Source organism: Wyeomyia smithii, chromosome 3 (assembly GCF_029784165.1).
Source record: "Wyeomyia smithii strain HCP4-BCI-WySm-NY-G18 chromosome 3, ASM2978416v1, whole genome shotgun sequence".
NCBI classification, from domain to species: domain Eukaryota; kingdom Metazoa; phylum Arthropoda; class Insecta; order Diptera; family Culicidae; genus Wyeomyia; species Wyeomyia smithii.
The window spans coordinates 169879892-170008911 of record NC_073696.1 but is presented as its reverse complement, the minus strand read 5'-3'; the positions used below and the strand labels follow the sequence as shown (position 1 = coordinate 170008911).

Here is a 129020-nt window from a genome sequence, read left to right as displayed (position 1 = left end):
CACTCACTTTTCTCAGAGATGGCTGACCCGATTTCCACAAAATTAGTGTCAAATGAATGGTCTAGCTGCCTCAGAAGACCCTATGGAATTTTACTGTAATCGAACTGTAACTTCATTTGTAATGTGCCGACTTGTGAAAATCACGAAACTTCATTATCTCAGAAACTACACAACCGATTTGATTATTATTATCAGATGAGGGGGCTAGTTAAGGGTTAACTGATGAATTATGATTGAACACGTGGTTTCAAAGTTTGACTGCCCTACACGTTCCCATTTCATTTGATTATAATCGAACTTAGGCAACCGTTATGTATTAAATTGTTAATAACACAACGAAAGTCTATTATCTCAAAGATTATATGACTTATTTGAACAGGACTAGTGTCATATGAACGAGTCATCTCTCAAACTTACAAATAACAAACTTCATAACAATTTGATATGTGGCTCAAAAGTTATGGAAAGAAGAGAACTTCAAAGACTATTTAAAAATATACCTGCTTTGATCGATATATGTGGCCTCAACATAATTTAAATGTGGTGTCGTACTATTTGAACGTTCCTAGTTCATTGATTCCTTGCGGTTTGTTTGAAGTCTGCAAATGCACGACGAATCGGCCATAGGATATGATCAAAGTCAAAAGACAAATCGTTCGAAATGATTGGTTTTATCGAAATGACAACATCCTCGACTTTTGGCTTCTGTACATCGCCCTAATTGTGAATATATTCATATTGGGTGGTATTCGGTCATTTTCAGCAAATTTTCTGGCATCAATCTGACACCGGAAATACTGAATGATGATGATGGTCCCGCCTCTTACCCCTACAAAGATTTGAGGTAGACGATTTATCTATTAGATAATTAGTTATTACTTCAATTAAACCAGAAAGCAAAAAAAAAACGGACTGGTTTTGTCAATACAGATATAAAATCCTCCATAATATTCCAATGCAGTATTACTGAATAAAAAAAATTTAAACACAAATTTCTAAGCCGTTCTACGACCAAGATTACCAAGTTCTAATTATTTTACTTCTTTCAATCAATTGAACATTATTCACATCTGAATTAAGCCAACACCCAATCTAGCCCACAGCTAAATTGCTACAGTCCCAACAAAGCCATTACCGCCGAACTCAGCAAGCAAAGCACAGGTAAACCGTGAACTTAACATGAGACTCATGAGGATGTCCCCACCTAGGGAAGTCTAGAAAATTTCCAACCCGAAAAAGTCCTAGAACAGCTAGGAATTTCAACGTCCAAAGACAATCAAAAGTGTCATAATTTTCCCGAGTAATCCGACGTATGTCCAGAACTACTTAAAAGTTTATTGTGTCACAAAAACTCAATTTTCATAACATACATCAGCATAATACATCTGTATGTATGTAAATAAAAAAAAACCTTTATTTTTCAAAATGTCATATATTAATTTAAGAAAGGTAGTCAATTATATCTGTGTAACGCGCGCGATTCTCAAACCTTTGTAGACTTCTCATTTTTTTTTTCTACTACATTAAAAACAAAATCCATCATTATCATCGGGACGAACATAATAGTTTTTACAATGCTTAAATAAATACTAAAAAGCTATTACAGCAAAAGTCCACATAAAATCATCCGTTATGAAAACTTCGTCAATTTAGTGCGTGAATTGTAAAACATTTCTGTATAGCTGCCTAAAAAACAGCTTTGACGTGTGAAATACATTGTCTCTTGAACTCAAGTAGCGTTGCTGCACGTTTGACCTGTGTAGGCATCGAATTGAACACTTTAATTCCTTTAAAAAATAATGAATTCTGCGAAGCTCCAAAATTAAATTTTGGTGTTCGAATTTCTGTCGCCTTTCTAGTATTGTATCTATGAATATCACTTCCTCTCACAATTCGATCACACAAATATCGAGGCAGCAATCTGTTAACTATTCAAAAAATGAACACCATCGTCATGAACACAATTCGCTGCTTCACAGATAACCATTGCAAGGCATCCAACATCAAGGCCGAGGAAGTGAATCTACTACATCTCAAAATTAACCGCATAACTTTATTCTGCAAACGCTGTAACCTCGATATTTGAGTTTCATTTGCCAAAAATAAAATGGAAGAGCAAAAGTCCAAGTGGGGAGAGATGATTGATTTATAGAGATGAATCTTGCTAAAAGTACTCAACTCTTTATTCAAACGACAGAGAATTCCATATTTTTTGGCAATTTTCTTGATGACATTGTCAATATGAATATTGAACTTAAGTTTGTCATCAATAGTCACGCCAAGATATTTCATCTCACGTACGCGTTCAAGTGTCTCGCTGTCAATTTCCACAGAGACATTTTCAGTAACACGGTTGCGCGAAATAACCATAAATTTAGTTTTACTTATATTCAGTTTTAGTTGTTTGAATTTAAACCATCTACTCAGCGAACATAAGTCCTCATTCAAGCGAATAATAGCAAAATCGAGATCTTTAGCTGCAATGAACAGTACAGTATCATCAGCCAAAAGGTTAATATCACAGAAACGTAAAACTTGTCTCATGTCATTAATGTACATTATGAATAAAATGGGCCCTAATACACTTCCTTGAGGTACTCCAAGAATGTTTCCCATGGAAAAAGATGTAAATTCATTGAAAATAGTCCGTTGAGTTCTGTCACACAAGTAGCTCTCAAACCACTTGTATGCAGTACCTGTAATACCAAAGCGCTTTATTGTTCGTAACAATAAGGGCCTAGAAATTGTTTCGAAAGCGCGTTTTAAATCCAAGAACACTGCAACAATAGTTTCTTTACGCTCAATATTTTCTTTCCATTTTGCTAACACCAAATTCAACGCAGTTTCACAAGAATAACCTTCTCGATAGCCTGATTGTTCTGGTATTAACAAACTGTTCATATTAAGATAATTTAAAAGTTGGCCTTTGATAACAAGTTCTAAAATTTTTTCTAATGTGTACAACATGTTGATGGGACGAAACTCTTCGGCTTTACTCGTACCAGCAACCTTTTGAATAGGAACCACCAAAGATTCCTTCCAAACTCGTGGCACGTGCCCAGTTTGTAACGATTCATTGATTAGGCCAAGGAGGTCGTGTCCGATGACATGAAAGCAATCTTGAATCACTTTTGCATTAACGTTATCGATTCCAGCCGTTTTTTGCATTGAAAAACAAATGTTTTTCAGTTCTATGTATGAAATAGGGTGAAAACCGGTCAAAGTACAGTTAACATTAATTGGCTGTTTCATTTCATCAGGTTCATCCACCAATTCAATAGATCGATTGATATCTGAAACACTATCGATAAAATAAGTATTGAACTTAGAAGCGATTGCTTGTTCTGATCTTTCTTCTGTGCCATTAAAGGTTATGGACCGCGATTTGCAAACGCCAGGTTTCAACAATGACTTTAATATTTTCCATAACTCTTTGCTGCTATTTTTATGATGTTCAATTTTCCTCTGTATATATTCGCTCCGTGTTTTGATCAGAGTTTGAGAATATATTACGCGCCATCGTATAGTTACGCCAGTGATCATTACTGTTTGTTCTACAAAACTTTTTATACCATCCATCTCTCTTACGTTTAAGACGTAAAAGATCCAAAGTGTACCACTTGTTGGAGTTCTTCACGACAACAAACTTTTGTTCCACTAACTGATTAGTACACGTTTTTAAGACGTTATTGAGAACATCGGTTTTATGATCAAGGCACCCCGATAATGGGAAATCCACGTTTCTCGCGACAAGATCCGAAACCTTTCGTTTCGAGTAATTTTTCCAACACTTTAGTTTAACTAAATTATCATCACTGTTTATACTCTGATTTACAGTAATAACAAGAGTCTCATGATCGGTTATTTTCAATTCAGAACTTACTGCAGCGCGAACAGAATCAAAGTTTGTATAAACATGATCAATTAAAGTTTTACTGTGTCTAGAAATACGCGTATATTCAGTAACAACTTGTTTTAAATTGCAAAACTCTATTAATCTCTTCAAATGGCTCGAATTAAAGCTATCACGCCAGTTTATGTTAAAGTCACCAGCAATCACGTTAAATTTGCGGCTATCCACAAATAACTCAAACCAGTTTTCTAGTATTTGCAAAAATCGCTGATCACTAGAACTAGGGGATTGATAAACTACACCATAGTTACCAACCTTCATGCCTCGGTCCACTGTTATGCCCAAAAACCAATTTCCTTCAATTGCTTCATTGAAACAAACATTGAATTGTACTGATTCTTTGACATAAATAGCAACCCCTCCAGTATGTCTAGAATGTGACAAACAGGCAGCAATATTGTATCCCGGAATAGAATATTGATCAAATGCATCGATATCTACTATGTGTGTTTCTGACAAAAAAACTAAAAATGGACGATTCAACTCTACAATCTGACGTAAAGCTACGTAGTTTGTAGAGAGACCAGCAATATTCAAATATATAATATCTAAGCTATACACATTCCTGGAACCTGATTGCTATTTATTGAAATGCAGGCTGCCTTTTTTTTGATCATACAATTTTTTATAAACTAGGCACTCTGAACTAGATGCCGCATGGTTAACGTCCAGATTCATTTTACGATCTTTATTGTATTTAGAACAATTAACGCATTTCAATACAGTGGATGTGCATTCCGAAGTTCTATGATGCTCACTACACAAAGAGCACGTTTCATGGTTTTTGCAATCTGTACTCTTGTGGCCGAATTCTCCACATTTGAAGCATCTAAGGACATTTATCGCTGGAACTATAGGGCACCGATCCCACCCAACAATTACTTTTTTCGCGGATAATAAACAGTCATAAGTCTTTTTATCGACTTCTATCACAACGTTGTACTTGTTATACGTGAAACGTGGATTTTCATACGTACGCAAGACTTTGACATCTCCAATTGCGATGTCTTCATTTTGACTTTTCAAAAAGTCAATGAAGACATCTGAGGAATATTGATCGCTCATGCCCAACACTTTTAATCTTGGCACCGGAGGTGTGGGAACAACAGCTGTATAGCTTTCACCCAGATTACCTTCAATGCCATTTTTCACAACCTCCACATTTTCTTTTGTTGCACACTCAACAATAACAGAGCCGTCTTTCCCGGTTTTAAAGTTACTAATCTTGTGTGTTTTAGGATTTAATTTTGATTTTAAAAACTCCCGCGTAGCTTCGCTACTCTGGGTGGACTCTTTTGGTTTAATCACGATGACCGGACAAGCCTCACGTTCCTTACTATCGCTCAAAACGTTTGCATAAGTCATCGGTTTATCGCTAAAACTTTGTTTTTCATCTTCATTTAACTTTCGTTTTTTAACCTTTTTAGCTGAATTACGGCTGAGATCAGCCGGTTCAGATATCACACTATTCATCGCAACTAAATCCCTATTGCGTTTATTTTCGAAAAATGACAGAGTCATATTATTAATTTTTTCATTCATTAATTTTTCAATCCTTTAGAGTACCATTTACATTTAATCTCATTTCTTCCATCCCGATCTTGAACGCGTTGTCTATCTGAGCAGCAATGTTGTTTTGCAAATCTGTAAAAGAGGCAGAAATTTTGTTAATCTCGTCTCTTATTACTTTGACATCCAAAACCGATACATTCTGCTCATCACAACACTGAACCGATAGACAATTATCACACTTGAACAGAAGATTGTCATTCGCATTGATCAACTTAATAGCCGCATTACCGATGCCTACACAGCGAGAGTGAAATCTCTGTTTGCAGTTACAACAGTAAACGACATCGTTGATCACAACCGTTTGACTACACTTTGCACATTCCATTTTACCTACACAGTGGATGCTGTACGGCGACACAAAACTACCGGCAGAGACAATTGAAAAAGAAAAAAAACAATGCCGACGGCAGCCAGCCGTGGCGGAAAGCAAATAAAATTGCAAAATTTATTCAAAATAAGCAGCAGATATTACTGCACTTCTACTTATCCTGATGAAGATCTTTCTATAGTACACTTTAGACACTAAATATCACAGCACGTTATAAACAAACTATGATGCTCGTCATTACGCACACTTATACTCATATTGGGAGGTATTTAGTTATTTTGGTTGTTTTCCAGAAACTAACAGTGGTCGTCTTTAAATTCAAAATGGTGTCAAGGGTCAATGTTTGGTTTCTATGCATCATCTCGATTACGGAAATATCCATGTTGAGTATTATTTGGTCATTTTCGGTTGTTTCCTATAAGTTGCCATTTAGCGATTCAAAATGGTGCCTGTGGTCAATTGTCAGCTCATTGCATCATTCTGGTTCCAGAGATACTCATTGCTCATATTGGATGGTATTTGGTTATTTTAGGCTGTTTTTCACAAACCGGAAGTCGCCATCTTGGATTTCGAAATGGTATTTAAGATAATTTCTGGCCTCTGAGCGTCATTCTGGTTGAAGAAACACTCACATTGGGTGTAATTCGATCATTTTCCGCTGTTTCCCAGGAACCGGAAGTCGCCAACCTAGAATCCAAAATAGGATCTTTGAACGATTTCAGCTGCTGTGTATCATTTTAGATCCGGAGATACTCATTTTAGATCCGGAGATCCGGAGATACGATTCCGAAAATATCCATATTGGGTGGTATTTGGTCGTTTGCCGCTGTTTTTCCGAAACCGGAAGTCGCCATCTTAGAATTCAAAATGGTATCTGTGGTCGAATTTAGCTCCTGTGTATCTTTCCTTATCCGGATATTATTATATTGGGTGGAAATCGTCCATTTTTGGCTGTTTTCCAGAAACCGGAAGTTGCAATCTTACAATCCAAAATGTTGCCTGAGGTCGATTATGGAACATATTTGTTACCACTAAAAACATTTACCTGCCAAATATGGTTCCATTTAGTTGATTAGTTCGCGAGATGTGCAGAAATTTGTGCAGAAACATGTGCTTCCATAAGAGGGAGGGGCGTCGAACCATTATGGACATATTTATTACCCTTTAAAACATCCACATGCCAAATTCGGTTTCATTTGCTTGGTTTGTTCTTGAGTTGTGCAGAAATGTATGTTTCATTTGTATTGGACCCCTCCTTTCCAGAAGAGGGAGGGGTCTCAAACTATCATAGGAACCTTTATCGGGACCAAAAACCCCTACATAGAAATTTTCACGTCGATCGGTTCGGTAGTTTTCGAGCCTATATGGATCAAACAGACAGACAAACCGGACTGCATTTTTATATGTATAGATTACAACATCAATATTTTGGAACCTAAAGAGTGAATATACATTTATTGGATTGAAGCGTTCATGTAAATCTATTTTTACAAATTAAAGTTTGAATGAGAAAGGCTGGGTCTGACCGCTAGGTGGATTAATTTAGGTTTTATTCTCAACTTTCGACTCGAATTCTACGTAATTTAAATAACAAGCAGCAAATTCACATTACAGATTCTCAGAATAATTCAAAATATAAAAGTTTGTAATTCAAACTCAAGTCTCCTATTTTAAAGTACACACATATCTAAAATTTAAAATTTGTTTTGTTATGAACGTTTGCATGCCAAATGACCTATCGTCGAATAACGACCATTTTAAAGAAATAGTTTTTGCCTTTATCCTAGAAAGGTATAGCAATCACTTGCAAAATCGAAAGTATAAAAGTGCTCCAAAGGGCCGAATGGCATATATCACTCGACTTAGCTCGACGAGCTGAGCATTTTCTGTATGTATGTGTGTGTGTATGTGTGTGTGTATGTGCAGATTTTTATTCTCACTCACTTTTCTCAGAGATGGCTGGACCGATTCTCATGAAATTAATTGCAAATGAAGGTCTTGTTGTCCCATAAGTTCCTATGCAATTTTATTGTAATCGGCTTTTTAGTTTGGAGGTTATGTATCAAAATGTAAAAAGCATGAAACATCATTATCTCGCAAACTACACAACCGATTTGAACAAAATTGGTGTCAAATGAACGGGCTAGCCAGAAAACCCTTTACTTTTGGATTTTATGAAGATTGAACTTGTGGTTCAAAAGTTATGAAAAGAAACGTGTTGTGAAGACTGTTTAATCTCACTCATGTTTCTCAGAGATGGCAGGACCGATTTTCATAAAATCAGTGCCAAATGGAAGGCCTAGTTGTCCCATAAGACCCTATTGATTTGTTTTGCAATCGGATTATTACTTTGCCTGTTATGTTTAAAAATGTGAAATCCATCTATGAAAAGGAACATATTCCGAAGACTACTTGGACTCACTCACTTTTCTCAGAGATGGCTGACCCGATTTCCACAAAATTAGTGTCAAATGAAAGGTCTAGGTGCCTCATAACACCCTATTAAATTTTACTGTAATCGAACTGTAACTTCGTCTGTAATGTACCGAAATGTGAAAATCACGAAACTTCATTATCTCAGTAACTACACAACCGATTTGATCAATATTATTATCAGATGAGCGGGCTAGTTAAGGGTAAACTAATGAATTATGATTGAACACGTGGTTTCAAAGTTTGGCTGCCCTATACGTTCTCAATTCATTTCATTATAATCGAACTTAGGCAACCGTTAATAAAATTGTTAATAACACAACGAAAGTCTATTATCTCAAAGATTACATGACTTATTTGAACATAACTAGTGTCATACGAACGAGTCATCTCTCGAACTTACAAATAACAAACTTCATAACAATTTGATATGTGGCTCAACAGGAAAAAACAGAAATTCAAAGACTAGTTAAAACTATACCTGCTTTTGTCGATATATGTGGCCTCAACATAAATTAAATGTGGTATCGTACTATTTGAACGTTCCAAATGCATTGATTCCTTGCGATGTGTTTTAAGTCTGAAAATGCACGACGAATCGGCCATAGGAAATGATCAAAGTCAAATAACAAATCGTTTGAAATAATTGGTTTTATCGAAATGACAACATCCTCGACTTTTGGCTTCTGTACATCACCTTAATTCTGAATATATTCATTTGGTCATTGTCAGCAAATTTTCTGGCATCAATTTGACACCGGAAATACTCATATTGGGAGGTATTTAGTTATTTTGGTTGTTTTCCAGAAACTAAGAGTGGTCGTCTTCAAATTCAAAATGGTGTCAAGGGTCAATTTTTGGTTTCTATGCATTCTCTCGATTACGGAAACATCCATATTGAATTGAGTATTATTTGGTCATTTTCGACTGTTTCCTATAAGTTGCCATTTAGCAATTCAAAATGGTGTCTAAGGTCAATTGTTAGCTCATTGCATTATTCTGGTTCCAGAGATACTCATATTGGATGGTTTTTGGTTATTTGCACAAACCGGAAGTCGCCATCTTGGATTTCAAAATGGTATTTAAGATAGTTTCTGGCCTCTGAGCGTCATTCTGGTCGAAAAAACACCCATATTGGGTGTATTTCGATCATTTTCGGCTGTTTCCCAGGAACCGGAAGTCGCCAACCTGAGGTCCAAAATGAGGTCCGTGATCGATTTCAGCTGCTGTGTATCATTCTAGATCCGGAGATACTCATGTTAGGCGGAAATCGGCCATTTTTGGCTGTTTTCCAGAAACCACAAGTTGCCATCCTACAATTCATAATGGTGTCTGTAGTCGATTTGTGGCTCCAGTGCATCATTAAGATTCCGGAAATACCCATGTTGGGTGATATTTGGTCGTTTGCCGCTGTTTTTCCGAAACCGGAAGTCGCTATCTTAGAATTCAAAATGGTATCTGTGGTCGATTTTAGCTCCTCCACCTCATTCTTTATCCGGATATTATTATATTAGGTGCAAATCGGCCATTTTTGGCTGTTTTCCAGAAACCGGAAGTTGCCATCTTACAATGCAAAATGTTGCCTAAGGTCGATTATGGAGCATATTTGTTACCACTAAAAACATTCACCTGCCAAATATGGTTCCATTTAGTTGATTAGTTCGCGAGATATGCAGAAATTTGTCCAGAAACATGTGCTTCTGGAAGACAGACAGACCGGACTACATTTTTATATGTATAGATTACAACATCAATATTTTAGAACCTAAAGAGTGAATATACATTTATTGGATTGAAGCGTTCATGTAAATCTATTTTTACAAATTAAAGTTTGAATGAGAAAGGCTGGGTCTGAACGCTAGGTGGATTAATTTAGGTTTTTTATTAATGATTGAATTTTCAAAAAATCACTTCCAACATTTTTTTAATATTTGTATTCTTATGATTTTAAATGATTTGGAAAGATATTTTCAATCAAAAAGCTTATACAGGGTGGCGAAAAAGTTTTCAAAATAAAATTCCCTGATTTTCCCAGATATTCCCTGAAATTAAACATCAATTTACCTGATATTTTTCAACATTCGCCACAAAAAAGTACGACGTAGATCAACGAAGCCTGAAATCTCAGTGAATGAAGTATTCAATCGGATCTGAAACCCAACAGTAGATGTCTCGAATTAACCTTTTGTGCTGAAAAATCAGTTTTTGCGCTAAAGAGCCGCTTAAAAAAATCGCGTCTCGGTTTAAAAAATTTCCCTGATTATTTTTCAGTTTTCTCTGATATTCCCTGACTTTCCTGATCGAAAAATGGATTCCCTGACATTTCCTGATTTTCCAGGTTTTGTCAGATTTTCGACACACATGCATGCATCCGTTTTCAATTTCTTTCGATTTTAAGTTAGGAAAGTTTAAAATTAACAGATTTTTTTAATTGAAACGAAAACAGAGTTGAATTTCCTTTACAATTTATTTTTCGTGACATTATTTCAAAACTTTTGGTAAAATTTTCAGGACGGAGAAATGTAAGACGGATTTTTTACTTGAAAGCTAAGTTTTCAAGAACTTTCCCTGTTTCAACTTTTAGGTGAATAATCAAATTCTAATGATGCAGTATGATTGTGATATTAATTTTAAATTAGAAAGCTCTTGACGAATAACTTTGTAAATGCATCCGTGTTTGAGATATTTCAAAATTATGTTTGAAAGATTTGAACTTTTTCATTGACCCCGAAGTCTGTGCATAATAAACAGAAGCTCGAGTTCCAACAGCGGCCCAAGGGTTTTGTTTTTAATTCTCTAAAATGATAAATTACTCAAAAATTTTGTCCATCTTAAATCTAAAATATATCTAAGCACACATTATCACTAGCGTTATGATACCGGAATAACATATGCACAATGCATAGTAGAAGCGTTCATTATGGTATCAAGTAGAAAAAACCTTAACAGTTTTTGTTTGATCTTTTACTACTATTGACGTCATTGTGTCAGTACGTAAATACTTGAGCAGTGTTTTTGATGCTTCTTGCCTGTGTTCATCGCACTTACGGACGCACCATAAAAACATACTACACCATTTTCGCCTGGTCAGCGTTCGCGTTTACTGCATCTTAGACTTCTGTGATCACCATCCGCATCCACTGATCGAACACTAATACTTTCATGACTGGATAACTGAATTTTGGCAGACGAGAGAAAGCGTAAAAACCTGTTTTCACGTTTGAGATTTGATGTGTGTGATTAGTACGGTTCGAGTCGAAGAGATAAGTACGGTTGTACATTTATTAGAAGTGGTGTGTCCGGTGTTTCGATATTTGTTTCACACATTTTAAGGAAAAATCATTTACGCTAGTAAGTCTAAAATTTGGTTTCGTCGATTAAGTAAGGAAACATCACAATTTATCAGCACAACTCTGTTTTTTGTCAAACGGGTAGCTATTTTTTGGTTTCCATTTTATTATTCCCGACCAAAACTACAATACCTTTTAACAAATGTAATAATTAGATATGATGTTTAAGCATAAATGTTTCAACAATTCATTCATAAGAATATGTAAATCATGTTATTCGTGACATCACGCTTGAACATGTATAACAGGTTCATTAGATAATATGTGATAGATTTTTTCTTGTTCATGCAGAAGGCACTTAAAAATAATGTTGGCGTTATGAAAATCATCAGTAGATAACATTTTAGATTTGGCCTGTGTGATTCAGTTGTTCATCATTTTTAGTATTTGGCTATGGTCTGTTGAACGGTAATGTTTCCATTATACAAGTTTCTTTATTTTAGCTGAATGAACACTGCGAAGCTTTATGTACAGTACGCACATTTCAAGAAAAACTTCCCAAGTAAATTTACAGCTGTGTAAAAAATCATTGGACTTTTTTAACCAGTAAACAATTGTATAACAGCCAAATAAGTCACTGTCCAAAGAAACTGTTTCTTGCACTATGATAACGTTAGAAATACAAAAAACGCGTTTGCGATACAGTGACAATAATATTCACGGGTTGTTCATGTCGATGCTAGTAATTACAATTATACAAAATCAATTCAATGACAATGCGTTTTATCTAGCGAAGCAGTTTGTGTTAAAATGAATGTTTTGTAAGATCGAAAACTCTATGTATTGAAGAGCACAATAAAAATATTTAATGTTGATTTCCCTGTAGAGACTAAGATTTCGAATCAATAAGCTTAATTCATGTTTCTTTTCTTTTTCAGACTACATTATGAAAGAATCAACTATGCATATAAAAAGTTTCTATAAAAATAAAAATATATTCATAACTGGTGGAACTGGGTTTCTAGGTATCGCTATTGTAGAAAAGATATTGAGATCATGTCCCGATGTAGGTGAACATTTAGAACTCAAGAAGCTTTCTAATTTTATTTTATTTCCGACAGGTAGGTGGTATTTATCTGCTAATGAGACCAAAAAGAGGAAAGCAAATTGTAGAAAGGTTGAAGGAGCTTACAGAAAATGCGGTATGTATGATATCTCAAAGATTTTCTAGTTTGTACCTAAGATACAGGTTTGTACTAGAGATACTCAGAGAGAGAGAGAGAGAGAGAGAGAGAGAGAGAGAGAGAGAGAGAGAGAGAGAGAGAGAGATAAGCGATGAAAAAAAAGCCAATTTGGCAACTAGATTTCACTTGTCAGAGGTGCCAGATCTCTTCTCAAAGTGCAATGTTGACCAACTTTTTCGTTCGACTCGTATGGTGACGGTGGAAGACCCGGGGAATAATAAAGTGCATCAAGGTGTTAAATTTTATATTTATGTTTAGTTTAATATACTTTCACCAGTGGTGGGCACCGCTAACCGAAAATTTGACGACGCTAACCGCTAAGCCGCTAACCCGAAAATTTAGCTTGATAATCGCTAAACGCATAACCTACAAAAGCGAAATTTTCGCTTATCGCTAATCGCTAACCTATTAATATTCAAATAGTTATATCGCTATATTTATTGCTCGTGTTTTGTAAGATTAGGACCACTTTGATCTTTTGTGGTAATACAAACGAAAACAATTACTTTTTAGTATTCATGGCCATTCGAAGAGCATCAGACGACCATCAAACTACAAAACAGTGAATGAAAAATACATCCTAGTTTTAAGATAGACTTAATTTCAGCTCGTAGTCGGCAGCGAGGATAAAAAATTTGCTTTAAGATTTTAAGTCTTCAGATATAATTGGCGCCGTTAAACATTAAATTGTATTTGTGCCGTGTCAAATAAATGATATGAGAAAAAAAAATTACTTTTTAGAGCTATTCACAATAGGAGATTCACAAAACGGTGTTCATACTCGATTCTGTAAAAACAAAGAGTAACAAAAGTTATTCAGCTTACAATAAAAATAGATACTGTTAGGAATGTTTTCATAAAAATTCAATTATTATTTGAATCGAAAAAGTAGAAACAAAGTTGTCATAATTTCAAGCAGGTTGCAATTTACAAAAGTTCTTGGTGTGCCGAAAATGCAATCTAGACCTTGAGCTTGTTTTTCAAAATGCTCCTGTGGCTTGTACGATAACTGGAACTCCATTTCAGGGTAAAAAGACTGACTTGCACTTGTGTCGTAAAGAGAGAAACTCTAGACAGTTAAGACAATTGAACGTTGTTTGAATGAAACAAACGTTCCAAAAGTAACTGTCGCAGTAAAGTATTTTCATCTTTCGAAGCAATTTACGTACGCCATCAGCATTTTCAGTTTTTCTAAAAAAAATAGTTATATTGTCGCTTCTCTACAAAATTTAGCGAATCAGCGATTAGCGTTTCGAAGACCAAAATTTTAGCGACGTAACAGTTTCGCTAACCAGCTCACAAATTAGCGGAATCGCTAAACCGCTAACTGAATATTAGCGTCGCTAATTAGCGATTAGCGGAATGGTGCCCACCACTGACTTTCATCACAATTGAACATTATTTTATTGTTCATACAAATGGTTTGTGAACCACCAGTTAAAAATCACTGTAATCAAGCAATTTTGGAGCATTCTCAGTTTATTGTTCAGCAATAGAACACGTAAAACGCGTGAAAATAAACATATCCTTCATTGTACCTGATTGCAATACCTCTCATGGAGTTACCATTTTTGTTCGTTTGGCTCGGATTTTGACATGTTCGTTTGGCTCACAACATTCTCTTCACATATCTTTCCCTCCACTGAAAAAAGAAATCACACGCTCATACCAAATGCTTTTTACACATGAATACCAATAAACCAACCCAATCATTTTAACAGGTCGCCCCATTTCGATTTTAAATGGGATCCACGGTATTTTGACGTGGTTTGGCATTTGACGGGTTTTAGTTTTGAAATCTGAGTGTAAAGCTTGATTTTGGTATGCATGACATGGCGAACCGAAGTGAAAGATACTTGATTTTGTGCTGTGAAGTGAAACGCTAGTGTATTCCACTTAGATATGAAAAGTTTCATCTATTAGCAAGAAGTAAGTGGAATCCACTTGGCAATAACGTGTCGATTTTTATAGTGTCTGAGTATTGTTAGTTTGTACTCAAGTACTCCCACACAGTGTTGCCAAAGGTACAGATTTATTTACACAAACTTTACAGGTACAGATTTTCGGAAGAAAAAGTACAGATGAATAATATTTTTAGCTTTCCAGTACAGATGAAAATGTGGCAACGCTGCTTCCACGGTCCTACACTGAAAGAAATCGACACGATATTATAAAGTGTTTTGCACTTGAATTCGCCCTATTGGCCAAAACATATAGAATTCATATGCGAAAAGCTTTAGAATTATTCATCGTGCAACACCTCATTTTCAAAAGGAAAACACTTTCAATTCTCGTGTTATGACATATGAACATAAAGTGTTTGGATTTTGAATCTCAAAAGAATGTTAACGAGCTTCGAATAATTTTTATTCGATATTAAAATGAAAACAGTTTTACATGGAAATGATTGCATATAATGCAACTTTTGTTTTATTTATAAAATTGGAACTTTACTATATAAATTCATCACAAAACTAAAACTATCCTTTTCTGTTGAAGAAGCCTGTAAAGCAAACAAAGAATTAAATTAATTTAATTTAAATAATTGATGTTTTAGTAAACAAATACTTGCCTCTAGCGTAAAAATGTTTCCATCAGAATCTCTATGATCTTGTGCTGGAAGGACGAAATAAGATTAGAATTCGATTCTTTTACGTGACATACATCACTTACCTTGCAAAAATTTACAGATTTAGTCCGGAAAATCGTCGAACTTCTAAGTCGTATGACACTCGCTGACATTACATCTGTCGCCATCTTTCTACTTTTCAGCACAAACGGCACTTCATTTGACATATAAAAACAAAACAAATCATCTGAAAGTGTTTCGCACATGATAATCACTGTGATGAAACAGTGGGGCAGATTCAAGTACAATCCACTTGAAAGGGATGTTGAAATCATACGTAAATGAAGTGCGGCTCATGGCTGTAAGTTGATGTGTGCGACAACTTGAAACGAAAGTGAAAAATTATTGAATTCGATGAAAAAAAATCTACAAATAACAATGCAGACTCATTTTCATATCCAATTGATGAAACACTTGGATGGAGCGTGCGCAGTTTTTTCAGTGTAGGATTATCAACTGTTTTTGATATTATGAAGTTGTTTCGAGAAATTTTAAATGTTTGAAGATGATAACATCGGTGGCTTTAAAATGAGTTGTTTTTTTTTAATTTTTGTTCCGAGATAAAAAACGGCACATACAATTAGTCTTTTGCATTTATTCAAACCTAGACAACCAGAAGTCGCATCTTATGATTGCACAAATTACCTTGTAGAAGATTTACATCACTAGCTGGATAAACACCGTTAAGGTGCCGCCACACGAACGCTAGTACGCTTTAGCAATATTTTCTATGTCATAGTAGATTGTATGGAGTATTTCGGCATGGCGATTAATTCATAGTCTCTATGTTACAGCTTCTTGACAGTATAATCCCCGAGCTATCGACATCCCTATACCGCGTAACAGTAATTGACAATGAACTCATGTCCTGGGCTCAAACTCATTTGTCCCCGCTGTTAGCTGTCAGATAAAGTTGTATGAAAGGTGGCGGTCATATGCTATCTCGTTTACACATACGTTGAGATGTTAGCTCTTGAAACATGGCAGGATGCCATAGGGTTGATAATCTCGCTTCTATACTAGAAAGTTATACTTTTGAGTCATAAATGTCTGAAAACTAAGCCATATTTCGCGCTCCAAGTGGCAACACCTTAAGTATTTCATCGCATATGGTGTTGTTTTGCGAACTTTTTGCGATGAATATACTCGCATAGCAATACAAATAAACTCATAACATGCCTGCTCAATCTGTTAGCCTCCCGTATCACTTTTTTTTTCTTCATCTATAATTTATTTGACACGGCACAAATACAATTCAATGTTTAACGGCGCCAATTATATCTGGAAGCTTACTTTCTAAAGTATCTTAATAACTAAAAGCAAATTTTTTATCCTCGCTGCCGACTACGAGCTGAAACTAAATCTAACTTAAAGCTAGAATGTTTTGCATTGAAGCATTGGTTTGTTGTTTGATAGTTTTCCATTGCTATAGGTAAGCAGCATATTGAATATGTTCCGCTGCTGGGCCAAGATATTATGGACTGGCATATTGGGTTGTCTCCCTCGGGCCTTGAGAGTATCGTGCGGGTCTGATTGCTGTTTTCGGATTCGGGGTCATAACGTGTTCTTGTCGTTTGGTTGGATGTATGCGGAAGGGGATAGGACTAAACTGGGGCGTGGATGGCTTTCAGGAAAACGTATATAAGAGACATGTAGGATAGGTCACGGCTCGCCAAGACATCACGAACAGGAACAGCCGGCTGTCTACCCTCGGCCTGAAGGGAAACTATTAATTTAGACCTGGCGTCACCACTTTCCCCGAGCCCAACACGACGGAGATGCGCGTCAAATCTATAGTGATTGGACATAAGCCGGGACATCACGCAAATGAAATCCCGACCTACATCCAACCCCTTGAACCACGGGTTCGTCGATACCTTGGGGATTATGGAATGTAACCACCTTCCCAGTTCCCCCTTGGTCCAAGAATTTTGCCAACTGATGATCGTATTCTGACGTACAAATGCGAAAAATTCATTAAAGGTAATTGGTCTTTCATAAACGTCACCGTTTGTTGCGCCCACCTTAGCCAAAGTGTCCGCTTTCTCATTACCCGGTATCGAGCAGTGAGAAGGTACCCACGCTAAGGTAATCTGATACGATTTTTCGGATAAAGCACTCAGATGTTCCCGTATTTTCCCCAGGAAATACGGAGAGTGCTTAACATCTTTCATCGATCGGAGAGCCTCAATGGAACTGAGACTGTCCGTAAAGATGAAATAATGGTCCGTGGGCATTTTTTCGATAATCCCTAGGGTGTACTGAATTGCAGCTAATTCTGCGACGTAAACAGAAGCAGGATTATCGAGCTTATGGGGGACGGTTAAATTGTTATTGAAAATACCAAAGCCAGTGGACCCAGAAGTGATCCGTCAGTGTAGAACATATTGTCGCGGTTGATGTTTCGATATTTATTGGAAAAAATTTTGGGGATCTGCTGCACGCGTAAATGATCCGGGATTCCACGAGTTTCTTCTATCATGGATGTATCGAAAAACACAGTAGAATCAGAAGTATTTGATAAGTCGACACGATTTGGAATATTCGAAGAAGGGTTAATATTTTGGAACATGTGATTGAAATACAATGTCATAAAACGGGTTTGAGAATTAAGTTCGATTAACCTTTCAAAATTTTCAATCACGGGACGGTTCAAGACCTCACATTTGATAAGAATACGAGAAGACAGGCTCCAGAAGCGGTTTTTCAATGGTAGTACTCCAGCTAAGACCTCCAAACTCATCGTATGGGTCGATTGCACGCAACCCAAGGCGATACGCAAACAACGATATTGTATTCTCTCCAGTTTGATCAAATGTGTGTTTGCTGCGGAGCGAAAGCAGAAACACCCGTACTCAATAACAGACAATATCGTTGTTTGGTAAAGCCTTATAAGGTCTCCTGGATGGGCTCCCCACCATTGTCCGGTTATTTTACGAAGAAAATTCACTCTTTGTTGACATTTTTTCATCAGATACCTCACGTGACAACCCCAGGTGCATTTAGTGTCGAACCAGACACCAAGATATTTGTGTACCAAAACCTGAGAAATCGTTTTACCCATTAATTGTGTTTGAAGCTGAGCAGGTTCATGCTTCCTAGAAAAAACTACTATCTCAGTCTTCTCCGGAGAGAATTCGATACCTAGCTGTAAAGCCCAAGCAGACAAATTATCCAAGGTATCTTGCAATGGTCCTTGCAAATCGGCAGCTTTGGCTCCTGTAACAGAGATTACACTGTCGTCTGCAAGTTGTCTTATCGCGCATGAATTTGCCAGACATTCGTCAATGTCATTAACATAAAAGTTGTAAAGAAGGGGGCTTAAACATGAGCCCTGGGGAAGACCCATGTAGCTAATGCGAAAAGTTGCTAAATCGCCGTGCGTAAAATGCATGTGCTTTTCGGACAACAAATTGTGCAAAAAATTGTTCCAAATTGGAGAAAATCCTTGTCGGTGAAGTTTACCCGAAAGAATGTCAATAGAAACGGAATCAAAAGCCCCCTTAATGTCCAAGAACGCAGATGCGATTCCGCATTCTTCGGGCTGTGTTCCAAAGAGTGCTCATCGATGTCTCCCTCGACGTCTCGTTCACGAACCGACGCCAATATCCGCGTTTCTTTGCTTTAGCCAAACTTTTAAGCTTGGTATCAAGCTCCGAATACCGTAAATAGTCGCCAGGTATACCTCCTTTCTGGAAGGCCAAAAACGCGTCGGATCTTTGCGTGTAGACATCGGAGCACTCTTGGTCCCACCACGGAGTGGGAGGCCGTTCTTTGATCGTTACGCCGGGATATTTCTTCGTTTGGGCTTGCAACGCGGCGTCGAGAATCAAGCCCGCGAGGAGGTTGTATTCTTCAAGTGGTGGATGATGTTGAATCGACTCGACCGCTTTTGAAATCATTTCCTCGTATAACTTCCAATTGACATTCCGTGTGAGGTCATACGGAATGTCAATTGGTCGCATGCGAGTTGACCCGTTAGTAATTGAAATAAGAATAGGCAAATGGTCGCTACCGTGAGGATCGAGGATTACCTTCCATGTGCAATCCAACCGTAGCGACGTCGAACATAAGGATAGATCCAAAGCGCTTGAGCGCGCTGGAGGTTTCGGGATACGTGTCATTTCACCGTTGTTTAAAATAGTCATGTCGAAGTCATCGCAAAGGTTATAGATTAAAGAGGAGCGGTTATCATTGTAAGGGGAACCCCAAGCCACACCATGAGAGTTGAAGTCTCCCAAAATCAAACGTGGCGAGGGAAGAAGTTCTATTAAATCAAAGAGCAGCCGTTGCCCAACCTGTGCTCTGGGAGGAATATATATTGAGGCAATACAAAGCTCTTTACCTTGTATTGTCATTTGACATGCGACAACTACGATGCCTGGAATCGAGGGGAGGTTAATACGATAGAAAGAATAGCACTTTTTAATCCCTAAAAGTACTCCTCCATATGGGGTGTCTCGATCAAGGCGAATAATATTAAAATCATGGAAGTTGAGATCAATATTTGAAGTAAGCCAAGTTTCACAAAGGGAATATGCATCGCATTTGTTTTTATTTATCAAAACTTCAAACGAATCAATTTATCGTAAAATACTTCTACAATTCCACTGTAAGACAGAGATAGAATCCTTCATATACGCAGATGAATTAGGCATCGAAGGATACAATCGCAACAAGGAGGGGCCATTGGGCAGTCAACTGCTTCAAAAATGATCTAACTGTTGGGAGGAATGCTGTAAGAAAAATTTTAATTGGATCGGGTACATTGAAAGTTTCAAAAATCCAGTCCACAATGTCAGAAAATTTCACTGATCCAGAGTTTGTTTCATCAACTGGATGTGCAAAAGGAACAACTGGGGTTTTAGATGTTCCTGGCAGTGCTGGGAACTCCTTCTGGGACTTTAAATTTGCAAGCCCAGGAGGAGTTTGCTTCGGTTTTTCCGCAGCACTGTTTGGTTTGTTTGTAACTTTCATTTCACTTTGAGAAATCTTAGGACCTTTTCTGGGAAGTTTAGGAGAGAAAATATTTTTCCTCTTTCTAGACTCCCCAGGATTGGCATAAGATGTTCCCGCAGGTGAATCGTCAGAATCGGTTTCATCAGAGGACAACAGATCAAAAGGGTTTGTTGTAATGGGAGAAGTGGTAACGGTCTTCTTCAGCATCTCAGCGTAAGAAAGCTTCGAACGCTCTTTGAGAGACCTCTTTATTTTATCCCTGCGCTGCATGTACACCGCACATGTCGAGAGCTCATGCTGACTCTCCCCACAATGAATGCATTTTTTAGCATTTTTACTGCAGGAATCATCCGCATGATTTTCCCCACACTTGCCACAACGTGCCTTATTGCAGCAGTAGGCGGCGGTGTGGCCTAACTGCTTACAATTCAGGCAGTTCATGACGCGAGGCACATATAATCGCACAGGGAGACGAACCCGGTGGATCGAGACGTGGCTTGGTAGTGCTGACCCGGCGAACGTAACTCGAAACGAGTCTGACGGAGTGTACACTGTTTTGCCACCGATGATCGATGCTGACCGCAGCTGCTTGCAGTCGAGCACCTTTAAATCGGGACATGTTTTGTTCTCAAAGCACCCTTTGGCACTTTCCAGTATACACTCGAAGGAGACTTGAATCGGTTATGACACCGTCGATCTCCACGTCTCGCGCGGGTATGTAAACGCGATACTCGCGTGTGAAGAGCTCAGAGCAAGCTATATCGTTGGCTTCTTTCAGGTTACTGACCACGACACGGAGCTTGTTAGGTCGGACCTTGGAAATTTCGGTCAGAGCAAGCTATATCGTTGGCCTCTTTCAGGTTACTGACCACGACACGGAGCTTGTTAGGTCGGACCTTGGAAATTTCGGTCACGCCCTTGTACTCCTTCGTCAGGTCTTTCGAAATCTGCAAAATGTTCAACTGTTTCGATTTCGGTCCCGCCTTTGACCGAAAATAGACAGTATAGCTGCCCTGGGCTCCGCCTGGGTAAAGCCTGGGGCGAGGGAGGACTGAGGAATGAACAGGGGAGGGGGTAACAGAAGGGTCAGGGTCAGAGGGGCTCGGGGATGGTGGCGCGGGAGGCGAGGGATCTACATCCATCGCGCTAAGTCTAGCGCACTAGCGCCGACAAGAACATTTTGCTTCTCCTTTCCAGCAAGGTTGGTTGTCCGATCGTTCGAAGCTGCAGCCGTTACAGTCAGCAGCACCAATATAGCAGCACCAAACAGCCACCAGCAGCGAGCCGGGTGTGAGATCACTCTTCACAGCGACACAGCTGCACTGTCAACTGATGGATTCTTCTTTTTCCTCGTTTGTGTCCACTGCTGTAGCACAATCGGCTTACACACCAGCTGGCAGTCACGATGCGAAACAGTTGCACAAAGGCGCGACCTTGAATCCGGATTTATTTCACTCGACCAGGCAAACAATGCCAACACTTGCTCACACTTCTTTTGTTTTATATTCTATCGGAGTGATCACCAAACACGTCCGATACTGATGCGTGTTCGGCACAGGACCCGTATCACATTGTGCAGATGAATTTAGTATCAAAATGCATCGTTTCGTAACACCGTAAACGACTAAATTCATGATACAGACAACTAGATATTGCTAATATAGCATTGATAACATCGCACAAAGTATACATGTTTCATCGCATATAATGTTATTTTGGGAAATCAGTTGACTGCTAAATGGCCCCTCCTTGCAGCGATCGTATCCTTCGATGGATAATTCATCGGCTGAGATGAAGGATTCTATCTCTATTTTACAGTGGAATTGTAGAAGTATCATCCCCAAAATTGATTCATTTAAAGTGTTGATTAATAAGCATAAATGCGATGCATTTTCCCTCTGTGAAACTTGGCTCACTTCAAATGTAGATCTTAACTTCCATGATTTTAATGTAAATCGTCTTGACTGAGACACCCCTTACGGAGGAGTACTTCTAGGGATTAAGAAGTGCTATTCTTACTATCGTATCAACCTCCCCTCAGTCCCAGGCGTCGAAGATGTCGCATGTCAAATGACAATACAAGGTAAAGAGCTTTGTATTGCCTCAATATATATTCCTCCCAGAGCACAGGTTGGGCAACGGCTGCTCTATGATTTAATAGAATTTCTTCCCTCGCCACGTTTGACTTTGGGAGGTTTTAACTCTCACGGCGTGGCTTGGGGTTCCCCTTCTAATGATAACCGTTCCTCTTTGATCTATAACGTCTGCGACGACTTCGCTATGACAATATTAAACAACGGGGACATGACACGCGTTCCGAAACCTCCAGCGCGCCTCAGTGCTTTAGATTTATCTTTATGTTCAACATCGCTATGGTTGGATTGCATATGGAAGGTAGTCCTTGATCCCCACGGTAGCGATCATTTGCCTATTCAAATTTCAATTGATAATGGTTCTACTTGTAAGCGATCAGTTGATGTTCCGTATGACCTCACACGGAATATCGATTGGAAGTTATACGAGGAAATGATTTCGGGAGCTGTCGAGTCGATTCAACATCACCCACCACTTGAAGAATACAACCTCCTCGCGGGCTTGATTCTTGATGCCGCGTTGCAAGCCCAAACGAAGAAATATCCCGGCGTGACGATCAAAGAACGGCCTCCCACTCCGTGGTGGGACAAAGAGTACTCCGATGTCTACACGGAAAAATTCGACGCGTTTAAGGCCTTTTTTGGGTGAAGGGTAAACCCGACGACTTTAAGCGGTATTTGGAGCTTGAGACCAAGTTTAAAAGCTTGGTCCGAGCAGGATATTGGCGTCGGTTCGTAAACGAAACGTCGAAGGAGACATCGATGAGCACTCTTTGGAACACAGCCCGAAGAATGCGAAATCGCGTAACGGTCTATGAAAGCGAGGAGTCTTCAAGGCGGTGGATATTTGATTTTGCCAGGAAAGTATGTCCGGACTCTATTCCTGCGCAAAACTTTGTTCGCGATACGTCTACGGGCCACGACGCGATAGAATCACCTTTTACGATGGCAGAATTTTCAGTTGCCCTCCTGTCCTGTAACAATAACGCACCTGGGTTAGAAAGAACCAAATTCAACTTGTTGAAGAGGCGCTTGTTGAACTTGTTCAATAAGTTCCTGGAGCAAAATATTGTACCGCAGGATTGGAAGCAAGTGAAGGTGATCGCCATCCAAGAACCGGAAAATCCAGCTTCTGATCACAACTCTTATAGGCCGATTGCAATGCTATCTTGAATCCGGAAATTGATGGAGAAAATTATGCTCCGTCGTTTAGACCATTGGGTCGAATCAAATGGTCTATTATCATATACTCAATTTGGCTTCCGCCGTTCCAAAGGAACGAATGATTGTCTTGCGTTGCTTTCTACAGATATTCAGCTAGCCTATGCTCGCAAAGAACAAATGGCATCTGTGTTCTTGGACATTAAGGGAGCTTTTGATTCCATTACTATTGACATTCTATACGCTACACCAATATGCACGATAAGACAACTTTGCAGACGACAGCGTGGTCTCTGTTACAGGAGCCAAAACTGGCGATTTGCAAGGACCATTGCAAGATACCCTGGGCAATTTGTCTGCTTGGGCTTTACAGCTAGGTATCGAATTCTCTCCGGAGAAGACTGAGATAGTAGTTTTTTCTAGGAAGCGCGAGCCTGCTCATCTCCACTTACAGTTAACCCTATAGTGCCCAATGCCGCCATTTGGCGAGCTTCAGTCGAAGTTTTGAAAAGCCTCGATAAATACTTAAAAAGTGTTTATATTGGTTCATAGTGATTTTACCGAGACCCGTCTAGAAATTAACTTGGGCACTAGAGGGTTAATGGGTGAAACGATGTCTCAGGTTTTGGTATCTAAATATCTTGGTGTCTGGTTCGATTCGGAAGGCACCTGGGGATGATGCATTAAAGAAAAAATGTCAACAGCGAGTTTATTTTTCTCCAGACAATTACTGGATCATGGTGGGGCGCCCACCCAGGATACCTTATAAGGCTTTACCAAATATCTTAAATACCAATATAGTTCACTTACGTGAAATTATAAAGACGAATTGAAAAAAATGACAGAAGCGTTAGTCACCTTTTCGACCGCTAGGTGCGCAACTTCTGGTTTTGTTCTACACGACATGCGGAAAAGAGTAACTTTTGACAATAATATTACCCTAATGGGTACACTGAAAAAAAAAGCACATTTTATTGTGAAGTGGACTCGGCCGAATATTTTATAATAATAAAGTTCGCCTATGGATGAGGCAATCCATGGGTGGTGTTCCACGGTTTGTACGTTTGTCGACCTCCGACAACATTTTGAGTTGTAAAATGGCGACTTCCGGTGACTGGAAAACTGCCGAAAATGACCAAATAGCACCTAATATGGGTGTTTTTTAACCAGAATGACGCTCAGAGGCCAGAAATTGTCTCCAAATGCCATTTAGAAATCCAAGATGGCGACTTCCGGTTCCTGAAAAACAGCGGCAAATGACCAAATATGGGTATTTCCGCGATTGTTATGATGCACTGAAGCCACGAATCGACCTCAGACAACATTTTGAATTGTAAGATGGCAACTTCCAGTGACTGTAAAAGAGACGAAAATGACCAAATACCACCTAATATAGATGTTTCTTTAACCAGGATGACGCTCAGAGTCCAGAAATTGTCTCTGAATACCATTTTGAAATCCAACATGGTGACTTCCGGTTTTTGAAAAACAGCGAGATATGACCAAATACCACCCAATGTGGGTATTTCCGAAATCGTGATGATGCACTGAAACCACAAATCGACCTCAGACAACATTTTGAGTTGTAAAATAGCGACTTTTGGTGACACCATTTTGAATTGTAAGATAGCAACTTCTGGTAAACAGCCGAATACTACTGCATATGAATATTTCCGTAATCGAAATAATGTATAGAAGCCAAGCATTGACCCTGGACACCATCTTGAATTCGAAGATGACCACTTTCAGTTTCTGGAAAACAACGAAAATAACTGAATACCACCCAATATGAGTGTTTCCGGAATAGAGGTGATGTACTAAAGGCAAAAGTCGAGGATGTTGTCATTCCGATGAAACCAATAATTTCAAACGATTTAAACAAATTGCAAGAAATCAATGAATTTGGAATGTTGAAAATTATTAAATTAAACACAAAAATAGGCAGGACGAAGTTTGCCTGGTCAGCTAGTAAATACATAAATATGCTGGTTAAAGCAAAGCTGCAAGTGATGAATACGAAGATTAGAACTCGAGAGCAAAAAATTGATAGAACATTCAAGTGTTATCTAAGTTAAAAGTTGCACAACAACCATATACGAGATAATTGAAACATTCATTTAATTGGACTTTTCGTGGCCTGATTATTGAGCTTGAGCTTGACGGTCGCACATTTCGTAGTTGCTTCCCGTGATGGATCTGAGCTATTGAAGTTACACAGGGAACCACGTATATAGCAACTTGGGATTAGTTTACCATTTACACGTCGTGACCTAATTATTTGAATATTTCTTCTTCGTGCCTCGATAAGCTACATCTATTGTATTATCAATATTTAACTCCCGGAATGGCGTTAGTCTTACATACAAACAATAAACGCACGAAATCTGCAACATATTTTTTTTCTGTGAAAGTATGAAATTGAGTCAACTAAATCTAAAATTGAGTAAATTCAGTTTCGTGTGTGAGAATGTTGGTCAAACGCCCAAGGAAGTTCAACAACAATGCACAGTGGTACAGTAAGGCAAGGCGGACATGATTTTTTCGATGCGATTTTGTGGTTTTAGAGTAAAATTTTTTTCTAAGAACTTGTTTATTATATTTGAAAATTAGGGTGGTGCCGAAATCGACTAAATAAAAAAACTAACTTTTTATTTGCATAAATAAATGTATTCATTCATCGGCACAGTTGTAGATCAACTAAACTTCACAATATTTATACAATATTTGTTCTTCCAAATTTTAGTTTTTAAATAGTTTATTCGACACGGCACGATACAATTTATGTTTAACTGAGCCAAGTACATTTTTTTTAAATTCTAAATTAGCAGGAAAAAGAGGGAGGCCTTTTTTTTATTCTCGCGGCCGACTACGAGCTAGTGGGGATTTAAGGTGAGAGGAGGGGTTTTACAATTTTGTTTTTAACTTTATATTACAGAATGTATTCATTTGTACGTGGCAAACCAGTGATGTTCTATTTGAGCAGTTTTGGTCTGAGGTGTCTGCGTAAACATAGAGATGCCGAGTCTTCGTTTTAGTGTCTCCAGCCGGGTGTATCATTCTCTTTCAGTTTGTGACAGAAATTGTATTCTCGCAAATAGATAAAAGAAATCAAATTTTAATGCCAGCATTTTTTATAAACCCGTATAGCTGTGTCATGTACTGGAGATCACCGCTTGCCAGAATGTCTCTAACGGGTACGTTCGGCTGTTTTCCTCGGGCCCGAAGGGAATCTATAAGCTCAGACCTAACACCACAGTATTCGGTACACGACCAAACGACATGCTCGATGTCATGGTAGCCATCGACACAAACGCAGTGATTACTGTCTACAAGTCCTATACGAAAGAGATGCGTGTTTAACGTATAGTGATTGGACATAAGTCTGGACATCACGCGAATGAAGTCCCGACCTACATCCAACCCCTTGAACCATGCTTTCGTCGATACCTTAGGAAAAATGGAATGTTGCCACCGTCCCAGTTCATCTGAGTTCCATGATGATTGCCAACTGTTGAGTGTTCTCTGACGCAAAATGCTATAAAATTCATCATAAGCAATTGGTCTTACATAAATATCGCCATCAATAGCACCCACCTTAGCTAAAGCGTCAGCCTTTTCATTGCCCGGAAAGGAACAATGAGAAGGGACCCACGCTAAGGTAACCCGGTAATTTTTATCTGTTAAAGCACTTTAAAACCGCCGTATTTTCCCCAGGAAATACGGGGTGTGCTTCACAGTCTTCATCGATCGCAGAGCCTCAATGGCACTGAGACTATCTGTGAAGATGAAGTAGTGGTCTATGGGCAGGGTTTCGATGATCCCAAGAGAGTACTGAATGGCAGCAAGCTCTGCGACGTACACGGAAGCAGGAGCATCGAGTTTGTAGGAGGCGGTAAAATTTTCGTGGAAAACACCGAAGACAGTGGACTCATCTAGATTAGATCCGTCAGTGTAAAACCTTTTATCATAACTAACATGTTTAAACTTATTGGAAAAATTTTTAGGGATCTCTTGGGGTCGCAATTGATCCGGGATACCAGAAATGTCTGGCGATTTGCCAGAAAACTGGCGATTTGCAAGGACCATTGCAAGATACCCTGGGCAATTTGTCTGCTTGGGCTTTACAGCTAGGTATCGAATTCTCTCCGGAGAAGACTGAGATAGTAGTTTTTTCTAGGAAGCGCGAGCCTGCTCATCTCCACTTACAGTTAACCCTATAGTGCCCAATGCCGCCATTTGGCGGGCTTCAGTCGAAGTTTTGAAAAGCCTCGATAAATACTTAAAAAGTGTTTATAATGGTTCATAGTGATTTTACCGAGACCCGTTTAGAAATTAACTTGGGCACTAGAGGGTTAATGGGTGAAACGATGTCTCAGGTTTTGGTATCTAAATATCTTGGTGTCTGGTTCGATTCGGAAGGCACCTGGGGATGATGCATTAAAGAAAAAATGTCAATAGCGAGTTTATTTTTCTCCAGACAATTACTGGATCATGGTGGGGCGCCCACCCAGGATACCTTATAAGGCTTTACCAAATATCTTAAATACCAATATAGTTCACTTACGTGAAATTATAAAGACGAATTGAAAAAAATGACAGAAGCGTTAGTCACCTTTTCGACCGCTAGGTGCGCAACTTCTGGTTTTGTTCTACACGACATGCGGAAAAGAGTAACTTTTGACAATAATATTACCCTAATGGGTACACTGAAAAAAAAAGCACATTTTATTGTGAAGTGGACTCGGCCGAATATTTTATAATAATAAAGTTCGCCTATGGATGAGGCAATCCATGGGTGGTGTTCCACGGTTTGTACGTTTGTCGACCTCCGACAACATTTTGAGTTGTAAAATGGCGACTTCCGGTGACTGGAAAACTGCCGAAAATGACCAAATAGCACCTAATATGGGTGTTTTTTAACCAGAATGACGCTCAGAGGCCAGAAATTGTCTCCAAATGCCATTTAGAAATCCAAGATGGCGACTTCCGGTTCCTGAAAAACAGCGGCAAATGACCAAATATGGGTATTTCCGCGATTGTTATGATGCACTGAAGCCACGAATCGACCTCAGACAACATTTTGAATTGTAAGATGGCAACTTCCAGTGACTGTAAAAGAGACGAAAATGACCAAATACCACCTAATATAGATGTTTCTTTAACCAGGATGACGCTCAGAGTCCAGAAATTGTCTCTGAATACCATTTTGAAATCCAACATGGTGACTTCCGGTTTTTGAAAAACAGCGAGATATGCCAAATACCACCCAATGTGGGTATTTCCGAAATCGTGATGATGCACTGAAACCACAAATCGACCTCAGACAACATTTTGAGTTGTAAAATAGCGACTTTTGGTGACACCATTTTGAATTGTAAGATAGCAACTTCTGGTAAACAGCCGAATACTACTGCATATGAATATTTCCGTAATCGAAATAATGTATAGAAGCCAAGCATTGACCCTGGACACCATCTGGAATTCGAAGATGACCACTTTCAGTTTCTGGAAAACAACGAAAATAACTGAATACCACCCAATATGAGTGTTTCCGGAATAGAGGTGATGTACTAAAGGCAAAAGTCGAGGATGTTGTCATTCCGATGAAACCAATAATTTCAAACGATTTAAACAAATTGCAAGAAATCAATGAATTTGGAATGTTGAAAATTATTAAATTAAACACAAAAATAGGCAGGACGAAGTTTGCCTGGTCAGCTAGTAAATACATAAATATGCTGGTTAAAGCAAAGCTGCAAGTGATGAATACGAAGATTAGAACTCGAGAGAAAAAAATTGATAGAACATTCAAGTGTTATCTAAGTTAAAAGTTGCACAACAACCATATACGAGGTAATTGAAACATTCATTTAATTGGACTTTTCGTGGCCTGATTATTGAGCTTGAGCTTGACGGTCGCACATTTCGTAGTTGCTTCCCGTGATGGATCTGAGCTAGTGAAGTTACACAGGGAACCACGTATATAGCAACTTGGGATTAGTTTACCATTTACACGTCGTGACCTAATTATTTGAATATTTCTTCTTCGTGCCTCGATAAGCTACATCTATTGTATTATCAATATTTAACTCCCGGAATGGCGTTAGTCTTACATACAAACAATAAACGCACGAAATCTGCAACATATTTTTTTCCTGTGAAAGTATGAAATTGAGTCAACTAAATCTAAAATTGAGTAAATTCAGTTTCGTGTGTGAGAATGTTGGTCAAACGCTCAAGGAAGTTCAACAACAATGCACAGTGGTACAGTAAGGCAAGGCGGACATGATTTTTTCGATGCGATTTTGTGGTTTTAGAGTAAAATTTTTTTCTAAGAACTTGTTTATTATATTTGAAAATTAGGGTGGTGCCGAAATCGACTAAATAAAAAAACTAACTTTTTATTTGCATAAATAAATGTATTCATTCATCGGCACAGTTGTAGATCAACTAAACTTCACAATATTTATACAATATTTGTTCTTCCAAATTTTAGTTTTTAAATAGTTTATTCGACACGGCACGATACAATTTATGTTTAACTGAGCCAAGTACATTTTTTTTAAATTCTAAATTAGCAGGAAAAAGAGGGAGGCCTTTTTTTTATTCTCGCGGCCGACTACGAGCTAGTGGGGATTTAAGGTGAGAGGAGGGGTTTTACAATTTTGTTTTTAACTTTATATTACAGAATGTATTCATTTGTACGTGGCAAACCAGTGATGTTCTATTTGAGCAGTTTTGGTCTGAGGTGTCTGCGTAAACATAGAGATGCCGAGTCTTCGTTTTAGTGTCTCCAGCCGGGTGTATCATTCTCTTTCAGTTTGTGACAGAAATTGTATTCTCGCAAATAGATAAAAGAAATCAAATTTTAATGCCAGCATTTTTTATAAACCCGTATAGCTGTGTCATGTACTGGAGATCACCGCTTGCCAGAATGTCTCTAACGGGTACGTTCGGCTGTTTTCCTCGGGCCCGAAGGGAATCTATAAGCTCAGACCTAACACCACAGTATTCGGTACACGACCAAACGACATGCTCGATGTCATGGTAGCCATCGACACAAACGCAGTGATTACTGTCTACAAGTCCTATACGAAAGAGATGCGTGTTTAACGTATAGTGATTGGACATAAGTCTGGACATCACGCGAATGAAGTCCCGACCTACATCCAACCCCTTGAACCATGCTTTCGTCGATACCTTAGGAAAAATGGAATGTTGCCACCGTCCCAGTTCATCTGAGTTCCATGATGATTGCCAACTGTTGAGTGTTCTCTGACGCAAAATGCTATAAAATTCATCATAAGCAATTGGTCTTACATAAATATCGCCATCAATAGCACCCACCTTAGCTAAAGCGTCAGCCTTTTCATTGCCCGGAAAGGAACAATGAGAAGGGACCCACGCTAAGGTAACCCGGTAATTTTTATCTGTTAAAGCACTTTAAAACCGCCGTATTTTCCCCAGGAAATACGGGGTGTGCTTCACAGTCTTCATCGATCGCAGAGCCTCAATGGCACTGAGACTATCTGTGAAGATGAAGTAGTGGTCTATGGGCAGGGTTTCGATGATCCCAAGAGAGTACTGAATGGCAGCAAGCTCTGCGACGTACACGGAAGCAGGAGCATCGAGTTTGTAGGAGGCGGTAAAATTTTCGTGGAAAACACCGAAGACAGTGGACTCATCTAGATTAGATCCGTCAGTGTAAAACCTTTTATCATAACTAACATGTTTAAACTTATTGGAAAAATTTTTAGGGATCTCTTGGGGTCGCAATTGATCCGGGATACCAGAAATGTCTTGTTTCATGGTGGTGTCGAAGAATATAGCATTATTAGAAGTATCTAAAAGTGCGACATTGGAGGAATCGTATGAAGAAGGATTAATATCTTGAGCCATATAGTCAAAATATAAAGTCATAAATCTGGCTTGAGATTGAAGGTCGACCAACCTCTCGAAATTTTCAATTACTAATGGGTTCATAACTGTGCATCGAATTAGCAACCGGTTAGAGAGATTCCAAAAACGATGTTTCAACGGAAGAATACCCGCTAGCACTTCAAGACTCATCGTATGGGTCGACTGCATGCAACCTAAGGCAATAAATGTGTGTTTGCTGCGGAGCGGAAGCAGAAACACCCGTACTCAATTACAGACAATATCGTTGTTTGGTAAAGCCTTACAAGGTCTCCTGGGTGGGCTCCCCACCAGGTTCCGGTAATCGTACGAAGAAAATAAATCCTCTGTTGGCATTTTTGTGTCAGATACCTAATATGACAAGCCCAGGTGCATTTAGAGTCGAACCAGACCCCGAGATATTTAGCGACTAAAACCTGAGAGATCGTTCTACCCGTTAGTACGAGCTGCAGCTGAGCTGGGTTATGCTTCCTAGAAAAAACGACCAGCTCAGTTTTCTCCGGAGAGAATTCGATACCCAGCTTAAGAGCCCATTCAGACAAATTGTCTAAGGTATCTTGCAATGGTCCTTGCAGATCGCTAGCCTCGCTACCAGTAATGGATACAACGCTATCGTCTGCAAGTTGCCTTAGCGTGCATGAATTTGCAAGACATTAATCGATGTCATTGACGTAAAAATTATATAAGAGAGGACTTAAACATGAACCCTGGGGAAGACCCATGTAACTGATTCGGGAAGTTGTCGAATCGCCATGTGAGAAATACATATGCTTTTCTGACAACAAATTGAGCAAAAAGTTATTCAAATTTGGTGAAAGTCCCTGCGAATGAAGTTTCGCGCTTAAAACTTCTACAGAGACAGAGTCAAAAGCCCCCTTAATATCCATGAACGCAGAAGCCATTTGCTCTTTTCGAGCAAAGGCTAGTTGAATTTCAGTAGAAAGCAACGCTAGGCAATCGTTCGTCCCTTTGCCCCGGCGGAAGCCAAATTGAGTATCTGAAAGTAACCCGTTTGTTTCGACCCATTTGTCTAACCGTAAGAGGATCATGTTCTCCATTAATTTCCGGAGGCAAGAGAGCATCGCAATCGGCCTATATGAATTGTGATCAGAGGCAGGTTTCCCGGGCTTCCGAATAGCAATGACTTTTACCTCCCTCCAGTCATGCGGAACAATATTTAGCTCAAGAAACTTGTTGAACAAATTCAACAAGCGTCTTTTTGCAGAGTCGGGTAGATTCTTCAACAGGTTGAATTTTTATCTAACCCTGGAGCCTTATTGTTGCACGACAGGAGAGCCATTGAAAATTCCAACATCGAAAATGGAGGCTCTTCCGTAGTTTCTAATAACGCGTTGCGAAAGGTTTTCTGTTCCGGTACAGAGTCCGGACAGACCTTTTTGGCAAAATCGAGTATCCAGCGATCTGAATACTCCTCGCTTTCATTCGAAACGTCACGGTTCCGCATGCGCCTGGCGGTATCCCAAAGAGTGCTCATCGCTGTTTCCCTCGACAACGCGTTTACGAACCACCGCCAGTACCCGCGTTTTTTCGCCTTTACTAAGCTCTTCATCTGCCTGCCCAGTGCCTCGTACTTTCGAAGCAGGTTGGCAGTGCCGTACTCCCGGTAGTCCTTATACGCCGCGGACCTTCGCACGTACAGCTCAGAGCACTCTTTGTCCCACCATTTGTTGGGAGGGCGCTGTCTAATCGTTACCCCGGGTACCGGTTTCGTCTGAGCTTGAGTCGCGGCGTCGATTATCAAGCCAGCTAAGAACGCGTATTCTTCCTCCGGAGAAAGTTCCTCGTGAGTCTCGATAGATTGTGCTATAATAGACTCATAACACTTCCAATCAATATTACGTGTAAGGTCGTAGAAAATATTGATTGGGTTCGGGGGAGTTGAACCATTAGCAATTGATATAACGATTGGAAGATGATCACTACCGTGGGGATCGTTGATTACTTTCCACTGGCAATCTAACGCTAGTGATGTCGAGCAGAGGGATAGGTCAAGCACGCTTTCACGTGCTTGAGGATTAGGTACGCGTGTCGCTTCCCCAGTATTCAAAACTGTCATATTGAAGTCGTCGATCAAGTTACAGATTAAAGAAGATCGGTTGTCGTCGTACAGCGACCCCCATAGCGAACAGTGAGAGTTAAAATCTCCCAAAATCAAAAAAGGTGCGGGAAGCAATTCTGCTATATCAAGGAGTTGCTTCTGTTCAATCCGCGCGGATGGGGGAATATATAACGAAACAAGGCAAAGGTCTTTTCCTTTCATATTCGTTTGAATGGCAACAACTTCAATATTCGAGATCGAGGGGAGGTCGATTCTGAAAAAAGAATAGCACTTTTTGATCCCTAAAAGTACCCCTCCACCGTGTGAGTCTCGATCTCGACGAATGATGTTGAAATCGTGGAAATTAAGTTGGTCATTTGAATTGAGAAAAGTTTCACAGAGCGAACGCATCACAATTGTATGTGTTTATCAAATGTGAAAATAAATCGAATTTGGGGATGATACTGTAACGCGGACGATCGTCACGCGTTCGGTGATTCTCGTTCTGAAGGAACTCAAACGGTTGACTTCAATGCGCCACCCCCGGAGGGGATCAACCGTCGTGTTGTATTTGCCCGGCAAGAGATCTCCTTTCAGGGCGGATTCAGTAAAAGAACCCGAGCTGTGAATCGCGGAAGGTATGGCCAACAACAACCAACTTAAACGGCTATCTGGAAATTCAACGCCAGTGGAAAAAACGCAGAAGAGGTCTTTGAAACAACCCGTCGCTCGGCCAGTTAGCAAAAATCCACCACCCACTTCTTTATCATCACGGGAAACAGACTCCAATCAAACTAACCGTTTCGGTCGGTAAGGTGGGTGGAGGGGATTGAGATTCCCAAGCAATCCTTACTTGGAGTAAAAAAGAAGAAAACGAACGGACCGCAACTGGACAAGCGACGTGAAGTTCCTAACAGACCGAACCAATCAACGGGGGTAGCTTCTCATATTCGCCAAAATGATCTCAACTGATTTGTGGGTTTACATAATCGGTAACATCGGTACATAGTGCACTTGTTTATTTTTAGCTAATTTACACGCATCTTTATCTTCGGCCTTTGCCGACCTCTCCTCCAATCTACCTACTGTCCCATCTCTCACTTCTTTCCCCTCTCTATCTATTGACCTATCGTGTGCGGTTTTGGTTCTAGCGAACGGGTTATTTCATTATATCATCTTCTATTACACTTTACATGCGCATGTTATTAAAAAGGGTTTGAGTACTCACTGACCGTAGACTTTTGTAGTGCTCGGGAGCATACCTCGATGATGACGACGGTGCGACGAAACAATGGCGGCGGTGCGACGAAACGATGGCGTCGCTGGTGGTTGCGATGACGCCGACGAGGGACGTGGTAAATTTCGTTCCTGTCGATATGTTGAAAACGCTTGAAGAATCGACGAGGTTCGGACTGAACCGTGGATGACCGTTAGCCAATTCTAAGCCATGGCGGGCAAAGCGATCCTGGTTTCGCTAGAAGTGGTTGACAAAGCAGCACGTTCCACGTGCATCGATAGAACCGTTTCCTATGGTTCACTTAACGGTGGTGGGAATTGTTCGCTAGTAGACAAAAAGCCGTTTGAACGGCTGTTCAAACGCGTTAGGGCGCGGTGTACGAAATTATTTTTTTTAAATCAATTTTACCTTATATTCTCAGGCCTTTCACGCACACGATACCGCACAAATTATCCTAGGCACTAAATTCTGTCTCCTATTTACGGGGGAAAAAACATCACTGTTACTGGCTAGACTGTAAAAACTTCACTCACTTTACCTAATTATTTTATATCACTCGACAACACGCGGATCCAACACTCCACTTACATTCGCGAACCAGGTTAAATAAAGCTGGACGCTGCGAGAATCCCTCAGTTAAATAGTGAGCAATCTTCGGGAAATTTGAACCGGAAGTACGTTATCTAGCCGAAACAGGACAACGACCTTTCCAAACGACAGGTTCTCCCAAAAACCAATTCGTTGTTAATCCGGACTGGCATCTCTTTTTCGTTCAAGCCGTTTAAATTAAGCCATCTCAGATTCTTCCGACTACTAAGAATTCCCCTACTAAGAGAGATCTTGCCCGACGGAGAGAATACCGTGGAAAGACGGAATAAAGATTAACCGAGTATCCTCTGGTTAAGTGTTCACGCAGCAGGGACTTTCATAGAAGCTATGCGAACCGCAGCAGAGAGCCGCATAAGCTTTGTACGTTCGCTCGAAAAGGTGCGTGTCTGAGATATTTGCATACTTGCGTCTTGTGCCATTCTTATCTAGATATTCGATTTGAAGTTGGTGTAATAATTATCACCACAATAGTGAACCAGAATACAACGAAGATTTTGGTGAACCATACGGATAACAATCATACTATAATAATAATTCCTAACATTGAAATAACTCTAATCATGCATTTGTACAATATCTATATAAGTCAAAATGTGACCATGTTACAATACTTCTGCAGTTCCACTGTAACACAGTGACAAAATTGCTAACCTCTTTCGACGTATTAGTCATCGAAAGATACGATAGCTGAAATGAGGGGCCAAGTTGCTGTGAGTTGCTTCAAATAGGTTTTCACTGTAGGGAGAAGGGCAAGAAGAATGTTTTGAAGGGGATCTGGTATGTTGAATTTTTTAAATATCCAGTCCACAATATCAGAGAATTTTATGAACCCTGTTTCTTTTGTGTCTTCTGATCGAGAAATGGGTGCACGAGGGGTTTTTGGTGCCCCAGGAAGCGGTGGGTACTCCTGGTTTGATTTGAAATTAAAACCGGGGGGTACTTGCTTCGGTTTTTCTTCACCGCTTCCTTTCTGTGTTGTCTCATTGGTCATTCCGCTAGGGGTTATCTTACGACCTTTGCAAAAAAGATTAGGAGAGTTGAGCATTCTCCTCTTCCTAGATCCCTCTGGCAAGGCATAAGAACACCCTTCGACGGGATCGTCAGATGTACCCTCGTCGGTTGGCAAAAAGGAAAAGATGTTTCCTGTCGAGGGTGGCTCAGCCCTCCTAAGTATTTCTGCAAAAAAGCGCTTTGATCGTTCCTTAAGGGAACGCTTAATTTTTTCCTCGCGCTGTTTGTACGCGGGACACGCCGAAAGGTCATGCCGAGTTCCCTCGCAGTAAAGACACTTTTCAGTATCCTCACTGCAAGCGGTCTCAGCATGATTGCCTCCGCACTTGCTGCAGCGTGCCTTGTTGCAGCAGAAGGTGGCTGTATGACCTAACTGTTTTGGCAATGCATGACCCGCGGTACGAACAGGCGTACAGGCAGACGAACCCTGTCCAAAGAGATGTAGTTCGGCAGTGCGGATCCGGCGAATGTTACATGGAAGGAATCCGAAGGGAGGAATTTCTTCTTCCCTTCTTCGATGGATACTGAATGTAATTGCTTGACATCCAGTATCTTTACATCGTGAATCAGGGGGTTCTTGAAGCAGCCAACCCCGTGACGCAAAATGTCATCGACCGTGAGGCTTCCTTCGGTAACCACACCGTCGATCTCCACGTCCTTGACAGGGATGTACACGCGGTACTCCCTTGTAAAGAGCTCGTAGCTAGCAATTTCGTTTGGTTGCTTCAAGCTACTCACGACAACTCGCAGTTTGTTCGGCCTCACCTTCGTAATCTCGGCTACGGCCGAAAACTGTTTTGCCAGGTCCTTGCCTATTTGTATAATGTTAAGAGGCTACTTTATGGGCCTAAAGTAAACTACGAACGGACCTTTCGAAGCATCTGGGTAAGCTTTCACCCGTGTTGCCGGTACCCTTGGTACGGGGCTAGGTAGCGGGGAAGGTAGAGGGGAATTGATGGGGGAGATCTCAATCTCTTCCCCATTTGTTTCCACATCCAGGAATAGTTGCACCTGCATGTCGTCCATTTTGCGGGAGCGTTACGCTCTACCGCACACAAACGATAGATATTCGAATGTGGGGGGGTGGGGGGATCAAGTAGTTGATATTAAATTTTAAAAACAATTTTTCAAACTACAATGGATCAAAATAAACAAAAGACAGTAATACTAATACTAATAACAATAGTAATAATAGTAATAATAATAATAACAATTATAACAATAATAATAATAATAGCAACAATAATAATAATAATTATAATAATAACAATAATAATAATAATATTAATAATAATGATAAAAATTCTAAAGTGAATACTTCACCGAACATCTAAGTCACGACCTCACGGCTGATAGTTGGATTAATCGAGTGTCTCCGCAGAAAAAACAATGACGATCCAGCCTCGTGTTGTGACACAGTGGCAGTATCTTACACTCGACCTTGTAGATGCCACTTGTAGTTGACTTCCACTCGCTCGATCGCATGGTGGTCCGTGCTGCTAGCGGGGTAACAGCGGTGCGGGAGAATTATTCTTGCTGTTATATCAGCTGCGTATCAGATCACTGGCGGGGTAGCCTGCCCCTACCAGTGTGCAGAAGATGTTTCTGCCGATATATTGCAGGCTATTGTTATCGCACACAAGAACTAATCGAAAAAAAAAACACCCGTACGATAACTCGTGTATTGTTATTTTGCGAATCAAACGGAGATAAACAATTTGCGTCTAATCAAGACGAAAGCAAAACAACGAATGTTGTTCTTTCAAATGATACCAAAAAATATTATTTATGTTTGCCCTAAACGGAGACATCAATATATCAAAATGGCCTATTTTTTAAATAGAAATAGTGAAAACTCTTCATATGTACAATATATCGACAAAGTTTTTTCGTCAAAATTGGCGTATTTCTGATTAAAGTTACCGAAAAAAACTTTGTTTTGAAATTTGAATTGAAACAATAGAGCGAAAAGACTGTTTTTGGAAACCAAATTTAATGTCTACAAAAAAGTTTTTTTAACAAAGTTACTAAGAATTAGTTGGTCTACAAGTTTGCCAAAGAATGTTTACAAATATTTATGCAAATAAAAACAAGTTAGTTTGTTTTTATTTCGTTGATTTTAGGACCACCCTGAGAATTCGCACATAAATAGAGGACTATGAATAAGAAACAACTTTCTACAAAAACTATGGCTTTAAACCACAAACCAAAATCGCCAGGAAAAGCTCATGTCCACCTAAATTGCCTTACTGTACCACTGTGCAATGAGCTTAGTTACCTTTTTCACCACAAGAGGGGGTGTTCCCTGGCTGTCTTCACGAAATATATGGGAAATTCGAGAGTGAACTATATTGTTATTTTAAGATATTTGGCTTTACCAAACGACGTTGTCGGTGCTTGAGTACGGGTGTTTCTGCTTCCGCTCCGCTGCAAACACCCATTTAATCAAGCTGGTGGGTGTGTGCTGAATTCCGCGGCGCCAGATCTCTACTTTTGGATACCCTCAGGGCCCGAGAAATACAGCCCTATGTGCCAATTCGTGATATCCTCGCTCAGCGAAACTTGCCATACATGCTACATGTTCATAGCTACTTGAAGAGTATCAAGGTGCCAATTTAATAGCGAAACGAATCTCGGATAAAAAAAAACCATGTTAGTTTTAGTATTAGATTTAGTTTCAGCTCGTAGTCGGCAGCGAGGATAAAAAATTTGCCTTTAGCTTATAAGATATCTTAGACCATAAGGCATTAGATTAAATTGGCTCCGTAAAACATTAGTTTGTATTTTGCCGTGTCAAAAAAATGTTGTGAAAAAAAACGCCGATGCGCCATTGCGAAACAGGGTCGGCGCATATCAGAGGTTAGTGGAATATTGGCTATTCCTGACGTGAGGCTTGGACATGGATTGCCCCTGGAAGTAAAAAACGAGGTATTGCAGTTTTATGACAATGACCAGGTCAGTAGAGCCATGCCAAGGCAAAGAGACTACGTTTCAGTGAGAAAAGATGGTAAGCCACAGCATGTGCAAAAGCGACTCTTAATGTATTCAATTCGTGAGGTATTAAGCAGGTATTAGACGACGCAAATATTTGCTATTTTTGGTACGATTTTTATTTGCACAAAATAAAATCTGTATTGAAAAATAGCAAATATTTGCTTCGTCTAATACCTGCTTTACGCTTATTTTAAAGATATCAGCAAACCTGATATTGGGTTGACTTTTTTTAGAGCTTTGAAACGTAAGCATTGTAAATTGCTTGGAAGCGCAGGATCTCATAATATTTGTGTTTGTACTATTCACGAATATACTGAATTGATGATACACAGTCTAAAGAAATATTCATTCCAAAATGATTCTAAATTTTACTTTGAACAACTATTATGTAGCTCAACTACACGGTCCAAATATTGTTATCTCCGCAAATGTGAACATTGCCCAAGCCGTTTTGATTTTGTAAACAGTTTTTTCAAAAAACTTGAGGATCGTTGTGAGTGAAATACCTTTCGAACAGTGGATTGCAACAAATCGATGTAATATAGAGACACTTGTGAAACCAATTGATGAATTTGTATCTAATTTTTGTAAAAAGTTGGAAAAGTTGATAACCCACGATTACATAAAACTCTACAGTCGACTTACATGAGAGAAGCAAAACATAATTTGATAGATGGTGAAGTTGTTATAGTGTGTGATTTCTCAGAAAACTATTCATTTGTTCTTCAAGATGCCGGTCAAGGTAGTTATTGGAATAATAGTCAAGCCACCATTCATCCCTTCGTTGTTTACTATTCAGAATCCGGAACACTTAAAAATATCAGCTTCATCATAATATCGGAAGTACTCCATCATGATACTGTTGCGGATCAGGTGTTCATTTACAAATTAATGAGTTTTTGTAAACATAAATACAGTTCAAAAAAGCGATATTTATGTCTAATGGAGCTGCCTCACAATACAAAAATAAAAAAAACTTTGTAAGGCTTTGCAAGTTCAAAACAAAATATAACGTCGATGCAGAGTGGCATTTTTTTGCGACTTCTCATGGTAAAGGCCCATGCGATGCAATTGGTGGTACATTAAAACGAATGGCAAGAAATGCAAGTTTAGCTAAAGAACCTGAACATCTTATTACAAGCGCAAAAGAATTGTATGATTGGGCTAATCAGAAAAGTAATGAAAATTCATCAAAAATGTAATTTAGTGTTCGTGCTGCGCGTAGTCTGTCCGATGTTGTTGGAGTCGCAGGAAGTCGAGAAATAATGTTTAAGTCAATCTGAGCAAGAATTTATGGTGCACTTACGTCTTCTGAGAGGACCTTGGCCAGAAAGATGGTTTTTCACCTCTCTTGCATACCCATACCCAGCAAGCGGCAACGGCTTTCGTAAGATGGAAGATCGCTAGTGTTTTGCCAGGGTAAAAAACGCAGGGCGTACCTTACGAACTTCGCATGAATTCTCTCGATCCTGCTGATCCAGATGTTGTGAAAATAGGTCCGGACTATACTGCCCCTGTTTACATAGTTGACGTAAGAGCCAAAATGACCAAAATGCACTTTTTCGTTGATTCAGCTTCCTTTCCCTAGGATACATACACTACAAACGAAAGGAAAACTATTTTGTTCTGAAACTTTTGAGAAATATTGGAAAAACGTTATGGCGTAACTGCCAATTGGTTGCAAAACTGGCGTCACTCCATACAAGGTGCAATTGTCTAAGTTAAAATCGTTTAATTCGGCTAACAATCCATGGAAAGGGGAAAGGGGAATTGAATTCTTGTTTTGTATATTCATATTTTTTCAAATACTCCGGCTCAGGAAGGTCTAAGGTGACCGTGTCCTTTCCGCCTAGTAGTGGATATTTGCATTAGATAAAACAATTAAAACGTGTGTGTATACCACAGTTGGTAAAATTAATAGATTTGTCAGAACGTTTTTATGGTTCTACAAGGGCCCGTAACAATCCTGAATCTACCGGAAGTTAATTGATCGATAGCTCTTTAGGCAGAAACATGCAGAAAAGGAGGTTTTCTTATACTAATTTTCGGACAAATTTGATATGTGATGCGCCAATCAGAGACACGAGCAATTCATATCCGGCACATTTAGCATTGTCTGGGGGCCCAAATTGAACAAAAAAAAACTCTGTCCTGGCTTTGTGCTGTCAAGTTTTCATTTTTGCATCGATCACGCACCTTGGTGTAAATGTGAGTCTTTAAGCATGTGTTTGTGTGTTTATGTGTGTGTGTGTTCGTAGGTGTGTGTACGTGCTCGTATGTGTGTTTGTGTGTGTCTATCTCATTGAAACTGCCAGTGGACAATAACTAACGTTTGACCGATACACGATTGATAAAACTGAATCAACTGCGTGGCAGAGTAGGAAGTAGGGGAGGATTGTACAAAACGCACCAGTTAAGCATTTTTGCGATTTAAAGCGCTTCAAATCATTTCAAAGCGACATTGAACGTGTAGGATGATTGTAGGATCTATTTATTGTATGTTTATGACGAAGTTTATTGTAAAATACTCGATTTCAATGTCTTTTTTGGTAAAAATTACCATTGCCGCAAAACAAGCCCGTGACCAAAACGCACCACAACAAAGGTCAGTATGCTCCAAAGCAGGTGGCTAATATGCCACTAGCAGAAATCAGCACGCGAAGTGAGAAGCGCTTGAAGTCTCGAAAGTAAAATCGAAAATAATGGAACATACTCTAAGTTGTCAAGCAATCTCCTGCAAGCTCTTCATAGTGCATTCTGCCCCAACTTTAATTTTGATTGTTTTTAGGTTAAAGTTGACGAAAGTTAGTGAAATAATTTGAAATACTCATAGTATTATAAACTCCAAAAGTGTAAAGGTTAGGGGAACCATAGTTTTTTGTATTTTTTACTAGTCAATAATTCATAAAAGCTTGAATAAATTCATAATTACATGTTGGACAGAGCTACAGCCAATTGCACAGTTTTTCGAGTATTTTAGTCATTATGGTACACTTGTTTATATGAGAACTGTAGAGAAGCTGGGTTTTTATGAGAAAAGCGAAGAATTTCGTCATAAAAAGCCACATGTGTAAGAATTTTGGGGAATTAATAGTATGGGCCATCTTACCCAACTGATGCGTCTTGTACGGTTCTCCCCTAGTCGAGTTTTTACGCCAGGCTATGCGGACAATCTGCAAGAAAAATGCATGTTTATTCGCATAAACTGGCGTAGTGGTCTTTCTGGATCAATTACCACGGGCAGGCTCGTAAAATCCATGCAGCCTCTATTCAAACATCAATCTTCGTAAAATTGACAGACTATTTTGTTGAAATTGTATCTCAATATAATTATTTGAGTCAAATTAACAAAAACGCGTTTTTCTCGCAATGATGGTGTTGGTTGTTACGTCAACTTTGTAAACAGGGGCAGTATAGCTGCTGTTCCAAGTATGGATCGTACTAAACTGAAGTACAGTGAGCGTAAACAATAGGGATCACGGAATTCAGAGGCTAATCGGAAAATAAATCCCAGATTTCTGCTGGCTTTACTGATAATCTGGGCGTAGTGTTCATGAAAGTTCATCTCGGAATCCAACAAGACACCGAGATCCTTCACGATATTAGCTCCTTCCAACGTCTCAGTTCCAATGCGATAGTCCGAGTGAACAGGTGTTTTTTTCCTAGTGAACGATATAACCATGCACTTCTTCATGCTTATAGTGGTCCCCGTGGCTCTGTGGTTAGCGATGTCGGTCGGCTAGCTCTCCCACACGGTTGTGATATAAGGTTCGATTTCCGATCGAGTCGAGGATCTTTTCGAGCTGGAAATTTTCTTGACTCAGCACTGGGGCACGGTGTATCGTTGTACTTATCCTACACATGCTAAATGGGTCAAAAAACAATATCGATAACGAATTCTCTCAACTAATCTTGTTGATCGAGACCGCGATTAGCCCCAAGGCTAAGCGTGCGATATTGTTTTAGTTTTTTTTTTGTTCTTCATGCTTATGGTCAGAAAATTTCGCTCACACCAGTCTGCGAAAATATCAATAATCTGCTGCAGCTTTCGGCAATCGTCTAGTGTCTTCACCAGCTAATAAATTTTGAAGTCTCCAGCGTAGACTAACCTGTAACCTTGAGAAACAGCATGACAGACATCATTAAAAAATAATGAGAAACGTAATGGCCAGGTTGCTTCCTTGGGGGAAACCGGAGTAATTGCTGAACGGCGCAGACTCGGAAGTTCCTAGTTTGACGCTAAGTTGTCGATTAGTCAAATACGATTCTATCCATTTAGTGGCATTCGTTGCCACGCCTAGACGGTCCAGTTTTGCTAAGAGAATCCGATGTTTAACTTTGTCGAATGCTGACTTTAGGTCGGTGTAGACTGTATCGATCTGAGGTCCCTGTTCCATTGACTTTAGACACACAGAAGTAAACTGCACCAAATTTGTCGCTGTCAATCCTATAAAAAACCCAATCCAATATAGAATATAAACAAAGTTAAACTGTTGAATATAACACCTGATTATTATATCTTCCGACATCACTTTTAAACCGTTGGCTGTTCGTTCGATTGCGAAAGTTACCCGCGTTGCAACCAAAGTTCTCACAAAATCAAGCACTTTGCGAAGTCACACCACGGTAGTTTAATACATCACGCTTATCCCCCTTTTTGAACGCTGGAAACATAATGGATTTTTTCACCTCTCCGGAAATACTGCCTGTGCAATCGACTTATTGAAAATGGAACGCAGCGTACCGCAGATCAAAGATCCGGGTCTGGTTGATGATATCCGTTTTCTGACACCATTCAGGACATCCTCGTCTGAGAACTCACTGCTGTTCATACTTAGAGCTCCTCTTGGCACGCCCCTAATGGCTAAATCAGTCTGATCCTGACTTACTGTCGTTTCATCGAATGCCCTGACGAATTGTTTAGCGAATAGGTTGCATATGCCGCCTGCGTCTGTCGAATTTTCATCTCCCAAAAACATGCTTGACGGTAAACATGCTTGACGGTAAACCTGCTTTTTCCGCTTTTCGCTTACAAACGTCCAAAAGCGCTTGGGAAACTTTTTCAGTGCATCCTGCTTTTGTGTTACATAATGAGCGTATAGCTCGCGGTTATAACTTTTGTACTCAGAGCTGGTGTGGTGAAACCTTTTTTTCGTGACCAAGTTACGATTGTTTGAAAACTTTTTAAAAGCGTTGGCGCGTTTACGTTTTATGTATCTGAGATAGTTGTTAGACCAGGGAGGGTTTGGGCGAGGGCGACAGACGGGAACATGCTCTGTAGAAAGCTGCGTGAGAGTAGTAGGGAAGCACTGATGATGATGGTCCCACCTCATACCCCTACATCGGTTTAAGCTGGACGATTTATCTATATGAGATATTTTTAAAAACATGCAATGTAACTAGTTGGCAAACAAATATCGGACTGGTTATTAATTTCAGGCATAGCAACCCTTCAAATTGTTGGTCCGGAACCCTTTTGCGGTATCTCAAATTGCACTATAAAAATGGAACTTAAATACTGGGAAGAGCAACGGGTGACAGCCAACTGGAGGGCTGTCAGAGGGTGTCACCAGTCGAAAAGGGTAATTACGCCAAACGGGAAAATTACTAAAAAGCTCCTAGAGCTCAACAAGTGGGCTCTTTCTACCTACACAGGACTAATAACTAGGCACTGCCCGAGTAAGTATCATTTAAAGAACATTGGTCGAGTTCAGGATGGCACTTGTCGCTTCTGTAATATGGAAAGCGAAACCTCGGAACATCTACTATGCAGCTGCGGTGCATTATACATGAGCAGAATCAAATTTCTTAGCAAGAGCTGCTTGCAACCGGGTGAGATTTGGTCTGCCAATCCTGGTAAAGTAGTTGGCTTTATTAAGCACATTCTACCTGACTGGGAGCGTGCCGAGGAAACCGGCCATTCACTCGATCAATAGTGGGTGTCTGGTTTTCTACATGGTACGTATAGTAATGGGGATATTCTACAATAGTTCTAAATAATGGACGCAGTAGTCTAGTTCCACTACAAACAAAAAAAAAACCCTTCAAATAAATACCAATAATTTACAAAATAAATGACGAATTTCCAATCCAAGGCTCATCCAGAACGTTTCCAACCCGAAAATTATCTGGACTTGATTAGGAAATGAACCTAATGTTTAAGAGCGTTCACTAATCAGAATTGGTTCTAGATAACGATCTAGAACTACGAGAGAGATCCAATGATACTATAGTTCTCGATAACGAGCTCTACAGAGCACAGGCAAACTCAAGCACTTTCAGTTTTCGCTCCAAACCCTATTTTAAATCGTAAAAACAGATGAATTGTTAAAAAGAAAGTAAAATAATTTCGAAAATACAAACCAAAAAGCAATTTGACAACCCGATATGCTTTTTGTTTCAATTTAAGGGGTTTAAACCTGATGTACTCAATATCAAGATTGTCTATGTCAGTCTACGCGCGCGTGACTCAAACATGTGTAGCCGACTCTTTTTTAACTCTACTATTTAATATTATATAACTATATTCAAACAAAAAATCCATCATCATCAATGAACATAAAAACTTAATTTACCGAATAAATTTTAAAGAATATTTCAATTTTACAATCTTCTTTATAAATTTACAAAAAAATCTATGCAAAACAGACTTTATGTGTCTAAAATCTAAAAAATCTAAAACAGACTTTATGTGTGAAATACAAAGCCGTTTAAATCCTGCCATTGTTGCTGCATGTTTTACTTGCCTGAGCATCGAATTGAAAAAGTTTATTCCTTTGTACAACAGAGAGTTCTGTGATCTTCCAAAAAGAAAATTTGGTGTTCTGGCATCTTCCGCGTTTCTAGTGTTGTACCTATGCAAATCTCTTCCTCTATCAATCCGGTCACACAAATATCGAGGCAACATATTATTAAAATTTTTATATAGAAATACCATTGTCAAAAAATATACTCTTTCCTTCACAGAAAGTCATCGCAATGCGCCCAGCATAAAACTCGGGGAAGTGCATCTATTACATTTCAATATTAATCGCATAATTCTATTTTGTAAACGTTGCAATCTCAATATTTGCGTATTGTTCACCAGGAATAAAATGGATGAGCAGAAATCTATATGTGGTGAAATATTTGACTTGTACAATGGAATTTTACTACTAACAGTTAATTCATTCTTTAACCGGCACAAAACACCGTATTTTCTGCCGTATTTTCTGCCTCTCACGTTCTGGTAAAAAATACTCAGCGGCTCGCCTGGTGCAGGACGGGCTGCAGCTTGTATTATCTTCTCCGGTGGCGAATCATTGGGTTGAAAGTCGTCCGAGAAGAGCTGGAAAAGTTGAGTTCCACTGAGAACGGGTACAGTATTTTTTTTTTTTTTGACATATACTGGTCAATAACTTACCTGGACCAGCCGGGTTATCGAGCTGGGTATTAACATCCCTCGTTGAAGACGAGCTGTATCTGTCAATTGATTGCTAGCTCGGAAGCGAAAAATTGAGCAAACAACTCACACGACTCCGGGGACCATGCTGCTTCAGTACCATCGAGGTGTACATTAGAAGGGATCAGTGAACATTTTCGCTTCGAATTCACAAAATCCCAAAACTGTTTAGGGTTTCGGCGGAGGTCTGTTTGTACCCGAATTACATGGTTTTTGTACAAACTGGCGTTCATTCGACGAAAATCGGTGCTGGATATTTACGCAGCCAAGCATTACGTACACACTTTAGTGCATGTTGTCGCGGAGTAGCCCATGGAGGGGAAGCAGGCTTATTCACTAGTGGCAAATTTTGAAGATATCATAATCTCCGATGCCCTGCATCTTTTGGAATAGGAAGTAATGCTACGATTAATGAATGAATGGCGTACGGGATTTATGACAAAACGTGCTAAGTGGAGTACAAAGAAGAAAAATGAAATTTCAGACATCGAAAAAATGGTTTCCGAAAGAAGTTCATCGTCGAATGCATAAATTGAATTGATTTCCTCGTGGAATAGTTTGGAATACCGCAGTTTTTTTTAATTATGGTGGATTAGCGTTATTTAAAAACTATTTGCCAGAAAAGTTTAAGGTTTCAAAATTAGTTTATTTGACACGGCACGATACATTTTCTGTTTCACTGAGCCAAGTACAATTCGTATTAATTCTACGTTAGCAGGGAAAAGAGGGAGGCCTTTTATTTATTCTCGCGGCCGACTACGAGCTAGTGGGGATTTAAGGTGAGAGGAGGGAAATACAATTCTTGCTTAAAACTAATTAAGATATACGATCTATTTGTGTTTCGACTGGTGTTCTTTTTTGTTTTTTAAACATAGATTTAGGCTCTTCGTGTTCGTGTCTCCAGCGTCGTATACGGGTATTCTGACAAATAGACAAAAGAATATTAAATTTTAATGTCAGTCTTTTTCAAATAACAGTACAGTTGTGTCATGTACTGGAGATCACCGCTTCCCAGAATGTCTCTAACGGGTACGTTCGGTTGTTTTCCTCGGGCCCGGAGGGAATCTATAAGCTCGGACCTAACATCACAGAATTCGGCATACGACCAAACAACATGCTCGATGTCATGGTAGCCATCGCCACAAACAAACATCCAACCCCTTGAACCATGCTTTCGTCGATACCTTAGGAAAAATGGAATGTAGCCACCGTCCCAGTTCATCTGAGTTCCATGATGATTGCCAACTGTTGAGTGTTCTCTGACGCAAAATGCTATAAAAGTCATCATAAGCAATTGGTCTTTCATAAATATCGCCATCAATAGCACCCACCTTAGCTAAAGAGTCAGCCTTTTCATTACCCGGAATCGAGCAATGAGAAGGGACCCACGCTAAGGTAACCCGGTAATTTTTATCTGTTGAAGCACTTAAAAACCGCCGTATTTTCCCCAGGAAATACGGGGTGTGCTTCACAGGCTTCATCGATCGCAGAGCCTCAATGGAACTGAGACTATCTGTGAAGATGAAGTAGTGGTCTATGGGTAGGGTTTCGATGATTCCAAGAGAGTACTGAATAGCAGCAAGTTCTGCGACGTACACGGAAGCAGGAGTATCGAGTTTGTAGGAGGCGGTAAAATTTTCGTGGAAAACACCGAAGCCAGTGGACTCATCTAGATTAGATCCGTCAGTGTAAAACCTTTTATCATAACTAACATGTTTAAACTTATTGGAAAAAATCTTAGGGATCTCTTCGGGCCCGGAGGGAATCTATAAGCTCGGACCTAACATCACAGAATTCGGCATACGACCAAACAACATGCTCGATGTCATGGTAGCCATCGCCACAAACGCAGTGATTACTGTCTACAAGCCCTATACGAAAGAGATGCGTGTTTAACGTGTAGTGATTGGACATAAGTCTGGACATCACGCGAATGAAGTCTCGACCTACATCCAACCCCTTGAACCATGCTTTCGTCGATACCTTAGGAAAAATGGAATGTAGCCACCGTCCCAGTTCATCTGAGTTCCATGATGATTGCCAACTGTTGAGTGTTCTCTGACGCAAAATGCTATAAAAGTCATCATAAGCAATTGGTCTTTCATAAATATCGCCATCAATAGCACCCACCTTAGCTAAAGAGTCAGCCTTTTCATTACCCGGAATCGAGCAATGAGAAGGGACCCACGCTAAGGTAACCCGGTAATTTTTATCTGTTGAAGCACTTAAAAACCGCCGTATTTTCCCCAGGAAATACGGGGTGTGCTTCACAGGCTTCATCGATCGCAGAGCCTCAATGGAACTGAGACTATCTGTGAAGATGAAGTAGTGGTCTATGGGTAGGGTTTCGATGATTCCAAGAGAGTACTGAATAGCAGCAAGTTCTGCGACGTACACGGAAGCAGGAGCATCGAGTTTGTAGGAGGCGGTAAAATTTTCGTGGAAAACACCGAAGCCAGTGGACTCATCTAGATTAGATCCGTCAGTGTAAAACCTTTTATCATAACTAACATGTTTAAACTTATTGGAAAAAATCTTAGGGATCTCTTCGGGCCCGGAGGGAATCTATAAGCTCGGACCTAACATCACAGAATTCGGCATACGACCAAACAACATGCTCGATGTCATGGTAGCCATCGCCACAAACGCAGTGATTACTGTCTACAAGCCCTATACGAAAGAGATGCGTGTTTGACGTGTAGTGATTGGACATAAGTCTGGACATCACGCGAATGAAGTCCCGACCTACATCCAACCCCTTGAACCATGCTTTCGTCGATACCTTAGGAAAAATGGAATGTAGCCACCGTCCCAGTTCATCTGAGTTCCATGATGATTGCCAACTGTTGAGTGTTCTCTGACGCAAAATGCTATAAAAGTCATCATAAGCAATTGGTTTTTCATAAATATCGCCATCAATAGCACCCACCTTAGCTAAAGAGTCAGCCTTTTCATTACCCGGAATCGAGCAATGAGAAGGGACCCACGCTAAGGTAACCCGGTAATTTTTATCTGTTGAAGCACTTAAAAACCGCCGTATTTTCCCCAGGAAATACGGGGTGTGCTTCACAGGCTTCATCGATCGCAGAGCCTCAATGGAACTGAGACTATCTGTGAAGATGAAGTAGTGGTCTATGGGTAGGGTTTCGATGATTCCAAGAGAGTACTGAATAGCAGCAAGTTCTGCGACGTACACGGAAGCAGGAGCATCGAGTTTGTAGGAGGCGGTAAAATTTTCGTGGAAAACTCCGAAGCCAGTGGACTCATCTAGATTAGATCCGTCAGTGTAAAACCTTTTATCATAACTAACATGTTTAAACTTATTGGAAAAAATCTTAGGGATCTCTTGGGGTCGCAATTGATCCGGGATACCAGAAATGTCTTGTTTCATGGTGGTGTCGAAGAATATAGCATTATTAGAAGTATCTAAAAGTGCGACATTGGAGGAATCGTATGAAGAAGGATTAATATCTTGAGCCATATAGTCAAAATATAAAGTCATAAATCTGGATTGAGATTGAAGGTCGACCAACCTCTCGAAATTTTCAATTACTAATGGGTTCATAACTGTGCATCGAATTAGCAACCGGTTAGAGAGATTCCAAAAACGATGTTTCAACGGAAGAATACCCGCTAGCACTTCAAGACTCATCGTATGGGTCGACTGCATGCAACCTAAGGCAATACGCAAACAACGATACTGTATTCGTTCCAGTTTGATTAAATGTGTGTTTGCTGCGGAGCGGAAGCAGAAACACCCGTACTCAATTACAGACAATATCGTTGTTTGGTAAAGCCTTACAAGGTCTCCTGGGTGGGCTCCCCACCAGGTTCCGGTAATCGTACGAAGAAAATAAATCCTCTGTTGGCATTTTTGTGTCAGATACCTAATATGACAAGCCCAGGTGCATTTAGAGTCGAACCAGACCCCGAGATATTTAGCGACTAAAACCTGAGAGATCGTTCTACCCGTTAGTACGAGCTGCAGCTGAGCTGGGTTATGCTTCCTAGAAAAAACGACCAGCTCAGTTTTCTCCGGAGAGAATTCGATACCCAGCTTAAGAGCCCATTCAGACAAATTGTCTAAGGTATCTTGCAATGGTCCTTGCAGATCGCTAGCCTCGCTACCAGTAATGGATACAACGCTATCGTCTGCAAGTTGCCTTAGCGTGCATGAATTTGCAAGACATTAATCGATGTCATTGACGTAAAAATTATATAAGAGAGGACTTAAACATGAACCCTGGGGAAGACCCATGTAACTGATTCGGGAAGTTGTCGAATCGCCATGTGAGAAATACATATGCTTTTCTGACAACAAATTGAGCAAAAAGTTATTCAAATTTGGTGAAAGTCCCTGCGAATGAAGTTTCGCGCTTAAAACTTCTACAGAGACAGAGTCAAAAGCCCCCTTAATATCCATGAACGCAGAAGCCATTTGCTCTTTTCGAGCAAAGGCTAGTTGAATTTCAGTAGAAAGCAACGCTAGGCAATCGTTCGTCCCTTTGCCCCGGCGGAAGCCAAATTGAGTATCTGAAAGTAACCCGTTTGTTTCGACCCATTTGTCTAACCGTAAGAGGATCATGTTCTCCATTAATTTCCGGAGGCAAGAGAGCATCGCAATCGGCCTATATGAATTGTGATCAGAGGCAGAGTCGGGTAGATTCTTCAACAGGTTGAATTTTATTCTATCTAACCCTGGAGCCTTATTGTTGCACGACAGGAGAGCCATTGAAAATTCCAACATCGAAAATGGAGGCTCTTCCGTAGTTACTATAAACGCGTCGCGAAAGGTTTTCTGTTCCGGTACAGAGTCCGGACAGACCTTTTTGGCAAAATCGAGTATCCAGCGATCTGAATACTCCTCACTCTCATTCGAAACGTCACGGTTCCGCATGAGCCTGGCGGTATCCCAAAGAGTGCTCATCGCTGTTTCCCTCGACAACGCGTTTACGAACCGCCGCCAGTACCCGCGTTTTTTCGCCTTTACTAAGCTCTTCATCTGCCTGCCCAGTGCCTCGTACTTTCGAAGCAGGTTGACAGTGCCGTACTCCCGGTAGTCCTTATACGCCGCGGACCTTCACACGTACAGCTCAGAGCACTCTTTGTCCCACCATTTGTTGGGAGGGCGCTGTCTAATCGTTACCCCGGGTATCGGTTTCGTCTGAGCTTGAGTCGCGGCGTCGATTATCAAGCCAGCTAAGAACGCGTATTCTTCCTCCGGAGGAAGTTCCTCGTGAGTCTCGATAGCTTCCGCTATAATAGACTCATAACGCTTCCAATCAATATTACGTGTAAGGTCGTAGGAAATATTGATTGGGTTCGGGGGAGTTGAACCATTAGCAATTGATATAACGATTGGAATCGTTTTGTGACACAGTGGCCGTATCTTACACGCGACCTTGTAGATGCCACTTGTAGTTGACTTCCACTCGCTCGATCGTATGGTGGTCCGTGCTGCTAGCGGGGTAACAGCGGTGCGGGAGAATTATTCTTGCTGATATATCAGCTGCGTATCGAATCACTGGCGGGGTAGCCTGCCCCTACCAGTGTGCAGATGTTTCTGCCGATATACAACAGGCTATTGTTATCGCGCAACACAAGAACTAATCGACAAAAAAACACCCGTACGATAACTCGTGTATTGTTATTTTGCGAACTCAAACGGAGATAAACAATTTGCGTCTAATCGAGACGAAAGCAAAACAACGAATGCCAGAAAAGTATTATCAACATTTCCTCATTTTGTTTTGTTTAGGCAGAATTTGTTCGGCTGAAATCTATAAACATTCATTACCGGTTGCCAAGGGTTTGTTTGTTGATTTTATAAATGATTACAAAAACTTGTACGACATCGAATACTTGACAAATGTTCATAATTTAATGTTCATTTCATGTTGTAAACGAAGTGAGCATATATGGATTTGTACCCACACTATCAGCTTATCATTTCGCAAACTATATTCATTCTTTCAAGAAATGCTTCATGCAGGACCTTTATTTTTTAATCAAATTGCTGAGCTCATCGATAGTGAAACATCAGTAACTATCAAAGATGATTGACATACGTTTTCAATCACCAGCTGCCGGCACGCATGCAGGGATGATTGCAGTTGCACTTAGAATAATCTAATCCTAGGCAACATAAATTTCATATACAATTTCATTCTATCCAATCAATGAAAAAGTGACAAGTGGTCACCCGAGCTGATGCTTAAACTTGAGCGCACTAACCTCATACATATTTTGCAGTCTGTGAAAGAGAATTAAATTTGATTTTTCATCGCCAAAGCACCCGTCGCACAGTTACCTTCACAGTTGCCACACAGTTTCCTACACATTTGCCGCACAGTTTCCTACTCAGTTGTCCGCGCAGTCGTCTGAGAGCTCAATTACTTTCGATGCACGATATTGTTTTTGCGTCGCCACACTTCGCTTGGACGAAAAGGGCACAGTGGAAGAGAATGAGAATAAAAAAAAATATTCCTACAAAAGCTGCGCCGTTACTGAGCATGTGCTGACCTGCGTCGTTGTGTGTGTATCTCAGTGTTTTGTGCTGTGTATGCCAAGCATGCCCATGCTAAAGTCCTTTGACAACCAAATGGCCTGATTCTACTAAGATTCGAACCCACGACCACCCGCTTACCAAAGTGGACTCTGTAACCTTACGGCTACGGAGCTCTCCCAAATGCTCGATTAAATTAGTTGCCCTTTTTTTTCATGGAATTGCACCCCATCAATAATTAATATGTTGTTGAATAGATAAAATGTTGGAGAATTTTGTAAGATGTGAGTTATCTTTATTATTTCATCACTCAGCGGTAAAGATTGATGAAAAGTTTCGAGGATAAATTTCCGCGTGCAATGAATCTAGCACATGCGAGCATGCCTAGTACAAACGACATTCACTGTGGTATTCTCTATAGTGTAACGGACCCATAAATCGTCCACTTTTTTCAAGACTAACCAGTTAAACGTGGTACATTTTGATATGTTAAGGACTGTTCATCTTATCAAACGGACACTTTGTTTTGGTAATATCTTTATCATTTTTCAAGAAATTTCTAGACGGTTTTTGCAATATGAAGGTTTATTTCTCAACAAAAAGTGAAAAAATGTAAAACCCGAGTAAGCTCATCTATTTATAAAACTGGTGAACTTTTCCTCGAACTCCACTCATTAGCCTCTTTACAGTTTCTGGCTTAATTTTTCGGCTTGCAGATGACCACATTTTCTTGAACTCATCAATTGACTGTGCCTCTCTACCATCCTTTCGAAGATGCCGCTTGATAATTGCCCAATAGCGTTCAATCGGACGTAGTTCTGGACAATTTGGTGGATTATTCCTCTTTTCGACGAAATTGATCTTATATTTCTTCAGCATTTAAAGAGTGGCAGCAGCGTAGTGGGCGGATGCAAGGTCTGGCCAGAACATTGGTGTGGTCTCGTATTGACGATACACAGCAACAAGACGTTTTTGAATGCACTCCTTCCGATAATTCTCAGCGTTTATGGTTCCTGTTGTGAAATATGGCAAACGTTTTTTTCACAAGAACAAATAGCTTGCCATACCAGCACTTTCTTGCCAAACTTGTCCATTTTAATCGACCGTGTGACATCTGGTACTTCCCTGCCAACAATATAATTGAAAAATTGTTGCCCCGAAAGTGTTGTTGTGTCCAGTTTACAATATGTTTCGTCATCCATTAACATGCAACAGTTTCTTTGCTTTCTCAGTGTCCTATCCAACCTGTGACATCGTTCCTTTGCCCGTTCATGCTGTTCCGCGGTCCGCGGTGTCTGTTTTTTTGTAGGTCTTAATGTTATTCCTCTGTTTGATATTTGAATCGTTCCGATGCTAACTCTTAGTTTTTGAGCAATTTTTCGTACAGAGTCACACTTATCGGACAGTAAAAGCTTCACACATTTCTGCTCGATTTGTGGATTAGCCGCACCTTTTCTGGATCTGGATCTTGGCAAATCCTCAAGAGTATGGTGTTCTCCAAACTTTCTGATGATCTGGTACACAGCAGACTTAGACCTTTTCACAAGTTTTGCAATATTTCTACAGGATAGTCCCTCAGAACAGTACTTTTGAATAATCAAAAAACGAATATCTTGATTGATTCGTGCCATTTTCCGAAACTTAACCGTTTTTACACCAAAACACCGGTACAATGTCAACAAACTCAACTGCACGAATAATGAAGATTCATCAAATTTGAGGTAAACGTTAAGTTTCTATCGTCTATCCAAAATGTCCGTTTTATAAAATGAACATTCCTTACTTCGACGATGTGCAGTATTTACTGTATTGTGCACAATAACTTATCTAGTTGTGTTAAATAGAAACTTCGTGATAGGTGCCCAACCCGTCGTTAGTTGATTCTGGAAGATTTTCCCAATATGTTCGCTTATCTATCGGCATGGGCGGGCATAATTTTCGAATGATCGTATCTTTCTTCGTTTTCTCAATTCCTCTGTTGGTGTCATGGTACTGCAACGAGCTTCTCGAATCAAACCCAACATTTGTCACATGCTCCAATTGGCGTGTAGAAAAAGTCAAGCGTTGCCAGCTGTCTTCGAAACGTCTTTTAAACTTGATATCAAATGACCCACGTTCGAAATTAAAACATTTCACCTCGGCTAGCTTAGAACGATTGTTTGCTTTGCTAAAAGCGGATGGCTTAAACCTGATGCAGGGTTCAAAAAAAATCGCAACATTCCATTACGGTAACTATTGGAGCTAGATCCGTAGCAGTTTGAACACAGTGTACGAAGTCATGGAACGTATGAACTTCCCCGTTTGGAGCACTATTCATGCTTTTTTCCACCGCTGCATGAACGTAAACTATTCTAACATACATTAAACCGAGGGAACGTTCTTCTGGATATTGCAACAATCAAACATTTCACGTTAGCGTTTGAAATAAGAATGTTCTTTATTGATTCTTCCAGATACAGCAAAACCTTAATCCTAGTCATTTTAGTACAAGAGTAGAAAGTAGAGAGGGAAAACATAGCTATTCACATAATTGTCAACCAATCGTGGGCCAGCTCAATAACGCCGGTACGATTGGTGAAAGGAGATACATAACATACAAGCGTGCGCGGCAGGCGCAGTTAGCTTGTATGTTATTTTATTTATTATTATTTTCAGCCATGTGCGCACATCGCACTGGGCTTGGGATAGGTCTGGATAATTTACTTATGGGTGTAATTGGATACTCACTATGGCACTAGGGCATTATGCAACTCAAGTGCATTAGCTCCTTTAAGCAACTTGTGAGGTTGGAAATAATTTATTGGCTGGGAAAGAACATGACCCAGAATAACTGCTGGACATGTACTTTAGACTGGTGAGAAAATTAAAGGATTTGTTAATCGTTTTGGGACTTGTGGGAATCATGAGTGGTTTGGAAATTATGGTTTGTGAGTGGGAAACAAAGCAATACTTTGCTTTGGCTTTTCTTGAAAGCATATGGGTAAAAGGTTTCTTGGGAACATATGGGAAAAAGGTAGATTTCGTTATTAATTTATGGTCTTGGGAAAATTATCTTGAAGTTGTGGGAAATTCATAAAATTCAAAAAATTCATAATCTGGGATATACCATACCATCCCTCCAAGAGGAACATAAATGGTGAAATTGAAATGAAACCATTTATTGTTGTCAACACTTTGGAGTAATTTGAAAAATAGGATGTGCTATGTTTTCTCTTACAAACGGTATTTGAATTTTATTACATTGAATGATCATTAATACTGTGCTTTTGACATCGTTTGATTACTTATTTGAATTAAAATACATGAAAATGATTTTAATTTATATATGCTATCTGAGTATATAATATCTTGGAAATATTTGAATACATGTAATTTGAAATGTAATATGAAATTTAAGTTTTTATTAAACGGTTTTTGTGAACTAGTATTGAATGGTTTGAATTAATGTTTTTTATTTTGCAATTTGGATCTAAAAGTTCTTCTACTATATATGGACCTTCATAAAATGGATCTAGTTTTCTTCTATTTTCAATTTTTAGATAAACCGTATCATTTATTTTTAATTGGATCAGGTTTGTACCTATTTCTGTTGAAATTGTTCGTTTTACTTTCTGTTCAATCAATTTATTTTTTGCAATTTCGTTCGATTTTTGTATTTTATATTTTAATTCTTTACTATATTGTTCAAAGTTGTAAACTGGTTCTATTCCTTGTTTGAAAATTTCTTGTGGTAATTTAGCTTTAACTCCAAAAACAAGTTCATGTGGAGAAAATCCATGATCTGTGTGTGGAGTAGTATTGTAGTTAAAAGCGTAAAATTTCAACCATTCATCCCAATCAGATTGATGCTCGTTAACGAAAGATCTCAGGTATTCATTTAAACATCTGTGATTTCTCTCGAGCGCTCCGATTGTCTGAGGATGATAAGCTGTACTAAATTTTTGTTTGATATGTAATATTTTGCAGATCTGATCAAAGACTTCATTATTATATTCTGTTCCTTGATCGGATCTTAAAGTTAAAAATGTTCCATATGTTAGTATGAAATCATTAACCAACGCTTTAGCGATAACATTTGCTTCTTTGGTTGGTACTGGTATTAATACAACGTATTTTGTTAGATCGCATTGAATAGTCACTGCGTATCTATTGTTATTATTACTTTTAGGTAACGGACCAACTGTATCTATTGATATAATTTCAAATGGGAATGATGGAGTTGTAGTTACTATTTGTTTTTCTTTTGTATGCTTTATGAGTTTGTTTCGTTTGCATAATTCACAGGCCTTGATGAATTCTGCAATCGATCTTTTCATATTATTCCATTTGTAAACTTCCCTTATTTGAAGATATAGTCTATGTTGTCCTACGTGTCCTCCTGTAGGTGTGTAATGATAATCGTGTAATATTTTCTGTATTACTTCCTTTTTTGTAACCATCATTGGTGGTTTATAAATTATAATTTGTATAGAATACACTAGTGTATTGGCTATATTTTTGAAATTTTCGACAGTAATCATTTTGAATATTTCGTCGTTAGTCGACAGCGCTATTTTTCCTTGATTCATTTTTACCATGATATCCTCTAATTTCAGAAGAGCAGATTCTAAAATTTGACTTCCGTTATTTAACTGTTGATGCACTTGTGCAACAATTTTACTATTTTTCTTGATTATAAACTTTAATTCATTTGCGACTACAATTGTTTCTAATTTAAGTAATTTATTTGTTTCAGAGGGGTTGTTAGTCGAGTACGCGGAGAGGTGATCAATCTCTTCTGGCGTCGACTCCCGTTCACCCGTAATAATATCATTTATTTTATTCTTTCTAGTCTCTCTAGTCATAGATCTCGTATTTACTTTTAATATATTTATATTCTTTAACTCGTCTGAGGTTGTAATTATTCTAGACAACGCATCAGCTCCTACATTTCCTTTTCCTGGAATGTATTCTATTGTGAAGTCATATTCTTCTAAATCGAGACGCATTCTGGTCAATTTAGAAGTAGGATTTTTCATTCCAAACAGATAAACCAAAGGTCTATGATCTGTCCGAACTGTGAATTTTCTTCCATACAAGTAAGGCTTGAAATAATTAATGGCCCAATGAATAGCCGTTAATTCTTTCAGAATAACAGGTTTATTTTTCTCTGCTTGAATAAATGCTTTACTTGCAAAAGCGATTGGTAAATTTCCATTTTGCGTTTGTTGAGACAGAACTGCTCCACATCCAACGTCTGAAGCATCTGTCGTCAGTATAAATTCCTTTGAAAAATCGGGATATTGTAACAATGTTGGTGATATTAAAATATTTCTCAAACTGTCAAATGCAATTTGACATTTCTCAGTCCAAACGAACGTCGTATTTTTCTTTAACAACTGATTTAAAGGATATGCCAACGTTGCGAAATTTGGCACAAATTTCCTATAATAATTACAGAATGCAACGAATCTTCTAACTTCGTCTGCATTTGATGGTACTGGATAATTCAACACAGCTTTAAATTTGGAATCATCTGGTAACATACCTTGATCAGTAATCTTATGACCTAAATATGTCACTTCTGTACTGAAAAAATTACATTTTTGTGCATTAAGTTTCAGATTATAGTATCTCAAACGTTCAAAAACTTGAGTTAGGTTTGAAAGATGATGATTAACTGAACAACCAATTATTACAATGTCATCAATATAAATGAATGCTAACTCTGGCGTCAAACCTGCCATGGCTATTGTCATCATTCGTTGAAAACTATTCGGGCTTATATTTAGTCCGAAAGGTAATCTTGTGAACTGATAATGACCATTTTTTGTTGAAAAGGCGGTGAATTTTCTAGATTCATTGTCTAGCGGTATTTGATGAAAACCTGACATGAGATCTAGAGTTGAAAAATACTTTGCTCTACCGAGTTGATCTAAGATGTCATCAATTCTCGGTAGCGGGAATTTATCCGCTAAAATCTTTTTGTTGAGTTGTCTAAAATCGACCACCAAGCGCCATTTTTTTTCATTGTCATTAGACTTCTTTGGCACCAGTAACATTGGAGAGTTATATGAAGATACTGAGGGCTCAATTATGTTGCTCTCTAACATTTTGTTCACCTGTTTGTCAATCTCGTCATGCTGTGCATGAATTGTCTTATAATTAGGAATGTATACTGGAACATTGTCATTAAGAACAATGTTCTGAGAATAAAAATTATTCTGCGAAACCACTTCCTCTGGTAAACAGAAAATATCTTGGTAGTTATTAATTAAATTCATAAATTTTTCTTTAGCATATTGCGGAATTTTTTCCATGTTAATGTTATTTAAAATTTGTTCACATCTACTTTCATGCTGACGTTTGTTTTTATTCACGTTAAGAATAACATAGTCAGTTAAACGACTTAACGTAGGTTTAAATTGAGAATAAGATATATACAATGGTTCATTATTAGTATTTATAAACTTAACGTAAGGTTTTATTGCTGAAATAATGGAGTTTCCACAAAATACTCCTGGATAAATCTCTTCAGAATGAACTACCATGTCTTCTGAGATTCTTAAATGTGGGACTCTTCTGATAACTTCGCTGCGGCTTGGTAACATAAAGCCGTCGTTTAAATTATCTTCAATGGGTATTGCTATCTGTATATTTTCTATGTTAAATGTAAGTAGCCAATATTCATAATCTACAATACATTTATAATTAATCAAGAAGTCACGTCCTAAAATACCATCCGCTTGAATAGGTAAATCGGGCGTAACTAAATGAAAATTATGGTTCAAAACTAGGCTATCGTTAAAGCATAGTGCGGTGTTAACTAAGCCTAAAGTCTCTACGCTATTTTCTGTAATACCAACTAATTTTATTTTATTATTAATATTTACAGATTGATCTGGGTTGATATTACGCGCTTTAAATAATGATATATCAGCTCCAGTATCAATGATTAAATTACAAATTGTATTCCCGGTCATGTGCACTTTGACCTGGATAAAGTTTGATGCATTTAAATTAATTGTCAATATCGGTGTGGCGGTTGGTAACAACTGACTAGTTAGTCGACGTCTAGGATCAATTGTTACTGTTGGCCAAAAAAATAATTTGGATTGGAAAATCCATTTTGTGGTATTGCTAACTGTTGGTTATTAGCGTTTTGCTGACTGTTTGGTTGATTGGATCCCGTTGCTACTTGAGCATAGCAGGGATTAACTAAGCGTTCTTGATGTTGAGTTGGAATATTGCTCGGTAGTTGCGGAATGTTTTGCTGTCTTGCGAAAAACATTCTTGCAGCTTCGAAATTTCTATTCGGGTTAAACTGACGGTTTTGGTTGTAATTTTGATTAAAACCTCTATTAAACCGATTAAAGTTTCTATTGTTCTGCTGTTGATTGTATTGGTTGTTATGATTGCTATGATTTCTATAGTTATTAAGTGGGAATCGTGGTTGATATCGATTGTTGAAATTAGTTCTTTGATTATTATTCCTCTGCGGTATCCTGTTCACGTTATTGTTTTGATATCTATTTCTGTTACTCGTGGCGTTTAGTACCACTGCGTTCGATGTTGACGTAGTAACATTTTCATTCTCCACCATTATATTAATGGCTTCCTGGAGATTGGTGAATTTACCTACTTTTAACATTATTTTTGTCTCTGAGTTTGAAGCATTCGCTACCAATGTTTGGATAGCAGCTTTTTGAGACATTTTCTTTGCGACTTCGCTCGGAATTTTTTCGGTAATATAGGTTTCAGTCAATTTTTCAGCAAGTGAATCTACTTGCTTAGTAAAATTTTGCAAATCGCTTGGAGATTTTAACTTTAGGTTATTCAGATTACTTTTAGCTGAATCTGACGTACTTTTCTCACTGCAATTGCTGATCAAAGCTTGGGTAATTCCGTCATAATCATCCGGAATTGTAGCGAATAGATTTCTCGCTTTCCCACTTAGTTTAGTTAAAATAACTTGAATAGCCGCTGCTTTGTTTTCAGCGGGTACTATTGTCTCAACTAACTTTACTGCGTCCACGAAGGATTTAACTCCTCCGGAGTTTCCATCATACGCAGGAATTAAGGTAGCCAGTTCGGCTGCTGTTTTTATATTAAGTGCCATTGATACTGCGGTATGAGCACGTTTACACCAAATGATTAATTTGGCTAAAATTTTTAATTTAAATTTTCTTTTTATTAAGTGAATATCACTGTTCGTTCTCGAGAACGAGTTAGTGGTACTCGGTGTTGCTAATTTATTATCGCTGTTTGCTCTTGAAAGCGAATCATTAATGTCGGGTTTCAGAAGAAGTTTTTTATAAGTAACTTCAGGCTCACTATCATACCCTCTTTGAGTCACTGGGGTGTTGTCCAGAATATTTATGCATTTGTTATATGTTTCCTTTAATTTAGTATAGACTTCTACTTCCTCATTCCAGTTTTCAGTTCTGATTCTATACCGTAGGGATTGTAATAAGATTTTATATTCTGTAAACAATTCCTGAAGTTGAATTGTTTTGGTTTGTATGCCCGATAATGTTCTTCCTCTAGTTTTATTTTTATATAAATTAAGATATTCTCTGTTTATGAAAGCTTCAATCTCTTTCAACCGCTCCATCTACTACTAACTAAATTCGATATGATGCAAAATCATTTGCTTAAATTTTAGCATGAACAGATTTTTAATCTTAAATTATTATATTGATTATGCAAACACAAAATTCTAGCAGTTTTTTTTTTTAATTTTAAATTATTATATTTATTATACAAACACAAGTATCACTTATCTGGCATTACTGCTGCTGTCGTGTCGTACAGGCTGGGTGACAATCGGTGATGAAGCTTGACCTCTGCTGCTGATGCGAACATTTCGATAACTGTACACTAGTGAATCCATTGATGGTGACGATTTGTTTGGTTTATTTTTATATATATTTTTTAAACACTGTTTACCTGCTTCGGGCGAGGTAGCTACCGTTAAGTTTTTTATCAAAAATGTTTCAAATTTTTTTTTTTTTACACTGTTCACCTTCTTCGGGCGAGGTAGTAGCCCATGTCACATAAGTTTATTACACGTTATTTACTCGTACTTCTTGCAAGCTTTTTGCAATTTTCAGAGCACGTTTGTTGATTTTTTGTTTTAGCAAGCTGTACGCGGTAAGTAACAGTTGTAAGCCCGTCGCGCACAATATTACCCACAACAGCACTTCGTGAGTTTCCAACGACTCACTATGTAATTGTTGCGTATTAATTATGTTCACTTGGGGGTCCGCGTTGTGGACTGTCGCAGATTTTGACTGCGTTTTCCCCATTTTAAACAATTAAACTTGCCACCATTTATTCTCACTCGGATGTTCAGTTTAGTTCAGGCAATTAAACTTGTCACTTTTATTCTCACTCGGGTGTTCAGTTCAGTTTAGACAATTAGACTTGTCACTTTTGTTCTCTCACAAAGATCGCAACTGCAAACGACATTCTCATGTTCGAAATTTTATATGCATTTGCTTGATGTCACTGATTGACACGCGTGGACAATAACTACTGATTTTCACATACACATTTTTATTCCACACTTGGTGGTGTAAAAGCAACAAACGCGCGGGGATACTAACTCCTTATTTTCACTTATTCACCCGTTCGCGCCGCTGCACGGTCGCCATAAACTATTCTAACATACATTAAACCGAGGGAACGTTCTTCTGGATATTGCAACAATCAAACATTTCACGTTAGCGTTTGAAATAAGAATGTTCTTTATTGATTCTTCCAGATACAGCAAAACCTTAATCCTAGTCATTTTAGTACAAGAGTAGAAAGTAGAGAGGGAAAACATAGCTATTCACATAATTGTCAACCAATCGTGGGCCAGCTCAATAACGCCGGTACGATTGGTGAAAGGAGATACATAACATACAAGCGTGCGCGGCAGGCGCAGTTAGCTTGTATGTTATTTTATTTATTATTTTCAGCCATGTGCGCACATCGCACTGGGCTTGGGATAGGTCTGGATAATTTACTTATGGGTGTAATTGGATACTCACTATGGCACTAGGGCATTATGCAACTCAAGTGCATTAGCTCCTTTAAGCAACTTGTGAGGTTGGAAATAATTTATTGGCTGGGAAAGAACATGACCCAGAATAACTGCTGGACATGTACTTTAGACTGGTGAGAAAATTAAAGGATTTGTTAATCGTTTTGGGACTTGTGGGAATCATGAGTGGTTTGGAAATTATGGTTTGTGAGTGGGAAACAAAGCAATACTTTGCTTTGGCTTTTCTTGAAAGCATATGGGTAAAAGGTTTCTTGGGAACATATGGGAAAAAGGTAGATTTCGTTATTAATTTATGGTCTTGGGAAAATTATCTTGAAGTTGTGGGAAATTCATAAAATTCAAAAAATTCATAATCTGGGATATACCATAAACGGCATCTGCCGACATAAAGGTGTGTCCAGTCTCTAAGTTTTTAAATGTTATCGTCCGAACAGAAGTCATGTCTGAGTTTAGAAGTAATGTCATGTGAAATAAAAGGTCCCAGTTTTTTTGTCCTGCACAATTGTCTAACCAGTATAAAATCGTTTTGTGGGAGTCGTTCATAAAAATATGTTTCGTAAAAGTACTCAAAATGTCGGCAGCTTTCCTTCCACTTATTGTCTCATTCCACAGCACTGCATGAGCTGGCCCGTTCTTTGAGCCTCCCAGTGGGGCGAAAAATTTCGAAAAAATCACCTCCTTGAACCCCTCCATGCGGGGAAGCTGAATCACCTGCAACAAAAGAACATTGGTCAATTTTTAGGTACTGCATAGATATTAGATTTGATTCTACCTTCTGGAGGTCTACGGATACTACCAATCCTATTAGGTTATGCCTGTCCTTTTCGTATTCATTGCAGGAAGAAATGAAAGCCAGCTTGTGATCCTTCCAACGCGCACACTCATCGCAATCGTCAGAATTCTCATTATGAGTTCCATTTTCCTTCTCGTCATCGCTTTTGTAAACCTCCAGTTGATATTCTATTCCGGCAGAATCACCATCAATTATCTCCCTATTTTTCGTATGCTTGCTTATCTTCATGTGCTCATCTGCTGAGCGACATTTCTCGCAGAGCTCGTTTCCAAGTTTCGTGAAGCGAATGTTCATGCTTTGTAATATCCTCCGGTAAAACCAGTAATTGCAGGATGGCAGATTACTCATCTTCCTACTGTTATTGAAACGTTCGAACATTTTTTTACATGAGACATCAGAAGGAAGGTACAATGCATTTGGCGAATGCTGTCTCCGGTAATGAGACACCGTCGGGGAGTATGCCAGAATGTCTTGCCTGACTTCTTGTTTAAGAGGATTTTCACGCTTTTCATCAGGTTTCGCCATGTTCCTTTTCTTTTCAGAACCCTGGTGAAATCTGTAAATGAAATTACTGAAAATTGTTGCAAAGTTAATACAGTCTTGAGCTTTTCTGAAGAATTACCTAGATCTTACTTGCTGCCAGTCTGGTACCTTAAGGTATTCAGATAAAATGTGGCACAAACTTTTTGCCTGACCGCTTGATCGTCATCAGAAGAATACGAAAAAGTACAACTTCTTTTACTGCCCTCCAACTTATCACGCATCTGCCGACGTTTCACATTTTCGCGGTTCGTACTTTGTAAGACAAACAACTTTCGATCCACCATAGGGAGACTCCAGTAAAATTGGTTGATTTCCAAACGCCTCTCTGGGGTAATTACTAATGCGCAATTTAGGTAACATTTGCAATCAATGTTTTTCCAATTATGCATTTTGCGTTTCCGCACCTGGGTCCGTAACGATGCAAATTGATGCAGGTCCGAAATCGGATCACCCACCGAGCACTCACTTTCTTCTAAGTCATACTCTTGAAGCAATTCCAAAGCATTTTTATGCATTTTTCAAACTAGACAAACTAAAATGGCAAACTAGACTGCCCAGGTGCACCAACGTCACTTTTCGTGCAAAATGTTGAAATGGTTTTGCTATTTTGCAAGGGAAGTGACGTTGGCGTTAGAACTCAATGCATTTACATAAACGAACGTGTTGGAGCAATGAGATAGGTTTTTCAACATATTTACTCAGATTCTATCAGATCAGATTGCGCAATAAAGCACTTCTGTGAATTTGCGAACGATTTAGAAGAAATCGCTTCTGGAGCGACCTTGTGCTTTCGGCGCTTACGTCAAAATCCCAGCCCACGGCTGCGCTGGTCTCTCATCTCATCAAACAATATCAAAAGTGTAAATTTTGAAAATACAAATTTACAGTGTTTAGTCTTATGTCACCATTTGGTACAAACCCTAGAACTGTATACCTTCCGGATTTGTAGAAATTTATTATTAATAGTTTTTTCTCCCGACAATCGTTATATATAAATTAAAAACTGTATTTGTTTTTTTTTTGTAATCTGTAGATATTCGAAACGATGTTGCAACAAACTCCTTCTGAAGTGTTTTGTAAGTTACATGCTGTTGCTGGCGATGTCGGAGAAGAAAATTTAGGATTGTCTCCAGACGATAGATTCACGCTGGTGAGAACAATTGATGTTGTATTTCATTCTGCGGCAACATTGGATTTTCAAGCTGCGTTAAGACCCACCGTGCAAATTAATTTATTGGGTTCACGGAGAGTAATGCAACTTTGCACTGAAATGCAAAATCTAAAGGTAAGTAAAGCTGCGCGATCATCTGTGTATCGAAGAGGAGTACCATAACGTGAAGTGGAGTGGGGCTATATATATACTCAAAATATCGTCCCCTTAATGCTAGAACTAGATAACTCGAAAATTGACGTTTCGAGGAAAACGAGTTTGAAAATTTGACGTATTCTGGTGATGATGATTCAAATGCAATTATTAAAGGTTCAGATTTTATGAAACGCATCCATATCGTTTCAGGCCCGTTATAGCAACGTAAAAATCAACAAAAACCCGAGTTATTTAGTTTTACTACAAAATACGCTTGTTTTTCGTTGAGATATCTAGTTTTTTAATTGATGAATAACACTTTTTCTTGTAATCGTGTTTCAATGAGTTTTGGATATGTTATAGAGCTCGACGCTATAAATATGATGGCATACTTAACTCAGAATCGACAAATTTCGAGTTATCTAGTTCTAGCATTAAGGGGACGATATGTCGAAGGAGTCATTAACTTTGTTAATATTAATGTTTCCAGTTCCGTTTTTTGCTAGTGATACAATACTTTCCGTTCGAACTATACATATTTGAGGAGCTTTAGCATAGAACAATTTATCTCAATGTTCGTCTTGTACTATTTTCAGTGTATGGTACACGTGTCAAGCGCATATGTAAATTCATACCTGAAAGAGGCTGATGAAAAACTTTATCCAGCACCTGAAAATGCAGAAAAAATAATTGATTTAGTGAATACTTTAAGTGATGAAGCTCTAGATCAGTTAACTGATAGGTATGTATAACAGAGTAAAATAGTAATATCCTAAAATAACTTTGCGAGGTAAGTAAAAAAAACAACAACTTAAAACGACAGAAGACTAACCGCAGTTGGCTATTCCCGTATACTAACAGTTCATCGCGAAAATAGCTTCAGCCGTTAAAGAGATTGCAGAAACTAACAATTGTTGTAAAATCGGTGAAATGACTTCCGGTAACTCGGCAAAAAGTTAGATGATATAAAGGCACCGGGTAACATATTTGTAAACAAATGAACAAATAAATGGTTTTTGAAATAATTATTGTTCGCTCCTAAATAACTATGATTCGTTATGAAACCTCTGACAAAACTTTCAATAAGCAATAACCTAGATTTTTTTCTCTTATATTCCAAAAGGTTGTTAAAAGATCATCCAAATACCTATACCTTCACTAAACACCTGGCTGAGCATGAAGTAAACAAATGTGCAACATTATTTCCGTGTGGTATTGTTCGCCCTAGCATGAGTAAGTTTTTCTTATTGAAGTGTATCCGTGCATTGAAAAATACAGTAATTTCAAATAAATTTTCTCTTTGAAAATACCTCAAATAAACTCAACGTAAACAAAGTTTAATTTATTTTTTGCAGTCACTGGAGCATGGAAAGAGCCTGTGCCTGGATGGACCATTTCTAAAAACGGTCCACAAGGCTTTCTTATGGGTGCTGCTAAAGGTGTAATTAGACGATTACCGGTGGGAACTGATCTTATATATGATTACATTCCGGTGGATACTGTCGTTAACCAAATATTAGTTACAGGATGCTACATAGCTGATACTAGGTAAAATTATTGCACTGCGTAAGGGCATTTTCAGCGGTGGTCTATTTTTGAAACAACTTTATACTAGATTTACACCAGCGAAACCTGAATAGAACCAGCTATTAGGGCATCTTCAGCGGTGGTCTATTTTTGAAACAACTTTATACTGGATTTACACCAGCAAAACCTGAATAAAACCAGCTAATATAGACCAACTTATCGTTCTCCGCACCGGTGTTGTATATCTTGTTGTTTTAAACCGCTGACATCTGGCACTTTGTAACAATTCAATACCCCATGCTATCAGTTAATGAGACTTGTTATAATAACAAGCACTCAATATTTAACAAACGGAAATTCGCTGATTTTTTCGCACATAAAACGATTACTTTGGCAAGACACTTTATATCCACAAGACTTTATGGATTTGACGGTTTGACCCGAGCGTCAGTGACATTTCTCAGGAAGGATTGGTATGATCGAAAAATTTCTGCTACAAGTAGGGCTTCGGAGGATAGCGAAAAATATTTGATCGCGTAGATGTTTTCGTCTCATCAATCCTTCAAAATCTTGCAGTTCTTCAAACTTGGGTTGGGTTTTGAGGATATTGGGTGGCATTGCGCAGCTCGATTCGAACGATTTTCACTATTTTCGAGTAGGTCACATATAGACTGTTCCGAAAATTATAAATACATCTTCTTTCTTGAATAAAACAAAAAATACAGGATTTTTCGGGTCATTTTATTCTGAAATATAGATAATAAGTGTTTTCTTTCCAGTTTCAATTCAAGTTGGGATTATTTTTCGTAGGATACGCGAGTTCTCTAACTTTTCTCTTAACACTACTCATAAGCTTTTGCACAGTGTGTTCTCCGACCATTTTTACCACTTCAAGCCAATCTTTTTTAAATTTTTCACATCGTCCGCTGGTTTGACATATTTCCTCAGCTTTGCCTTGGTCAAAGCCCAAAAAGTTTCAATAGGGCGAATTTCAAGGCAGTTTGGAGGATCCATCTCCTTTGGGACACATGTGACATTATTTGTTTTATACCGTAATACCGTTTATAGTAATGGCAGGAAGCAAGATCGGGCCAAAAGATTGGAGGATTGTTATGCTGCTTAACCATGGGTAACAACCTTTTCTGCAAACATTCTTTCACGTAAATTTTACCATTCATTGTGTCATTCGTAATGAATGGAAGAGATATTTTCCCGCATTCACAAATGGCCTGCCAAACCATTACCTTCTTGCCGAATTTTCCGGTGTAAATGGCTTTCACTGGTCCAGGGACATCCTTTCCCTTCGGTGATGCATAAAATTGCGGTCCTGGCAGAATCTCATAGTCCAGTTTTATGTAGGTTTCGTCATCCATGATAACACACCCCATTTTTTAGGTCAGAAATTTGTCATAAAGCTTCCGAGCTCTCGGTTTTACAGATTCAGCTTGTTTTGGATTTCGTTTTGGCTGCTTCTGCTTCCGACGGGTCTGCAGACCCATTCTTCCCTTGGTACGCATAACGTTACTCGCCGAGGTTCCAAGCTTTCTCGCCACATCTCGTACTGATACTGAAGGATGCCGCTTGTAGTATTCCTTAACCTTTTTGTCCATTGTGGGATCAACAGGCCCGGGTTTTCTACCACGTCTTGGGGCATCAGTAAATGTGCACTCTTCACAATACTTCCGCAATGCGGTTTGAACTGCTCCGACACTTATACCTTCTTCTCTGGCTAATTTTCTTATAGAAAGACCACTCACGGTGCCCCATTTGTGCACAATTCGCTTTCTTTGCTCGGGAGAAAGGCCACGCATTTTCAAAATTTCGCGTTAAATGTTAGGAAAAATGACAGCATCTGTTTCTTTTGGCTGTAAACAACAGGACGCAGCCAACGTTTGGTTGAATACTGCACGTTATTTGAAATGACGGTTGATCGTAAGTGTATTTATAATTATCGGAACGGTCTATACTGCCAGCTTTGCTTCAAGCTTAAAACGAGCTGTCATTGTCATTTGTCCTGCAGCTCATCTAACCCGCAAAGTCGAAAAAATACGAAAAACGAAACATAACGCCCCCCAGCGATCATTTAGTTTGTTCGAGTTGCTCCAAACGAAATGCGCAATGTCATCCCAGCATTTTGAACGTTATCAGTTCAGTGTCTTCGAGGAAAATTTTTCTGGCCTCTCAAGGTCTCCTATAGTCCCACTATAATTAAGGCGATTAACAAATAGCCAACATATTTGTCATCCTGGTGGCTGATGGTTGCAAACCAAGTAGTCGAACCTACGGTTATGGTCTTTCAAAATTCCCCCTTTTGCTGGTCGGTTTTCTTGAAGCCAAAAACGACAAACCTGTTCATATTCTTCTTCAGAAAAGCCACAAACATGAATTGTGAATTGTCATAAAAAAAAACCTTTGTTTTGTTTATTCCCCAACACTAGCAAAACGCTTATATGGAAATAGCTGAGAATGAGGTATTCAATAAAAATATGACAATTTACCCACCTATTGGCAGCGTACAAAGGGTTTTAGAACGATCTATTTCTTGTTCCAAAAAGTGACAAAAATAGACCAAAACGTATACCAGTTTCAATTTTTTTCAATTTAAATCTGGTATAAAACAAAATTTACACCACCGGTGCAGCAGTGAATTCAAGTTTGTTCCAAAAAAAAAAATAGAACAAAACAACGATTTGGACCACCGCTGAAGATGCCCTTAAAGACCAACTTTTCGTTCTCCGCACCGGTGTTGTATATCTTGTTGTTTTAAACCGCTGACATCTGTCACACTGTGCCGTGTCAAATAAATGTTGTGTGAACAAAAAAAAATCTGTCATACTGTCAACAATTCCCTACCCTATGCTATCAGTTTATGAGACTTGTTATAATAAAAAGCACTCAATATTTAACAAACGGAAATTCGATAATTTCTACGCACATTAAACGATTACTTTGGCAAAACACTTTATATCCACAAGACTTTATGGATTGACGGTTTGACCCGAGCGTCAGTGATATTTCTCAGGACGGATTGGTATGATCGAAAAATTTCCGCTACAAGTGGGGCTTCGGAGGATAGCGAAAAAATTTGATCGCGTAGATGTTCATCTTCCGTTTTCGTCTCACCAATTTTTCAAAATCTTGCAGTTCTTCGGTTCGGTTTTGAGGATATTGAAACAAGCCTGTATTTGGAACGTTTTCAGTTCAGTGTCTTCGAGCAACATTTTTCTGGCCTCTTGAGGTCTCCTCTAGTCCCACTACAATTGAGGCGATTAACGAACAGCCAACATATTTGTCATCCTGGTGGCTGATGATTGCAAACCAAGTAGTTGAACCTACGGTTATGGTCTTCCAGAATTCCCCCTATTGTTGGTCGGTTTCCCTGAAGCCAAAAACGACAAACCTGTTCAGATTCTTCTTCAAAAAAGCCACAAAAATTAATTATGAATTGTCATGAAAAATCTTTGCTTTGTTTATTCCCCAACACTCGTGAAACGCTATATAGAAATAGCTAAAAATGAGGTATTCAATTAAAATATTACATTTTACCCACCTATTGGCAGCGTACAAAGGGTTTTAGAACGATCTATTTCTTGTTCCAAAAAGTGACAAAAATAGACCAAAACGTATAACAGTTTGAAATTTTTTCAATTTAGATCTGGTATAAAACCAAAATTTACACCACCGGTGCAGTAGTGAATTTGTGTTTGTTCCAAAAAAATAGAACAAAACAATGATTTGGACCACCGCTGAAGATGCCCTAATGTGATGAAATCGAACTTTAGTTATCCCTAGTGAGATAGTCTGCGTCAAATTGACTCCTCGCTTTCATTGACTTTGCCCTTATCTTTTCCGAATAGTGCGAATCCTTTTTCGTTTTTCAAAAGATTGAATTCTGGTATTTGTTATGTATAGATGTGTTAACACTGTAATGTTCACTCATTCCTAAATTTTAAACAAAAACTTGCATTTCAGAAGATTTAAAGTTTACACATCAATGTAACGCCAGAATAAGATTATCTTTCCAGAGTTAGAATCGTTAAAATGAAGTGCTATTAGCTGTCATTTTCGAGTTTACAAAAATCTTTTAAAAATTATTTTGTAACTTATTTATTCTTTCATCTATTTCATTTAGTCATGTTAAATAGAATTTTAACAAATTCCGAGAAAATTGTGTTTTGCGTCATACTTTGAGGATAGATAGTAAAATTTTCTTAAAATACTCGTAGGCTTTGCTCAACGCACAACAAATAAAAAAATATAAATTGTTTGACTGTACAGTTTTCACAATAATCCTCATTTTTTTTACCGTTCTAACCATTGCACGTTGAGAATAAACGAGCCCAAATTCCCAATCAATTAATGCCGCTGAGCTAGCAACCTGAAATATAGCATTTTTCATGTAAAGTTGGTGAATAAATCTATTGGTGACGGTTTCAGGGCACGGGCAAAGGTCTGTATTTTCAAAAATACGAAAAAATAGGGTGAAAAGGGGCAAAATAGACCATTTTCCGTGTCCTGTATAAAATTGAACCATCACCAATCGATTTAGTGACCAATTTCACATGAGAAAGGCTATATTTCAGGTTGCCAGTCTAGCGGCAATTATTTAGTGGAATAACCGGAACCCACATTTTCACTTAATAATCGCCGCTGGACTAACAACCTGAAATATAGAATTTCTTATGTAAAATTGGTCAATAAATCGATTGGTGATGGTTTTGTTTTGTGCAGGGCACGGAAAATGGTCAATTTTCCCCTTTTCACCCTATTTTTGTGTATTTTTGGAAAAATAGACCTTTTCCCGTGCCCTGCACAGTATGAAACTATCACCAATCGATTTATTGACCAATTTTACATAAAAATGTAATATTTCAGGTGGCCAGCCCAGTGGCTTCTAATTAGTGGGAATTTTGGTTTATTTTTTTTCCAGCGTGCATTGCTTGTATTTACTGTTTTCGCCTTAGATTTGTATGAGCATAGAAACATGCTGTTTTCATACTGAATATTCAGGTTATAAAATTTACTTTTCTGTGATTTTTGTCTTCTTTTCTGCTGGAAGTGACTCTATATTTTTTTAAGCAACATATGTATTCACCGAAATTTATATGTTTTCAGGTCCAAAGAACTCACCATTTACCATTGTACATCAAGTACATGTAATCCCTTCCGATGGAACTCAGTTAAAGACCAAGTCAATGAATACCTGCATAAATATCCTCTAAAGTCTGCCATTTGGTAAGTATATTGTTTGTATACTAGTTGGCCCATCGTGGCTAACGACTTTTTTAATGCATCTCGGATCATAACACTTACTACAAAGGTTAGTATTTTATCTAATGTGAATACTTCTCAAAAAGTGAGATATCATATGACTCGTCAAATCGAGTTTAAGATAAAATTCACAATCGTAATATCGAGCTCGATTCAGATGGCACACGCTGGTTGTAATTTTAACTATTAACCTCAACCACGTAAAGCTTCGTTCAGCGTACCGTGAACACGCTTGGATTGGTTCCTTGATTTGAGTCCAATCCACACCCAGCTTCCCGTGTGGAAACCATGCACAGAACGAAAATTTTTCGATTATTTGATCATTTAAAAAAAACTTACTAAATTATTCAATTGTTTGATATTATGTTTCAAGTAAAGCTTTGAATTCACTGCACTCACAATCAGGGATCGTCTAACTACTCAGAGCTGTGCAAAAAATCTTCGTGCGACTCGCAGAAAAAAGCTATCTTCGGTAAGGGACACATAGAACCTAACGAAATTTGGAGGGAAAATCCTGGTGAGGTAATAAACTTCATACGAAGTGCGTTGCTCAACTGGGATAAATGTGCAATGTAGCAAGGACATCAACTCGCCAAATAGTGATGTACCTGTTCGTACGCACTTAGAGTAAGTTGAAGCATACCACAATATATCACACAATGGTCGCAGTGGTTCAGTCTTCTACAAGGGAAACAAATGGTTTCAACGAAAAATGTGTTCGTCATGCTCATATTATGAGTGATGTATTGAAAATTAAATATTTGTATGAACAAGCTTTGAAACTCACTAATATATCCTTACAAAGTTTCGAAATTTCATTACACTTTCTAGTGCGTATGAAAAGTCATGTCATCTTTGTTTCAAAGAGAATATTAGCAAAGGGCTGCTTTTCTCTTCGCGTATCTCTTTATAACACAGTCTCTAGTTTCATCCAAAGGATGGTTTTATGGAAAATTTGTTTGAAGCAGGGCCGGCGTTTCATGTGGGTAGTATGGGTAGAAGTACCCACTCGGAAAATATCCATGTGGGTACTTACCCACACGGAACTATCGGACAAAACCGAAAAAAAGTAATGTTGCGAGCGACAGATTTTTCGATGGATATTGTTGAGCGAGAGGTTATAAATCTATAGATTTATGTACAGTTGTAAAATTTCTCAGACAAAAGGATTATTTTTTCAATTGTTTCATTTACGATAGAAAAATTTACTTACGATAGAGTTCTAAATTTCATTTACGATAGAGTTCTAATGATTACCAGTGTTTTCTCGTAAAAATTTCCCATGCCAAATTTGAGCTCAATCGGACTTCGGGAAGTAGACCCTAAAAGCGCTCAAAATTATAGTTTTTTGATCTCTTGAGTGTTCTGATGTAGCTCGAGTCTCCCCACGCAAAAGTTTCCACGTCCCTGAATTTTTGAAGTAGAATACTTCTCTCAGGAAGTTCGGCTACATAGGGATGTGAAATGAAAATCTAAAACCGAAAAAAGGGAAAAATATGTCCAATTTCAAATGCTAATAAATCGGTTAGTATTCGATGGATTTCCTTCGTTCTTGCAGCAATAGATTGGAAAACCTTCTAAGATTCTTCCCAAAATAAGATAATTGTAATTTTATTATTCACACTATTGTACTATTGAAAATAGTCAAGCCTTGTCAAAACGAAAAATTCGACCTCTGATTGGTCGTTATATGCTTGCTTCCCAAGCACGGTCGACAGGATTATATACCTTGCAATTGAAAACATGCTATTTGGCCTATATAAGAGCCAGTTTCAGCCGGAGCCGCTCATAATAGTTCTAGACAGCGACAACAGCAGTCGTCCTTCCTTAGCAGCAGCACTAGCCCTGTGGTTGGTCACCACGTCTCAGGAGCAGCGCGGTTTTTCTCAGCGTGTGTCGCCAGACAGCCATTATTCCCCCCGTGTTGGGGCAGCATGAAGATTGCCATCAGGAAATCCAATTTTGGAAATCAAAATGCCTTTTTGAAGGCAAATAAACAAGTCATTGAAAGTTAATATTTTTGTCAACGCAAGCAAGTATTCTGTGTTGCATCCTAGCAGTTTAAATTTGTCGCACCCGTCTAATTTACTGAATGTGAAATAGCTTCCACAGTGCATGTTGTCCGTGTATCTCAATTACCCCAATGTTAGGGCAGCTTGTAATTAGCAACCGATTTTGAACCGCAAAATGCTTTTTTCAAGGCAAATAAAAAAATAATTGAAGGTTAATAATTTTCTGGCATCAACACAAGCAGACATTCTGTGCGGGATGCAATCAAATTCTGTTGTAGTTGTCCAATTTTTACTTTATTTAGTAATCCCCCCACTGTAGGGGCAGCGCAAAGGCTGCGATCAGCATGACCAACTTTGAATAACAAACGGTTAACGTTTATTCACTAAAAATTCATCCAATTCGAAACAGGTTTTTGTCTGAGTACAATAATTCGCACAAAAAGACATTAAAAATGTTACCGCATTATTAGACGCGTTTCTCCAGTCATGCCTCTTGAACGTGAAGGTTCCCTATCACAGACATAGATTTCGTGCTCCAGCACGTTACAACACGTGGAAATTGTCTTTTTACTAGTCCTGCCCATAATTCTAAAATTGGCTAATATGCCATTTTTACCAAAATCGAGAAAACAGTTTCTCGTGATGGTACACACCCTAAACAAGGTCCCTACGGAAGCCGATTGTCAAAAAATGCATTTGGGAAGGCAGCAAACGTGAAACAATTTTGGCTAATATCCAGAATAATTGAGAATTTGGCTAATATCCAATATCCAATTTGAACCTGTGGCATGTTCACGAACCAGTGTATTATTACTGAACTGTGTTTCTTTTAACTTTCGAAAGTGTTTACATTTAAAAAAATGATATTTAGCTCTTTGATTAGGAGTATTATTAATAAAGTTAAGATTCAGATTTCATTTTGGATTTGATGAGAAAAAATAGGAAAGTGGATTGTGAGATTACCATGAATAATAATATTTTCGTTATATTATTATATTGCCGCACGTAACAATTGTCTCGTCGTCCTTCTCATCCTCACCTGTGCTTCCGTGTTGTTTTATTGAATTTGAAACCATTTGCATCACCAACGAGTACGATATAATTCACATCGTATGGAATATTGGCCGAATTGCACACCGTTTTGTCAACTGACCTTTCGTTTATAATTGAAAAGAACGGCTACTGTGTTAAAAATACGTGGCGGATGGAATTTTTCTACAGATTTCTCTGTTTCAACTCAACGGCAAGGGTCCAGCATATATGAAGGGTGACATACTCAATAAAAAAGTTGTCATGAGCAGTCAAAATATGTTGTACCGATAGAAAACTTTCAAAGGTTTTTCTCGATTTGATGCCTACGGCATATTAGCCAATTTTTGAATTATGGGCAGTAGTGCAACATTTCTTGGAAGTGTTTTATTATTCTCGGGTAAGAGACTACGAGTGCATTTATTGCATTTATTGAGAAATCCATCGGAAGTGTATTCAGTGCTATGTCTAAATATATGAACGCCAAATACAAGCTCGGAAACGCGCGAAGGACCAGCATGGGGGAAGTGCATCGAAGAAACCAAGTACCAGTACGGAGGTCAATTTAAAAGCAGCCAGAGGTAACACGTGTCCAACCTCTGGTTGGGACGCTGGAGAAGGGCCTTCTACTAGAGGTAGGAGACATCGAACCATTTTTAGGACAACCAAACAAATGAATTGAAGATTTAATATTTTCTTGTTCTGAGCTTTAACCAAAGGTTAATTATCTTAATTTGAATTCGCATGTACATATACTCTGACTGTTGAAACTTGTTTGCGCCGCAAAGAGTTTGTACTTTTCCTGTTCAGTGAGGTCGTATTTATATGTGCAAACTGAAATTGAGTAGTACTTCAACTTCGTTTGCACAGAATTTTCCATACTGCCAATGAGCGGTCAGCATTTATTTACTAGGAAAAATGACTGACAGGCAAGCAGCCGGGTTATCTTTCTTGTAAAAGTATTCTACTTCAACCTTGCGGTCGTGGCTTTGCACACAACCTTCCTGTGATTTTTTTTATTTTCAAACAAATTTTTATAAAATAACATCAGATCTATTTCATGCATTTCTAAAAGAATTGCTATCAAAAAAATTCGATTCCGGAAACTACAAGAACTACTCTTGTGCGTTTCTAGGTTGGTCAAAAATGTAAGACTTTCACGACTGTAAGTGAAACCTCGTCAGAAGTCCGATTAAGCTCAAATTTTGGATGGAGACTTTTTTCGAGAAGACAAAATTGTTGAGCCCTAACTTTTGCAATAAAAATGCTCCAAAAATGCCGATTTTTCATGGGTTTACCTTCACACGCACTGACGAAACTACCCATACATTATCAATCATAGTAACCCATGAGTCAGCAGAAAAAAATTGACTCGAACTCTAACCGTAATGGTGAAAACAGTGAAGCTACTCCGTTGAGAAGTGTGCGCGATCAAAGAATCCGCCGCGTCGAAAACGGACATCGTACGGAAAAGGGATACCTGTTATGCTTGTTCCGACATCTATAACATCTTGGCACTGTTGAACTACAATCAGAGCATCGAAAGAAAGACCGGTTCCATATGGCCCTGAGCGATAAGAAACTCCAAAGAATGCTGAAGAGGAAGACCGAGGGAAAAGTGGCCACATCGCTGCGTACGCTTGATCGGGAGGTCCGTGCAACCGGCCAAACAGTGGAAAAGTACTTGGCGAACATGGACATCAGAAAGCGACAGTCCTGTCCATTGGTCTCGGAGCTGCAGCAAAGACGCAGTGTCAGCGGCTGAATTAGATGGTCGAGTCGATTTCTCCGGCGAATCGCGACGTGATGATAGTGGTGCACGCCGAGGCCTATCTCACCCTGGATGGCAACGACTGGCAGGGCACTCCGTATTTTACTTCGCCCACGAAGGAAGTGAGCTGTGAGATGAAATTCATTTCACACACCAATTTCCCAAAAAGGTGCTGCTGTTGCTGACAATCAGTGTGAAGCTCCGTACTGGCCGTGATCGGGAAAGTTTATAGTACGAAGGGCCTGCCGGAAGTTGCGTCGTACATTAAAAAATACCATAGGGTCGAATACGCGGTGCTCTGGCCGGATCTGGAGTCGGCCCACTAATCAATGCAATCGTTGGAGGAGATGAAGCAACTGAAAATTGATGTGGTACTCAGGTCGGCCAACCCACCCAACGTTCCCCAGCTGCGTTCCATCCAGAGTTTCTTAACAAACCAGAAGCGTAAGACTTACTCCAACAATTTTGATGCGAAAATTGAGGAGGAATTGATAAATAAAACGAAGAAAAATTCAAAAACCTTCACGCCCCCACACTTCCATCATGTTCCGGTAAACTCCCGGAAAGCCGCTCGCAAGGGCGTGGAATTGCTTTTGCAAGTGAGCCTATATAATTAACTTCCATGGGAAAAAATCTATCACCATCCAAAAAAAGTCCATGTTTTTATGCAAACATTACTACTGAACGAAATTCGTAAATCTAATTTCTCTCAAACATTCTATTGGCACCCTATTGTTAGGTATCAGTAGGTCGCACCAGGCCCCTCCCCCCTCCCCCCGGCTACGCCTTTGTCACCCATGAACCTTTCCTATTCCTTACTACCCACTCGGGAAAATAATGTGACGCCGGCCCTGGTTTGAAGTGTTATGTCTGTTAGTCTGTAGATTTTCAATCTGAGAGTCAAGGATCGGGTGCTACTCGTTTTTTATGAGCAAAGCACATACCGTTGGGAGACTGTACATAAATTTATAAAGAGACGAGTAAGAGCAGTTCGCATGGCACAGCACACCTTATCCGTCTCGTGGCGTAGACGTCTCTTACACTTAAGTCCAATGAAAGCATTCCAAACTTGCTATGAAGGTTGCATTAAATATGTGTACGAGCCAGCAAGAAGACGCAAACGGACAAAATTTTCACACAGCGCAAGCATAATCAGGGTTGCCACTAAATGGGGGAATGCTAGAAATATAACTGAAAAAACTGGATCCTAAAAATAAGTAAAACCTGGGTTTTATGTGTTTCAAATTTCATTAAATCTAGTGTCAGTTTGCATACAGGGTTAATACACTACAGAAATGACAAAGTTTTCACAATCGCATCATATATATTAAGTTATCTTGCGCCTAGGTTCGCTCTATTTATTTACAGAAATTTTTTGAACGTTAACGTTTTGTGATTGTTTGCTTTTGTCTACAATGTTTTCCATCTATTTGATTGATTGCTTTATAACCATCTGTAACTTGTATCTGTACCTGTGCGTCTTGAACTGTCCTACAGATCAGACGTTTTTTCGATTGCTTGTAGACTGGTCTTTGACTGCCTATAGCTTCAAAGTTTGTGTTTTGTCAGTGTGTCTTTTAAAGACTACCTGAAAGTTATTTCCCATCAGTCTTTCTCAAGACTACCTACTTTTGAATTTAACATTTGTTTCAACTTTTTTCGTATCACCTGAAATGGCTGGACGGAAAAAGAAACCTCGCATCGCTGCGGGGAGGAAAAGAGAGGCATCTCTTTCTGACACTTCGAGTGTCTGTAGTGACAATCCTTTTGATATTTTGCCTGAGCAAGAAGCTGGTGAAATGGAAGTTATGAGTAATGAAACTATAAAAAATGTCAATTCTTTAAAAAAGGAAAAAGTTACACCTATTGTGGTAACTATTTCTTCTGAATTCAATATTTTCAAAAAGGAACTTTCAACGTTTGTTTCTGACGTTAAAGTTACCTATCAAATTGGTCGTAGAGGCGAATGCCGCTTATTAGCCGACTCTATAACGGGTCGTAATCGTCTTATTCAGTATTTAACTGAAAAGATGTATAAATTTTTTACATATGACACGAAGAGCGCCAAGCCGTTCAAGGTCGTATTGAAAGGTCTCACCAACGATCAAACCGTTGATGAGATCAAACTTACTTTAACAGAATTACTTGGCATAGCCCCTACCCAAGTAATTCTAATGAAACAAAAATCACGAGGCGATAACAGTCAGAGAACTGGAATTTCCCTTGTTAATTATTTAATTCATTTTAACCGCAATGAGGTTAACAACTTAAAATTTTTTGAAAAAGCACATGCTTTGTATAATGTGCGTGTAAAGTGGGAAATTTATAGGAAGTATGGCGGAGGTGAAAAGCATATCACCCAATGCCATACTTGCCAACGTTATGGCCATGGTTCCAAATTATGTAACATGGACCAGAAATGTCTTAATTGTGGAGACTCTTCTCACAAAAAGGACACATGTCCTGTGAAAGAGAGTAAAAATTTTCGCTGTGCGAATTGTAACGGCAACCATATGTCAAATTTTTATCAATGCCCAGTCCGTTTAGCAATTGTTAAGGCAAGGCAAGGTAAACAAAATTCAATTTCTCAATTAAAACCAACTTCAAAACAAAATTCTCCAAGCGTACCAGTGACGCATAGTTTACCTACTCCTTTGCATACCCGTTTAACTTATGCACAGGTTACAGGTAGTTCGAACATTATACCGCCTAGTGTTGGTAGTTTCGAAAATGACCGTTAATATGGGTAAGCAAAACACGCTAGAGAATAATTGTACACCTATTACTCCGGCTAATATTGCGGCCGAAAATATTTTTTCTAATGTCAACTGTCTGGGGCCTATTACGGCAGGTAAACTTTCTTTTTTGCAACAGGCAATGTTCGATCTTATGAACGCCATGTTGCAGGCAAAATCAATGTTTGAAGCCATTCAAATAGGTACAAATTTTACTATTAAAATTGTTTCTAATTTAAAATTTAGCAATGATTTTAAATAAAACAATTAAAATATTAAATTGGAATGCTCGCTCATTGAAGGCCAATGAGAATGAGCTTTTTAATTTTTTAACAGTAAATAATGTGCATATTGCAATAATTACTGAAACATTTTTGAAACCTAACATAAAATTAAAACATGATCCCAATTACGTGGTTCATAGATATGATAGGATTCAGGGTTCCGGCGGTGGAGTTGCAATTGTTATTCATCGCCGAATCAAACATCGTGCTCTTCCCCATCTTGAGACGAAAGTTATTGAAACTTTGGGAATTGAAGTTCAAACTGAACTTGGGATTTTATTTATTGCCGTAGCATATTTACCATTTCAATGCACACGCGAGCACAAAAATTATTTTAAAGGTGATTTACAAAAACTCACCAGAAATCGTTCGAAATTTTTTATAATCGGCGATTTTAACGCTAAACATCGTTCATGGAATAATTCTCAAAGTAATTCCAATGGCAAAATTTTATTCAATGATTGTTCTTCAGGATACTATTCTATTTTGTCTCCGAATAGTCCTACATGCTTTTCTTCTGTAAGAAACCCTTCAACAATTGATTTGGTGCTAACAGATCAAAGTCATGTATGTAGTGATTTGATCACACATGCTGATTTTGATTCTGACCATCTTCCAATAACTTTTTGTTTATCACATGAATCAGTTTTAAACCCTATGAGCTCTGTTTTTAATTATAACAAGGCTAATTGGGAAAGATACAAAACTCATATTGAGAGAAATTTCAATAATGAGCTTGATTCGCAAAACGAAGTGAATATTGATTCCGCTTTGAAAGCATTAAAATGTGCAATTGTTGATGCCAGGAATTATTCTGTTCCAAAGGCTCAAGTGAAATTTGATTCACCAATAATTGACGAAAATCTTCAACTTCTAATTCGTTTGAAAAATGTCCGCAGACGTCAATATCAACGTTCTCATGACCCTGTTTTTAAAACTATTTATTAGAATTTACAGAAAGAGATTAAACATAGATTTACTCTTCTGAGAAATCAAAATTTTGAGGCTAAAGTTGAAAAATTGAAACCATATTCAAAACCTTTTTGGAAGCTGTCGAAGATTCTTAAGAAACCTTCAAAGCCTATTCCAGTTTTAAAAGATGGTGAACGTTTTCTAGTATCCAATGAACAAAAGGCTCAAAGACTTGCTCAGCAGTTTGAGAGTGTTCATAACTCAAATTTGAATTTTGTGAGTCCAATTATAAATGAAGTCACACGTCAATTTGATTTAATTTCTTCCCAGAATTTTTTACCTGCAGAAATAATTGAAACTAACTTGAATGAGATTAAATCAATTATTAAAAATTTCAAAAATATGAAAGCACCTGGGGACGATGGGATCTTTAATATACTAATCAAACATCTCCCTGAGAGCACAATGGAATTTTTAGTGAAAATTTTCAATTGCTGCTTCAAAATTGCATATTTTCCCAAATTATGGAAAAATTCAAAAATTACTCCAATTATAAAACCGGATAAGAATCCAGCTGAAGTTTCAAGTTACCGACCAATCAGTTTGCTTACTTCAATAAGTAAACTGTTTGAGAGAATTATTCTTAACCGAATGATGTCACACATCAACGAAAATTCAATTTTTGCAAATGAACAGTTTGGATTTCGCCATGGGCATTCCACAACTCATCAATTGCTCAGAGGTACTAATATGATACGAGCTAACAAATCTGAAGGTTATTCCACTGGAGCTGCTCTTTTAGACATAGAAAAAGCATTCGACAGTGTTTGGCATAAAGGTTTGATTGCGAAATTGCAAACTTTTAATTTTCCAATTTTCCCAATCAAAATTTTGAAAAATTATCATACTGATCGAACTCTGCAGGTTGTCTATCAGAATTCAAAATCTGAAAGAATTCCTGTCAGAGCAGGTGTGCCTCAAGGTTCTGTCTTGGGCCCAGTCCTGTATAGCATATTCACTTCAGATCTTCCTGATTTCCTCCAGGATGCACAAAGTCATTGTTCTGCGATAACACAAGCATTTCCGTAAAAGGAAAAAGCCTTCGTGTCATATGCAGTCGATTGCAGAAAAGTTTAGATATTTTTTCTTCCTACTTGCAAAAGTGGAAAATCTCTCCCAATGCTTCTAAAACTCAAATGATAATTTTTCCGCATAAGCCTAGGGCTTCTTTCCTCAAGCCAAACAATAATCACGTTGTCAAGATGAATGGGGTTATTTTAAGTTGGTCTGACAAGGTTAAGTACTTGGGACTAATTTACGATAAAAAACTTATTTTTAAAGAGCACATTGAGAGTACGAGATGTTTATATCCTCTTATTAACAGGAATTCTAAACTAGTGATGGGAAATATCGCCCAAAACGGACATCGATAACAATCGATAATTCCGAGGCTTTTATCGATATTATCGATAAGTATCGATAATTTGACAGCTAACGTTTGCGGTAAAAAAAAATTTCAGATGGTGATGAAACGTTATTCGACAAATGCAATTTTACTATATAAATTTGTTAAAAACAGAGACAGAGATGGCCCAAACAGAATGGATACGTTTGCGTTGCGTTGATGTCAATGTGACAGTAAATGTATGGGCTAACTGTCAAATTGCCGCAAACGTAGCCGCAACGTATCCATTGTGTTAAGGCCTTGAATGACAAATCTTACGATACTGCGAATGAAAATTCAAACAACCGGACGAGTTAAACAGTTTGTTTTGAAAAGTCATCGGGTTTTACGCCGGGAGTGCTTTCTACGGAGTAGTTTCAAGCAGAAGTTCATTTTGAAGGTTGTATAATAAGGGAAATAATTAAAGCAGGCAAAATTCTGTCAATTTTTAAATGGCCAAAACTTCACGAAAAATGAATCAATTCTGACAAAACAGGTTTCATTCACTGGAAAACTGTCCTAGTTTCCTAGTATTACTTAAGAACTGGACGTGACCAAGGGTCACTGGGAATGTTTCAGATTTCCGGAGTGTGTGCCAAAGTGCACATTTTTACAACGCGTAGAACTTTTTCTGACATTCTGTTTCACTTAGGTTTATATGTTGTCAATAAATCAGAATTTATTTCGGGTTCATTGGAAGCCAAAGATTGAAAATTCGCCAAGGAATCATCGAGGTATGAATTTATTAAGTAAGGGTGTTGATTTTGGCGGTTTTTTCCCTGTTGGGTACTAATTTTCTTTGAGCTTGCAGCACTCTAGCAGTATTCAATCGAACATTGTGGGTGTGTAGGTCTTATTAAACCAAGCAACTTTGCAATCTTGCGTTTGAAAAGTTATCTGGATTAACATTTAAAAAGGTCAGATTATTTTCACGCGGATTTTCTCTAAAAGGTTATTTATGCAGATTTTCAAATTAACGTGATTTTTTACGCGAATTTTTGAATTAAAGCGGTTTATCAAGCGGATTTCTGAATTAACAAGTTTTTTCACGAGGCATGTATCCCCCGCGTAAGAAAACCTAACTGTATTTATACCTTTTTCTTATGAATCAATATATCTTAGTAAAAATTATCTGAACTTTCCTCACAAAATATAAAAAAATGAGTTTAAGATCCTACTCTGAAAAAAATATAATTTTAAAAACAAAAAATGATTTTAGAAAATATCGGTGATCTCAGATTTTTTTAAATGACGTATTTTAGACAGGCAATTTAGTTTCCTAAAGCGTTCTACGCATTGCCAAAAAGTACACTTTGACACACACTCTTGAAATTCGAAACATTTTCGTCGTAGGTTGGTCACACCAAGTTCCCAAGTAATACTAATATAATACTGTTTTCCAGTGAAATGAAACCGGTCATCAAAATTGATTCATTTTTCGTAAAGTTCTGGCCATTTAAAATTCGAGACAATTTTACTTATCTCAATTATGTTGTCTACCCCCTGTATAAACCAGGATACTTTTTTGGCGCAACAATTTCGTTGATTTTGATTTTTAGTGGAACTAAGAATTGTTTGTTGGGTAACAGATACTTTAAACTTAAACAGTTCTAAGTTAAACTAAACAATTACCAGAGAATTACCAATAGACTGTCGCTATACATGTCCATCATATTATAAGACTTGGCAAGCCAAAGAAAATGCATTTTATTACAATTTCGTATCATTGCTTTTTATGAGATGGTGCAAAAAGTTTGGATATTTTTTTAAAGTTCTCCAGTACTAAGTTGTCGAATTCATCTGTTCTTAGGAAACTTAAAACTATAAATACCTTTTTAGTTACCATTATTTCTCAGAAACTCAGTGACACCCGGGGCGAACCTTTACACCACCCCACAAAAATGCTAAATCTTGTCGAATAACAGCAGGGTAGGTGAGGTCTTCTTTTTTTTGGGTCTCCTCCAGTAACCAGCCGCACTGACTTGTGCTCACCCTTATAATATCGATAATTATCGTTAACGTCAAAAAATTAACGATAATATCGATGACCATCATTTATCGATATTATCGATAAGTTTCCCATCACTATTCTAAACTTTGTTTAAAGAACAAACTTTTGATTTACAAACAAATTTTTAGACCAGCAATGCTTTATGCTGTACCGATCTGGTCAAGTTGCTGTTCAACAAGGAAGAAAACGCTTCAAAGGATTCAGAATAAAATTCTGAAAATGATTTTGAAGCATCCTCCTTGGTTTGGTACACTCGAATTACATAGACTTACTGGTGTTGAACCATTAGAAGCTATGTCAAATAAAATTATTAACAATTTTCGACAAAAATCGTTGCAATCCTCAATTGCTACGATAAGCTCTCTTTATAGCCAATAAGTTAGCATTTAAGTTAGTTGTAAGTTTACTTTCCTTTCTTGACAAGTAGGTTTAAATCCCTACGAATGATAAGTCCTTATTGCGAAAGCAAACAAATCTTAACAATTAAAATTACAAATTACTAACAGTGTTGAGAAGTCACCATTTGTGATTGGACACTCATACTCATTATTTACTAAAATTTATCATAAATACATAAGCTACTAACAAATCCCCCTATTAAAAAAAAACCTTGTATCTGTAACAAAATTTGTATGTTGTTTAATATAAAACAATAACAATGTGACACTTTTTTTTTACCTTACTTCATAAAAACCAGAAAATCTTTATGAACCTGTATTTAAAAAAAAATCAGTATATATAGATATCTGCATGAAAATATCGAAAAAAATCTGTGTTACTACAGATAAATCTGAATATATGGCATTACTGGCTGTGATCAAACACACTCTCAACAAAGAGACGCACAGAGACCGAGAGAGTCTTTCTGAAGTAGGAACTAAGTCTTTCTGCACTATACTGGGATGTATTCTGTGAAGTCTCCTGAACAAGAGGAATGAAGTGTGTTTTGCGATCCGAACTGCTCTTACTCGTCCCTTTGAAAATTGATGTGCAGCCTTTCTACATCGTGTGTTCTACTCACAAAAAAATGAGTAGCACCCGATCCACGAGACGGACAAAGTGTGACGTCACACCCTGCGAAGAACCCAATGCTCCGTCACGAGCCTTATAATTAAAGTTAAATGTTGTTCCTAGGAGGGCATAGCCTTCTGCTATGCTTTAGTCAGGCGAAACATTTGGTTCCCTTGACAGAGGACCGCGAACGGCTCTGTCAACACTCTATGTATCAACAGATTATACCACAGGTGGCAAAGAACTTCGCGCAGCCTTCTGCTGTGCCACCGGCAAACAAACTCGACCAAAATAAACAAGTTTTGTGTTATAAACAAAACGCCGCCTGTACTTTAGCAGTACTAGATTAGGTTAAGAGATTAGTAAGGTAAACAGAGAGTGGAGAAAGTCTCTCTCTCTGAGTTACCGGTAGGGTATATTTAAGTAGTGATGTACGAAAATAAAGTCAGTTAGTCCACGTTAATCTTGTGTATTAATTCCGCGCCGAATGCGCGTACAGGGATACTTAGTAGAAGAATTCCCTGGTAGGTTATATCCTACACATGTGGTGACAGCGCGTGGTCTTTTCTGCGCCATTGAATCTTTTCTTTAATCTTCGGACGTATCTCGGGAGTCAGACGCGGTCGTAAACTCGGTCGTAGTAATCACGCTAAGGAAGCAAAAAGAAAAAGTAGTGGTTTAAGTATCTGTGGTTCAGTGAAAAATGAAATAGTTTTTCGGAGTTTTAATCCAAGTAGTGCTCGCGGAGGAAAAAGAGTGTGTTATTTAAAAAAAAAAGGAAAAAAAGAGAACTGAAGAAAAAGTATTTAACGATTTATCGAGGTCAGCAGCTTGAAAAGTAGTGCTGCTAGGGAAACAGGAAAAAAAACAGCAAAAAATAGTGAAGAAGAACATTGGCTACAAACTTTTATAGTGTTAAAAACAAATTTGGTTCGCGCTTGAAGAAAAAAAAATGTAAAAGTGGTTTATAGTGATAAAGAAGCAACATAAAACAAGAGGAAGAAAAATAATATGATCAAGTAAACAATTGTACAATAATAATACGAGTAAAGACGAAGTGAAAAATTATTAAAAATGGACAAGAACACAAGTGCGAAGCTGTTGTTGTGTGTGATAAGGATTTTCTTCACCAGTGTGTAAAAAGTGTGAAAAAACGAATCTGTCGCAACAGGAAGATAAATTTTAACCGGTAAGTTCTTGATTTTCTTCTCTATAACAAAAAAGGTTCATTCATTTCGCCCAAAAATAATGTGACTCCGTACCAGCGAAATAAACTAGTTGACATTTGCACGACCTGACTAATTAAATAGCAGTGCCTGCGGCAACACCGATGGCAAAGACGAATTGTAGAACGCAAACAGACAGAGTTACGCACATGGAACTCACCTTAATTGTTCTGAAAAAGAGTTTTAGCCCACTGGTAGCCATACAGCAAGTATGAAAATTGGGAGCTACGCTATCGTTAGCGATATAAAAAGAGCGTAAGAGCCTCTGCGATCGCGTCTTTACTTATACAGTATAGTAGCATATGCTAGAATGCTTGTCGTCCCGTTCTTATGCCACCAGGTTGAATAGGTGACGTATTTTACAGTGTTATTGCGATCAGCTGTGCCAGGCACGGTCAAGGTCGCGGTTTGTATGCAGTAATTTTAATGGCCATTGGTAGATCGTGCTGCTGGCATAAGCAAAACGATTCAGTAGCGGTGAAATGTTTAGTAGGTCAAAGAAAAAAGTAAATCAATAAGCGCAACGCGCGCGGCGATACAATTAAATATCCGCCGGGGGGAAATGTTAACAGACAGCAAAAATATGTTATGATGAATGTTGTCGTAAGGAGACAGATGTTGCAATATTCTTATAAAACAGCTCTTAACGCCATCTAATTTGAACATTTACAATTTTAGATTAGTTGTAAAATTGGTTCAATTACACTATAAAAAATGACTATTTTATCTCAGACATGTTGGGGTAAAAATATTATTAAAATAATTGTTTGATTGATTAACAGAAATAAACATTGAACTATAAAAAATGACTATTTTATCTCAGACATGTTGGGGTAAAAATATTATTAAAATAATTGTTTGATTGATTAACAGAAATAAACATTGAAGCTTTAACACCAAATGGTTCGAAACTTGGTGTTCAGATTTTTTGATGGCGCGACGAAGAAATTAGAGTCGGTCACGCTACGTTATCACATCTGGTCAACAGAATCGTTAGTGATACCTAGGAAAAAGAGGAAGAAGGCTACATAAGCCTTTTATTGTAGTAGTATTTATTCTGCCCTTATAGTATTTATTCCGCAGTACCTTTTATTTTATTTTTTTTTTCAAGAAATATATATAAAATTTTATATTCATAATGGAGTACACGTTTCCAAAAACAGATGCCATGCAGTGCATCCCAGAATTTGATGGATCGCTAGACGGACTAGAAGCGTTCGTTTATCATATCGAGCATTTTACTCGGGAGATACCAGAAGGAGTATCACACGCTCCACTGGTTTATATTATTCTATTGAAACTAAAAGGCAGAGCTGCTGCCGCAATACATAGAATTAACGCAAATGCTTGGCCACAGGTTAAGCAGAATTTATTAAAGGAATTTGGGGATATTATACGCATCGAGGCAGTTATAAATCAAGTAGAAACATTGAAACAGGAGGCGAATGAGACCTTTCCTGATTATAAAAAGAGGATATTGAAAATTAAGGAGCAAATCGACTCCTACGAAACTAATTGTACGAAGTCATGCATGATAGTTAGTCTTCGATTACATTTTATGGCGGGTTTGTGTGACACCGCATTGAAAGAAGCTGCTCAAGGTAAACGAGCATTGAAGTTAGAAGAGCTGCTAGACGACTTAGAGGATTACTACCATGAGCGTTATCACATCGCGGAAATAGAAAACAGAATACAGGGCCTAGAATGGGTCGAAAGACAGCGCGATGCGCTTAGACAATTTGATAGTAGCAGAAATATTTTCACAATTAATTACGAAGACGCTAATTGTAGCAACAGCCGCCTGGGAAGAAATGAATATTATAATCACAAAAATAGGGATAGAATAATCTACAAGCAAAACATTTATGACAATATATGTAGATCTAGCGACGGTAATCGATACAATTACAGTTATCGCACCGCACGTTCATGTCGGCGGAGTCAAAGGGGCTACGCCACTGGTTGGAAATATAATTATTACGGTCAAAATGGACCAACTGATAGGAGGTACAGGAATTCGTATACCCGGATGCCTCAGAAAATGCTTATGGTAGCCAACATTAATGAAAGAAGTAGTAATTTGCAAAAAGAAGGTATTTTGGATCCTGTTGCACAGGAATATTTTAACGAGGATTTAGCAGAAATTTGCGAAGATGTTGACTGGCGGAGATGTACCGATGAGCCCAGCAATATAGAAATAGCGGACTGGAGAACAGCATGTAACCACATACGGGACAATAGTGCCTGTGTGGCTAAGCGAGTCTACTTTGACACCAGCCGGCGGCTTATGATTACACTGCTGGCAAAACAAAATGTGCAGCAAACGCTGAACTTGATTTTGGACACAGGCGCGTGCGCGAATATGTTAAGCATGCATGTTGCAGAGAAATTGAATGTGCATATAGTGCATATAAACAGACAAGACACAAACACTTTTGAGGGCATTGGTCGCGGGATCGTGCGAACCTTAGGAACGGTTATCCTGGATTTATTAGTCGGGAACTTTTTGATTCCGGCAGAGTTTCACCTGATGAACGGTTTACCGGCGGACGGCATAATCGGGGTAGAATTTTTGAAAAAACACACCCTCCAGATAGGGAATAACTTCGACTATATTGTGTTTAAAAAACACGGCAACAGGGGTCCGGATAGTTTGGGCCCATGGAGCGTGCCTAGAGAGGAAGCCCTTAGTCGGCATGTGTTTTTAGCGGCCAGAAATAGAGTCATGGTGCAAAGCCAACTAAGAAACAACATCGTTAATGAGAATGCCACAGCCTGCGTGGAACCTAGAGAGGGTCCCAACATAGGGGGAGAAATACCCCATGCGTATGAGGGGCCGAAGGACACACCTCGTGACAGGGAAAATACGATAATGACCGAGTTAGATCTTAACTCTAGGCTAGATTATGACCTATTAGAACATAAACTAACACCAGAGTCAAAAGGAAATGCAAGAATCGAAAAACTACGGCAAGTGCTGAATTTGGCGCACTTGCCTGATAGAGAATTCGGGACAGTGAAGAATATGGTCGAAAGCTATGCGGATATATTCTTTTTCGAGGGCGACAAGTTAACTACTACTGACGCCGCCGTACACACGATAGAAACTTCATCGGAGGTGCCTATCAATAAGCGGCAATATAGATTTCCGGAGGCCACGAAACGGCACATTAATAAGGAAATCGATGAAATGAGGGCGCAGGGTATTATTAGACCCAGCACTAGTCCCTGGAATGCACCGGTGTTATGTGTACCAAAAAAGCCGGATGCTGACGGAAATAAAAGATACAGAATTGTGGTAGACTTTAGATCATTGAACGAAGTTACCAAGCCGTTTGTATACCCAATACCTCTTATAAATGAGATATTGGATAATGTTGGAGGAGCAAAATATTTCTCCTCAATTGATTTAAAATCGGGGTTCTATCAAGTCCCGATAGACCGCCGAGATGCGGCTAAGACGGCGTTTTCCACTCCCAAAGGCCACTTCGAATTTACACGGATGCCGATGGGGCTAAAGTACAGCCCCTCAACATTCCAAAAACTTATGAATACTGTTCTCTTTGAGATAGGGGACGTGAAAGCTTTTGTCTACCTCGATGACATTATAGTTTTCGGTGACACTATCACCGACCATAATGATAACTTGCGAAAAGTATTACAAGCTTTGCGCAAACATAACTTAAAAATAGAACCATCAAAGTGTCAGTTTTTGAAAAAGGAACTGGAGTATTTGGGTCATGTCGTTAATGAAGAAGGCATAAAACCCACCAATGCAAATATTAAGGCCATTCAAAGCCTTAAGCCACCCACAAACGTAAAAGGTATAAGGTCATTTCTGGGAACAGTAAATTTTTACGGGAAGTTTATCCCCAACATCGCGGAGAAGCGCAAGCCGCTGAATGATTTGTTGAAGAAAGACGCTAAATTTGTGTGGGGGAAAGAATGTCAGGAAGCGTTCGAATTCCTTAGAAACGCGCTGATTACAGAGCCAGTTTTAGTCCGGCCAGATTATCAAGACACTTTCGTTATTACGACAGACGCTAGCAATTATGCTATTGGAGCCGTCCTGTCGAATGAAAAATCCATGCATCGGCCGATCGCGTTCGCGAGTCGTGCACTTGTAGGTGCAGAGACCAGATATCATATCATAGAAAAGGAACTATTGGCGATTGTATGGGCCATAGAATACTTCAAACATTACATTTTTGGTCAAAGGTTTATCGTTTACACAGACCACAGACCACTTATAGCGATTTGGAGGCTCAAAGAGACATCTCCAACGCTGACAAGATTGAGACTAAAGTTGCAGGGTTTGGAATGCAGCATCAGGTATAAACAGGGTAGCGAAAATATAGTCACCGATTTTTTGTCACGTTTATCAGATGGGACGTGTCAGGGGCAAGAAAGTTCACCCCACAGGCAGATAGCCATGATTACGCGCCAGCAGAAACGCCTGCTAGAGCAGCAGAAGAACGCTTCGGATGATTTGAACGGCACAATACAAGATTTGAGTGCCATAGACATTGCGGACATCGCTGAGGACGAGGATGAGCAACAACTCGTCAACATTTCATATGATGACTTTTCACAGGCATTATCAAATGACCTGATACCAAGTGAGACGGTGGAAGTCTCGAAGAGAATATTGGACGAGAGGAACATCGAAGCTCGTCTTGTCATTTTGAACAGTCGGACGGCGTACAGAGAACTTCAGACACTGTATCAGCTGTCGCAAGGACTGAAAGACTACGTAGAGGATGGTGTACTCAAATTTAAAGACAAGAAGGTAGGCGGTTTCATAGTAGACGGCAGCGAAAGTTCATTAATCGATTGCCGGAAATTTTTTTCACAATTTTTAGATAGCTTCAATAAGAGCCCCACGGCAGTAAAGGCAGCCGGGGTCATTCACCTAATATCATTCAGAAAAATCAAGCAACAGGAAGTTCTGCAAATGATTCAGTTCCTAGCGGGTAAGCTAGAAAAACAAATAGTATTATATAATGCTAATAGCGAGCGTACAGTAATTGCGCCAGATCAAGTGGAAACAATTTTAAAGGAATTTCACGATGCACCCTTAGGAGGGCACGTAGGAGCGCGACGAATGCGCCAAAGAATTGGCACACTTTTTACGTGGGCTACGATGAAACGGGATATCGAGAACTACGTTCGGCAGTGTGATTCCTGCCAAAAGAACAAAATTGGAAGATCAAACAAGATACCGATGCAGATCACCACAACCGCATCGGAGCCATTTGAGAAATTATACATGGATATAGTAGTATTACCCGAGTCCGACTTAGGAAATCGTTATGGTCTGGTCATGCAGGACGACCTAACTAGATATTTGACTGTCGCACCTATGGAAAACCAAGAAAGCCAGACGGTAGCGAGGACTTTTGTAGAGAATTATATTTGCAAATTTGGCGTACCGTTGGAGTTAGTTACAGATAACGGTGCGAATTTTGTAAGCACACTCATGAAGGATGTGTGCAAAATTTTGAAAATTAAGAAAATAACGACGAGTCCGTACCACCCACAAGCAAATTTGGTGGAAAGATCTAATCGGGAGTTAAAAACTTACCTAAGGCAATTTATTGGCGGAAAACCGCACACGTGGGATAACTTACTCCCATTTTTTACGTTTCAGTATAATACTTCAGTAAACTCATCAACGGGGTACACCCCCTTCGAATTGTTGTATGGACGTACAGCACGCATTCCCACCTCCATTTACAAGCGGAATGGAGTGGACAATTTGACATATGAAACATATACACAAGAGATGAAAAAAATATTTTTTGACCTCCACGCGAACGCGAAGGCCAACCTAAAGGATTCAAAAGAAAAGCGCAAGCAAGTTTATGACAGAAAGGCAAATGAATGGCAGCCCATGTATGGCGATTTAGTTTTAGTGAAATCAGTCCCGACAGGATCAGGTCAAAAGCTCCAGAATATGTGGAGAGGACCTTATGAAGTAGTGGAATTCCCAAGTGAAATGACCACAGTAATCAAAAACGGAAACCGTTTAGAGAAAGTTCATAATAACCGACTTAAACGATATTATGACTGATTATACGAACTTAAACTATGTTATAAAATAAAATGAAATAAAATAGGTTATAGTAGCAAGCACCTAAAGCTGTATGAAAAAGTATACTGAAATAAAATGACGTGAAGAAATATGAATAGTCGCCGATATTATGGAAAGCCTTTGATGGACAAGTGTCAAAAGGGCGTGACGTTTACTTGGGGAAAGACGTGGTTGAATTTATAGACAAAAAAAAATAACCTATCGTGTGGGAACACAGAAAACAGAAGTAAATAATACACAGGGAACGTTTTTACATAAAATGCGAATTTAACATGGGATAGATTCACAGAGTACAGATGACCCCGTTAGTGCGAGGCAGACGTAGGAAAAAATGGCCAATGGCCCGATAAAAGACGGACGGGAAGTAACAATGAGGGTGATTGTAAGGAGTTAAAAGAATTTAGAACAGCATTTGTTTGTAAAAATGCAAATGTTAACATGGGAAAAATATATAGTGAATATGAGAACGGGGTTTGATTAATTAAAAATGGCTAATGGCCCAATGAGAGCAGAAAACCGATTAATAAAGTATTGGAGATGACCTAAATAACGAACGACAATAAAACTAGGAGAGACTTTGGACAAGAAGGCTAAACCTTCCAGACGAGGGGACTACTGGCGTTAAAAGATTCCACCTATCTATTGTAAGTTAAGATTGGGCGAGTGGAAACAACGGAAGTGACTACCCGGAACGATTGAGATGAATGCGTATCAGGTGAACGGACAAGGGAGTTGTCAACCCAGAATGAATGGAAGTGCGAAATTTTTTCTTTTATTTTCTAACCTTCTTATCTTTCAGGAATCACTAGCAACAGGTAGACGCACCTTCGAAGGGTAGGGGGAGAGGTATTATGCAGACTACTGCATATCAGGCGAAGTGTAAGTAGAACGTAAGTATGACGGACTGAGACAGCAGTATCATAATTAAAGTGGCCTACAGAGTTTTTGTAAATTGGATAAAAGAATTGTAAATCCGATAACAGAAAAGAGAGAGTTGCTATGAGAAAGAGAAATGTTTTAATGAAAAGAAAAAGAGCCACGACGGGCAACAGAGGTTGACAAAAAAAAACACACCTAATGAAAAGAAAAAGAGCCACGACGGGCAACAGAGGTTGACAAAGAAAAAAAAACGCACAAGAATTAGAAAAAGATTTTTTGAAGTAGAATACTTCTCTCAGGAAGTTCGGCTACATAGGGATGTGAAATGAAAATCTAAAACCGAAAAAAGTGAAAAATATGTCCAATTTCAAACGCTAATAAATCGGTTAGTATTCGATGGATTTCCTTCGTTCATGCAGCAATAGATTGGAAAATCTTCTAAGATTCTTCCTAAAACAAGATAAATGTAATTCTATTATTCACACTATTGTACTATTGAAAATAGTCAAGCCTTGTCAAAACGAAAAATTTGACCTCTGATTGGTCGTTATATGCTTGCTTCCCAAGCACGGTCGACAGGATCATATACCTTGCAATTGAAAACATGCTACTTGGCCTATATAAGAGCCTGTTTCAGCCGGAGCCGCTCATAATAGTTCTAGACAGCGACAACAGCAGTCGTCTTTCCTTAGCAGCAGCACTAGCCCTGTGGTTGGTCACCACGTCTCAGGAGCAGCGCGGTTTTTTCTCAGCGTGTGTCTCCAGACACCCATTATTCCCCCCGTGTTGGGGCAGCATGATTGCCATCAGGAAATCCAATTTTGGAAATCGAAATGCCTTTTTCAAGGCAAATAAACAAGTCATTGAAAGTTAATAATTTTTGCCAACGCAAGCAAGCATTCCGTGTTGGATCCTAGCAATTTAAATCTGTCGCACCCGTCGAATTTACTGAATGTGAAATAGCTTCCACAGTGCATGTTGTCCGCGTATCTCAATTCCCCCAATGTTAGGGCAGCTCAAAAGTTGTAATCAGTAACCGATGCAATCAAATTCTGTTGTAGTTGTCTAATTTTTACTTTTACTTTATTTAGTAAACCTCCCACTGTAGGGGCAGCGCAAAGGCTGCGATCAGCATGACCAACTTTAAATAACAAACGGTTTACGTTTATTCACTAAAAATTCATCCAATTCAAAACAGGTTTTTGTCTGAGTACAATAATTTGCACAAAAAGACATTAAAAATTTTACCGCATCACTAGACGCGTTTCTCCAGTCATGCCTCATGAACGTGAAGGTTCCCTATCGCAGACATAGATTTCGTGCTCCAGCACGTAACAACACGTGGAAATTGTCTTTTGAAGAAGAATACTTCTCTCAGGAAGTTCGGCTACATAGGGATGTGAAATGAAAATCTAAAGCCGAAAAAAGTGCATATAATGTCCAATTTCAAACGCTAATAAATCGGTTAGTATTCGATGGATTCCCTTCGTTCTTGAGGCAAAAAGACTGGAACATCTTCTAAGATTCTTCCCAAATGAAGATAATTGGAATTTTATTGTTCAAACTATTGTTCTATTGAAAATAGTCAAGCCTTGTCAGAACAAAAAATTCGACCTCTGATTGGTCGTTATATGATTGCTTCCCAAACACGGTCGACAGAATCATATACCTTGAAATTTAAAATATGTTATTTAGCCTATATAAGAGCCTGTTTCAGCCGAAGCCGCTCATAATAGTTTTAGACAGCGACAACAGCAGTCCTCCCTTAGCAGCAGCAGTAGCAGTGCAGTGGATACCAGCGATAGCGGATAGCGGCCTCAACTGTGGCATGACTACGGATAGCGTAGCAGTTCCAGCGGGTATCAGCATCGATAGCAGCTGATGCAGTGAGGCACTTTGGTGAAATGCAGTCTTTGTGCAATTGCCGGTACTAGTATGCATTCAATGAAAAGTTGACTCATTTTGACATTACATGAGCCATCTAGTTTTGATAAATGGCTGACACGCAAGCAGCCAAGTTATCTTCCTTGTAAAAGTATTCTACTTCAACCTTGCGGTCGTGGCTTTGCATACAACCCTCCTGTGATTTTTTTTTTTGTAAATCGGATTGAGTTCAAGTGAAAAAAAAAATAATTGTGAAGTAAAAATTCGTTGAGAATGAATAATGAGACGTTGATTAACCAATAGCATCCGATATAATCAAGAGAAAAATATATTGTACACTTTAGTAGGAAAAGAAAAATTATGTTAACCGAAGAAAAAGAAAAACGGGCATAGTGTTTAAGTAGAAGATTAGAAGATATAATAGAACATAAGAGCCCGTACGCGTGTGAAATTAATTTTAAACAGCAAGTGGAAAAAATTAACGAAAAAAAAAATTGATGAAAGAATGGCAAAAAAATATATGCACCACTTGCTAAGAAGGGCAGCTAGCATCTAAGAATTGACAATGAGACGAGTTCCCGATCCTCGAAGACGACCGAGGTGATTACAACGGATGCTGCGATGGGGGCATACCATAATGCCCAGTATGACGCGAAAAGGGAAGCAGACGGTTGTGAGGGGAGTTGAACGGCGGGTGTCTATGGTCGAGATGGAGGTAAAGCCAAACGTTATTACCAAGAGGAGACGAGCAGTATCCAGTTTTTGATCCCTGAAAAGGTCAGATGTGCAACAGAGCTCAATCAATGCGGCTCAAGCCAGAATCGAGACTTCAGCGCGAAGACGAATACAGCAAACTACACAGCGAAGGGCGTAATAATTTGTTCCAAATATATATTACTCATTGAGAGTTATTGACTTCCACAAATGAGGATTCGAGGTCAAAGCCAAACAAGCAAAATGACGCTATAAAATTTTGCTCGTGTTTAATCAACTATGGTCTTTACGCACTACGCTTTGAAAATGTGCACACATGCTAGCGGGTAATTGGACACCCCGCGCAGACAGTTAAAGATGATAAACCAAGTGACTGCATTATGCAACAGAGCCAGTGGCAATCGCAAATCTTTTCGCCACACGGCGCATAACAATACTATAAGCCAAACAAAAATACAGCCGATCTATGCCAAAGGGAGACGGCTAACCCAACATTGAAGTTCAACAACACACTCTGAACAATCGTAAAACAACCAGCTAAACTGCAGTCTTAATTAAAATGCAATGGTAATCGTTGAACTAGTGTAAATAACCCGATGAAGCCTTAGAGATGAGTTTGCACCACAACCAACCGATGAGAACCTCTACTGCCAGACGCACCCTCCCGTTTCAAACCCCCTGCAACCCGGCGCTTGATTACGACAGCTGAACAGCAGATATCTTCACGACGCAGCGCATCAGGCGAGCAAGCAATTGTTAATTTTAAATAAGGAAAATGTCATGTATGATAATGTAAACTCAAACGGTGCTACAGTTTTGAAAAACAAAATTTCATTGGCCAGAGGAAAAAAAAAAGCATATTATAAAAAACAACGGTGTATATAGTTGTATAAAAACGCGAGAATAATTGTAATAAAAAAAGAAAAAAAACACACCTATCGGCCGTCAGGACGGACCGTGTGACCATTGTCTCTTCTAGATAATGGCCAACTAGGCGGGGTGGCAGATGTGACGTCACACCCTGCGAAGAACCCAATGCTCCGTCACGAGCCTTATAATTAAAGTTAAATGTTGTTCCTAGGAGGGCATAGCCTTCTGCTATGCTTTAGTCAGGCGAAACATTTGGTTCCCTTGACAGAGGACCGCGAACGGCTCTGTCAACACTCTATGTATCAACAGATTATACCACAGGTGGCAAAGAACTTCGCGCAGCCTTCTGCTGTGCCACCGGCAAACAAACTCGACCAAAATAAACAAGTTTTGTGTTATAAACAAAACGCCGCCTGTACTTTAGCAGTACTAGATTAGGTTAAGAGATTAGTAAGGTAAACAGAGAGTGGAGAAAGTCTCTCTCTCTGAGTTACCGGTAGGGTATATTTAAGTAGTGATGTACGAAAATAAAGTCAGTTAGTCCACGTTAATCTTGTGTATTAATTCCGCGCCGAATGCGCGTACAGGGATACTTAGTAGAAGAATTCCCTGGTAGGTTATATCCTACACAAAAGTGTGCTGTGACTACTGATGAGAAACTTATCGATACTTATCGATAATATCGATAAGTGCTGGTCATCGATATTATCGTTAATTTTTTGACGTTAACGATAATTATCGACATTATAAGGGTGAGCACAAGCCAGTGCGGCTGGTTACTGGAGAACACCCAAAGAAGGAGACCTCACCTACCCTACCCCAGGAGTTGCTTTTGCCGCTAGGTATTTGTTGGGTGCTGTTATTCGACAAGATTTAGCATTGTTGGGGGTGGTGTAAAGGTTCGCCCCGGGTGTCACTGAGTTTCTGAGAAATAATGGTAACTAAAAAGGTATTTATAGTTTTTAGTTTCCTAAGAACAGATGAATTCGACAACTTAGTACTGGAGAACTTTAAAAAAATATCCAAACTTTTTGCACCATCTCATAAAAAGCGATGATACGAATTGTAATAAAATGCATTTTCTTTGGCTTGCCAAGTCTTTTAATATGATGGACATGTATTGCGAAAGTCTATTGGTAATTCTCTGGTAATTGTTTAGTTTAACTTGGAACTGTTTAAGTTTAAAGTATATGTTACCCAACAAACAAATTCTAGTTCCACTAAAAATCCAAATCAACGAAATTGTTGCGCCAAAAAAGTATCCTGGTTTATACAGGGGGTAGACAAAATAAATGAGATGAATTAAATTCTCTCGAATTTCAAATGGCCAGAACTTTACGAAAAATGAATCAATTTTGATGACCGGTTACATTTCACTGGAAAACAGTATTATATTAATACTAGTTGAACGTTCCCGGCGATGCTCGGGATCAAAGGTTTCAAAATTAGGAATCATTTTTTATAATTCATTGCAATATTAGCACAACTCACTTCAAAAATATTTCACATCTTATACGCCCATCATCACTTTAAGTACTTTAATATTCTGAGAACGCACAGAACGGAAATACTCATATTGGATTGCATATTGTGATTTTGGGCTGTTTTACAGAAACTGGAAGTCGCCTTTTCGGATATCAAAATATCGTATGATGTTCCACTTTCGGAAGTATTGATATGGTTGGCCAAATACCACTTCAGGATATTTTTCTGAAATTAGAAGTCGCCATTTTGTAAAATGTTGTGTGGGGTCATCCCAGTTCCGAATATACCAAATTCGGGTGATGTCCGGATATTCGATAATCGTTTACAGTAAAACCTCTTTTTATGTAACTTTTGAGAGAAAGAAATCGAAGTAATAAGAATTGAGCATGACCATTCATTAGTTCTCCTCTATAATGATTTCTAAAAAGATGACATGTGAATTTTTATAACGAAAATGTTTGTTTGTGTCCAAAGAAACACGTCTTAGAAGAAGTTAATGCTTTAATCCACAAAACTACGTAGAAATGAAAAAAAAATATTGCATAAGTCGCCTCCTAATCGATGTATAAACCAATGGAATGCGGCCTTTCCTCCAGCCAAATGTCCCAAGATCTAGTTTAGGTAAAAGTAAAAAGGTAAATCGAATCCCGTAATGTGTTTACCATTCACAAAACTACGAATACAACGGAAGGCGAATTGAGCTTATGCTCAAAAAGTCATGCATGCAATATGCATTATATGCATTCAAATATTCAAAAAGAGTATTTTAATGTGTTGTTCTGTAAGCACAAAGGTTTGAATTTTGATTTAGAGGCAAATTGAGCCCAAATATTCATGATTTTGCATTTTTTACATAGTGTTATTTTTACTCAAAAGTCATTCCAGAATATACACAAACATTTTAATGAAAAATTCTATCATAGCTGTGAGACAAATTGAGCCTAAAATATCATGGTTTTGCATTTTCATGTGATTTTGTGGAAAATATTTAAATTTTAAATAATCAGATACCTATTGATTTTCCCTCAAATATCTTTCTTTAACATTAACGAATATTTTATTATAGAAAAAATCACAGATCACAGCTTCGGGTTTTGATTTAGAGGCAAATTCAGCTTAAAAAGTCATAATTTTGCATGTTTCAGTTTTATGAATAATATCTCGAGTTTTAGTAATCAGATACCTGTTATTTTTCCTCAAATGTCTTTCTTATACATCAACGAACACTTTAGTGAAAAAAGAATCACATGTCATCGCTTTGAATTTTGAATTGGAGACGAATTTAGTATAAAAAGTCATAATGTTGCATGTTTCACGCAGTTTTGTGAAAAATATCTCAAGGTTTAGTGATCGGATACTAAATATTTTTCCTTAAATGTCTTTCCTGAACATTAACAAACATTTTAATATAAAAAGAATCATAAGTCATCGCTTTGAATTTTGATTTAAAGACAAATTTAGCACAAAAAGTCATAGTTTTGCATGTTTTACGTAGTTTTGTGGAAGAATATCTTAAGTTTTAGTAATCAGATACTAATAGTTTTTCCTCAAATGTCTTTAATGAACATGACAAACATTTTAATTAAAATAGAATCATATGTCATCGCTTTAATTTTGATTTAGAGGCAAATTCAACAGAGAAAGTCATAATTTTGCATGTTTTACGTAGTTTTGTGAATAATATCTCAAATTTCAGTTATCAGACACCTATTATTTTTTCTCAAATGTCTTTCCTGAACATTAGCAAACATTTTCATGTAAAAACCCTACATGTCACCGCTTATATTTGTGATTTAGAACGATTCGAAATGATAATAATTACTGTACACCTCAGAGACGGAGGGAATAATATCAGTAAGATCAAGCGTTACGGAATTCCATTTTTATATAGTAGATTACTTAGGAACTTGGTGTGACCAACCTACACCGAAAATGTTTCGGATTTCAAGAGTGTGTGTCAAAGTGTACATTTCTGCAACGCATAGAACGTTTTAGGCAACTAAATTGTCTATCTAAACTACTTCATTTAAAAAAAATTTGAGATCACCGATATTTTCTAAAATCATTTTTTATTTTTAAAATTATATGTTTTTCAGAGTAGGATCTTTAACTCATTTTTTTATATTTTTGAAGGAAAGTTTAGATACTTTTTGCTAAGATATATTGATTTATAAGAAAAAGGTTCAAATACAGTTAGGTTTTCTTACGCGGGGGATACGTGCCTCGTGAAAAAACCATGTTAATACAGAAATCCGCTTGATAAACCGCTTTAATTCAATAATTCGCGTAAAAAACCACGTTAATTTGAAAATCTGCATAAATAACCTTTTAGAGAAAATCCGCGTGAAAATAATCTGACCTTTTCAAATGTTAATCCAGATAACGTTTCAAACGCAAGATTGCAAAGTTGCTTGGTTTAATAAGACCTACACACCCACAATGTTCGATTGAATTCTGCTAGAGTGCTGCAAGCTCAAAGAAAATTAGTACCCAACAGGGAAAAAACGGCCAAAATCAACACCCATACTTAATAAATTCATACCTCGATGATCCCTTGGCGAATTTTCAATCTTTGGCTACCAATGAACCCGAAATAAATTCTGATTTATTGACAACATATAAACCTAAGTGAAACAGGATGTCAGAAAAAGTTCGACGCGTTGCAAAAATGTACACTTTGGCACACACTCCGGAAATCCGAAACATTTCCAGTGACCCTTGATCACGTCCAGTTCTCAAGTAATACTAGGGAACTAGGACAGTTTTCCAGTAAAATGAAACCTGTTTTGTCAGAATTGATACTTTTTTCGTGAAGTTTTGGCCATTTAAAAATTGACAGAATTTTGCCTGCTTTAATTATTTCCCTTATTATACAACCTTCAAAATGAACTTCGGCTTGAAACTACTCCGTAGAAAGCACTCCCGGCGTAAAACCCGAAGACTTTCCAAAACAAACTGTTTAACTCGTCCGGTTGTTTGAATTTTCATTCGCAGTATCGTAAGATTTGTCATTCAAGGTCTTAATACAATGGATACGTTGCGGCTGTGTTTGCGGCAATTTGACAGTTAGCCCATACATTTACTGTCACATTGACGTCAATGCAACGCAAACGTATCCATTCTGTTTGGGCCATCTCTGTCCCTGTTTTTAACAAATTTATATAGTAAAATTGCATTTGTCGAATAACGTTTGCGGTAAATAAAATGGACGAAAATTGCCGATTTTTCATGGGTTTACCTTCAATCGCACTGACGAAACTACTCATGCATCATCAATCATAGTAACCCATGAATTAGCAAAAAAAATGACAGCTTTATCAGTCAAACTCTAACTGTGATGACAAAAAAAGGGGAGCTACTCCGTTCAGAGGTGTGCGCGTTCAAAAAACGGTACCCCGCCACGTCAAAAACGGACATCGTGCGGCACTTTGTGGACGCCGGGTATACCGGTTCTGGCATTTACAACATCTTGACACTATTGGACAACGATCAGAGCATCGAAAGAAAGCCCGGTTCCGGACGGCCAACGACCCTGAGCGACAAGAAGCTTCAAAGGATGCTGAATAGGAAGACCGAAGGAAAAGTGGCTAAATCGCTGCATGCACTTGGCCGAGAGGTTGATGCATGCTCTAAAACAGTGAAAAAGCATCTGGAGAACATGGACATACATGCAGGAAGCGGCAGTCCCGTCCACTGGTCTCGGAGAATAAGATGGTCAAGTCGATTTTCCTAGCGAATCGCGGCGCGACAGTGGTATTGGACGACTAGACCTAACTCACCCTGGATGGCAACGACTAGCAGGGCTCTTCGTATTTTACCTCCCCCACGAAGGAAGTGAGCACCGAGGTAAAGTTTATTTCACAGACCAAGTTCCCCAAAAAGGTGCGGCTGTGGCTGACAATCAGTGAGAAAGGGATGTCAAAGTTGCTCTTCTTTCGCTCCGGGATGGCCGTGAACGGGGAAATTTATAGTACGAAGTGCCTGACAGAAGTTGCGTCGTTCATCAAGAAATACCATAAGCGCGAAGACACGGTGTTCTGATCAGATTTGACGTCGGCCAACTACTCGAAACGATCATTGGAGGAGATGGAGCGGCTGAATATCGATGTGGTACCGAAGTCGGTGAATCCGCTCAATGTTCCCCACCTGCTTCTCATCGAGAATTTCTGGACAAACTTGAAGCGCAAGATCTATTCCAACAATTTTGTCGTGAAAACGGAGGAGGAATTAATAAAAAACGAAGAAAGAGCTTAAAAACATGGTTACACGCATGTTTTCGTCCGCCATGGCGAATGTTCCGGTTAACTGCCGGAAGGCTGCACGCAAGGTCGTAATATTTTTTTTTGTGAGGAAGCTAACATGATAACCTTCCATGGGAAATTTATCCAACTCAATTATCTGTCATAGTTTTTTTTTCATCACCATCTGAAATAGTTTTTTTCATCACCATCTGAAAATTTTTTTTTTACCGCAAACGTTAGCTGTCAAATTTCACCTGCTTCACAATGTTACACCAACGCACTCGGCTTAAGGCAACTTGTCTCCAGTTTTTTTTAACTGTTCTACGTTTCCGAGATCTTACTCCACTTGGTCCAAGCACCTAGCTCGTTGCGCGCCTCTACATCTTGTACCTGTTATATTCGAGATGAACACCATTGTTGTCCGGCATTCTTACAACATGGCACACCCATAAACCCCGCCAACTTCAGCATCTTTCTGGATACTGGGTTCGCCGTAGATATGCGCCAGCCTGTGGTTCACACGCCATCCTCACATACTCCGTTGAAGGTGGTCCTAAAAACACGTCGCTCGAAAACGGCTAGTGCTTGCAAGTCCTTCTCGAGCATTGTCCATCTCTCGCGTCCGTAGAGGACTACCGGTCTTATGAGCGTCTTGTACACGGTGAACTTTGTACGAGGACGAAGTTTGCCAGACCTCAAAGTCTTGTGAAGTCCGCAGTATGCACGACTCCCAGCTACAATACGTCTGCGGATTTTTCTGCTGCAATTGTTGTCTGACTTTCCCAATGATCCGAGGAACACAAATTCATCAACCACCTCGAACTCATTTCCGTCGAACACTACGCTACTGCCTATGCGAGCCCTATCGCGCTCAATACCCCCTGCTTGCAGATACTTGTTCTTCGACGTATTCACCATCAACACAACCTTTTCTGCTTCATGTTTCAGTTTGGTGTACTGTTTAGCTCCCACCTGGAACGTCCTTCCGACAATGACAACGTCATCAGCAAAGCAGATAAACTGGCTGGATTAACTGAAGATCGTGTCCCGCATATCGAAAGTTGCACCTTTCATTATGCCTTCAAGCGCAATGTTTAACAGAAGACAGGAAAGACCGTCGCCTTGTCGAAATCCCTTGCGTGTTTTAAGGTGAAACCTTATTGAATTCACAAATGACCGACTTCGAGTCACAACTACGAATTTTCCAAAGGATAAGACTCGGAAATAGTTAATGCGTTCCCTGTATTCCCTGTGGTGAAGCAAACATAAAATCGCATTTTCATAGAAAACGCAATAAGTATATCCGAGTCTTGTGCTTTTAAAATTTCGAAATGGTGACTCGAAGTCGGCCATTTTTGGATTCAATGAGGTTTCACCTTAAACGAGCTTGACCTCGCACCCGGAATCTTCACACAGCACTGTACACTATCCATTGTGCCCCCAATCTGTCTTGTCAGTTTCGCAGGGAAGCCATTTTCATCCATAACTTACGGTAGCTCTACACGGTAAAATCTTTGCATGCTGGAATAAATCTTTAATCATCTTCGGATTTGGAAGACATTACTCCAAAAATGTAGAGCTAAAAAATCTAAGGCCTAAGTTGAAACCTACCATGGGAGACCAAGAAAACCAAGTTTCTATGGAAATACGCACTTTGGGGAATTTAAACTCGTTTTTCTCGCAAAATCTTTACATGCCTAATTAAATATTTCGAAGCGTATTGATTCAGTAGACCTTATTCTAAAAACATAGAACTAAAAACTTGAAGGACGACTATGTTTATTTGAATTTCTATGAAAATTCCTAGTTTTGTAATTTATACTGAAACAATCTAGAAACTCCAAAATTAACTCTTTTTTACCATATTTCATCTACCTGACATAATTTGATACGTATAGAACAATTGATACGTATAAAAATTCCACAAAACACAGATATATTTACATTTCACGGAAACGGGGAGGGGTCCAGAGGCTTGGTATTTTTACCTTCACTAAGAGCAACTATCCTCCTTGATTCCAAGTTTTTCCAAATCCGCCATGGCAATGCCGAGAACGACTAATTTCAATAAAAAAGTTCCGTTTCGAGTCTTTACGGGTCACGCTATGTTCAGGTGGATTTCGGTTGAACTAGAAGCTAATAAGCTGTTGCTCAATCAAATAGTTTGTTGGGCAGAATTTTCGTCACAAAACTACTTTCGTCGTAGTTTTCGTCGACAAAACTACTTTCGAAGTTCGAAACATTGCTGATTGCCAATATATGGTACTTATGTAGTCAACTCAAGTCGATTTTATAGTTCAATTAATCAATAAAAATGAACTTTTACGTAGCGGAAAGGTGAATTAATTTATTTTTATTTACACAAAAATGTGAATTTGTTTTGTTCTTAGTACTAATAATACTGGTGTAATACTTGGCAAAGTGATTATTATTTACATTGTGCGAGTATTTCGGTTTATTGTACTAGAGGATGCATAAGCTGTGCATCCTTGCCCTATGTTCCTTCAATGTTATGTGGTTTGTAATTTTATTTGACTTTATTTTTGTTGTGTACTTTAGTGAGTGACAAGTTATTTTCTGCTAATGGTCAATAAATACAATTTTCTTATCTCAATAGGTACCCACATTTGAAGTTTTTGCCGAGCTTATGGTTGTACAAAATATCAGCCCTATTTGTACATTTCCTTCCTGCGTATATTTTGGATTTTATCCTGAAAATATCCGGTGGTAGACCAATGTAAGTTTAGTGTTGCAATTAATGTACGTTATTTATAACTGTACAATTTCCAGGCTGGTGCGATTACACACAAACGTTTGGCAATCACTCAATCGACTCGAAAAGTTTATCTTCAGTGAGTGGAAATTCAGTAATAGGAACTCGTTGGAACTGAGCAATCGTTTATCAGAGGAGGATGTGAATGATTTCAATATCAATATAACTAGTTTACAATGGCCTGAATATTTCGTTACTCTCGCACAAGGGGTAAGACGTTATCTTAACAATGAGCATCCCAAATCATTGGAATCAGCTCGAAAAAAGGATTTTGTGTAAGTACACCTCACCTGCTCACCATTACCTTGAATGCACAATGATTATAAATTTAAATATATTTCTAGACTCTACATTGTACACGTGCTTTTCCAGCTTTTTATATATTTCTTAATTTGGATGGCAGCTTCTCACATTCTAAGTTTACCACTTCTAAATTCCATATTCGTAGTTCCTATAGCATATTTCTTGTTACAGTTATTCTAGAATAATGTGCTGTAATTTGGATTGGCGAATCTATAAGTGAGGTTAGAGTGAAAATTTGAATTGTGTTGGTGATAGGCAGAAAAAAAAATAAACTCAAAGGAATAAGCTATATTAAAGTCGTTTTTATTCATTGTATAATATGATCTCTTTAATGGCAATAATAAATCATATATAGAACCATCGGTGAATGAAAAATAGTGATATCTTGGTTGATTTTTCAGCAGTCAATCGCAAAATTGAGCGTACGCACTTGATTAATTCGTTAAATTTTCATTTTCGTTGTCAAAAAATAAATAGTTCAGAGCAACTTCTGTACTATACAAAATTGATCCTTTTTACTCTTATGTCATATTTTTCTAGAAGCTATAGGGTTAACACAACATTTCCAACAACCTATTTTGTTGATTTACGGCTTGTTAAGCTGTTATTAAATGGATTTTAGCTGAACTAAAAATTAATAAGCTGTTAAGCTACATAATTGTTTGTTGGGTTCTAACGTAATAAGTTTTTGCCATGATATTATCTACAAGAACATATAGACCAAGACCGACCAACTAGCCCCGTTCTACCCTGCAATTCCTTAGTTAGTGGAAAAATAAAAAAAAATCAGTTTAAAAAAGTGTTCCAATAGCAGCTATTAATCGTTTAGTGTTTGATTTGACCGCTCTTGACGTCTAACATTACCGGCAAGCGCTGTGGTATCGATTCGGCCAAAGTTCTGGTCACTGTAGGCGGAATCCTGTCCCAGATCTCCTAAGTCGCCTTCCTGAGATTTACTTTATTCCTTGGGTTTTTATTTTTCAAATGGGTTTTGATCTCAAGAAGCTCAACGAGGTTTAAGTCCGGTTTTTGCGGAGGTTTTTCGAGTTGATTGGGAACATAGCATTTGAACTTTTGGTGGGTAAATTTTGAAGATATCTTTAACAGGTGACGAATTATTACAGTTTTAATTCCAACAGCTATTGCCGTACGATGAAAGCAAAGTGTTCCAGGCCATTATCTTGCTGAAAGTAATAATCATAAGAGAGATGCAATTTGTGCACGTAGGACTTAATTAGGGGGGTAATTTTTCAAGATGTTCCAGTAAGCCGTCTTGTTCATTGTTGAATCCATAAACTCCATGGTTCCCGATCCAGATGCCACCAATGTACCATACAACAGCTTACTGCCGTGTTTTACTGTGGGAACTAAGTACTAAACTAGGAACTCTGATGCTGGTTTTCTCCACACCTTCTGTCTTCCATCTGATCAGAAGAAGTTGATTCAGTTTCATCCGTATATAAAACCTTGTTTCAAAACTCTTTCGGTTTGTTTACATAAGTCTTAGCAAACTCCAGTCGTTTTTTTTTTCATATTCACCTCGAAGGCTATTTATGACCCCAAATTGTTCCTGTATGCTACTCTTCTGACGATATCTGCATTGGCAGGTCTTCCGATGGTGCCGGTTATCTCGGTAGTTAGTTTCGGAGTGCTTGTGTTGTCTAGCAACTCATCCCCAGAACACAGAATCCTCTTGCGTCCTTTACCAGAGAGATTTTGGATAGGTCCTTCGTACTTAATTTATTGCATAGCAGAGTAAGTTCTTCCAACAGCCCCTGCTATTTTCTGCAAGAACTTTCCGCTACTACACATACATATTAGGGTGGTAATAAAATTTTTTTTTTCGAATTTCGCTTAGATGCTCAAATGTTTCGTCTTATCGCAAAATCCAAAATTTCAGCTCAATCGGACTTTGGAACATGTGCCTCAAAGCGGTCAATGTTTCACTTTTTCGATCGTTAAAAAAAATGCACAGGTAGTAGTTTATTAAATCGTTGATATCGATTTTTTTATGCCAAACATCTGAAGCGGACATAATAGATACCGTAAACTGGGGTGACTTTGATCACCGGGGTGACTTTGATCACAGTACCTCTTTTTTGAAAATGTGGTAAAAAAGCGCTCGTAGTACTTGGGATTTGTCGTAATCTTCATTGATTGTGTGGATGTATGTCTGCATTGCTACAATTCATGCATTTCCTGCTATTTGTAGAGTGTTTATCATGCTAAAATATTAATTGAAAATAAAGTGTATTTTTGGCAATATTTGTTGCATACAAACAATCGGTTCAAGCAGATTCAAAACAACAAGATGCAATACGTAAAGTTTTTTTATTTTGTTCCCAGATTAGTTCTTAATATGAACAAATATTATAACAATGCATTTCATTGTTATTTTTGCAAGTTTTTCCTCGAAGACAATGTTGAGTCCCAAAAATCTCCACAGCGTATTACATATTTCTTCTTAACAAAAACCCAAGACGTGAAGAAACATGCAAATTTGGACAATTACATAAGTCATATTACACGTGGACTAGTTTTTGATGATTTTGGACCACCTTCCCTCTCAGTGGATGATCATTTATATATATTATAAAAATTTTGTATGAATCTTGGACAATCGCCTACATGAACTGTTCACGTAGAATGTGAATGGCCCCCAAATTGCTTTCCATATTTATAAACTCATTTAAGTCGTTTTTGGGTGTTTAATTTAGTAAAAGTAGCAAAGTGTTACTCCAAATTTATCAAAATAATGAAGTGATCAAAGTCACCCCGGAATGATGATTGGTGAAAATTTTTTAGAGCATATATAAAAAACAGCAAAATTGTTGCTAAACTTTTAAAGTTGAAGTTTTTTCCAATGCATGCCAGTACTTATTTTAAAAAATGTTAAACAATATTTTTTTTAGTATATTCTGAAAATATTTAAGCTAAATTTTTGAGCTGGTTAGCGAAACTGTTAACGTCACTAAAAATTTGACCTTCGAAACGCTAATCGCTAATACGCTAAACTTTGTAGAGAAGAGACGATAGAACTATTAGGAAAACTGAATTGCTGATGGCGTACGTAAATCGCTTCGAAAGATGAACGTTTCATTCAAACAACGTTCAATTGGCTTTATTGTCTAAAGTTCCTTTCTTTACGACACAAGTGCAAGTCAGTCTTTTTACCCTAAATGGAGTTCCAGATATTGTACAAGCCACAGGAGCATTTTGAAGAACAAGCCTAAGGCCTAGATTGAATTTTCAAGACACCAAGAACTTTTGTAAATTACAATGCGCTTGAAATTATGACAACTTTGGTTCTACTTTTTCGATTCAGATAATAATTGAATTTTTATGAAGACATTTATAGTGTGCAAAATCAAGTATGAACACCGTTTTGTGAACCTCTCATTGTGAATAGCTCTAAAAAGTAATTGTATTCGTTTGTTTTACCACAAAAACTCAAAGTAGTCCAAAACATACAAAACACGAGCAATAAATATAGCGATGTGAATATTTACATATTAATAAGTTAGCGATTAGCGAAAGTTCCGCTAATGTGGGATTAGCGTTTAGCGATTATCGAGCTACATTTTCCGATTAGCGGCTAAATTTTTTTTTAGCCGCTAAATTTTCGGTTAGCGGTGCCCACCACTGTCCAGAACAAATAAAAATAAATAATGTAAAGGAAAATGCACACCTATATAAAAAAACTAGAGTTTTTTGAAGAACAAAATGTGACTTATTTTGATTTTCATAAAAGAATTTGTTTACCTATGTAATAAATCTGCAATTATATGTGCAATATTGTATGAAATTTTTATATAAAAGTTTAAGGTTAAAGAAAACTGGTCTTCAATCATTGCGCAAATTCTACGTAAAATTTTCGGCAATATCATTTTCACAAAAGCAAAAAAATAGTAAATAACGATTGTCTATTTTTGTATAACATTTCATTATTTTTAACATATATATTTCCTTACCTAAAACTAATTTAAAATATGCTGTTCTGTTGAGTATACACTAAGGTCGCGTTTTTTTACGCGGATTCCTGAATTTTCGCGGTTTTTTCACGCGGATTCCGGAATTTACGAGGTATTTTTTTTACGCGGATTTCGGTTTCTCTTCACGGGTTTTTACGCGGATTCCGGGATTTACGTGGTTTTTTTACACGGATTTCGGAATTTACGCCGTTTTTTACGCGGATTCCGGAATTTACGCAGTTTTTTACGCGGATTCCGGGATTTACGCGTTTTTTTTACGTGGCACGTATCCCCCGCGTAAAAAGCGACTTTAGTGTATTTAAAATTATTTTCAATACATTTTTTGTTGAGTATAAAAAATTAAAATTTGTTCAAATAGTTTGATCATCCATGATACCCTTTTCGCTTACAGTTATGGTAAACTGTAAACTCATTTGAAAAAAATCGAATGTTAGTGACAGCTTTGGAATATTTAGTTGATAATAAGTGAGTGATTTTCAGGTACCGTAAAAGTGGCTAGCTTTGATAACTTTTGGCAGTATAACTTAAGTATATGACTCTTCAATGAGTTTTCTCCGAATTTTACATTTTTAAAACAAATACTAGATATACTAGAATGGATGTACATTAGGGTGTCCCAAAAAAAATCGATGTTGAAGAAGTCAAGGTGCTCAGCCCTAAATTGAAAGATAATGTTATTTATAGCATTTTTGTAGAACATTTCGACTTTCTGAAATATCTTTTTCAGGTTGCCCAAATGTGATTTATGAAAAAATGACTTTTTCAAGCTATATTACCACTCTTTTGCATTTTTTTCAAATCTGTTCAATTCCTACATTTTTTCATATTTTTTTTTTATTTTTGTGGGGTTGTTTTTGAATATTTTTTCATGGTTCAGTTCTGCATTGCATTCAGTTTTTATACTCACAGAGCCCATTAAACATCACAGAAAAAATATTTTTTCTAATGATTTTTAGATAAAACCCTTCAAAACACAAATAAAAAAAACTTTTGATCAAGAACTGAAATTTCCTTTGCAAAACGGGATTTACGACGAAAATTTACATGAAAAAAGGTACTAGGTATCTTATCGGGGGGCTGAGATATTGGCATTTTTATGTGTGATGGAAAACTACGCATTTTAACAAAAATGTTAAATAACTGTTTTATTTTGAGAGATAAAAAATAATGATGTTCAGAAAACAAATGTATTTTTGGATGACTGATAACACAGTAGAAGGTTGAAAAATACGGCAAAATCTGCGAAAAAAGTTAGAACGAAAACTGTGATTTTTAGTGCCTTCTAATAGAAAACTCAATGTTACTCGTAATATATAAGAAATAGAAACATGATGTCTTCGGTAAAGTTTCTTGTTTTAAAATAACCTAAAACTTTGTCGAAGACACTTTGCGTCTATCTTATTCTGATTAAAAAGTAAATTTTTTATCTCACTCATTGGTGGATTGATCACCAATCTTCCTACATTAAAAGATGTATTTTTGAATATGCTGAAACTTCTTCGAACATACCTTTTGGCTAAAATCAACATCCTAATCACTATTTAGGAAATTATACGCACAAACGGCAAAATAAAACACTGTGCAATGGAGATATAGAGCTTTTGACAAAATGGATAGTTTTCGATATCAAGGATCTTTTTCAATGTAAATTTTTGTCTTGAGTTCCGCTTTGCAGTAAAAATTTCAGTTCTTGATCAAAAACATTTTTTATATGTGTTTTGAAGGGTTTTATCTAAAAATCATAAGGAAAATTCACTTTTTTGTGATGTTCAGTGGGCTCTGTGAGTCAAATAATTGAATGTGATGCTGAACCAAACCATGCAAAATATTCAAAAACAACCGCACAAAAATAAAATAATATATGGAACAATTTAGGAATCGAACAGATTTGAAAAAAGTGCAAAAGAGTGGTTTTGTAGCTTGAAAAAGTCATTTTTTCATAAATAACGTTTGGGCAACCTGAAAACGATTTTTCAGAAAGTCGAAATGTTCTACAAAAGTGCTATAAATAACATTATCTTTCAATTTAGGGCTGAGCACCTTGACTTTTTGAACATCGATTTTTTTTTCGGGACAGCCTAATGTACATGTTACAACAACAAAATCCACTAGAATTGTTTCAAATATGCTAATGATATTTTTCTGTAACTGGTGACTAGTTTTTGTTTGCGGGTAACTTTAATAATGTTTAAATAATAAAAAATGCATGAAAGGTTAAGGTTTCCACTTTGATGCAATTTGGAATATATTACAATATAGTTTTGTCAAATCTACACTGCCTGTAATCGCATAATTGTAACATTCGACATTTTATGGATTTCGTGCGTTTTATTGGGAAATGCTTGAAATAGTATTTTTTTTTACATCTGAAAAAATATGCTTATGTTTGTTTGAAAAAAGTCGTAAAAAATACCAAGTTGTTTTGTCACAAAGCGTAAATAACCGCTCAATTGTCACACTACTAAACTTTTTTTAGATTAGATACTGACTCGATTATATTCAATTCGATCTATTATATAAAAATGGAATTCCGTAATGTTTAATCATATTGATATTATTCCCTCCGTCTCTGAGGAGTACAGTAATTATCATCATTTTGAACCGTCCTAAATCAAAACAATAAGCGGTGACATGTAGGTTTTTTTTATATGAAACTATTCACTGATGTTCAAGAAAGACATTTGAGAAAAAATAATAGGTATAACATACGAAACTATGACTTTTAGTGCTGAATTTGCCTCTAAATCAAAATTCAAAGCGATGACATATGATTCTTTTTTCATCAAAATGTTTGTTAATGTGCAGGAAAAGCATTTGCGGAAAAATATTTAGTATCTGATCACTAAAACTTACGATAATCCTCACAAAACTACGTAAAACATTGGGAAGAGGGGGTTTAGATTATTATGAAATTTTGTGACATTTGGGGGAGGGGGGTTTGCTTGAGTGTGACATCACATTTCAACTCAAAAAAAAGGCACATAGCCATACCACAGTGTTCAACTCAGAACTATTTATGATGATTGCATCATTCATTCATAGTTTTACGATCACTTTTTTTTTGCTGAAGGTTCGCTTGAGAAAAAACAAATAATTTTTTTAAAGTTTAGAAAACCTTATGATCGTTAGTTGACAGCGCAATTCAATTCATCTTTTAATCTCTCTCAATCCTACAAAAATTGTGACAAAACGTGAATAAGAATGCTTGGTTATTGTACCATGTGGAGAAAATTTGGATTGCGAATTATTTTAAGAAGAGGAACTAAATATGGATGGTCTTTCAGGAATCAGCAATGATATTGCAGTTATTGCTTCGGTTTTCTATGTCGTCGATATGCGACTTCATCAACAAAATGCTGGGACTAAGGATTAAGTGCTTTTTCTAGTTATCTTTCATAATCTTCTTTCCCTTTCAGTTTTTATTTTAGTAAAATCGTTCCAAATTAGAAAAACAATTTTTACAAATTTCTCAATTTTTAATCAATTATAACCAATGATGGGTGGGGGGGGAGTTATAAAAACGTGACGTAATTGAGGGGTGAGGGTCAAGAAAATTGTGACAGTTTGTGACAAGGGGGAAGGGGGAGTTATTTTTACCAAATTTTGTGTGACATCATTAATGGATGGTCCCTAATTCGTCTCCAAATCAAAATTTAAAGCGATGACATGTGATTCTTTTTTCATTAAAATGTTCTTTGATGTTCAAGAAAGACTTTCTAGGAAAAATAACAGGTATCTGATTGCTAAAACTCGAGAAATTATTCACAAAACTCCGTGAAACATGCAAAATAATGACTTTTTATGCTGCCTCTAAATCAAAACTCGAAGCTGTGATCTGTTTTTGTGTCTAAATTAGAATTCAAAGCGATGACATGTGACGGCATATTTTTTCATTGAAATGTTCCTTGATGTTCGGGAATGAGTTATCTGATTACTGAAGAAATAAGAATATCACAAAACTAAGTAAAACATGCAAAACCATAAATATTTAGGCTCAATCTGTCTCTAAATCAAAATTCAAAGCTATGATATATGATTTTTTTCATCAAAATGTTTGTTTATGTTCAGGAAAGAATTTTGGGTGAAAATAACAGGTTTTTGATTGCTGAAATTGAAATATTATATACTGCATAAAATATGCAAAACCATAAATATTTAGACTCAATTTGCCTCTAAATTATATGCAGCGGTGGACAGCGCTAACCGAAAATTTAGCAACACTAATCGCTAAGCCGCTAATCGGAAAATTTAGCTCGATAGTCGCTGAACGCTAAACCCACATTAGCGAAACTTTCGCTTATCGCTAATCGCTAACTTATAAATATGTAAATAGTCACATCGCTATATTTATTGCTCGTGTTTTGTATGTTTTGGACCACTTTGATCAGTTGTGGTAAAATAAACGAGAACAATTAATTTTTAGAGCTATTTACAATAAGTGGTTCACAAAACGGTGTTCATACTTGATTTTGTAAAAAAAATAGTAACAAGAGCGTTATTCAGCTTGCATTTTAAATGAATACTTTTAGGAATGTTTTAATAAAAATTCGTAGTGCTGAATGACCCCTCAGGTTAAAGGCTCTCTAATAAAAATCAAATCAAATCAATAAAAATTCAATTATTATCTGAATCGAAAAAGTAGAACCAAAGTTGTCATAATTTCAAGCCCATTGCAATTTACAAAAGTTCTTGGTGTGCCAAAAATTCAATCTAGACCTTGAGCTTGTTCTTAAATGCTCCTGTGGCTTGTACGATAACTGGAACTCCATTCTAGAGTAAAAAGACTGACAAAAGTAACCTTTGCTTAAAGTATGTTCATCTTTCGAATCACTTTACGTACGCCATCAGCAATTCACAGTTTTTTCTAAATAGTTCTTTTGTCGCTTCTCTACAAACTTTAGCAAATTAGCGATAAGCGTTTCGAAGGCCGAAATTTTAGCGACGCTAACAATTTCGCTAACCAGCTAAAAATTAGCGAAACCGCTAACTGAATACTAGCGTCGCTAATTAGCGATTTAGCGGAATGGTGCCCAGCACTGGTTTTTAAACACAGCCTCGAGAGTTTCCTGGATGGTTAACAATGCCCGACTTTTTATGTTTAGCTTCATTTTGGCAGATGTTGAAAACTTTTGGAACAGTATGGTAAAAAGACAACAACAAAAGTTCAGTAAAGCAGTTGAAGGTTTTCAGCAACATCTAGGTAGGTACTAACAAATTGTCAAATATTGACGATCCAGTTGAAAACCAAATTTCTCGACTAGCACCTATCGATTTTTCTCTCATGTCGTACTCCAACAAATAATAGCTTATTGGGCTTAAGTCCATTAAATAGCAGCTTAACAAGCTGTAGTTAATCAAAAAAATTGTTCGTTGGGACGTTATACCTAACATCGAACGTAGTGCGTTGTGTAGCATATAAGATGCGCTATACAATTTACTACTACTGGCGTTAGGTCGTTAGGTATAATGCGTCATCCATAAATTATGTAAGAACTTTTTTCGAAATTTTCGACCCTCCCCCCTAATAAGGTTTAGTGCGTTGTGTAGCATATAAGATGCGCTATACAATTTACTATTACTGGCGTTAGGTCGTTAGGTATAATGCGTCATCCATAAATTATGTAAGAACTTTTTTCGAAATTTTCGACCCTCCCCCCTAATAAGGTTCAGTAAGAATTTGCATTACCCCGACACCATCAGTTATAATTTAAAAAAACCGACTACAATAGCATTATTACCATCCTGTTGTCCGAAGTTCTTGACAACGAGGCTGTTAACCTTGCCGTGCAAACATTCTCCAATATTGTAAACTATACTATCGATCGCCATGTACCCAAACAAGTCAACAAAAAATCCAGGTTGCATTCATGGCAAACTGACAAGTTGAGACGTTTGAAAACACACGCAAAAGTTCAAGCGTTAATCATCCAATGTGTCCTTACAATTCGCACAGAATTTGCTCTGACTTCGCACAACCAATGCGTGATACGCATAACGTAAAAGTTGTACAAGGAATACATTGATAGAGATCAAAATCAGAATATGTATCATATACACAAAAATCGTAATGTCTCGGTAAACTTCGGCTTCGGGCGAACGATCAGTTTCGAGGCGCTCAAAAAACCGTTCTTTATTTTCGCGAGTAGGTGCGTATCAACGGCTCGTGCATCCCTAAAAATTGCCAGCAACCGAAACAACAAATAGCGAGCCTTGTTGCCGCGGAAGTTATTGACGCTGGTGCCAGTAACGCAGAACCGAATGCATGTGAATGAAACCAGAGTCATAATTAAATGCAAAATGTTTTGGACTAATCTCATGTTTTGTTAATGATTGAATGATGTTTTCAAATGACCTGATTCATGAAAGTGAATCGATCAGACAATAATTTCTTCAATGCAGTCAGTACCCAACTTATCAGTATTGATTGCTGGTTGCACTGTTTTAACGATGTCAACCTTCTGAACATCGGCTGATGCTTTATAAGTGGTTTGGAGCTGCGCAATACATTCAAAATGCGCTAGAGCATCAAATGCGTTATGCCCAACGCACATGCGTTGTACTGGTTCCAATTTTAATCAGTAAATGCGCTAATTTCGCTCATAAATGATCTGGTTACGCACACTCCAACTTTTGCGTGCAGCTAAGAGATCTGCGCTAAGAAGTTATTAGAAAAATGGTGAATACGTGCAAGGTCAACAATACGTGCAAATTAACCAGATTTACAAGAGAACGGTCAAGCACTGTCATGCGCAGCGGTTACGAACCGTGCAACGTAGGCTGAAGTGTGATCCGAAATTCTTCTGGAATTACGTCAAAGAGCAGAGGAATGAAACAGGGTTACCTTCGACGATACGGGATGAAGAAAATACGGCAGCATGCACATAAGAAATTTGTGGCCTCTTCGCCAAGAGTTTTTTCCAACGAGACTCCTGGAGCGTCTTTATGTGCAGTAGCCAAACTATTTGAACTATTTGAAATCTTCTGTCCTTCGCAACTTATGTAACTGACACTATGTCCATGGGACATCAGACCGATGCTATATAAACGGATCTCTCTACGCATTCGATAAAATCAATCATGACATCCTTATAGCTAAGTTGGATAGACTGGGCATTGGAGCTTATGTTCTCACCTGGTTTTAATCATACCTCAGCAATCGCCGGTTAGCAGTCAATATATCCGGTTTTATTTCCACGGAGTTCTCTGCAACTTCCGGCAGGCTTTCGAATACACCAACTTTTTTATCATTTTCGCCTGATGAAATAATATGCCAGAACGATCAAGTTAGCTGATGAAAATATCGCAATCGTTCGTTGAGGAAAACTGTTTGGTGCTCAATGTCCTACTGTGCTGTTTCGCAGTATTATTACTAGGTTCGCTATTATATATATGCTCTTTTTGAACGGAGGTAGAAAGAATCGATCAGAGTAACATCTGATAACAATTTGTGCCGATCGGCTGGATAGGCTCTGCTCACAAGTGTGTAGTGTCATTTTTTGCTCTGCCAGCTACTGTGCTAACCATGATGCAATGTAATCTGGTTTTGTAATTTCGCGTTGACGGCGTTTCTGATACATATTTGTTTAGTTTTGCCAAGCAAACAAGAAAGAAGGAAATATTTTTGCTCGTCACGCACGTTTTGATAACTACATATGTAAGTTCGCGTAGATCCGAACAGCCTTTAAAATCTCTTTTAACACCGTCAACGCGAAATGCTATAATATCAATCTTTACTAGTAGCCAAGCTATGCCAGCTGCAGGCAAAGCAAACGAGATCCTACAACACCCGAGAGCAATTTCATTCTGTAAAGGATTCGTTCGGAATCACAATTAGATTTTAAATTTTTACTCTGTCGAGAACTGAGCAGCTAAAATCTGTGCTCACCCAATCGGAGATGTGTAAGTTATCGTTTTTTTGTCCACCATGAATCACAGTGCTCTCTTTTGCACTGCGTTTATAAAAGTTCGTGGTTGTGAAAATAGCTACCTTTGATTAGTTTTTTCTGAAGAGCTGTATCAAATTAAGCAAAACTATGAGTTGCATGCATATGCAACACGTGTTTTCTGCCTACTGATATCAAGAGCAATATTTTACATCTACACATTCCAACTAAGAGGAGTATTCAGAAGCCTGACTTCCGGAATACCCAAAGGAACCTGGACCTCTTGGACATTTCATTTTCTTACTGTACTTCAACGACGTAAACTTTTCCCTTACAGGCCCACGGTTGTCTTTTGCTGATGACCTCAAAATTTTAAAATCCAGATTTTTGAGGATGCTTATTTCCTCGAAAGACAATAAGTAACATTTTCCGACAGGTGCGAAAGCAACCGAATGACACTGAACCTCGATAAATGTTCGGTTATTACGTTAACGCGAAAAAAAAACCCACTTCGTTTCAAATACCATCTAGCAGGAAGCGCTATCAATAGAGTTACATGTATTAAAAATCTGAGTGTACACCTCGACGATCTCGCTGTTTGGGATTTGTGATGAGAACAGCCAAAACGTTTAGTGACATATACTGCCTGAAATCTCTCTACTGCTCACTTGTTCGTTCAATTCTTAAATACTGCTCAGAAATATGGAACTCTCATTATCTCAACGGTGTTGATCGAATTGAGACAATTCAACGTAGATTTGTTCGATTCGCACTTCGACAATTGCCATGGAACAACTCACACCGGTTGCCGATTTATGATAGTCGTAGGCTTCTCATCAGACTTGATTCGCTACAAACGCGGCGGGACCTTTCACGTGCCATGCTAATTGCAGATATTCTCAAGAACAACATCGACTGCCCTGCACTCCTCAGTGAATTAAATATCAATGTGCGCTCTAGAGCTCTTCGTAAGAGTGTCTTTTTTAGATTACCTTTTAGTTGTACCAACTACAGAGCCAACGGCACTATTATCGGTTTGCAACGAACCTTTAACAGGCTGTCTTCGGTGTTCGATTTCAACCTTTCACGTGACTACATTGAAACTGTTTTTTAAGATTACTTAGGATTCATCAGTAGGACCATATTGTTGATGTTGATACAAATAAATAAATAAAAAAGTGATGTTAGGATTTTACGTAATTGAATATGCCATAGCACCTCCTCTTTCACGTAAACTTGAATCAATTAACTTTTTTTTTTTTTCTTCATCTATAGTTTATTTGACAAAATACAATTCAATGTTTAACGGCGCCAATTATATCTGGTAGCTTACTTTCTAAAGTATCTTAATAACTAAAAGCAAATTTTTTATCCTCGCTGCCGACTACGAGCTGAAACTAAATCTAACTTAAAGCTAGAATATTTTGCAATAAAAGCACAGGATGGCTGTTTGATGGTTTTCATTGCCATAGGTAAGCAGCATATTAAATTTGTTCCGCTGCTGGGCCAAGATATTACGGACTGGCATATTGGGTTGTTTCCATCGGGTCTTGAGAGTATCGTGCGGGTCTGATTGCTGTTTCCGGATCCGGGGTCTTAACGTGTTCTTGTCGTTTGGTTGGATGTAGGCGGAAGGGGATAGGACTAAACTGGGGCGTGGATGGATTTCAGGAAAACGTATATAAGGGACATGTAGGATAGGTCACGGCTCGCCAAGACATCACGAACAGGAACAGCCGGCTGCCTACCTTCGGCCTGCAGGGAAGCTATTAATCTAGACCTGGCGTCACGGTGTACAGGGCATGACCAAACAACGTGCTCTATGTCGTGATAACCTTCACCACAGGCACAGATCATTGCTCAGCAACCTTCGCTTGGGAAGTGTCGCATTTATTTACAGCTGCTACCGTCATTAATTTTCTTTATAATTGCAGATCTGAAGTATTGATTCAATATTGGAAATACCAGGATTTGCAACTCTACAGGATACCGCCATCAGTATTCAAGAGATTTGAAGATTCCAAGAGATCCAGAGCTATTCAAGATTTACTGCTCTACAGGATACAGGAATCAGAGTTTTCAAGGGGTTCGAAGGTTTCGAAAGATCAACGACAATTCAAGTACACTAAGAAATTTAAAGATCAACATTTCTTTTATTATAACAGCTAAGTATAGAACTTAATTTATTATATTTGTATCCATTTGCATTTTTTGTTGCCCTACCATAGTGTGCTCTTTTACACACAATGGAAGTGGATGAAAAAAATTTGGCCGATCCTGTTTCTATTACACCTAAACCTCCTGACCCTTTTTTCACTGTTTCCTCAATTCCCTCACGCGTTAAACTGTATCCAGACGGATCGACTGGTTCATTTGTTGTTTATTTCCGACCAAAAATAGGGCCCAAATCAAAGCCCTGAAACATCATTCAGATATCTAAAGATTTAGAGTCTCATTTCAAGTCTATCATTGAAATTTCTAAGGTCAGACCTAACAAATTGAGAGTTGTGGTTAAAGACCTTACTCAAGCTAATAAAATTGCTACTTCGGAGTTTTTCACCCGGGAATATCATGTTTATGTTCCCGCTCGAGATGTAGAAATTGACGGTGTTGTTACCGATTCCAGCTTATCCAGTGAATTTCTTTTAAAAGACGGTGTTGGATATTTCAAGAACACTTCCATTCCAACGGTTAAAATTCTCGATTGTCAACAATTGAGATCCGTGTCCTTTGTAGAAGGGAAGAAAATATATTCCCCCTCAGATTCATTTCGTGTCACATTCGCTGGATCTGCTTTACCATTTCACATCTCGATTCACAATGTCCTTGTACCCGTTCGCCTGTATATTCCACGAGTCATGAACTGCACCAATTGCAAACAGTTAGGCCATACTTCTGCCTACTGTTGCAATAAAAGTCGATGCGGTAAATGTGGGGGTAACCATCTTGATGACTCTTGCAATCAAGAAAATAATAATTGTTATTACTGTGGTGAAACTAAACATGAACTCTCGAATTGTTCCTTATTCATTCAACATAAAATTAAAATGAAACGATCTCTTAAAGACCGCGCTAAACGCAGTTATTCTGATCTCCTTAAGCAATCGGAAACAAATTCTCTTATTTCTTCTAATATTTATGATTTATTGTCCTCTGATGAGACGGACTGCGATGTTCCTCTTGCTGGTCCTTCTTTTTCAAACCCTGGTTGGTCTAGAAAAAGGAAAAATCTTTCTTCCCCAAAACTTCCCAACAAGGGCCCTAAAATATCACTTAATAGAAATGCTAATGTTCCCAAATCTAATCACGATACTGAAAAATCAAATCAAACTTCCTCTAGAATTTTAAATTTAAAGTCAACACAAGAGTTTCCACCACTATCACCTAAAAACTGTGATAGCTCATTCACACCTTCAAATAAACAAACAAAATCAGGAATTCTGAAATTTTCTCATGTAATAAACTGGATTCTTGAATCATTAAACATACCGGACCCTTTCAGCAAATTTATTCATTCATTACTCCCTGTTTTCAAAACATTTTTAAAGCAGCTTACCTCTCAATGGCCCCTCATTTCTACTTTAATATCCTTCGATGACTAACTTATCGTCTGAGACTAATGATTTTATACATATTTTTCAATGGAATTGCAGAAGTATCATACCAAAACTTGATTCATTCAAAGCTATGATTAATAATTTGAAATGTGATGTGTTTTCTATTTGTGAAACATGGCTCACTTCAGATATCAATCTCAATTTCAATAATTACAATATCGTACGATTAGATCGAGATATTCCCTATGGAGGTGTACTTTTAGGGATTGAAAAGTGTTATTCTTTTTATAAAATTAATTTACCTTCAATTCAAGGCATCGAATGTGTAGCTTGTCAAATTAACATACAAGACAAAGATCTCTGCATTGCTTCTGTATATATCCCTCCTAAAGCACTAATTAGACAACAAATGCTTTCTGATATTGTCGAGCTTCTACCCTCACCCCGTTTAATATTGGGAGATTTTAACTCTCATGGTGTAGCTTGGGGTTCATCTTACAACGATAGCCGCTCCACTTTGATTTATAATCTTTGTGACAATTTTAATATGACTGTTTTGAACAATGGAGATATGACACGTGTTCCGAAACCACCGGCTCGTCCAAGCGCATTGGATTTATCATTATGTTCAACGTCATTACGGTTAGATTGTAGCTAGAAGGTTGTCTATGATCCCCATGGTAGTGATCATTTACCAATTTTAATTTCAATTAATAATGGGTCAAATAGTACTCGACCAATTGACATTCCGTATGACCTTACATTAAATATTGATTGGGAAATTTATAAATTAAAAATTACAGAAGCTTTAGAGGCATTGCAACACCTTCCACTTCTTGAAAAATATGATTCATTTGCGGGTTTAATTTTAAATTCTGCAATACTAGCCCAAAGGAAAAAATATCTTGGCGTTTCAACTAAAAGACGACCTCCTACTCCTTGGTGGGACAAAGAGTGCTCAAAAATTTATGTTAAAAAATCAAACGCGTATAAGATTTTCCGGAAAAAAGGAAAAATCGAAGACTTTGTACGATACATGAAGTTAGAATCCATGTTTAAAAACTTGATCAAAGCTAAAAAACGTGGTTATTGGCGACGATTCGTTAATGAGCTTTCCAGAGAAACATCTATGAATACTCTTTGGAACACTGCTAGAAGAATGAGAAATCGAGTAATGGCTAATGAAAATGAAGAATATTCAAATCAATGGATATTAAATTTTGCAAAAAAAGTATGTCCAGACACTGTTCCTGCTCAAAAAATTAATCGTGACAATTTTTCTGAACAATCGGTGTTGGAACTACCATTTTCTATTACTGAACTGTCTATCGCTCTTCTCTCTTCCAATAATAATGCCCCTGGTCTGGATAAAATAAAATTTTATTTACTGAAAAATTTACCTGACATTGCTAAAAAAATGTTGTTAGATTTATACAATAATTTTTTTGAACTAAACATCATTCCACATGATTGGAGACAAGTAAAGGTGATTGCTATCCAAAAACCTGGAAAACCTGCTTCTAATCATAACTCATATCGTCCAATTGCGATGCTTTCTTGTATTCGTAAATTGTTTGAAAAAATGATTTTATATCGTTTAGACCATTGGGTTGAAAGTAATAATTTATTATCACATACCCAGTTTGGCTTCCGTAGAACTAAAGGAACAAATGATTGTCTCGCATTACTTTCAACAGAAATCCAGATTGCATTTGCTCAAAAAGAACAAATGGCTTCTGTATTCTTAGACATTAAGGGAGCCTTTGATTCTGTTTCTATAGATGTTCTTTCTGATAAACTTCATCAAAAAGGTCTTCCTCCTAAATTTAATAATTTTTTATACAATCTACTATCAGAAAAACATATGCATTTCTCTCATGGTAGTTTGTCAGCGTTTAGACTTAGCTACATGGGTCTTCCACAAGGCTCATGTTTAAGTCCACTGCTCTACAATTTTTATGTGAGTGATATTGATGACTGTTTGGTAAATTGCACTATCAGACAATTTGCAGATGATAGTGTGATTTATGCCACAGGTCCCAGAGCATCCGATTTACAAAGATCTTTACAAGATACCTTGAACAACTTATCCAATTGGGCAATACAACTAGGTATAGACTTTTCAGTTGAAAAAACTGAATATGTAGTTTTTTCTAGAAAACATGAGCCAGCTCAGCTCCAACTTATGTTAGTGGGTGAACCCATTACTCAAGTTTTAGTTCATAAATATCTTGGCGTATGGTTCGACTCAAAATGCACTTGGAAAAGTCATATTCGATATTTAATACAGAAATGTCAACAAAGAGTTAATTTTTTGCGCACAGTAACTGGATCATGGTGGGGAGCACATCCTTGGGACCTTATTAAACTTTATCAAACTACAATTCTATCAGTGCTCGAATACGGATGTTTTTGTTTCCGTTCTGCCGCAAAAACTCATATCATAAAACTTGAACGAATACAGTATCGCTGTTTACGCATTGCTTTAGGTTGTATGCATTCAACTCATACGATGAGTTTAGAAGTGTTAGCGGGCGTTCTCCCCTTAAAAGATCGTTTTTGGATTATCACTTCTCGCATTCTTGTGAAAAGTGAAATTTTGAATCCTATGATAATAAATAACTTTGAAAGACTTGTTGAACTTCAATCTCAAACTCGTTTTATGACTGTTTATTTCAATTACATGTCTCAAAATATCAACCCTTCTTCATTTCCTTCAAATAATATTTACTCATTAGATACCTTTGATTCTACCCTATTTTTTGATACATCAATGTTAAATGAAATTCATAGTATGCCTGATCAACTACGTATACAACAGATTCCAAATCTATTTCGTGAAAAATATCAAAATATAAACTGTAATAATTCATTTTATACCGATGGTTCTTTTCTCAACGGATCTACTGGTTTCGGTGGTTATAACAATAATTTATCCGTCGCTTACAAACTCGAAAGCCCTGCTTCTGTTTATGTCGCAGAGCTGGCTGCTATTCAGTACACATTAAGTTTTGTTGAAAATTTGCCTAAAGACAATTACTTCATCTTTACGGACAGCCTCAGTGCTATTGAAGCTCTCCGATCGATAAAAAGTATAAAGAGTTCTTCGTATTTTTTGAATAAAATACGCGACCATTTGAGTACTTTATCCGAAATCGCATCACAGGTTACATTAGTATGGATCCCTTCTCATTCTTTAATTGAGGGCAATGAGACGGCAGATTCATTAGCTAAGATCGGTACGGTACATGGTGACATTTATGAAAGACCTATTGAATTCAATGAATTTTTTAGTTCTATACGTCGAGAGTCGCTCATGAACTGGCAAAACTCTTGGGACAATGGAGATCTAGGAAGATGGTGTCATTCAATTATTCCTAAAGTTTCTTTAAAACCTTGGTTCCACAAATTGGACGTAAGTCGTGATTTCATTTGTATGATGTCTCAGCTTATGTCCAATATTTACTGGTTTAATGCTCACCTTCGTCGTATAGGACTCACAGAGGATCACCTTTGCACCTGTGGCGAGGGTTACCACGATATTGAACATGTTGTTTGGTCATGTCCGTTATATCGTGAAGCTAGATCCAATTTAGAAAATTCTCTTAAAGCTCGGAATAAACAACCAAATGTCCCTGTTCGTGATGTCTTAGCAATTTTAGATTTCCCATATATGCGTCTTCTATATTCCTTCCTTAAATCAATTGATGTCCCTATTTAGTACACTTTTGTTTTCATTTCAGATTCTATTTACGCGCTTAACCAGGAATAAGACGTTCCCGAAAATATATTTGGCTCTTGAAGCTGCAGGAACCATACTTATCAAGATTGTGTTTTATGATTTGTAACTTATTTATAATTGTATTATTGTATATGAAAAGATGAGAGGGTTTTTATGCCTGTTTGAGGAGAAATATTTATTAATTTTACTCAAGCAGGCTTTTCCCTACTCCAATAATTATTTCGGCCCCGTTATGCTCTCTGCAATTGGGCCTTTATCTTATTACATTTAATTAGAATAAAAAAAAAAAAAAAAACAGGCACAGATACCACTCTCCCCGAGCCCAACATGACGGAGATGCGCGTCAAATCTATAGTGATTGGACATAAGCCGGGACATCACGCAAATGAAATCCCGACCTACATCCAACCCCTTGAACCACGGGTTCGTCGATACCTTGGGGATTATGGAATGTAACCACCTTCCCAGTTCCCCCTTGGTCCAAGAATTTTGCCAACTGATGATCGTATTCTGACGTACAAATGCGAAAAATTCATTAAAGGCAATTGGTCTTACATAAATATCACCGTTTGTTGCGCCCACCTTAGCCAAAGAGTCCGCTTTCTCATTACCCGGTATCGAGCAGTGAGAAGGGACCCACGCTAAGGTAATCTGAGTAGATTTTTCGGATAAAGCACTCAGATGTTCCCGTATTTTCTCCAGGAAATACGGAGAGTGCTTAACATCTTTCATCGATCGGAGAGCCTCAATGGAACTGAGACTGTCCGTAAAGATGAAATAATGGTCCGTGGGCATTTTTCCGATAATCCCTAGGGTGTACTGAATTGCAGCTAATTCTGCGACGTAAACAGAAGCAGGATTATCGAGCTTATGGGAGACGGTTAAATTGTTATTGAAGATGCCGAAGCCAGTGGACCCATCAAGAAGTGATCCGTCAGTGTAGTACATATTGTCGCAGTTGATGTTTCGATATTTATTGGAAAAAAATTTAGGGATCTGCTGCACGCGTAAATGATCCGGGATTCCACGAGTTTCTTCTATCATGGATGTATCGAAAAACACAGTAGAATCAGAAGTATTTGATAAGTCGACACGATTTGGAATATTCGAAGAAGGGTTAATATTTTGGGACATGTGATTGAAATACAATGTCATAAAACGGGTTTGAGAATTAAGTTCGATTAACCTTTCAAAATTTTCAATCACGGGACGGTTCAAGACCTCACATTTGATTAGAATACGAGAAGACAGGCTCCAGAAGCGGGTTTTCAATGGTAGTACTCCAGCTAAGATCTCCAAACTCATCGTATGGGTCGATTGCATGCAACCCAAGGCGATACGCAAACAACGATATTGTATTCGCTCCAGTTTGATCAAATGTGTGTTTGCTGCGGAGCGGAAGCAGAAACACCCGTACTCAATGACAGACAATATCGTTGTTTGGTAAAGCCTTATAAGGTCTCCTGGGTGGGCTCCCCACCATTGTCCGGTTATTGTACGAAGAAAATTCACTCTTTGTTGACATTTTTTCATCAGATACCTCACGTGACAACCCCAGGTGCTTTTAGAGTCGAACCAGACACCAAGATATTTGTGTACCAAAACCTGAGAAATCGTTTTACCCATTAATTGTGTTTGAAGCTGAGCAGGTTCATGCTTCCTAGAAAAAACTACTATCTCAGTCTTCTCCGGAGAGAATTCGATACCTAGCTGTAAAGCCCGAGCAAACAAATTGTCCAAGGTATCTTGCAATGGTCCTTGCAAATCGGCAGCTTTGGCTCCTGTAACAGAGATTACACTGTCGTCTGCAAGTTGTCTTATCGTGCATGAATTTGCCAGACATTCGTCGATGTCATTTACATAAAAGTTGTAAAGAAGGGGGCTTAAACATGAGCCCTGGGGAAGACCCATGTAGCTAATGCGAAAAGTTGCCAAATCGCCGTGCGTAAAATGCATGTGCTTTTCGGACAACAAATTGTGCAAAAAATTGTTCAAAATTGGAGAAAATCCTTGTCGGTGAAGTTTACCCGAAAGAATGTCAATAGAAACGGAATCAAAAGCCCCCTTAATGTCCAAGAACGCAGACGCCATTTGTTTTTTGCGAGCATACGCCAGCTGAATATCTGTTGAAAGCAACGCAAGACAATAATTCGTCCCTTTGGCACGGCGGAAGCCAAATTGAGTATCTGATAGTAGACCATTTAATTCGACCCAATGGTCTAAACGACGGAGTATCATTTTTTCCATCAATTTCCGGATACAGGATAGCATTGCAATCGGCCTATAAGAGTTGTGATCAGAAGCTGGTTTCCCAGGTTTTTGGATGGCGATCACCTTCACTTGCCTCCAATCCTGCGGTACAATGTTTTGCTCCAGGAACTTATTGAACAAGTTCAACAAGCGCCTCTTGGCATTGCCGGGTAGATTCTTCAACAAGTTGAATTTGATTCTATCTAACCCAGGCGCATTATTGTTACAGGACAGGAGGGCAACTGAAAATTCTGCCATCGTAAAAGGTGATTCTATCGCGTCGTGGCCCGGAGACGCATCGCGAACAATGTTTTGCTCAGGAACAGAGTCCGGACATACTTTCCTGGCAAAATCCAATATCCACCGACTTGAAGACTCCTCGCTTTCGTTGACCGTTACGCGATTCCGCATTCTTCGGGCTGTGTTCCAAAGAGTGCTCATCGATGTCTCCCTCGACGTCTCGTTCACGAACCGACGCCAATATCCGCGTTTCTTTGCTTTAGCCAAACTTTTAAGCTTGGTATTAAGCTCCGAATACCGTAAATAGTCGCCAGGTATACCTCCCTTCTGGTAGGCCTTAAACGCGTCGGATCTTTGCGTGTAGACATCGGAGCACTCTTGGTCCCCCCACGGAGTGGGAGGCCGTTCTTTGATCGTTACGCCGGGATATTTCTTCGTTTGGGCTTGCAACGCGGCGTCGAGAATCAAGCCCGCGAGGAGGTTGTATTCTTCAAGTGGTGGATGATGTTGAATCGACTCGACCGCTTTTGAAATCATTTCCTCGTATAACTTCCAATCGACATTCCGTGTGAGGTCATACGGAATGTCAATTGGTCGCATGCGAGTCGACCCGTTATTAATTGAAATAAGAATAGGCAAATGGTCGCTACCGTGAGGATCAAGGATTACCTTCCATGTGCAATCCAACCGTAGCGACGTCGAACATAAGGATAGATCCAAAGCGCTTGGGCGCGCTGGAGATTTCGGGATACGTGTCATTTCACCATTGTTTAAAATAGTCATGTCGAAGTCATCGCAAAGGTTATAGATTAA

At 38.3% G+C, this 129020-nt stretch overlaps 1 protein-coding gene across 3 annotated transcripts; it reads left to right on the top strand.

Moving 5' to 3' along the window:
* Positions 1-11266: 11266 nt before the first annotated feature.
* LOC129733019 (putative fatty acyl-CoA reductase CG8306) lies at positions 11267-106832 on the top strand. Of its 3 annotated transcripts, none has more exons than XM_055694559.1 (11): positions 11267-11597; positions 12475-12602; positions 12662-12738; positions 65795-66046; positions 66664-66809; positions 67191-67300; positions 67423-67615; positions 72710-72829; positions 106085-106204; positions 106258-106515; positions 106585-106832. In XM_055694559.1, the coding sequence occupies exons 2-11, from the start codon at positions 12593-12595 to the stop codon at positions 106721-106723; spliced, it is 1425 nt and encodes a 474-aa protein (XP_055550534.1). In that variant the 5' UTR covers positions 11267-11597; positions 12475-12592; the 3' UTR covers positions 106724-106832. The 3 variants fall into 3 exon arrangements, with proteins under 3 accessions (XP_055550534.1, XP_055550532.1, XP_055550533.1); XM_055694557.1 differs by having other exon boundaries at positions 11268-11597; positions 12475-12606; XM_055694558.1 differs by having other exon boundaries at positions 11268-11677; positions 12475-12606.
* The last annotated feature ends 22188 nt before the right edge of the window (positions 106833-129020 follow it).

What these genes read in the sequence shown, in the direction of transcription:
- LOC129733019 (XM_055694557.1), top strand. Translation starts at nt 12,483, where the DNA reads ATGAAAGAATCAACTATGCATATAAAAAGTTTCTATAAAAATAAAAAT. An exon ending in CTGAAATGCAAAATCTAAAG is followed by an intron (nt 66,047 to 66,663) that starts GTAAGTAAAGCT and finishes TACTATTTTCAG; the next exon opens with TGTATGGTACACGTGTCAAG. An exon ending in GCTCGAAAAAAGGATTTTGT is followed by an intron (nt 106,516 to 106,584) that starts GTAAGTACACCT and finishes ATATATTTCTAG; the next exon opens with ACTCTACATTGTACACGTGC.